At 47.2% G+C, this 144,179-nt stretch overlaps 1 protein-coding gene and 1 pseudogene across 2 annotated transcripts; one reads left to right on the forward strand and one right to left on the reverse strand.

Moving 5' to 3' along the window:
* Positions 1-2,302: 2,302 nt before the first annotated feature.
* itgb5 (integrin, beta 5) lies at positions 2,303-91,118 on the reverse strand. Of its 2 annotated transcripts, XM_078404189.1 has the most exons (15): positions 90,249-91,118; positions 88,937-89,022; positions 79,723-79,930; positions 78,425-78,674; positions 68,609-68,777; positions 67,869-68,030; positions 64,935-65,030; positions 64,750-64,839; positions 56,865-56,999; positions 49,744-50,173; positions 16,012-16,234; positions 12,919-13,019; positions 7,287-7,406; positions 5,090-5,256; positions 2,303-2,806 (listed from the first exon to the last, which is right to left on the reverse strand). In XM_078404189.1, exons 1-15 carry the CDS (start codon positions 90,337-90,339, stop codon positions 2,711-2,713), a joined length of 2,424 nt encoding a protein of 807 aa, XP_078260315.1. In that variant the 5' UTR covers positions 90,340-91,118; the 3' UTR covers positions 2,303-2,710. The 2 variants fall into 2 exon arrangements, with proteins under 2 accessions (XP_078260315.1, XP_078260317.1); XM_078404191.1 differs by lacking the exon at positions 88,937-89,022 and having other exon boundaries at positions 90,249-91,116.
* Positions 54,990-55,304, forward strand: LOC144596121 (large ribosomal subunit protein eL33 pseudogene; annotated as a pseudogene).
* Positions 91,119-144,179: the final 53,061 nt, after the last annotated feature.

The raw sequence follows: 144,179 nt of genomic DNA on the forward strand, positions 1-144,179 counted from the left end.
TAATCAGGAGGGGAGTCAGACTGGTCGGAGAATTAGGATGGGGAGGAGTGGAGAGAGAGAGGAAAAGCAAGGGTTACTTGAAGTTGGAGAAGTCTATATAGTCATACTGCTGGGGTGTAAGCTGCCCAAGCGAAATATGAGGTGCTGTTCCTCCAATTTGTGTTCGACCTCACTCTGACAATGGAGGACAGAAAGGTCAGTGTGGGATTGGGAATGAAAGTGTTTAGCAATCGGAGTATCATGTAGGTTTAAGCAGACTGGGCGGAGACTGGGCAGAAGTGTAGAGTCCCCAGCAGGTTGGTTTTGTTCCAGATTTCCAGCACCTGCAGTTTTTAGTTTTATGAAAAGAGAATTAATTAATGTTTTTGCTAATATTAATTTTCAAAATACCTGAAGCACATAGTTAATAATCAATTTCAATATTTTTATGTCCACCTGTTTCTCTCCTCCAGTCCATTGAATAACCAATGTCCCAAGGATGTCGGAAGGTTAGCATCATCATTAAAGACTGGAGTGACTAGGCTTGTATACACTGGAATTTAGAAGGATGAGAGGAGATCTTATCGAAACGTATAAGATTATTAAAGGGTTGGACACGTTAGAGGCAGGAAACATGTTCCCAATGTTGGGGGAGTCCAGAACAAGGGGCCACAGTTTAAGAATAAGGGGTAGGCCATTTAGAACGGAGATGAGGAAAAACTTTTTCAGTCAGAGTTGTGAATCTGTGGAATTCTCTGCCTCAGAAGGCAGTGGAGGCCAATTCTCTGAATGCATTCAAGAGAGAGCTAGATAGAGCTCTTAAGGATAGCGGAGTCAGGGGATATGGGGAGAAGGCAGGAACGGGGTACTGATTGAGAATGATCAGCCATGATCACATTGAATGGCGGTGCTGGCTCGAAGGGCCGAATGGCCTCCTCCTGCACCTATTGTCTATTGTCTATTATCTCTTTTTTGAATTAGCTTTTCAAGTCTTTGCAAGTACCTAAATACGTTAGAAAACACATCAGACGATGTGCCAGGCAGTATTCTCTTGAGATAAGGATCATGTAAAGACACCAACATTGTCCTCACTTGCCATTTTTATCTAAGTCTGGTCTTACAATTTTTAAATGTTATTATCCGTAAAAAATAAACCTGTTCGTTTTGTTGGCCAAACTTCCTCGCTACTTGTGGCAGACAAGCAAGGGTTATTCCAACCAACACATAGCATCGGGGTAGAAAAGGAACACTCCACAGTGAGAGACAACAGGTCAAGGTGACAAAAGACTTGAGCCAGCACTATTTTAGTTGCAATACTTGTGAAAGTGCAATTCTTGTGCTAAATTGGTCTTACAAATACAAAATGCTCTCTACCAATATTGTAACAATGATTCAGAAAGTCGAAGGCAGCTTGTGTTCTGACCATCGAACCTCATCCAGGACAACTAGCCATGTGCTGCAAAGCAACAAACGTGTTGGGAACACCCTCCCAGCCAAGGGAAAGACTGAGCACCCCCGGGGCACAGTGAGGACCTCTGGGTGTGAGAGGGTGGTCACATTGGCAGGTTGCCCCTCAAGGCGAGGGCAAGAAGTGATGGGCTCGAGGCACCCCCCTAGTTAGGAACCACGGCAATGTCCGTGGTCTGGTTTACCACCAGCTACAAGGCATTTAGTTCCTGAAAGCGGGAACATTTCCGTTTGAGGCTGGGCTGGGCTTGCGTGAGGAGCGCGTGTAGTCGGGCAAGGGGTGGAGCAAAACAGAAGCAAAACCGTATTGGGTTTGTTTTGCAGGCACCTTGTCCATCCAAATTTGGGACAAACCTAATTGCAAATAATGGAAATGTAGAGCCTTCCATGTTCATGTCTACAGGCATATTGCTTAGTTTCCAGCTTCTGATTCCTCTGGGGATCCTAACTTATAGTTTAGTTCAGAGACACAACATGGAAACAGACCCTGAGTCCATGCCGACCATCCATCACCAGCTGACACTAGGCCCATGCTATCCCACTTTCTCATCCACTCCCTACACACCAGGCATTCTACAGGGGGACAATTAAGACACGACTTTGGGATGTGGGAAGAAACCGGAGCACCCGGAGGAAACCCACGCGGTCACAGGGAGAACGTGCAAACTCCACACAGACAGCAGCCGAGGTCAGGACCCAACCCGGGTCTCTGGCGCTGCGAGGCAGCAACTCTAATCTGCCAATACTTAGACACATTTTCAATGCCTAAATGGCACAGGCAACTTTTTACTTCATTGTTAAAACTGATTACCGCGTGGGTTGCTAAAATGCCTTGATGTTCAATTCTGGGGCAATATGCCGGCATTAATTATTGTGCTTTAATATGCCAAAAATATTTATCATGGGATTAATGTTACCAACTACCTTAAAACATCCCATGATACACTCAACATTTATAAAGCCAGGCCGAAACGGGTATTTTCTTTAGTAAAAGTTTTGTCTCTTGGGAAAGGTTGCAGCATGAATCCCCAGCATGCACCAATCCCCATGGAGATGGTCTCTTCTCCAGGACCACTCGGCAAGAGCTCGAAATCGATGGCGCACGGTTATCTCCGGATCCAGGGCATGCCCCGGTTACCCACGTCTCGTTGCTGTGTAGGAAGCCATGGTCTGGCCTGGCTTCCAGGTGTTAGCCTGCCCGAGGAACAGGGGCACGTTCCAGTTGCCAGAGTCAGGTTGGAACTCAGGGCACGGACCGCGCCGTTCAGTCAATAATTCCGTTGTAGGCCTTGTTGTGCATCGTTGGGAGCAGTTCTACCGAGTGCACCGTGATGGCTGGCCTGTACAGAGGGTTGGTGGCCTGGAAGGGAAAGGGAAATGGCGGATCAAGCTGTCGTTCTTGCTGTAGTTCTTGCACCCAGCCCGCTGCATTGATAAATAACGCCAGACGCGCGTGCTGCCATTGCATCTGTGACCTGCAGCAGCAGCGCATCCAATTCTCACCGACCTTTCATTTTCTGAAACCGCCCCATCCCCGGGCACTTTCCCCTGCAACCGCACGAGATGCAACACCTGCCCCTTTACCTCCCCCCTCAACTCCATCCAAGGACCCAAACAGTCTTTCCAGGTGAGACAGAGGTTCACCTGCACCTCCTCCAACCTCATCTATTGTATCCGCTGCTATAGATGTCAACTTATTTACATCGGCGAAGCCAAACGCAGGCTTGGCGATCGTTTCGCTCAATACCTTCGCTCAGTCCGCCTTAACCAACCTGATCTCCCGGTGGCTGAGCACCTCAAGTCCCCCTCCCACTCCCAGTCTGACCTTTCTGTCATGGGCCTCCTCCAGTGCCATAGTGAGGCCCACCGGAAATTGGAGGAACAGCACCTCATATTTCGCTTGGGCAGCTTGCAGCCCAGCGGTATGAACGTCGACTTCTCCAACTTTAGATAGTTCCTCTGTCCCTCTCTTCCCCTCCCCCTTCCCAGATCTCCCTCTATCTTCCTGTCTCCACCTATATCCTTCCTTTGTCCCGCCCCCCTGACATCAGTCTGAAGAAGGGTCTCGACCCGAAACGTCGCCCATTCCTTCTCTCCTGAGATGCTGCCTGACCTGCTGAGTTACTCCAGCATTTTGTGAAATAAAAATGTCATTTTCTGGAGTTGTATTATCTTATAGAGGTGCACAACATCATGAGAGGCATTGGTCGGGTAGATGCACTGAGTAGGGGAATCGAGAACCAGAGAACATGTTGCGGCCTGCAACCACAACAACCTGACCGCGGGAGAGGACGGCAGGAGAAGGGAAAGACATTGTGGCCTTCCATCACAGTGAGGAGAGGACTGGAGGAGACTCACTGTGATGGATGTTTCTTTGATGGATGTTTCTTTTTTGTGTGTTTTTGGGGTTGGGTAATTTGAATGCCTATTTAATGCTTTTATTGTTGGACTGTGTTTTTGGGGGTTTTGGGGTTGTGTAATTTGAATGCCTATTTAATGCTTTTATTGTTGGGCTGTGTTTTGGGGGGTTTTGGGGTTGTGTAATTTGAATGCCTATTTAATGCTTTTATTGTTGGACTGTGTTTTGGGTTTTTTTTGGGGTTGTGTAATTTTAATGCTTATTTAATGCTTTTATTGTTGGACTGTGGGTGACTGAATTTCGTCCACTATTGGATGACAAATAAAGCTATCTTGAATCTTGAATCTTGAATCTTTAGTGGGAACCTGAGGGGTGGCTTCTTTACACAGAGGGTGGTGGGTGTGGGGAACAAGCTGGTACCTCTTGCCCATGCCAACCAACATGCCCCATCTACACTGGTCCCACTCACCCACATTTGGTCCCTTTAAAACTATCCTATCCACGTACCTGTCCAAATGTTTCTTAAAAGCTACGATAATGCCTCAACTACCTCCCCCAGCAGCTCTCTCCATACCCCCACCACCCTTTGCACCCCTCAGGTTCCAATTAAATCTTTCCCCCCCCTCACCTTAAACCTATACCTCTCATGATCTTTAGATTTAGATATACAGCGCGGAAACAGGCCCTTCGGCCCACCGAGTCCGCGCCGCCAAGCGATCCCCGCACACACACTAGGGACAATTTTTTTAAACATTTACCCAGTCAATTAACCTACATACCTGTACGTCTTTGGAGTGTGGGAGGAAACCGAAGATCTCGGAGAAAACCCACGCAGGTCACGGGGAGAACGTACAAACTCCGTACAGACGGCGCCCGTCGTCAGGATCGAACCTGAGTCTCCGGCGCTGCATTCACTGTAAGGCAGCAACTCTACCGCTGCGCCACCGTGCCCTTATACAACTCCATTAGATCACCTCATTATTCCTTGGAATTTATTCCTTGAAGTAAGTCCTAGCCTGCCGAGCCTCCCCCCATCGTTCAGGCACTTGAGTCCTGGCAACATCCTTGTAAATCTTCTCTGCTCCCTTTCCAGCTTTAAGACATCTTTCCCATAACAAGGTGGCCAACAGGGAACACAAGACTCCAAATGTGGCCTCACCAATGCCTTGCACAGCTGTGACATGACCTCCCGACCCTCTCTACTTAGTGCTTTGACCGACCGTTGGGTTATTTCTGTAGCGCCTACTCACGTGACAGAAGCGCGAGGGTGAACACAAGCCTTACCATCTCGTATCGTGCTCTGGACCGCTCGTTTTGAAACCGGGCAAACTCTTGCCTGTCATGAACGGTCACGATGAGTTTCCAAATGGCCAGCAGAGCAATGCCCACGGCCAGGATGCTGCCCACCACTGCCAGCAGGACTGTCATGGGGTCCGGCCCACTCGCACATTCTGCAAGGCAGGAGCAATCCGTCAATAAACAATAGATACAGCGTGGAAACAGGCCCTTTGGCCCACCGAGTCCGCGCCGCCCAGCGATCCCCGCACATTAACACTATCCTACACCCACTAGGGACAATTTTTACATTTACCCAGTCAATTAACCTACAAACCTGTACGTCTGGAGTGTGAGAGGGAAACCGAAGATCTCGAAGAAAACCCACGCATGTCACGGGGAGAACGTACAAACTCCGTACAGACGGCGCCCGTAGTCAGGATCGAACCTGAGTCTCCGGCGCTGCATTCGCTGTAAGGCAGCAACTCTACCGTGCCGCCGTAATGATGGAGAACGCAGTGAATTACCCTGACTGTGAGCCAAAAAGACCAGGCCGGATAGGATGGCCACAGAGACCTTGGTCGTGGATTCCACCCCAAGAATTTTAATCCTTCGGAAAACATACCTGACAAAATTTGAGTTGGTCAAAAGGAAGTTGTATTAATGTCAATGGGCATTTGTAGACCAGGGCTTCTGTAACAAGGGCCAGATGTGGACCAGGGAACGTGTAACCAGTTGTGGATCACGGTATCCGCTGGCAACGAGAGCAGGAAACACTTGCTGGAGATGGCAGAGCAATGAAAGAGATGGAGATTCCTAAATAAGCCGCAACCTTCCAGATAATGCTCAGGGAAGTGAGAAAGTACGTTGAAGGAGAGAGTGGGGAGAGACACAAAAAGCTGGAGTAACTCAGTTACTCAGAGTAACTCATTCTCACCTATGGAGAGAAGAAATAGGTGATGTTTCAGGTCGAGGCCCTCCTTCAGATTCTTCGCAACCCGAAACATCACCCATTCCTTCTCTCCAGAGACGCTGCCTGGCTCGCTGAGTTACTGTGGTATTTTGTGCCTATCTTCGGTTTAAGCAGTTCCTTGCTACAAGATGGAGAGATAGATTGGTCAGGAGATTGGGTTAGAAGATCCAAACATTCCGCCATTTTGACTGTCAGGCACAATACAACTACTGGCATGAGAGATGGTCAAATGGAGAACAAAGTCAGGTGCGTAACATACGTTAATGACAATACAGATGCTCCACGACTTGCGATGCTTCGACTTACGATATTTCCACTTCACGATGGTGCAAAAGCGATACACATTCAGTAGAAACCGTACTCCGAATTTTGAATGTTGATCTTTTCCCGGGCTTGCGATATGCAGTACGATACTCTCTCGTGATGCTGGGCAACGGCAGTGAGCCGCAGCTCCCAGTCAGCCACGCCATCACGAGTGGAAACATCTGCTACTCGACAGTGTACTTTGGCTTTGTGTTAGATGATTTTGCCCAACTGTAGGCGAATGTAAGTGTTCTGAGCACGTTTAAGTTAGGCTAGGCTATGATGTTTGGTAGGTTAGGTGTATAGGTGTATTAAATGCATTTTCCACTTTTGATATTTTCGATTTACAAAAATGTGTGTGTAGGATAGTGTTAGTGTGCGGGGATCGCTGGTTGGAGCAGACTCGGTAGGCTGAAGGGCCTGTTTCCACGATGTATCTCTAATCTAAACTAAACCTTGGCAGAAAACATACCTAAAATGGCCCGGGCGTAGCATCTTTAACACGAAATGCTGGAGTAACTCAGCAGGTCAGGCAGCATCTCGGGAGAGAAGGAATGGGTGACGTTTCGGGTCGAGACCCTTCTTCAGACTTTTGTGAATAAATACCTTCGATTTGTACCAGCATCTGCAGTTATCTTCTTATGCATCTTTAACATGTGCAGGGTCCTGAACATATACTTTCTATACTGGAAAAGTGAGTGAGAATCCGAGCTGAGCAGTGTAATGATGGAGAACGCAGTGCATTACCCCGACTGTGAGCCAGAAAGACCAGGCTGGATAGGATGGCCACAGAGACCTTGGTCGTGGATTCCACCCCAAGAATTATAATCCTTTGGAAAACATATCCGACAGAATTTGAGATGCACTATCGGAACATAACCCCATGGTAATTTGAGGAGCATCTGTATTAACGACAAAGGGACAACTTACCCGGCTCCTTCAGCGCAGTGAGGATAGATTTGCCGCTGACATGCTCGGAGTAGGTGAATCTCATGACACAGTCGTTCTCGGTCTTGTACAGGCACAGAACTGCGTCCTGGTCGGCGGTATCTGGGGGGGACAGGGGGAAGCGTTGGTCAGTGCCGTGGTAGGGAGGCCGTGTGGAGGCGGTGGTGGGTGATGAAGGTACTGCACAGTGCAGCCAGCTCCACCAACCCAATAACCTGGTCCCACTCCACGTCAGATCTCACCGGCACTCAGAACCACCGCCACAACCTCAAAGATCAAGACTCAAGATTCAATTTATTAGTCACATGTACCAATTAAGGTACAGTGAAATTTGAGTTACCACACAGCCATACTAAGTGAAAAGCACCAAGACACACAGCCACATAAAATAACATTCAACATAACCATCCACCACAGCGGATTCCGCGTTCCTCACTGTGATGGAAGGTAATGAAGTTGATCGTCTTCGTCTTTGTTCACCCACGGTCTGGGCCGACCGCGTTTGAACAAAGCTAAACAACCTATAGGCAGGACAAGGACAGTGAAATGGCCGCGGTCATGTTAGAGGGCAGTGAACCCTTGTTATAACGCACCCTGGTGGGGGGAGGGCGCAATGATGGCCATTTTTGCCGATTGTCCGCTATTACCGAGTAAAGGATTGTATAAGCAGTAGAGAAAAACAACTGCAGTTGTTGGTTAATACGCAAAAGGACACAGAGTGCTGGAGTAACTCAGCGGGTCAGGCAGCATCTCTGGAGAACATGGATAGGTGACGTTTCACAGAGTGCTGGAGTAACTCAGCGGGTCAGGCAGCATCTCTGGAGAACATGGATAGGTGACGTTGCGGGTCGGGACCCTTCCTCAGACTCTCGGTGTGGATCTGGGCCTGGAATCTAGGTGAGTTCATGGTGGCCAGGGGGAGAGGTGAGGATTTAAAAGTATCAGTTAATGTGGGGAGCTGAGATTCCCCCCCCCCCCCCCCCCCCCGATGCAGGAGCTTGATCGCCCCGATAAGGAGGTCCCGACCGCCGGCTATGGGAGCCAACGGAAGGCTCGAGGCCCCCGACCGCGGGAGAACAGAGAAGAGAAGAAGGTTGAACTTTTTTTCGCCTTTCATCACAGTGAGGAATGTGGAGGAGTCACTGTGGTGGATGTTCATGTTAAAATGCATCTTGTGTTCTGGTGCTTTTTATTGGTATGACTGTACGGCTAATGAAATTCCTCGTATGTTGCAAAGCATACTTGGCTAATAAAGTAGGAGTTTGAGTACGAGGGTGAGTGGATAAGTGCATGAGTGTATACGTGTACGAGTACGTGTACGTATACGTAAATTTGAGGAAGGATATTCTTGCTATTGAGGGCATGCAGCGTAGGTTTACTAGGTTAATTCCCGGAATGGCGGGACTGTCATATGTTGAAAGACTGGAGCGACTAGGCTTGTATACACTGGAATTTAGAAGGATGAGAGGGGATCTTATCGAAACGTATAAGATTATTAAGGGATTGGACACGTTAGAGGCAGGAAACATGTTCCCAATGTTGGGGGAGTCCAGAACAAGGGGCCACAGTTTAAGAATAAGGGGTAGGCCATTTAGAACTGAGATGAGGAAAAACTTTTTCAGTCAGAGAGTGGTGAATCTGTGGAAATCTCTGCCTCAGAAGGCAGTGGAGGCCAATTCTCTGAATGCATTCAAGAGAGAGCTAGATAGAGCTCTTCAGGATAGCGGAGTCAGGGGGTATGGGGAGAAGGCAGGAACGGGGTACTGATTGGGAATGATCAGCCATGATCACATTGAATGGTGGTGCTGGCTCGAAGGGCCGAATGGCCTCCTCATGCACCTATTGTCTACGTCTATGTGTAAGTTTATGTGTACGTCTATTTGTACGTGTACGAGTACGGTACTGGTACATGTATGAGTGTATGTGGATGAGTATTTCTATGGGTTTGTCGACGGGGATGGTTTCAGTTTGAGTTTGAGGATCAACAGTTTCAATGGCCGCAGCCCGCGGGCGGCTAGAGTACAGGTGAGGGTCGGTGGTGATGGCAGCGGCAGGCGTGGCCTGGGAATGGCCAGGGAGGCGGTGCAAGCCGGAGATGGCGTTGGCAGCCCTGCCTGGCGGTGAAGGTCGGTAAACGCTACAGGCTGCATGCGTTATACAGGTTATAAAAGATGTGGAGGCCGTCTATCTTTAAGGCGGAGATTGACGGATTCTTGATTAATACGGGTGTCAGGGCTTATGGGGAGAAGGCAGGAGAGTGGGGTTAGAAGGGAGAGATAGATCAGTCATGATTGAATGGCGGAGTGGACTCGATGGGCCGAATGGCCTAATTCTACTCCTATCACTTATGAACTCGAACAAGCTCTGCAATAACGAGGGTTTACTGTATTTAATAGATTGCGACCTTTTGTTCATTTTCTATCCACCGCAATGTCAGCTTCTTGCACAATGTTGGACTTTTGTCAAGTTTCATACTTTCTATGTGAATGTCTGTGACTTATTAGAATTTCCCAATCTACTTGAAATAGCAACGCGTGGTATGCGATCACAAAATCTACAGTCTTCGTCTGTGCCGTAAGCCAGGGGCATTTCCCAAATAACGCTGAATTTTAATCTTCAACCCAATCAACCCACCGTGGGGCGACACGGTGGCGCAGCGGTAGAGTTGCTGCTTTACAGCGCCAGAGACCCGGGTTCGATCCTGACTACGGGCGCTGTCTGCACGGAGATTGTACGTTCTCCCCGTGACCTGCGTGGGTTTTCTCCGAGATCTTCTGTTTCCTCCCACACTCCAACGACGTGCAGGTTTGTGGGTTAATTGGCTTGGTTATAAATGTCCCTGGTGTGTGTAGGGTTGTGTTAATGTGCGGGGGTCCCTGGTCGGTGCGGGCTCGGGGGGGAGGGGCCTGTTTCCGTGCTGTATCTCTGAACTAAACTAAAGAAAACCACAAATATATTACTGAGGAATACACATTCATGGTGACGTTTGCATTTGTAAATACAGAACGTGGAAATGACCAAGTATCATCAACTGAATTGCATCAGAGCACTTCCATTATTTATGTCTGTGTTTACAAGAGTATGCCCAGTACCACCATCATTGAATTGATCGACAGATCGACGGTGGCGTAGCGGTAAAATTGCTGCCTTACAGCGAATGCAGCGCCGGAGACCCGGGTTCGATCCCGACTACGGGTGCTGTCTGCACGGAGTTTGTACGTACAATGTAAAAATTGTCCCTAGTGGGTGTAGGATAGTGTTAATGTGCGGGGATCGCTGGTCGGCGCGGACCCGGCGGGCTGAAGGGCCTGTTTCCACGCTGTATCTCTAAACTAAACTCCAATCAAGCCACCTTTCCTTCCTCGAGCAGCACTGACATCTGATTTCCAGTCCAGGGTGTGATTTGGAAACAGGAACATGAACAGGAGGAGACCAGCGCACAGCTGAGAGCTGACATAATTATGAGATGCATAGATAGGGTATGTGTATAAAGTCCATGAGAGGAATAGATCAGGTAGATGCACAGAGTCTCTTGCCCAGAGCGGGTGAATCGAGGACCAGAAGACCTAGGTTAGACAATAGACAATAGACAATAGACAATAGGTGCAGGAGTAGGCCATTCAGCCCTTCGAGCCAGCACCGCCATTCAATGCGATCATGGCTGATCACTATCAATCAGTACCCCGTTCCTGCCTTCTCCCCATACCCCCTCACTCCGCTATCCTTAAGAGCTCTATCCAGCTCTCTCTTGAAAGAATCCAACGAACTGGCCTCCACTGCCTTCTGAGGCAGAGAATTCCACACCTTCACCACCCTCTGACTGAAAAAGTTCTTCCTCATCTCCGTTCTAAATGGCCTACCCCTTATTCTCAAACTGTGGCCCCTTGTTCTGGACTCCCCCAACATTGGGAACATGTTATCTGCCTCTAATGTGTCCAATCCCCTAATTATCTTATATGTTTCAATAAGATCCCCCCTCATCCTTCTAAATTCCAGTGTATACAAGCCCAATCGCTCCAGCCTTTCAACATACGACAGTCCCTCCATTCCGGGAATTAATCTAGTGAACCTACGCTGCACGCCCTCCATAGCAAGAATATCCTTCCTCAAATTTGGAGACCAAAACTGCACACAGTACTCCAGGTGCGGTCTCACCAGGGCCCGGTACAACTGTAGAAGGACCTCTTTGCTCCTATACTCAACTCCTCTTGTTACGAAGGCCAACATTCCATTGGCTTTCTTCACTGCCTGCTGAACCTGCATGCTTCCTTTCATTGACTGATGCACTAGGACACCCAGATCTCGTTGAACTCCCCCTCCTCCTAACTTGACACCATTCAGATAATAATCTGCCTTTCTATTCTTACTTCCAAAGTGAATAACCTCACACTTATCTACATTAAACTGCATCTGCCATGTATCCGCCCACTCACACAACCTGTCCAGGTCACCCTGCAGCCTTATTGCATCTTCCTCACAATTCACACTACCCCCCAACTTAGTATCATCTGCAAATTTGCTAATGGTACTTTTAATCCCTTCGTCTAAGTCAGGTTTAAGGTCAAAGGGGAAAAGATTTAATAGGAATCTGTGGGCAAACTTTTTCCACGCAAAGGGTGGTTGGTGAATGGAACGAGCTGCCAGAGGAGGTAGTTGTGGCTGGGACTATCCCAACGTTTAACAAACAGTTAGACATGTACATGGATAGGACAGGTTTGGAGGGATAGGGACCAAACGTAGGCAGGTGGGACTAGCTGGCCGGTGTGGGCAAGTAGGGCCTGTTTCCACACCGTATCGCTCTATAGGGTCAACAGTCAGAATCTTTTCCCCAGGGTGGGGAAATCTAATACTAGAGGGCATGGGTTTAAGGTGAGAGGGGCAGAGTATAACAGAGATGTACAGGATAACTTTTTTTTACCACAGAGGGCAGAGAGTGCCTGGGACGTGCTGCCAGGCGGTGACAGCAGCAGATACGATAGTGGCATTTAGGAGACTTTTGGATGGGCACATGGATTAGCAAAGGATGGGGGCATATGGATTATGTGAAGCCTGATAAGAGATAGTCTTGGCATCGTGGGCCGAAGGGCCTGTCTTTGTGCTGTACCGCTCTGGGATCTATACTTCTTTCCAATCATCCTGTCATGAAGGCTGCCCCAGCAGTTTCCCTTCTGCAGCTGCCCGCTGGTCTTTAGTGACTTGTACACAAACGCACCTCAGTCCCATTTCACACCAACACCACCCGATCGCTCATCACTTAACAAACAAACATTCCACTTCCCTGCTCAGTTCCACGTGAGCAACCGGGCGACACTCTATCTGCCTTGTTCTCACCCATGCCTTCAGCTTCTCCATATCTCCTGCCCACTACCTACACTCGCGTAACCCTTTCCCCCCCCTTAGTGCGGGTGTCAGAGGTTACGGGGAGAAGGCAGGAGAATGGGGTTAGGAGGGAGAGGTAGATCAGCCGTGATTGAATGGCGGAGTAGACTCGATGGGCCGAGTGGCCTAATTCTACTCCTAATCCTTGCGTAACGCGGAAGTATTCCTACAATCCCGACACTTGGCTACCATTATCTCCGGGTGAATGTTACGTTTAGAAACGGGGTTTACTCACTGAGGGCATCGACAGTCAGGATCTCGTCCTTGCAGAGTCTTTGGCAGGTCTGATTGTCCGCTAGTCTCCCCGACTTAAACAGCCGACACTCGATACACTCCCTGTAACAGAAGCAGCGACCCGGAATTACTCCGCATGCATTTCACAACAAATCTAATACATGAGGGCATGGCTTTAAGGTGAGAGGGGCTGAGTATAACGGAGATGTACAGTACTACAGAAGCCAGTGTGCCTGGAACGTGCTGCCCGAGGGTGGTGGAGGCAGATACCATTGTGGCATTTAAGAGACTTTTGGACAGGCAGTGTAAGAAAATAACTGCAGATACTGGTACAAATCGAAGGTATTTATTCACAAAATGCTGGAGTAACTCAGCAGGTCAGGCAGCATCTCAGGAGAGAAGGAATGGGTGACGTTTCGGGTCGAGACCCTTCTTCAGACAGGCACATGGATATGCAAGGAATGGAGGGATATGGATTATGTGCCGGCTGATAAGAGCATCCCATCTCAACATGAACAATGAATGCAAGAGCTATCTATCTTGTTAGCTTTAGGTTTATCACTGCCACGTGTACTGAGATACAGTGAAAAGCTTTGGTTTGTGTGTTATCCAAAGATCAGATATACTATTCAATGGTGGAGTAGACTTGATGGGCCGAATGGCCTAATTCTAATCCTATTCCTTATGTCCTTATGCCTAACGCTGAGGTATTCCTACAATCCCTACACTTGGGTACCATTATATCCAGGTGAAATTTACTTTTAGACACAGGGTTTACTCACTGAGGGCATCGCCTGTCCCCCTCCCATCAACTCCCCCTCCCATTCCCAGTCTGACCTTTCTGTCCTGGGCCTCCTCCATTGTCACAGTGAGGCCCAGCGCAAATTGGAGGAACAGCACCTCATATTTCGCTTGGCAGCTTACACCCCAGCGGTATGAACATTGACTTCTCTAACTTCAGACAGTTCCTCTGTCTCTCTCTTTTCCCTCCCCCTTCCCAGTTCTCCCACTAGTCTTCCTGTCTCCTACTACATCCTATCTTTGTCCCGCCCCCTCCCCTGACATCAGTCTGCAGAAGGGTCTCGACCCGAAACGTCACCCATTCCTTCTCTCCCGAGATGCTGTCTGACCCGCTGAGTTACTCCAGCATTCTGTGTCTACCTTACTATTCATCAATGCAACCGAGTCAAACTCGAGTATAACAGAGAGAGCAAAGGGGAAGATACAGAGTGCAGAATATAGTCTGAAGAAGGGTCTCTCCACAGATGCTGCCTGTCCCGCTGAGTTACTCCAGTCTTTATGTCTATCTGTAGAATATAGCTGCTGGATTTACAAATGGGAAAGAGATGTAGAAGCATGGTGCGACAGTATTGGCCGATAGATCTCTCAGACCAACATGCAGAGAGGTGCCACAGGAATCAAGGATTTGGGGAGAAAGCAGGAACGGGGTACTGATTCTGGATGATCGGCCATGATCACATTGAATGGTGGTGCTGGCTCGAAGGGCCGAATGGCTTACTCCTGCACCGAGTTTTTTTCTCTACTCCTCTTGTGATCCCCTGCCTCTGTCATTTGCTGCTGGGACTCTCATCTGTGTTACTCTCATTTCTAGACCATTACAATAGACAATAGACAATAGGTGCAGGAGGAGGCCATTCGGCCCTTCGAGCCAGCACCACCATTCAATGTGATCATGGCTGATCATTCTCAATCAGTACCCCGTTCCTGCCTTCTCCCCATACCCCCTGACTCCGCTATCCTTAAGAGCTCTATCTAGCTCTCTCTTGAATGCATTCAGAGAATTGGCCTCCGCTGCCTTCTGAGGCAGAGAATTCCACAGATTCACAACTTTCTGACTGAAAAAGTTTTTCCTCATCTCCGTTCTAAATGGCCTACCCCTTATTCTTAAACTGTGGCCCCTGGTTCTCCGGTGGACCTGACCATTCATACTCGCTCTGTTAACATGAAACCATATTTAGCTGCTGTGTAATAATGACAGTAAATGTACCCTTGTACACCAAAGTTGCTTGCAGGATTTTAGTTTAGTTTAGAGTTTAGTTTAGTTTAGAGATACAGCGTGGAAACAGGGCCTTTGACCCACCGAGTCCATTCTGACCAACAATCACCCATTCACACTAGTTCTAGGTTGTCCCACTTTCTCATCCACTCCCTACGCACTAGGTGCAATTTACAGAGGGACAATTAACCGACAAACCTGCACGTCTTTGGGAATGTGGGAGGAAGCCAGAGCACCCGGAGAAAACCCATGCAGTCACAGGGAGAACTTGCAAACTCCACACAGACTGCACCCGAGGTCAGGATCCAACCCGGGTCTCTGGCGTTGTAAGGCAGCAGCTCTGATCTGCCAACACTTAGACAAATTCCCCACGCATAAATGGTGCAGGCAACATTTTACATTATTGTTAAAAATGATTATTGTACAGTTTGCTAAAATGCATTGATGCCAACTCTTTTCAATTCTGGGGCAATATGCCGGCACTAATTATTGTGCTTTGTTATTCCAAAAATATTCATCATGGGATTAATGTTACCAACTATTTTAAAACATCCCATTATATACTCAACATTTATAAAGTCAGGTCAAAACATGTTTTTTTCTTTTGTAAAAGTTTTCTCTCTTGAAAAAGGTTGCATCCATCTCATACTCTAGGACCATAGTTGATGGCCTCAGCATAAAAGGATGGTGAAGAAGAGGAATTTCTTTAATCAGAGGGTGGTGAATCTGTGCAATTCATTGCCACAGAAGGCTGTGGAGGCCAAGTCAGTGGGTAATTTTAAGGCGGAGATTGAGAGGTTTTTGATTGGTACGGGTATCAAAGGTTATGGGGAGAAAGCAGGAGAAAGGGGTTGAGAGGGACAGAGAGATCAGCCATGATTGAATGGCGGAGTAGACTTGATGGGCCGAATAGCCTGATTCTGCTCCTGGAACATATGAACTTATAACCACGCACCAAACACAATGAAGTGGTCTCTCCTTTAGGGGCACTCGGCAGTAGCTGTAAATGGCTGTGCCATCTGTGCATGTGGAATGCCAAGTGGATGTGTTCTGTTGCGGATCTGTTACGGTGCCTACCTTTTAGTGCCACAGGCATCAGGGCAGGTGGGGCACTTCTCACAGGTATCTCCGAAAGCCCCAGGTTCGGTACAGGAACACCGGCCGCAGGCACAGTTGCCCCTTCCGCTGCAAATCTGCCCGTCGTCCGACAGGCAGGTGTCCAGCTCAGTCGAGCAGTTGCAGTTGTCTCCAACCCAGCCCGCGCGACACTTGCATTCACCGCAGTGGCATTCTCCGTGACCTGGGAACACAACAAGGAGCCTTGGTGAGAGACTCTCCAGGTAGTCAGTACCCCGTCTCCACCCAAAACGTCACCCATTCCTGATGCTGCCTGTCCCGCTGAGTTGCTCCAGCATTGTGTGTCTATCCCCATGTCACAAGAGGCATCTCTGGAGGGGAACGTGTGATAGAACTGGACACAGCCGCCCGCGGCAGCTGGAGCCATCCATGGGCAATGGGCGTGCAAACCTTAGAGAGGTTGGAACCTTGGAACTGAAGAAAGAAAAGATGACAACAATGATGAAAGATGAATTAAAGGGTTATACAGTGTGGAAACAGGCCCTTTGGTCCAACTCGCCCAGGCCAACCAACAAAGAGTAAGAAAGTGTGGAAACAGGCCCAACTTGCCCAGGCTGATCAACATGCCCCATCTACACTAGCCCCACCTGCCTGCATTTGGCCCATATCCCTCCAAACCTACCCAATCCATGTACCTGTCCAAAGATTTCTTAAATGATTTGATAGTACCTGCATCAAGTACCTCCTCCGGCAGCACATTCTACACACCAGCCACTCTTTGTGCAGAAAACGTTACTCCTCAGGTTCCCATTAAATCTTTCTACCCTCACGTTAAACCTATGTCCTCTGGTTCTCGATTCCCCTACTCTGGGCAAAAGCGTTTGTGTGTGTTTACCCGATCTACTGTTTACAGTGTATTATGGTTACATATTGTGTTGTGCTGCAGCAGGTCAGAATTTAATTGTTCCATCTCAATATCAATAGTCAATAGTCGTTTATTTGTCACATACACATAAATGTGTAGTAAAATGAAACATTACCCGCAGTTGAACAATAAGACCAATAAGAATAATCAATAAAAATGCAATAACACATACAATCACAACTAACACCAAACAAAAAGAAACATCCATCACAGTGAGTCTCCTCCAGTCCCTCCTCACTGTGATGGAAGGCCACAATGTCTTTTTCTCCTCCCTGCCGTCTTGTCCCGCGGTCAGGCTGTTGGAGTTGCCACGTCGGGGCGGTCGGGGCACCCGATATTGAAGCCGCCGCTGGACGGTGAAAAGTCCACGGCCTATTTCAGGCCGCGCCGGACGGTGAAAGGTCCGTGACGGGCCGACCCAAGCCCCGCGATTCGGGGCGAGCGAACACGCTGCCTCTGCCGCTGCCGGAGCTCCCGATGTCGGCCCCCATCCAGGGGCCTGCGGGCTTCCGACGTCCACGCGGCCCGCGCCGGAGCCTCCGGAGACGAGTCGCAGCCGCTCCCGCAGCATCCGCAGGCAGCCAGCACCGCAGGTGGTGAGTCCGGGCCGTGGGCTCTGCGAACCAGAGACCCAGGTGGTCCCAGGTGCATGGCCGATGGTGGTAGGCCGCAACGGGAACGGAGACACAACACAGAACAAAGGTCGCGTCTCCGTTCGGGAGAGAGAATGTTACAGTTACAGTTCCCGTTCCCCCCCCCTCCCCAAAACATAACATACAACACTACATCAAATTAAACAACAATTCAGACAAAAACAACAAAAAACACAAAAGACAGACGGACTGCAGGCACTTATGACTCTTGATGTATTCTCCTCGTGATTTTGTACACCTCCATAACAACACCCCTCATCCTCCCGTGCTGCAAGGATTAAAGCCCTAGCCTGCCCAACCTCCAGTCCCTCGAGTCCTGGAAACATCCTTCTCTGAACCTTTTCAAGCCTTTCCTATAACATGGTGACCAAAGCTGAACACAATACTCGAAATGTGGCCTCACCAACGTCTTATATAACTGGAACATGACCTCCCAACTTCTCGACTCAATACTCTGATGAAGGCCAATGTGCCAAAAGCCTTCTTGACCACCCTCTCCACCTGTGACACCAATTTCAAGGAAGTTTTTTTAATTAGACATCACGTGAGCCATTACTACTTATTGCTCACCCCCCCTCCCAATGCCCACCAGTTCTGTATTGTCACTAATCTCTTGAAAATCTCCTTGCTAAATATCTGAAAACACTGAGATAATTATCAACTGGCTCCTGGAATATGTTTGCTTGGAACATTTTCAGTTCGTCTATTAGTTCCATCTAATGTTTAGTTTAGAGATGCAGCGCGGAAACAGGCCCTTTCGGCCCACCGTGTCCGCGCCGACCAGCGATCCCCGCACATTAACACTATCCTGCACCCACTAGGGACAATTTTTACATTTACCAAGCCAATTAACCTACAAGCCTGCACGTCTCTGGAGTGTGGGAGGAAACCGAAGATCTCGGAAAAAACCCACGCAGGTCACGGGGAGAACGTACAAACTCCGCACAGACAGCACCCGCAGTCGGGATCGAACCCGGGTCTCCGGTGCTGCATTCGCTGTAAGGCAGCAACTCTACCGCTGCGCCACCGTGCCGCCTGTAAACCAAAATCTTCACAGTCACGGTTCTACCTGACACAACTGATTTTTTTTGCCAGCTCTTGTTCACATTTTCTCTCAAGAGTGTTCTGTGTTCTACTCAATCTTTATACTTCCTGACTGTGTAAGGAAGACGGAGGCACACATCTACTTGTTTTACCAAAACATGTGAAACATTTCTGTGGGAATAACTGATGTTCCAAGCAAACATATTCCAGGAGCCAGTTGATAATTATCTCAGTGTTTTCAGATATTTAGCTAGGAGGCTGCAACATGACTTAGATAGGTTAGGTGAGTGGGCAAATGCATGGCAGATGCAGTATAATGCGGATAAATGTGAGGTTATCCACTTTGGTGGCAAGAACAGGAAAGCAAACTATTACCTGAATGGTGGCCGATTAGGAGAAGCAACGAGACCTGGGTGTCGTGGTACACCAGTCATTGAAATTAGGCATGCAGGTGCAGCAGGCAGTGAAGAAAGCGAATGGTATGTTGGCATTCATAGCGAGGGGATTTGAGTATAGGAGCAGGGAGCAGGTTGTACAGGGCATTGGTGAGACCACACCTGGAGTATTGCGTACAGTTTTGGTCTCCTAATCTGAGGAAAGACATTCTTGCCATAGAGGGAGTACAGAGAAGGTTCACCAGATTGATCCCTAGGATGGCAGGACTTTCATATGAAGAAAGACTGGATAGACTCGGCTTGTACTCGCTGGAATTTAGAAGATTGAGGGGGGATCTGATAGAAACTTGCAAAATTCTTAAGGGGTTGGACAGGCTAGATGCAGGAAGATTGTTCCCGATGTTGGGGAAGTCCAGAACAAGGGGTCAGTTTAAGGATAAGGGGGAAGTCTTTTAGGACCGAGATGGGAAAGGTTTTTTTCACACAGAGAGTGGTGAATCTGTGGAATTCTCTGCCACAGAAGGTAGTTGAGGCCAGTTCATTGGCTATATTTAAGAGGGAGTTAGATGTGACCCTTGTGGCTAAAGGGATCAGGGGGTATGGAGAGAAGGCAGGTACAGGATACTGAGTTGGATGATCAGCCATGATCATATTGAATGACAGTGCAGGCTCGAAGGGCCGAATGGCCTACTCCTGCACCTATTTTCTATGTTTCTATGATTATGAGGCTTTTAGACAGGCACATGGATATGCGGGGATTGGAGGGATATGGATCGTGTGCAGAGGCAGAGGGTAAACATGGAGACGGCAATCACTGAAAATATGTATGTCCCGTGCTATGTTCAACCGCTGGACTAGAAGCAACCAAAAGAAATTGGCATGCAAATAAGTATTTATTTGTGTACTTGACTTCTTTAGGATGTTGTGTTAAAATGTTGGGAGTCTGATGTAGACTGTATTAACCACTGAATCACAACTCATCATTAATGAGCCCATGTGGAATAACATTGGCCTCAATCAGTAATGCGCTGTGAGAGGGATTTCGTACTCATGGCCAAGCCCTGCAGCAAAAGTGGGCGAGAAAACTACCTTCTATATAGATTCTCTCATTTCACAAGCACAAAATCATTCGATTTGGTGTGTGACTCGACTTATTGCCACTTTGTTTTGAATGTGATATTCCGCAGATGGATAATCAGTTCCATGAATGTTACACATCTGTTACTTATACAGTTCAGCCGTGACATCATGTAAAATTATTTCATCGGGTATAAATGCTTCGGAAAAAAACAAGGTTGTGAGTGTCGCTCTTTGAAAAATGCGTACAAAAAAATCTTTCTTGGTTACAGTCAATTTCCCCACATTTTTTGCAAATATTTATGGTCAGCAGTTCCAATTAACCACACTGCAAATAAATTATCGAGACAAAGTTAATTTACTTCTGCAGTATCTGTGCCAGTTATTCCCACAGAGGAAACAGAAATGTTTCAGATGTTTTGGTAAAACAAGTAGATGAGAGTCCCCAAACTCCCTGATCAGTCAAATACATTCGGGAAGTGTGAAGATTGAGTAGAACATTGTAGAACAGTGCAGTGTAGGAAAGAACTGCAGATGCTGGTTGTACTCTGAAGATAGACACAAAATGCTGGAGTAACGCTGGGCGACACGGTGGCGCAGCGGTAGAGTTGCTGCCTTACAGCGAATGCAGCGCCGGAGACTCAGGTTCAATCCTGACTACGGGCGCCGACTGTACGGAGTTTGTACGTTCTCCCCGTGACCTGCGTGGGTTTTCTCCGAGATCTTCGGTTTCCTCGCACACTCCAAAGACGTACAGGTATGTAGGTTAATTGACTGGGTAAATGTAAAAATTGTCCCTAGTGTGTGTAGGATAGTGTTAATGTGCGGGGATCGCTGGGCGGCGCGGACCCGGAGGGCCGAAGGGCCTGTTTCCGCGCTGTATCTCTAAATCTAAATCTAAATCTAAACTCAGCGGGACAGGCAGCATCCCCGGAGAAAAGGAAATGGGTGACGTTTCTGGTTGAGATCTTCAGCACAGGAACAAGCCCTTTGACCCGCAGTGTCGGGCCCAAGCACGACACCAAGTTAAACTAATCCCCAGTGCCTGCATGTGATCCATATCCCTCCATTCCCTGCATATGCGTGTGCCTGTCTAAACGCTTCATAAACATCAGTATCGTATCTGCCTCCACCACCACCCCCGGCAGTGCGTTCCAGGCACCCGCCATCTTGCACATCTCCCTTAAACGTTGCCCCTTTACATTTTGTCAATTCCATCCCCTCAGCTAAAAGCTATGCTGCCCGTCTTTGACTATTGTGACTGCTGTAATACTAGGTATGCCATGGATAGATGCATTTTGTCAGGATGCATCGCAGCTTGCTTTGGGAACAGCTCCATCGAGGACCGCAAGAAATTGCAGCAAATTGTGGACACAGCCCAGACCATCACGCAAACTAACCTCCCTTCCATTGACCCCATTTATACCTCACGCTGCCTCGGCAAGGCCAGCAGTATAATCAAGGACCAGCCTCACCCTGGCCACTCCCTCTTCTCCCCTCTCCCATCAGGCAAATGGTATAGAAGTGTGAAAACGCACAGCTCCAGATTCAGGGACAGTTTCTTCCCAGCTGTTATCAAGCAACTGAATCATCCTAGCACATCCAGAGAGCAGTGCTGAACTGCTATCTACCTCATTGGAGAACCTTGGACTATCCACTGCACTGTGGCACAGCGGTAGAGTTGCTGCCTTAAAGTGAATGCAGCGCCGGAGACTCAGGTTCGATCCTGACTACGGGCGCCGTCTGTATGGAGTTTGTACGTTCTCCCCGTGGTCTGCGTGGGTTTTCTCCGAGATCTTCGGTTTCCTCCCACACACCAAAGACGTACAGGTATGTAGGTGAATTGGCTGGGCAAATGTAAAAAAAATTGTCCTTGGTGTGTGTAGGATAGTGTTAGTGTGCGGGGATCGCTGGGCGGCGCGGACCCGGTGGGCCGAAGGGCCTGTTTCCGCGCTGTATCTCTAAATCTAAATCTATCCTTGATCGGACTTTGCTGGCTTTACCTTGCACTAAACGTTATTCTCTTATCAAGTATCTGTACACTGTGAATGGCTTGATTTAATTATGTATTGTCTTTCCGCTGACTGGTTAGCACGCAACTACAGTTTTTCAATGTACCTCGGTACACGTGACAATAAACCAAACTGAACATTGAATGCTGCCGTTCTCTGTATTTTGCACATTTATTGATGCTGGGAGCCCACAGCACTCCTCCTCCTCCTCCTCCTCCTCAGCTCCACATGACCCAGGGAGAATCGACAATTCTCACCTTTACTGGCCCCTTCCGTAATCTTTGCTCTCTTAATATATGCAGGCAAGATAGAAACATAGAAAATAGGTGCAGGAGTAGGCCATTCGGCCCTTCGAGCCTGTACGCACCGCCATTCAATATGATCATGGCTGATCATCCAACTCAGTATCCCGTACCTGCCTTCTCTCCATACCCCCACAAGGGGGTATGGAGAGCCACAAGGGCTTTAGCCACAAGGGCCACATCTAACTCCCTCTTAAATATAGCCAATGAACTGGCCACAACTACCTTCTGTGGCAGAGAATTCCACAGATTCACCACTCTCTGTGTAGAAAAAAAACTTTCTCATCTCGGTCCTAAAAGACTTCCCCCTTATCCTTAAACTGTGACCCCATGTTCTGGACTTCCCCAACATCGGGAACAATCTTCCCGCATCTAGCCTGTCCAACCCCTTAAGAAATTTTGTAAGTTTCTATCAGATCCCCCCTCAATCTTCTAAATTCCAGCGAGTACAAGCCGAGATCTCACCACTGGCTCTCCACCTCTCCCACCCTCCGGAATGTTCTACAGCTGCTGTGTCACGCAGGAGACTACACACAATCCCGGAGTCATGCCCGCAACTACAAGATTGCCTCCGTATCCCCCTCTGTATTCATTGCCCCAGTCGGCCTCTCATCCCTGCCAATATCATTGCACCAGGTACAGTCAAGTGCATGTGATAGGAGCAGAATGAACCCATTCGGCCCATCAAGTCTCCTCCGCCATTCAATCATGGCTGATCTATCTCTCCCGCTCAACCCCATTCTCCTGCCTTCTCCCCATAACCCCTGACACCCGCACTAATCAAGAATCTAGCTATTACCGCCTTAAACATATCCACTGACTTGGCCTCCACAGCCGTCTGTGCCAAAGAATTCCACAGATTCACTGCCCTCTGGCTAAAGAAATTCCTCCTCATTCCCTTTCTGAAGGTACGTCCTTTTATTCTGAGGCTGTGCCCTCTAGTCCTAGACTCTCCCACTGGTGGAAACATCCTCTCCACATCCACTCTACCCAGTCCTTTGCTCCTTGCTTGCATCGTGAGTTTACCCGAGGAGGGAGAGGAGCGGCTTCTCTCTCTGGCCTTGGAGCTCGTTGGGTGTTAAGGGCAGTATTTCCAGACTGTGGGCCAGTGACAATATCCAGATCTTGTGTGTGGACCAGCAAGTGCCTGCATTGTACGATGTTACTTCTGCTATCCTCCATGTTATTTGTGATTGTTGAGCCAGAGATAAGAGTCATAGAGCCATTCAGTGTGGAAAGAGGCCCTTCGGCCCAACTTGCCCACGCCGGGCAACATGTCCCATCTACACTAGTCCCACCTGCCTGCATTTGGCCCATATCCCTCAAAACCCATCCTATCCATGTACATGTCCAAACGTTTTTTTTAATGTCGACTTGGTCTTAAAAATCTGCTTCCAGTCATATTCTGTGTTCTAATGGGAGAGTCTAGGTCCAGAGGGCACAGTCTCAGAGGAGTAAATGACGCACCTTTAGAAATGGAGACGAGGAGGAATTTCTTTAGTCAGAGGGTGGTGAATCTGTTGGATTCATTGCCATAGAAGGCTGTGGAGGCCAAGTCATTGGGTATTTTTAGGGCGGAGATTGGCAGATACTTGATTGCTACGGGTGTCAAGGGTTATGGGGAGAAGGCAGGAGAATGGGTTTGAGTGGGAAAGATAGATCAGCCAAGATTGAATGGCGGAATAGACTCGATGGGCCGAATGGCCTAATTCTGCTCCTGTCACTTGCAAACTTGTGAGCCCCAGTCAACAAAACCAGAAGTGCAACTCTGCACGACATCACTTTCCAATAGCTTGCAGTTTTGGGAGTCTCGTGACCTTGAAATTGCACAAAAGGAAAGCGAGAGAAATGATACCTTCCCTTTTCCAGGATTGCAGCAATCGCTCGATTTTCAATGCTGTCTGAGCCGTTGAGTGACTCCAGCACTTTGTGTCTGATTATTTCCAATGTCTGCATTATAATAGTTCACCAGCCTGTACAGTCAACCTCACATGCCCTCATCTGGCATTGACATCAGCAAAAACTATGAGCAGGCGTTGAGGTCCCAGTTGCTGTGAATCCTGGGCGAGGTAGTGCAAAGGATGTTTGGCGTCCGATGGGACCTTGCTATGTTAAAATGCGTGGAATACTGCATGGAACAGCATCTTAAAATGCGTGCAACTCTGCCGTGATCACCCCAGTCTCCAGTGACGCAGGAGAACACAACCCTTCCAGTCCTCGCACAACTCTGAACACTAAACAGACTTGTTGACTCGGAATCAACAGAGAACAGTCCCATTTACCCAGCGCCATCACCACTCACCAAGCGAGATTTAAAAAAGGCACAACATGCAAAACAATCTCCCTGTTCCCATCTTGCAGACAATCTTCAGCATCTGCTGGAATGTGGGTCTCTAGCCACGGGCTAAGTCAGCCAACGAGACGTTGAAAAAATGCGAACATGTTTGCTTGTTCAGTTCTCTTCGTGACTCATCCAAGAACATGCAACTCTTCCAACATGTCCTGGACAACATTCACTGATGTGGGTTTCAACTCTCAGACAACATTCCTTGGGTGGACTGATGCGTGGGAACAATTGTTGGACAACACTCACGGAGTGGGCTGATGTGGACATCGATTGCTGGACGCCATCCCTTGGATGACTGGTCAGGGTATCAAGTCCCAGACAACAGTCACCGATGCATGGTGCCAATTCCTGGACAACATTCCCTGGGTGGCTGATCGGGTTAACATGGGCGGCATGTTGGCGCAACGGCAGAGTTGTTGCCCCACAGCGCCAGAGACCCGGGTTCGATCCTGACTACACGTGCTTGTCTGTACGAAACTTGTATATTCTCCCAGTAACTTGCGTGGGATTTCTCTGGGTGTTCCGGTTTCCTCCCACACTCCAAAGACATAGGTTAATTGGCTTGGTATAATTGTAAATTGTCACTAGTGTGTAGGATAACGCAAGTGTGCAGGGATCGCTGGTGGGCGTGGACTCGGTGGACCGAGGGGCCTGTTTCTGCGCTGTATCTCTAAACTAAACTTAAACCAGTCTGAAGAAGGGTCTTTTCTTCAGAGATGCTGCCTGTCCCGCTGAGTTACTCCAGCTTTTTGTCTATCTTCAGTTTAAACCAGCGTCTGCAGATCCTTCCCAAAATAAATTAAACGTTTAGATTTAGATTTTTAGGTTTAGAGATACAGCGCAGAAACAGGCCCATCAGCCCACCGGGTCCGCGCCGCCCAGCGATCCCCGCACACTAATACTATCCTACACCCACTAGGGACAATTTTTACATTTGCCCAGCCAATTAACCTACATATCTGTACGTCTTTGGAGTGTAGGAGGAACCCGAAGATCTGGGAGAAAACCCACGCAGGTCACGGGGAGAACGTACAAATTCCGTACAGACGGCGCCCGTAGTCAGGATCGAACCCGAGTCCCCAGCGCTGCATTCGCTGTAAGGCAGCAACTCTACCGCTGCGCCACCGTGCCACCATTCTTCCTCGAATGTAAAACCAGCCCTCTACCAACACTCTCCTCCGCCTAGCAGAGCTCTGGTCCTTACCCGTAACAACTTCTTCGACGACTCCTATGTCCTCCAAATCCAAGGCGTAGCCATGGGCACTTGCATGGGCCCCAGCAATGCCTGCCTCTTTGTAGGGTACATCGGCCAATCCCTGTTCCTGGTGTACATTGGCCCTATCCCCGAACTCTACCTCACCACGGGACTAAACTACACTAAGTCCTAGACAACACTCACTGGTATGGCCATCAAGTCATAGACATGAATTTGGTAATTCCACCATAAATATCGGGCCCTTCTTTAGTGTTTGACGGCATTCAGTTTCATTAAAGTATTCTTCAACGTGATCACGAGTCAGGGGATGGTCCTGACTCCAGAATAGTCTTTCCTTTGGTAAACTAAGTTATAATTCAGTTTATTATTGGCACGTGTTGCTTGCTATCTAGTCAGCGGAAAAACTATACATGATTGCAATCAAACTATCCACAGTGCACAGACTCAGGATAAAGGGAATAACATTTAATGCAAGGTAAAGTCTCGTGTAGTCTGATTGAAGATAGTCAGAGGGTCTCCAATGAGGTGGATGGGAGGTCAGCACCGTTCTCTAGTTGGTGATAGGACAGTTCAGTCGCCTGATAACGTCTGGGAAGAAACTATCCCTGAATCTGGAGGTGTGTGTTTTCACACGTTAAATACCAGTTGTCACATCTGAATGGGTAGCAAAGACAGAGTGAGGTATAAACAAAGCAGAGAGACAGAACAACACTTGAATAGTTACGTTGAATCTGTACCACTCCCAGAGTGTTGTGTTTGGCCTCTTACCATTGTACGACAATGGGTGAAAACTGCTGGAGAGCCATGAAGTGACTGCTGAAGCCTGCTTTTGTACAGAGCTTGGATTCCTGGAGAGCGGAGCAGGAGAATGGGATGGGGTAGATGCTGTATCTCGTGCGGCAAGGTGGGGAAGCGCCGTGAGATGGGGGGTGGTTGTTGGAGGTGGAGAGAAGATTTGGTGAAGGAGAGTTCAGGAGGGCATGGTCCATTGAGAATGCTAAAAGGGCAGTGGAGGAGATGAGGTTCCCGGTAGTGGGTCCGGTTTTGGGTTAGGGAGGATGTTCCATTCATCACAGGGCTGGTGGGATGAAAGTGGCATCAAGTGGAAGGCGATTCTTGTTCCAGGTCAGGAGCTCTTTTGCACCTTGTGAACTGCTTACACCACAGCCGCTGTTAGCCAATGGCGGAGGAAATGAAGGGTTTAGTTTAGATAAGTGTGAGGTTATCCACTTTGGTGGTAAGAATAGGAAGGCAGAGAATTATCTGAATGGTGTCAAGTTAGGAAAAGGGGACGTACAATGAGATCTGGGTGTCCTAATGCATCAGTCACTGAAAGGAAGCATGCAGGTACAGCAGGCAGTGAAGAAAGCCAATGGAATGTTGGCCTTCATAACAAGAGGAGTTGAGTATAGGAGCAAAGAGATCCTTCTGCAGTTGTACAGGGCCCTAGTGAGTCCGCACCTGGAGTACTGTGTGCAGTTTTGGTCTCCAAATTTGAGGAAGGATATTCTTGCTATTGAGGGCGTGCAGCATAGGTTTACTAGGTTAATTCCCGGAATGGCGGGACTGTCATATGTTGAAAGACTGGAGCGACTAGGCTTGTATACACTGGAATTTAGAAGGATGAGAGGAGATCTTATTGAAACGTATAAGATTATTAAGGGGTTGGACACGTTAGAAGCAGGAAACACGTTCCCAATGTTGGGAGAGTCCAGAACAAGGGGCCACAGTTTAAGAATAAGGGGTAGGCCATTTAGAACTGAGATGAGGAAAAACTTTTTCAGTCAGTGTTGTGAATCTGTGGAATTCTCTGTGCAGTTTTGGTCTCCAAATTTGAGGAAGGATATTCCTCAGAAGGCAGTGGAGGCCAATTCTCTGAATGTATTCAAGCTAGATAGAGCTCTTAAGGATAGCGGAGTCAGGGGGTATGGGGAGAAGGCAGGAATGGGGTACTGATTGAGAATGATCAGCCATGATCACAATGAATGGTGGTGCTGGCTCGAAGGGCCGAATGGCCTCCTCCTGCACCTATTGTCTATTGTTTCGTTTAGTTTAGACATACAGCGTGGAAACAGGCTCTTTGGCCCAGCAGGTCCGCGCCGACCAGCGATCCCCGCACACCCAACAGAGACATCCATCCATGTTCTCCATAGATGCTGCCTGACCTGCTGAGTTACTCCAGCACTTTGTATCTCTTTTTGCAAGCCAGCATCTGCAGTTCCGAGTGTCAACAATGCCACCTGGTACATACAGAGTGCGTAACACCATGATTCATACTGCTCTTGGAACAGTCAGGAAGTTTTACCCGGGCCCATAGTTTCAACCATTTGTTGTTGCAGCTGGTTTCAATTTGCCTTTTCAATAACATTATATAAAAGACCAGCCCCATTTTATCAGGCACCCGCCAACAACCAGCTGCACAATGAGGAAATCGTCAATGCTGCAGGTTCACAACACTTGCTGGTGCAGGAGGAACGGATACTTTTACTGAGGGGTTCCAACCTCATCAGCTGCTGATCTGGCACTCTGGTGTCAGGACAATAGCCTCCTCTTGAATGTCACAAAAACTAAGGAGCTGATTGTGGACTTTAGAAGGGCTCAACATCCGAGGAAGTACACGCCACTGGAGATAAATGTGGATAGGGTGAGCAGGTTTAAATACCTGGGAGTCCACATCAAAGAGGATCTGACATGGACAACACACATTGCCGCTCTGGTGAGTAAGGCAAGGCAGCGCCTTTACCACCTCAGACAGTTGAGGAAATTCAGAGTCTCTCTGAGGATCCTTCAGTGCTTCTACTCTGGGGCTGTAGAGAGCATCTTGTCCAGCAACATCACAGTCTGGTTTGGGAACAGCTCTGCCCAGGACAGGAAGGCTCTGCGGAGAGTAGTGCGTTCGGCTGGATGCACCATGGGAACTACACTCGCCCCCCTGCAGGACCTATACATCAGGAGGTGCAGATCCAGAGCCAGCAACATTATGGGGGACCCCTGCCACCCCAGCAACGGACTGTTCCAGCTGCTACGGTCAGGCAAATGCCTCCGCTGTCACGCTGTGAAAACAGAGAGGATGAGACGGAGTTACTTGGCACAGGCCATCAGGACTGTTAACTCTCATATCACCAGGGACTAATTTAACTTACTGTATTAATTTATTTTTTTGTGTTAAATTTTTTTTTCCCTATTAGTTGGTGCTGGCTCGAAGGGCCGAATGGCCTACTCCTGCACCTATTGTCTATTCTGTTTTGTAGTTTAGCACAATCCACAGGCGTTGCCACTTTCATTTCACTGCACATCTTGTATATGTATGTGACAAATAAACTTGACTTGACTTGACTCCTGGATCTCAACTCATCTGGTGAGTCACGAGAGTCAAGGGTGTTTTATTGTCGTGTGTCCCAGATAGAACAATGAAATTCTTGCTTGCAGAAGCACAACAGAATATGTAAACACAGTACACCATAAACAATATAATAAATGATAAAAAAAAGTTCAATGTGTGTCTATATGCACATACTCACAAATACACATATAATATATATATATATATATATATACACACACACACAAACAACCAGTAATAGTGCAATAATAATAATAGTCTATGTAGTTCAGAGCTTATTTGAGGTTTAGTTTAATTTAGAGATACAGTGCGGAAACAGGCCTTTTCGGCCCACCGGGTCCGCGCCGCCCAGCGATCCCCGCACATTAACACTATCCTATAGGAAGAACTGGGAAGGGGGAGGGGAAGAGAGGGACAGAGGAACTATCTAAAGTTGGAGAAGTCAATGTTCATACCGCATTGAACATTGACTTCTCCAACTTTAGATAGTTCCTCTGTCCCTCTCTTCCCCTCCCCCTTCCCATTTCTCCCTCTGTCTTCCTGTCTCCACCTATATCCTTCCTTTGTCCCGCCCCCCTGACACCAGTCTGAAGAAGGGTCTCGACCCGAAACGTCACCCATTCCTTCTCTCCTGAGATGCTGCCTGACCTGCTGAGTTACTCCAGCATTTTGTGAATAAACACCTTCGATTTGTACCAGCATCTGCAGTTATTTTCTTACACTATCCTATAGGATATACCCACTAGGGACTATTTTTTAACATTTATACCAAGTCAATTAACCTGCAAACCTGTACGTCTTTGGAGTGTGGGTGGAAACTGAAGATTTCGGAGAAAACGCACTCAGGTCACGGGGAGAACGTACAAATTCCGTACAGACGGCGCCGGTAGTCAGGATCGAACCTGAGTCTCCGGCGCTGCATTGGCTGTAAGGCAGCAACTCTACCGCTCCACACCCCGAGGTTGTAATGTTTAATAGCCAAATGGCTGTAGGGAAGAAGCTGTTTCTGAACCTGGACGATACTGTTTTCATCCAGTTGCATAGGTTTTGAGAACACGACCAGGTATGCTATCAGGTCCAGACGCTTTCTGAGGGTTCACCTCGCTGAAGGATGTCAGCCTGTGACAGTGACTGCAATACCATCAGAGCGTATGGGGGTTCGGGAAGGCACATCAGTGTTCTTCCTATCACTGAAACATTTTATGATAAAGACCCTGCACGCATAAAGCAATGTTGTGATCCGCTGCCGTATCTGATTCCTGGCATTCCCGGCCGCTCCATTGGGAAGGATCCTCACTGGAGACAGAGCCCAACTAGACTAGCATCTGCAGTTCCTTGGAATAGACACAACATGCTGGAGTAACTCAGCAGGTCAGGCAGCGTCTCTGGAGAGAAGCAATGGGTGACGTTTTGGGTCGAGACCCTTCTTCAGACTCGACCCGAAACGTCGCCCATTCCTTCTCTCCAGAGATGTTGCCTGAGTTACCTCAGCTTTTTGTGTCCATCTTCAGTTTAAACCAGCATCTGCAGTTCCTTCCTACACATTTCGTCCGCTCCACTGCAAAATCTCCTCAAGGTATGTCTACTTTGAAGAAGTTCTCCTCCTCTCTCTGACAAGACTGCACTCCAAAGACGTACAGGTATGTAGGCTAATTGACTGGGTAATATGTAAAAATTGTCCCTAGTGTGCGGGGATCGCTGGGCGGCGCGGACTCGGTGGGCCGAAGGGCCTGTTTCCACGCTGTATCTCTAAATCTAAAATCTAAATCTAAAAAGGTTTCCCTCTCCCCTGACCCTCAGTCTGAAGAAGGGTCTCGACCCAGAACGTCACCCATTCCTTCACTCCAGCACTTTGTGTCTATCTTATGTTTATGGTCTGCATGGGTTGATACTGTTCACAGTAACTATGTCTGAACCTTTAGTTTCTTCCATCTTTCTTTACTCCAGCTTTTTGTGTCTATCTTGCAGCAATGACCACATAGTGAATCAAACTCTGCCCAAGAGCAGCCCAGACACTGCTAATTACTGCCTTCATCGCAAGGAGGACAAATAAACACGCAGTTTAAAAATAGAACCGAGGGTCACAAAGGCAAGTGTGGAGTTGCGGTCAAGTAATTCTGGCAGCACTATTCATTAGTCCTGCCACTGCTGCAGCCATAAAAACACTTTCAGTGCAGCACAGCGAGTGAGAGCCGAGGAATGTGGGAGCATTCAGAGCCCGGGGCAAGTTATCCACACTGAATAAACTCATTGCTGATCTGATCTGGCCTGGCCTGGCCTGGCTTCCTGTCTGCTCCTCCTCACATCGGACGCTAACGACCAAACAACTCTCGACCCTGGCCTTGAATATGTTCAAAGATTCAGCCTCGGCAGCACTTTGGAGAAGAGGATCTTAAATATTCACGATTCCGAGTGGAATTTCCCCTAGTAACCCGATATAAATTGGCAATCCCTCATTCTGAAAATATGTTTATTCCAGATCCTCCCTCCAGGCAGAACATCTACTCAGTTGGTGCTCTGAGCTGCCAGATGAGGGGAGATTAGGTTAGGTCAGGTTTAGCTTAGTTTAGTTTAGTAACACAGCTTGGAAATAGTCCTTTGGCTCACCGAGTCCCCGCCGACCAATAATCGCCCGTTCACACTAATTCTATGCTTTAACCAGTTTCGCATCCACTCCCGAAACACTAGGGGCAATTTATATTGGGCGGTGGTGCAGCGGTATACTTGCTGCCTTACAGCGAATGCAACGCCGGAGACCTGGGTTCGATCCTGACTGTAGGTGCTATCTGTACGGAGTTTGTACGTTTTCAATTAGCCAACAAACCTGTATGCCTTTGGAGCGAGGGAGGAAACCGGAGTACCCAGAGAAAACCCACGCAGTCACAGAGAGAACGTGCAAACTCCACACACAGACAGCACCCGAGCTCAGGATGGAACCCGGGTCTCTGGCACTGTGAGGCAACAATAGTGCTGCTGGAGTAGTTGTGGCAAATACAACGACAGCATTAAAAAGACACTTAGACAGGCACATGGAGAGAAAGGGTTTAGAGGGATACGGGCCAAATGCGAGAAACTGAGACTGGCATACATGATGCTCATTGGTCGGTATCCATGATGAGCTGTGCCCAAGGACCCATCTCCGGGCTGTGTGACTCTGACTCTACAACACTCCAACTAAAAATTGTTGCTTTTTCTAGAAATTGCACATGCCTCCTCTTTAGACCCGAAATTAATTTCCTTTATAGGCCGCGTTTGGCCTGACGGGCCTGTTTCTGTGCAGTTTAATTTTATAAATCTATGAATTCCTTAAGACCCTTCTGATCTCACACACATCAGTAATTTAGTTTTGTTTAATGTCACGTGTACTGGGGTACATTGTAAAGCTTTTAGATGTGTGCTATCCAGTCTGTAGAAAGACTATACATGATTACAATCGAGCCGTCCACAGTGCACAGATACAGGATAAAGGGAATAACATTTAGTGCAAGATAAAGTCCAGTAAAGTCCCATTAAAGATAGTCCAAGAGTCACCAAAGAGATAGCTCAGGACCACTCTCTAGTTGGTGATGGGATGGTTCAGTTGCCTGATAACAGCTGGGAAGAAACTGTCACTGAATCTGGAGGTGTGCGTTTTCGCACTTCTGTACCTCTTGCCTGATGGGAGAGGGAAGAAGAGGGAGTGACCGGGGTGAGACTGGTCCTTGATAATGCTGCTGGCCTTGCCGAGGCAGCGTGAAGTGTAGACGGGGTAAGATAATTTCTCATTGTTTTAACCCCCATTAGTTGTCGGACCACGCTGCTCTGTTGCTTCATGAGACAGCCCACCTGTCCCTACCACACAAGGCTTTTTCCACATAACTTTCCCTTTCACCTATTCTTCCGACATTCCCATCAATTCCCCTCAGATTACACCAATACCTGCACACTTAGGCCCCACGTGCTGGTTTTGCAGAGGGTCCAGTGGATGTTTACGAAAATGATCCCAAGATTGGGTTAATGAATGATGAGGGTTTGACGGCACTGGGCCTGTACACGCTGGAGTTTAGAAGGGCGAGGGGGAGAACTCATTGAAACTTACCGAACAGTGAAAGGCCCGGATAGAGTGGATGTGGAGAGGATGTTTCCACTAGTGGGAGAGTCTAGGTCCAGACGACACAGCCTCAGAATAAAAGGACATAATATATTCCTTTATTCGTCCCACACCGGGGAAATTTACAATACTTTTTAGAAAGGGGATGAGGAGGTATTTCTTTAGTCAGAGGGTGGTGAAGGTGTGGAATTCTCTGCCTCAGAAGGCAGTGGAGGCCAGTTCGTTGGATGCTTTCAAGAGAGAGCTGGATAGAGCTCTTAAGGATAGCGGAGTTAGGGGGTATGGGGAGAAGGCAGGAACGGGGTACTGATTGAGAGTGATCAGCCATGATCGCATTGAATGGCGGTGCTGGCTCGAAGGGCTGAATGGCCTACTCCTGCACCTATTGTCTATTGTCTATTGTCTAAGGCAGGAGAATGGGGTTGAGAGGGAAAGATAGATCAGCCATGATTGAATGGTGGAGTAGACTTGATGGGCCGAATGGCCTAATTCTGTTATCACTTATGAACAGCAAATCTATCCACCAACTCGCACATCTTTGGGAGGGGGGAGGTGAGTCTGGAGGTCAGAGGGTGGACGAGCAAACTCCACAGACAGCTCTGGAGGATGGACTGGTCCGAGATCACTGAGGCGGTGAAACGGCCCCACTACTTCCTGATCCCCTATCCCAGCTGTCAGTTTAGTTTCGTTTAGAGATACAGCGCAGAAACAGGCCCTTCGGCCCACTGGGTCCATGCCGGCCAGTGATCACCACAGAGTAACACCATCCTACACACACTCGGGACAATTTACACTAATACCAAGCCCGTTAGCCTACAGACCCGCACGTCTTTGGAGTGTGGGAGGAAACTAGAGCACCTGGAGAAAACCCACGCAGTCATGGGGAGAAGGTACAATCTCTGTACAGACAGCCCCCCTAGTCAAGATCAAACCCGGGTCTCTGGCGCTGTGAGGCAGCAACTCTACCGCTGCACCACCGTGCCTCTCCACCCTCTGTTTGCGCACACTTCTCCCAATATCTCAGCAGCCGATGTCTTTGAAACGTCAAACACGCGATAATCCATTTTTAATTACAAGTGAAACGAAAGCTTCACAGCATGACAAGTTTATGCACAATCGATTAGTAGCGGCGTTAGATCCGGTCTGTGTACAACTGGCAATTGAGGCATAACTAATCAATGCAATCTGTAACAGCAGGGTACGTTCAGCTTGATATTAAATGCAGAGAATTTAAAAGTTCATTGTTTTTATCTGCCCCCGGCTGATTGATTCACTGATATCCAGAAATAGCTTGCTTCAACAGCTTGAAGGTCAGATGACTTTGCAGGTTGATTATTTTCTCCTTTAAAACCATCAGCTGACAAGCAATATCTCAGACCGGAAGACTGTCCTGTGACTGTGCTTCCTGCATTTATAAACTATCAAGATCGCCCTTGCACTATCCAGCCGCCAACGCACATCAAAAATAACATTGAACTGGAGACATAAGGAACTGCAGATGCAGGTTTACAAAACAAGATACAAAAGTGCTGGAGTAACTCAGCGGGTCAGGCAGCATCTCTGGAGAGCATGGATAGGTGACGTTTCACAGAGTGCTGGAGTAACTCAGCGGGTCAGGCAGCATCTCTGGAGAACATGGAGAGGTGACCTTTTGGGCCGGGACCCTGCTTCAGACTCAAGACGGAAGGGTGTCTGAAGAAGGGTCCTGACCTGAAACTTCATCCATCTATGTTCTCCCGAGATGCAGCCTGAGTTACTCCAGCACTTTGTGTCTTTTATTGTACTCTATGGTTGGCTTACTGACCATCAGACCGAGATATCCTCCGTGTGCAGCCCCATACGCAGCAAGGTGCGATGCACTGTGTATTGTGACACATTTCTCCTGTGACCACCATTAAATCTTTCCCCTCTCACCTTAAATCTATGTCGTCTGGCTCTTGATTCCCCTATCCTGGGTAAAAAAACAAGGAACACGTGGACCTCGGCTTCACAATCACCCCAAGGTATTCGAGAAGAATGGGGTCAGTCAACTTGTCAGAGCTTGAAATCGCTGATGACATCGTCCTGCTGTCAGATCACATCGGGGAGGCACAAGAGCTGCTCCGAGACGGAGTGCGAGAACGTGGGCCTCCACCTCGATGCCAAGAAGACGGAGTACATGGCGTTCAACGGTGGTGACCATGAGCCTCTTAAGACCAGTGGCGGTGCATCTCTCAAGGGCGGCACGGTGGAGCAGCGGTAGAGTTGCTGCCTGACTACGGGCGCCGTCTGTACGGAGTTTGTACGTTCTCCCCGTGACCTGCGTGGGTTTTCTCCGAGATCTTCGGTTTCCTCACATACTCCAAAGACGTGCAGGTTTGTAGGTTAATTGACTGGGTAAATGTAAAAATTGTCCCTAGTGTGTGTAGGATAGTGTTAGTGTGCAGGGCGGCACGGCCTCGGTGGGCCGAAGGGCCTGTTTCCGCGCTGTATCTCTAAATCTAAATCTAAAAGTGGAGGACTTCAAGTACCTGGGAGCGAGGATGCTGGGCTTGGAGAAGGACATCAAGGTCCGGAAAGTGCTCGCATGGAAAGCCCTCAATAACATGGGGGAAATCTGGACGTCTCGGATGTCTAAGGGTCTCAAACTGAGATTCTTCCATGCAACTGTAGCGACGATATTATCGTACGGGTGTGAGGCATGGACTCTCACTCGAGCACTGTCCAAGTCTCTCGATGGTGTCCACACCCAAATGCTCAGGAAAGTTCAAAATGTCAGTTGGAGGGACCACACCCAGCTCTACGGGGAGATTCCACCTCTGACCGAGAAGATCAGGTGGAGAAGGATGAGGCTGGCTGGTCACTGCCACCGCCATCCCGAAACACCAGCAAACAAGGTTGTGCTGTGGGAACCCTCCCATGGAAGACGGAACCCGGGACCACCAAACACGACCATGCTGAAGACATTGATGGAAGACGCATATGTAGAGACAAAAGAGGAGCTGGCCAGCTGTATGGAGGACAGAGATGTGTGGGGCGTCCATCACCGTGCCCATCGGAAACCAGCACCACTGCGTCGCTAATGCTCTCAACAATTTTAATTAATTAATTCATTGGACCGCCATTAAAATTTTCCGTGACTTGTGCCACAGTCGACCTCCTGTCGGTTCGGACCAGACGGGATAGCCTTCGTTGCTCTCGCGCATCGATGAGCCTTGGGCGCCCAACACCCTGTCTGTCGTCAGTTTGTGGTTTGTCCCTCCTCGGACCACTGTCGGTAGTTACTCACCACTGCTGACCGGGAGTACCCCACAAGCCTTGCCGTTTTAGAGATGCTCTGACCCAGTCATCTGGCCATAACAATTTGGCCCTTGTCAAAGTCGCTCAGGTCTTTACTCCTGCCCATTTCTCCTGCATCCCAACATATCAACTTCAAGAACTGACTGTTCACTTGCTGCCTAATATATCCCACCCCTTGACAGGTGCCATTGTAACAAGATAATCAATGTTATTCACTTCGCCTGTCAGTGGTCATAATGTTTTGGCTGATTGGTGTAAATATAAAGTGGAGCTCACCGAATTGTAATTTCAGTCGCACAAAGAAATACATACAAAAGTCAACTTCTGAACATATCTGAAAGCCAAATAGTGCATGCACCGAAGGGTTAAATTCTCCCTCTCTGTTCAAAGCATTAATTATCCTGTTATCAAAAGTCACTGTTCGAAAGAGAATGCGAGCTGAATGAACAATGCCGCTGGGTTTACCAGTAACTGACTTTTAATCGTTCAACTAAATTAGATTGCTGCTGGTGGCAATAAAGGAGAGAGAACAAGAGACACTTCTATCCTAAGGCTCCTTCAGTCAACTTCCTGCTAGGACCAGTTCAACCTAGAGGTTAACATGTAGATGCGAGGGCAGGCTTTGTACGACTTACAACATCAAACGTAAAATAAAGACCAGCGTAAAATAAAGATCATGTTGAGGAAAACTCTGAAGCAGTGTGGCGACATCTGTTTCATCGTTTACGCATCCAGCAACCAGTCGAGATTAGTTCAGGTCAAAGCAAACGTTATTAATATCAACCTCACTGACCTCTTTAATTAAAATACAGCATGCTTCCTCCCTTTATGCTTCTTCATGAGATAGAAGGTGACCATTCGGCCCTCCAAGTTCATGCCAGCATTCAGGCGGGCCCATCAATTGAACCCAAGATAGACACAAAAAGCTGGAGTAACTCAGCAGGACAGGCAGCATCTCTGGAGAGAAGGAATGGGTGACGTTTCGGGTCGAGACCTTCGGGTGTGAAGAAGGGTCTCGAGCTGAAAGGTCACCCATTCCTTCTCTCCAGAGATGCTGCCTGTCCCGCTGAGTTACTCCAGCCTTTTGTGTCTAGCTTCAATTAAAACAAGCATCTGCAGTTCCTTCCTACACATCAATGGAACCTCATGACACTTACCGAATAGTGAAAGGCCTGGATAGGGTGGGTGTGGAGAGGACGTTTCCACTAGTGGGAGAGTCTAGGACCAGAGGGCACAGCCTCAGAATAAAAGGACGTACCTTTAGAAAGGAAAGGCATTTCTTTAGCCAGATGGTGGTGAATCTGTGGAATTCATTGCCACAGACGTCGATGGAAGCCAAGTCATTGGCTGTTTTTCTGAAGGAGATTGACAGATTCTTGATGAGTACAGTGTCAGGCTTAATGGGGAGAAAGGAGGAGAATGGAGTTGAGAGGGAGAGATAGATCAGCCATGATCGAATGATGGAGTGGACTCGATGGGTCGAATGACCTAATTCCGCTCCAATGACTTATGAACTTATCAAGTCCACTTGCCCCCGTATTTTCCTGTAGCTGAAACCCTCTCACAAACCCTGAGGTACACCCACATTACGGGCAATTTACAATGTCAACAACTATCCACCAGCATGTCCCTGGTAGCCACACCTCGTGCCTGGGGTTACTCCTAGCAATGCAACATTCACCAAGTCTGAAGAAGGGTCTCAACCCATTCCTTCTCTCCAGAGATGTTGCCTGTCCCGCTGAGTTACTCCAGCATTTAGATTTAGAGATACAGCGCGGAAACAGGCCCTTCGGCCCACCGAGTCCGCGCCGCCCAGCAATCCCCGCACATTAACACTATCCTACACACACTAGGGACAAATTTTTATTTTATTTTTTACATTTACCCAGTCAATTAACCTACAAACCTGTACGTCTTTGGAGTGTGGGAGGATACCGAAGATCTCGGAGAAAACCCACGCAGGTCACGGGGAGAACGTACAAACTCCGTACAGACGGCGCCCGTAGTCAGGATCGAACGCTAATCTCCGGCGCTGCATTTGCTGTAAGGATGCAACTCTATCGCTGCGCCACCGTGCCGCCATTTGGGTCTATCTTCAATTTAAACCAGCATCTGCAGTTCCTTCATACACTCTCACCAAACAGCTGCCTTCTCATGAAAAGTGACACTGCCTTAAACTACAAAGCTGGTGCCACATGATGCTATAACTTGATCACAGACTGGGTCAGAGGTACCACAACCTTCTTGTTTCCACTCACATTGTAATGACTATCTAATTACAACGGGAAAGCAGAGGTTTAAGGTGAGGGGGGGGGGGGGGGGAAGGCTTAATAGGCACCTGCAGCACAACTTTAATCACACTGACGGTAGTGGGTGTATGGAATGAGCTGCCAGAGGAGGTCGTTGAGGAAGGTACCATAAACAAAATTTAAATTGCATTTGGACAGGTACATGGATGAGAAAGGTTTAGAGGGATAAGGGCCAAACACGGGCAGGTGGGGCATCTTGGTCAGCATCAGACCATAAGACATCGGAGCAGAGTTTGGCCAATTGAGTCTACTGCGCCATTCAGTCATGGCTGATCTATCTTCACTTCTCAACTCCATCCTCCTGCCTTCTCCCCATACATAACCTTTGACGCCCTTACTAATCAAGAATTTTCAATGAGAGCACAAATTTCCCAAGCGCTCAGTGGAGCAATAGAAGCATTAAAGTTAAAAGTTGTTGTCAGTGGTGCATCAGCAGGATGCAGTTGAACCTCGGAACAGAAACAGGAAGGTTGGACAAAATTCAACATTTCAGGTAGCTTCTTATGCGTATTCCCTTCATTGGAATGTAAGATAAAAGTCGAGAAAAGACCATCCAGCAGAAGGATGAGGGCAAATGCAGAGCGACCTATGGAGACCGGCAGCCTTTGGTAAATTTGACCAATATACTTTGACTTTATAGACACAAAATGCTGGAGTTACTCAGCAGGACAGGCAGCACCTCTGGAGAGAAGGAATGGGTGACGTTTCGGGTCACACATTACCCTTCCATATCTCTAGCCTCCCTCTCCCTCAGACTAAGAGTCAGGGGGGAGGGAGGCTCCCCCCTGTGATAATGTGTGAAAACGACAGATCAAAGCAGACGATGATCGAGGAAATGTAGAATGGTCCACTGTTGGCCGAGGGGAAGGTGACAACGAGGCACACAAATAGTAAAATTAACCAGGAGGACAGCGAAAGTAGTCGGAGAACTAGGGTGGGGGAACGGAGACAGAGGGAAAGCAAAGGTTACTTGAAGTTAGAGAAGTCAATATTCAGACCGCTGGGGTGTAAGCGGCCCAAGTGAAATATGAGGTGCTGTTCCTCCAATTTGCGTTGGGCCTCCCTCTGACAGTGGAGGAGGCCCAGGACAGAAAGGTCAGTGTGGGAAATGGGAGGGGGAGTTAAAGTGTTTGGCAACCGGGAGATAGCATAGGCCGAGGTGGACTGAGCGGAGGAATGCTTGCAGACTACAATCTAAAATCTAAAAATCTAAAATCTACAGCAGCCAGGAAGATTCCAATTTTACAGGGATTTATGGAAGCCTTCCATGGTTTCAAAGTGAATCTGATCAAAATGCCGAGCTGTGAGTGTGCTTTGTGTCTATGTGGGGTGATGGAGTGCTGCACTCTGCAGAGAATGTTGCATTATTTAGTTTAGTTTATGATTGTCACGTGCACCGAGATAGAGGGCTTGTGTTCTGCCCAGCTACAGCTTGTAACACCGTTTGTTACCTGTCTGAAGACCTGCTGCCACAAACTCAGGTGGTTTGTTGCCCTGATGCCCAGAGCCTTGGTAAGTAGATGAGCAACGCGATCATCAGCTTTAGAGACCAGCTAATAACGCACGCCCAGCAGAGATGGTGCAGGCTTTGAGCAAAGGGTGGACGAAAGTCTCACTCTGTCGGAACAGACTGGGCAAGTTTGCAAAGTGGTAAATAGAGGCATAGATTCATACTACATGGAAACAGGCCCTTTGGCCCAACGTCCATGCCAACCAACATGCCCCATCTACACTAGGCCTACCTGCCTGCGTTTGGCCCATATCCCTCTAAACCACGTACCTGTCCAAATGTCTCTTAAACGCCGTGATAAGGCCTACCTCAACTACCGATCGTGGAATAAAGTCCGAGCCTGCTCCCGATAGCACAGGCCCTCGAGTCCTGGCAACATCCTCGTAAACAGTCTCTGCACCCTTTCCAGCTTGACAACATGTTTCTTATAACATGATGACCAAAACTTAACACAATACTCGAAACTTGGCCTCACCAATGTCTTGTATTCACATCTGCAACATAACCTCCCAACTTCTATACTCAATACACTGAGATGGAAGCCACCCTAGAACATGGAACAGTAGAAGAGAAGTCCCTTCAGCCCACAATGTCAGTGCTGAACATGAGGTCAAGCCCAACTCATTTAGTTTAATTTATTATCACGCACACTGAGGTACAGTGAAAAGCTTTTTTATTGCGTGCTATTCAGTCAGTGGTAAGACTATACATGATTACAATCAAGCTGTCCACAATATACAGATACAGGATAAAGGGGGAAACGTTTAGGGCAAGATAAAGTCCAGTCAATAAACATCTGGAGAGAAGGAATGGGTGACGTTTCGGGTCGAGACCCTTCTTCAGACTATCACCAACTAGAGAGCGGTCCTGACTTCCCATCTACATCATTGGAGACTCTCGGACTTTCTTTAATCGGTCTTCACCTTGCATTAAACTTTATCCCCTTTATCCTGTATCTATACACTGTGGATGACTTGATTGTAATCATGTATTGTCTTTCCACTGACTGGATAGCACGCAACAAGAAGCATTTCACTGTACCTCAGTACACGTGACAAAAAAACTAAACTAAACTACCAAGCTGATGAGCCTACAGTTTAGGAAAAAAACTGCAGATGCTGGTTTAAATCGAAGGTAGACTCAAAATGCTTTATGTAGACACAAACGGATCAGTCTGAAGAAGGGTCTCGACCCGAAACGTCACCCATTCCTTCTCTCCAGAGATGTTGCCTGTCCCAATGAGTTAGTCCAGCATTTTGTGTCTAACATCTAATTTAGTTTAGTGAAGTTTAGTTTAGTGAAGTTTAATTTAGTGAAGTTTAGTTTAGTGAAGTTTAGTTTAGTGAAGTTTAGTTTAGTGAAGTTTAGTTTAGTGAAGTTTAGTTTAGTGAAGTTTAGTTTAGTGAAGTTTAGTTTAGTGATGTTTAGTTTAGTGAAGTTTAGTGAAGTTTAGTTTAGTGAAGTTTAATTTAGTGAAGTTTAATTTAGTGAAGTTTAGTTTAGTGAAGTTTAGTTTAGTGAAGTTTAGTGAAGTTTAGTTTAGTGAAGTTTAGTTTAGTGAAGTTTAGTTTAGTGAAGTTTAGTTTAGTGAAGTTTAGTTTAGTTAACAAACTGTAGACTAACAAACTCTGGGTTCAATTTGATGAAACACAGGCAGCAGTTAATCCAGTGAACCAGACATGGTTCAAATCCAACTACAACAGATGAAAAAAAAGAGTTCATGCAAATCTGATTTTCAGAAAGTGATTTCAGTAAATGCAGTGCGTGCTTGGGTTCTGGAATGCACCGTCTCCAAACTAATTAGAGAGGAGGAAGGTTCTCGTGACGGGGCAGTGAAATGCGGTCGAGGGAGACGGGAAGGGACGGAAAATGTAAACAAAATCAGAGAGCAGGAAGTGAATGTGGAGGAAGTGGAACTAGTGGCAGCTGAAGGGTCTTTATTTCCACACAGAGGGTGGTGGGTATATGGAACAATCTTATAGAGGTATACCAATAGATCGGGTAAATGCACAGAGCCTCTTGCCCAGAGCAAAGGAATCGAGATCCAGAGGACATAGGTTTAGGTGTAGGGGGAAGGATTTAATAGGAACCCGAGGGGCAACTTTTTTTTTTTACACACACAAAAGGTGCTCGGTGTATGGAACGAGCTGCAGGAGGAGGTAGTTGAGGCATCTCTGGAAGGTTTTCACAACGTGTAAAAAACCTTTGGACGGTTACATGGATAGAAAAGACTTGGAGGGATATGGGCCAAACGCGAGCATGTGGGACTGGTGTAGATGGGGGCATCTTGGTCAGCATGGGCAAGTTAGGCCGAAGGGCCTATTGATGTGCTGTACGACTCAGTGACCCTATTAGAATGCATATATTTGTAAGATGGATGAGACTGCGGCACAAATATTACCAACATTTGATCTAATGGTCGACACTGCAACACAAGATCAAAAGGGAGGCATGACAGCATCTCTGGAGAAACTCCTGAGGGAGGGTCTGAAGAAGGGTTCCGACCTGAAAGGTCACCTATTCCTCAATAGGAACTCCAGAGATGCTGCCTGACCTGCTGAGTTACTCCAGCACTCTGTGAAACGTCACCTATCCATGTTCTCCAGAGATGCTGCCTGACCCGCTGAGTTACGCCAGCACTCTGTGAAACGTCATCTATCCATGTTCTCCAGAGATGCTGCCTGACCTGCTGAGTTACTCCAGCACTCTGTGAAACGTCACCTATCCATGTTCTCCAGAGATGCTGCCTGACCCGCTGAGTTACTCCAGCATTCTGTATCTTCCTGGAATCAAAGAGTGATTCAAAGCGTGGAAACAGGCCCTTCAGACCAACTTGCCCACACCGACCAACATGTCCCAGCTACAATAGTCCCAACTGCTGTTTGGTCCATACCTTCAGTATGAACTAGCATCTGCAATTCCTACACATAAGGGCGGCGTGCTCGGGTAGATGCGGAGGTGCAGAGTTGTGAATAGGGACTTGATAGATGGATATGTACTGAGGAAGGCGGCAGCTTCTAAAACGGAAAGGTGTATGGATCCTTCCTGCCGTGTGGTGAATCTCTGCGGGACATGGAAGTCGGGTCATTGGAGGTATTTTAAGAGGAGTTCACGTTCATAAGCCGTGAGAGAACGAGGCCATTCAGCCCATCGAGTCTATTCCACCATTCAATCACGGCTGATCTGCCTTTCCCATTCTCCTGTCTTCTCTCCATAACCCTTGACACCCTTACTAATCAATCTTCGACTGTAAAAATACCCAATGACTTAGCTTCCACAGTCGTCTATAGGGTTCTCTCCGGGTGCTCCGGTTTCCTCCCACATCCCACAAATGTGAGGGTCTGTAGGTTAACTGGCCCTCTGTACATTACCCCTCGTGTGTAGGGAGTGGATGAGAGGGTGGGATTACATGGAAATAGTGTGAGTGGGTGATCGATGGTCGGCGTGGACTCAGTGGGCCTGTTTCCGTGCTGTATCTCTAAACTAAACAAGAAGCCGTACAGTTTTGGTCTCCTAATCTGAGGAAAGACATTCTTGCCATAGAGGGAGTACAGAGAAGGTTCACCAGATTGATTCCTGGGATGGCAGGACTTTCATATGAAGAAAGACTGGACAGACTCGGCTTGTACTCGCTGGAATTTAGAAGATTGAGGGGTGATCTTATAGAAACGTACAAAATTCTTAAGGGGTTGGACAGGCTAGATGCAGGAAGATTGTTCCCGATGTTGGGGACGTCCAGAACAAGGGGTCACAGTTTAAGGATAAGGGGGAAGTCTTTTAAGACCGAGATGAGAAAGGTTTTTTTCACACAGAGAGTGGTGAATCTGTGGAATTCTCTGCCATAGAAGGTAGTTGAGGCCGGTTCATTGGCTATATTTAAGAGGGAGTTAGATGTGGCCCTTGTGGCTAAAGGGATCAGGGGGTATGGAGAGAAGGCAGGTACAGGATACTGAGTTGGATGATCAGCCATGATCATATTGAATGGCGGTACAGGCTCGAAGGGCCGAATGGCCTACTCCTGCACCTACATTCTATGTTTCTATGTTTCTAAGCCCTGGTGCACCACAATCTCAGACACAGATTGCTTACGTTTGTTCTGCAATAGTACTTCTGAACTTTCAGAAAGTACTTCCAGCAGCCCGGACTTCCTGCCAATAGGACAAGCTGCTCCCATATATGGCTCGCTGGGTGGATTAACGTTCAACTTACCCAATGGGCAGTTTATCAGTGCAGAGTTCTCGGAGTTACTCCAGCACTTCGTGGAGTAGGACTGAGGGTCCCGACCCGAAACTTCACCTATCCACGTTCTCCAATGATGCTGCCTGACCTGCTGAGTTACTCCAGCACTTTGTGCCTTTAAAAAAAATCAGTACACTACCGATATTAGAATTTCAAATCAAGCAGCACCCTCTGTCTCAGTTTAGTTTATTTTAGCTTTAGTTTAGAAATACAGCGCGGAAACAAGCCCTTCGGCCCACCGGGTCCGCGCTGACCAGCGATCTCCGCACACTAACACTATCCTACACACACAAGGGACAATTTACAATTTTACCGAAGTAATTAACCTACAAACCTGCACGTGTTTGGAATGTGGGAGGAAACTGGAGCACCCGGAGAGAGCCCACGTGATCACGGGGAGAACACACAAACTCTGTACAGACAGCACCCGCAGTCAGGATGGAACCCGGATCTCTGACGCTGTGAGGCAACAACTCTACCGCTGCACCACCGTGCCACTCCTATCTGTGCTCTGTCTGCTCCCTGATTTATCCTGGCAAAGTGACAATAGCTTTGTGGTCTGGCTAATTCAGCCCAACACCCTCCTTCACCACCACCAGTCTGCACGTCTCATCCTCCCCCCATCGCCACCGAGCCCAGTGATGACCCAGCCCACCATCCCAGCCCAAGGAGCCTGCCGAGCCCCTGTTCCAATATCTAAAGGGGCTGCTCCTTGCCTTCTGGCTGCACTTCATACCCACCATCCTCATCTTTGGACACCCTATGGGTAGGGGAGAGGGCAGGGCCGAAGATGTCCTGGTTGGGTTGCTCCTGGGCCTGGCCAAGCTGGCCATCCGCGAGTCACGGCGCCAGGCGGAAGAGGGCTCTACCCGAGCCGGCTGCCTGCCCCTTTCCCGGGGTTACGTCCGTGCCCGGGTGGTGTTGGAGAGGGACTACGCGCTGTCCACGGGCACCCTGGGGGATTTCCGGGACCGCTGGGCACCGCAGGGGGTGGAATGCATCCTTGACAAGGAATGTAAGATAGTTGCGTAATAGTTTACTGCTTGTCTTGTGGTGGTGGGCTCTGTTTTGGTTTTATTGTATTGTATATATTATTTTAATATTTGAATAAATATTTTTGATATAAACAAAAAGGAGCCTGCCGATCGCTCACGTCTGTCTACAAAGACCAACACACCACCTCCAGTAAACAATGAAACAGAGAGGCTGCATTCACTGCAACACAGACCCAGTGCAGTGTTCAACGTTTCCGGGCCCCCATTCACCCATCTTTACCACGGATACCTCTACAGTCCCTCTACACCTCTATCCCCTACCAGGAGGGCCTTAAGGCCCTTCGCTTCCTCAACCAAACTCCCCAATCTCACCATGTGGCTGATGTTTCGGGTCGGGACCCTTTACCAGAACTGTGGAGGACCGCGGAACGAGTGGAGGCTCCCCGACCCAAAATGTCAGCCATCCTTTTCCTCCAGAGATGCTGCCTGACCCGCTGAGTTACTCCTGCACTCCTGTGTCTGGCTTTCACTTTTCTATTGGATCGCATGGGCAATCGTTCTGGACCATGGAAGAACAAGGAACTGCAGATGTTGGAATCTCGAGCAAGACACAAAGTGCCGGATGAACCCAGTGTCTGTGGAGGGAATTGACAGGCGAAGCATCAGACGAAGGGCCCCAACCTGAAACATTGCCTGTCCATTCCCTCCACAGATGCTGCCTGACCCGTTAAGTTTCTCCAGTATTTTGTGGTTTAATCTAGAACTGAAATTGGTCATGGCAGGCCATCAAAGTATTCTGCAATGATCACGCGCATGGACGGACTGTTATACCGTACCATGGTGCCATTAAAATGATTTTTTTCATATTATCACCTTTAAACTCAATCACCTAGAAAGTCATTCACTTCCTAACTAGAACCAAACCAGAAGCAGAGCAAAACATGGTAGCAATAAACAACGAGGTAGGTGCTGAACATCATGTTCACCATGGACATTGTGGGTCAAACAGGCTACACCCTGTCATTGCACCAGAACAGCTGGCAATGTGCCAGCAGCTGTAAACTGTACACCTAACATCACGTAAAACTGTCACTGGCTCGCATGGACTCTTTACCTATGGCCAAAAACCTTCTCCTGCAACCCCACCCCCAGACCTCCCAACCCGTCCCAATTTGGCGGAAACTTTCCGCTTTCTTATTTCATTTCCGCCATTCCGATTTCGCCTCACATTTTTGCGCAAAACACATGTTTCACCGCTGGCCCCGTCCCTCGCCGCTGGCCTCGCCACTGGCCCCGTCCCTCGCCGCTGGCCCCGTCCCTCGTCCCTCGCCTCGTCGCTCGTCCCACGCCGCTGGCCTCTTCGCTCGCCGCTCGCCCTGCCCCTCGCCGCTGGCCTCGCCCCTCGCTGCTGGCCTCATCGCTCGTCGCTTGCCGCTGGTGTCGTCGCTGGCCTCGCCCCTCGCTCCTGGTCTCGCCGCTCGCCCGGCCTCGCTTGCATAGCATGAGGCCCGTTGATGTTGAGAGGGGATGGGGTGGGTGAAAGGGGAGGGAGGAGAGTGTGGGTGGGGAGGGGAATGGGGATGGGGAGGAAGGGGGTGGGTGAAAGGGGAGCGGGGGAGGGGGGGAAGGGGGGAGTGGAGGTGGGGGGAGTAGGGTTAAGGAGAGGGGAGGGGTTGGGGGGGACATAGACCGTTGTGATTTGCTATTGAAGACCACTGGAGCAAGTATGTCTTCAATGAAAGTAGGTGTGTGCAGTTTTAAACTTAGTCATACATTTTAAGACCATTGTTCTTTTATTCAATACCTAGAGAATTGGGATGTGTAACAAGAAAGCAAAATAGAAAAAACAAAACAATTTTTTCTTTGTGTTGTAAAATCTATTTCTGTTCAGTAACCTTTCTATAAATAGCAGAATATACTCATGATAGGCCTGACATTGTACATGTAGTCCAAGTGGAAATAATAGTCGTTTTTCACACATGAATGTAGCATAGCGCGTATGTGCATTTGGCATGCATGCTTTTTTTGCTGCAAAAGTTGCATTACGTGCCATATTATGAATTTTGATGTAAAATTCTGAATTTTGGACATCAAAATTATGAATTTGTAAAATCAAATGTTGGGCGGTCTGCTCCCCCAACCACCAGTAACTTCTTGTGTAAGAAAATGTCTGCAGATGCTGGTACAAATCAAAGGTATTTATTCACAAAATGCTGGAGTAACTCAGCAGGTCAGGCAGCGTCTCGGGAGAGAAGGAATGGGTGACGTTTCGGGTCGAGACCCTTCTTCAGTCTCGACCCGAAAAGTCACCCATTCCTTCTCTCCCGAGACGCTGCCTGACCTGCTGAGTTACTCCAGCATTTCGTAAATAAATACCAGTAACTTCTTACTAGATTAATCCTGCTGATTTGCAACAAAGATTCTGATGGAAAGTGTAATGTCCAAAATCCAGACACATGCTGTGTTTTCTTGCCGACCTTCCCTCATGGCAACGCACATTTTTCCTATAAATGTTCTCAATTGAGTTGAGATTCTTATAAAATGGTTTCACATTAATCCTTCGTATCTGCCACTCCAAAATCCCCCAACAGCTATTGACAGGTTTCCATCCCAAAATCAAGACTTTGTTCAGAAGTTGATGTCATAGGAGCAGAAGTAGGCCACTCGGCCCATCAAGTCTCAGCACCATTCAATCCTGGCTGGTCTATCTCTCCCTCCTAACCCCATTCTCCTGCCTTCTCCCCATAACCCCTGAAACCCGTACTAATCAAGAATCTGTCAATCTCAGCCTTAAAAATATCCACCGACTTAGCCTCCACAACCGTCTGTGGCAATGAATTCCACAGATTCACCACCCTCTGAGGCCCCATAGCAGAAGCGTCCACGTAGCGGGGCTGGGAACTGGAAGTGTCCTGAAATAATTCTGCTACCACCATCATCTATCGTACAAGCGAGGCTCACAATGATTGTCGCCGTAAGCTTGCGCCCTTTTCAGGACGGGCAATAGACAATAGACAATAGGTGCAGGAGTAGGCCATTCAGCCCTTCGAGCCAGCACCGCCATTCAATGCGATCATGGCTGATCACTCTCAATCAGTACCCCGTTCCTGCCTTCTCCCCATACCCCCTCACTCCGCTATCCTTAAGAGCTCTATCCAGCTCTCTCTTGAAAGCATCCAACGAACTGGCCTCCACTGCCCTCTGAGGCAGAGAATTCCACACCTTCACCACCCTCTGACTGAAAAAGTTCTTCCTCATCTCCGTTCTAAATGGCCTACCCCTTATTCTTAAACTGTGGCCCCTTGTTCTGGACTCCCCCAACATTGGGAACATGTTATCTGCCTCTAATGTGTCCAATCCCCTAATTATCTTATATGTTTCAATAAGATCCCCCCTCATCCTTCTAAATTCCAGTGTATACAAGCCCAATCGCTCCAGCCTTTCAACATACGACAGTCCCGCCATTCTGGGAATTAACCTAGTGAACCTACGCTGCACGCCCTCCATAGCAAGAATATCCTTCCTCAAATTTGGAGACCAAAACTGCACACAGTACTCCAGGTGCGGTCTCACCAGGGCCCGGTACAACTGTAGAAGGACCTCTTTGCTCCTATATTCAACTCCTCTTGTTACGAAGGCCAACATTCCATTGGCTTTCTTCACTGCCTGCTGTACCTGCATGCTTCCTTTCATTGACTGATGCACTAGGACACCCAGATCTCGTTGAACTCCCCCTCCTCCTAACTTGACACCATTCAGATAATAATCTGCCTTTCTATTCTTACTTCCAAAGATGACAGTGATGTAACATTTGAAACATGGATGATGGACACAAAAGAAGAAGACCACCCTCTGACTAGAGAAATTCTTCCTCATCTCCTTTCTATAAGGTACGTCCTTATATTCCTTCGGGACTAGTTTCTTTGGGGGACAAAGGATTAGAGCAAAGTCGGCAGCGAGCCATGCTGGAGTTAGACAGGTAGACAGCGAGCTCACCTGAACAGAGAATGCCCTTGTGCCGCGCACAGGAGAAGTCATCACATTCACAGAAGGTCCCGTAGATCCGCCCAAACTCGCTCTCTTGGCACACACACTGGCTGCAGCTGCATTCCCCTCTGCTGCTGCAGATTGGCTTCTCCTTCGCCTCACGGCACGACATCTGGAACACTTCGCTGGCCTCCCCGTCTTGGCACTCGCACCTGGCACCCAGGTAGCCCGGGTCGCACTGGCACACCCCACACTCATGGGTTCCGTTCCCGCTGCAGCTGGAGCTGTTGGCTTGCTTGGCGCCGGCACATTCGCAGTCACAGATGTAGCCCACGGTCACACGCAACAAATCCTTGAAACCAACCGGCTTAATCGTAAAGCTGTCCCTCGGCCTGCCGTCCGGGCAACTCTTGGCCTCCACACCGACGTCAAAGGACACCTGAGTAGAGATAGTACACAGTGTGAATGCCAGGAGCTCAGCACGGTGAGGTAAAACGAACATTCAATGGCATGGGTCGTCTCTGCCTTCATCCAACCTCCTGATCCAGCCCCTCTTCCCCCAGTCCATCCAATCTAGTTTCATTTGGTTTGTTAGTTTTAAGCTTTGGTTGTAAGCTTTGGTTGTAAGCTTTGGTTGTACGCTTTGGTTTTACGCTTTGGTTTTACGCTTTGGTTTTACGCTTTGGTTTTACGCTTTGGTTTTACGCTTTGCTTTTACGCTTTGGTTTTACGCTTTGGTTTTACGCTTTGGTTTTAAGCTTTGGTTTTAAGCTTTGGTTTTAAGCTTTGGTTTTAAGCTTTGGTTTTAAGCTTTAGTTTTTAGCTTTAAGCTTTAAGTTTTAAGCATTAAGTTTTAAGCTTTAAGCTTTAAGTTTTAAGTTTTAAGTTTTAAGCCTTAGTTTTAAGTTTTAAGCTTTAGTTTTAAGTTTTAAGCTTTAGTTTTAAGCTTTAAGTTTTAGTTTAGTTTAGAGATACTACATGGAAACAGGCCCTTCAGCCCAACGGGTTCATGCTGACCATCGATCACCCGTTCACACTAGTTCTACGTAATCCCACTTTCTTATCCACTCCCTACACACGAGGGGCAATTCACAGAGGGCCAATTAACCTACAAACCTGCACATCTTTGGGATGTGGGAGGAAACCAGATCACCCAGAGGAAACCCACGCGGTCACTATGAGAGCGTGCAAACTCCACACACTGATAGCACCCGAGGTCAGGCCTCCTGCGGCAAGAATTCCACAGATTCACCACCCTCGGACCAAAGAAATTCCTCCTCCTTTCCATTATTCCTATTATTCTGAGGCTATGGCCTCTCCCACCAGTGGAATCATCCTCTCCACATCCACTCTATTTAGGCCTTTCACTATTCGGTACGTTTCAATGAGGTCCCCCCCCCATCCTTCTAAACTCCAGCGAGTACAGGCCCAGAGCCTTCAAACACTTATCATAGGTTAACCCAATCATTCCTGGGATCATTCTCGTGAACCTCCTCTGGGCCCTCTCCAACATCCTTCCTCAGACACGCAGCCCAAAACTGCTCACACTACTCCAAGTGCGGTCTGACCAGCGCCTTATAAAGTATCGCCATCAGTTTTCCAAGGACAGCCTGCAGCTCTGAGTTTTCTCCTCCACATTTCCCCACCCTGTGTCTTGCAGCAGAACCACCCTCCCTCAACAGCTTGTTAGCCATGAAGGATTTCAGTTTGTTTTAATAAAAAAAGTATCACCCATCATTTGTCTAGAATTAAAAGCCACACTAAAAAAAAAATGGAGGGTTTCAAATTTGATTGTCTATGTTTATTGTGGGGGAAAAAAATTTAACAGGCAGTTGTAAGATAATGATGGGGCCTCGTCCCTCATCGCTGGCCTCGTCACAGCTGTGAAGAGGAGCGGGGAGAACAAAGAGGACCCAGCTCAGGGGAACTGCTATGGGGGAGAGGGGAGAGCAAAGGTGGAGCCGGATGCTTTGTAACTTTGCCCAGTGTCGTAGATATTTGTATACCTTTTTTTATTTATTAATCAAAAATGTTTATTCAAATATTAAAATAATATATACAATACCATAAAACCAAACCAGAACCCACCACCACAATACAAGACAAGCAATAAACTATTATACAACTATCTTACGCTACTTGTCAAGGATGCATTCCACCCCCCACGGTGCCCAGCGGTCCCGGAAACCCCCCGGAAAGCCCGTAGACAGTCTCTCTCCAACACCACCCGGGCACGGACGTAACCCCGGAAAAGGGGCAGGCAGCCGGCTCGGGCAGAGCCCTCTTCCGCCTGGCGCCGTGACTCGCGGATGGCCAGCTTGGCCAGGCCCAGGAGCAACCCAACTAGGACATCCTCAGCCCTGCCCTCTCCCCTACGCACAGGGTGTCCACAGATGAGGACGGTGGGTGTGAAGTGCAGCCAGAAGGCAAGGGGCAGCCCCTTTAGATAACGGAACAGGGGCTGCAAGGCACTGAGTATTGGCTGGGTCTCTCTCTGAATATGCTGGTCAGGAAGCACTGACATCACAGGGCTCGACCACAAACCTCAATCCCAGCAGAGAAATCTCCACCAAAGAATGCAACAAAGAAAGAATGAAGAAACTAAAGCTTCAGGAATAGTTACTGTTAACAGGATCAACACAAGTAGACATACAATAGACACACAAAGCTGGAGTAACTCAGCAGGTCAGGTAGCATCTCTGGGGGAAGGCGATAGGTGACATTTTGGGTCCAGACCCTTCTTCAGAGTGAGAGTCAGGAGAATGGGAAACTAGATGGTGATATAGAGAGATATAGAACAAACTAGACCAGTGGACCCATAGGGTGCAAACCTCTCCTGTATTGGTGCAGCACCCTCTCCTCCTGCACTACCCCCCCCCCCCACCTCCTCCCCCCCACTCCATACCCCTCAACCCCCCTTATCCTCCCTCTCCCCCCTCCTCCCCCCTCCCTCCCTAGGAGATAGATTTAAACTTTAAAATGTGAATAACTTAAAAAATATAACACCGATTTGAATGAAACTTCTTCCATTAGCACCAACGGGACGACGGTGAGTAAGGTGGGCCTAAAATTGTCGCGCTATTGGGCACCATTTTGGTTGTGGTTCAGGAACAAACAAACAAACAAACGAGAGTTTTAGTATATAGATGAATGGATGAATGAAAGAATGAAAAAAGTAACGATGATAAAGGAGACAGGCCATTGTTCGCTGTGGTCTAGGTGAAAACACATTCCTTTAGGTGACATTTCAGCACTGAATAAGTTAGCACTCATCTTAATCTTTTATTTATGGGGAAAAAACCATGTTCTTTCAGAAATAAATGCTGTTTAGTTTGGTTCGGTTTGGTTTAGAGATACAGCATGTAAACAGGTCCCTAGGCCCAACGAGTCTCCACCGTCCAGCAATCATCTCATATCCTGCACACTAGGGACAATTTACAATTTTACTGAAGCCAATTAACCTGCATGTCTTTGGAAAGTGGGAGGAAGCCGGAGCACCCGGAGGAAATCCATTAGTTTTGCTAAATGTAAAGGCTTGGGATTTTCAGACATTTCTCCTGAATATATTTTAGCAAGCCCTCTCCTGTCCTCAATCTATAATACTGATCTATATTCTCTTCACTTGGATAGAAACAGATCAACTTACAATGCTGCCACACAGCCTGAAGCACCATTGCACTAAATCCGTCCTGACATTAATGTAGAATTTGGCGTGAACCAACAAAGAGCTTTGATACGCAGCGAATCTCAAGGCCCAGAATGCTCCAGTTACTGAGTGCCTTTGTTAGCTTATTAACTAGCTGGAGGGGGGGTTAACAAAGGTCAGGAATTCTTTTGCTCAGCACCCAACATTAAAGGCTTTGGAGATAGACAGGCACCATCTCTGGAGAGAAGAAGTGAAGTGAAGACCCTTCAGACTGTGGAAGGGCCTCGACCCGAAACGTCATCCATTCCTTCTCTTCAGGGATGCTGCCTGTCCCGCTGAGTTACTCCAGCATTTGGTGTCGATCTTCAGTTTAAACCAGCATGTGCAGTTCCTTCCTACACATCAAAACATTGCAGCTCAGTCTGCCTCCTCCCTCTGCCCATGTAAAGCCCCACTCCACTTCTCTCCAAAGTCCTCTGTCTCTCACTGACCCTGTCTCTCGTTGACCCTCCCTGACTGCCAGCGCCAGTCATTGATAAATGACTGTAACAGGGAGCTGCCTGCTTAAAGCCACATCTCAACCTCTCTGCCTTTAATCACATTAAAATAGTGCTTTCAACAGTGCTTTATTTGTCCCAGTGCACAGTGAAATTTTATTTTGCATATATTACACATGAAGGCTCCCATATTTTTTGACACCATCATTCAAAGTCCAAAGTCTGGTCTAATGTCCAAAGCCAGACATTCTCCTCGACCCAGTCCCTTCCCCTTGCACCCACCACTTCTACAACTCTCATCTGTCTCCTCCTCCTTCAGCAGTCCTCTGGGGCTGAACAGGACGTTCTTCCACTCTGGTTTTGTGGGTAGAGGTGGTCGTCTTCAAACTGCAGACTCTTCCCCAGAGATTTGGAGTAGTGTGAGCAGTTTTGGGCCCCATATCTGAGGAAGGATGTGCTGGCTTTGGGGAGGGTCCAGAGGAGGTTCACGAGAATGATCCCAGGAATGATTGGGTTAACATAAGATGAGCGTTTGATGACACCGGGCCTGTACTCGCTGGAGTTTAGAAGGATTAGGGGCGACCTCATTGAAACTTACCGAATAGTGAAAGGCTTGGATAGAGTGGATGTGGAGAGGGTGATTCCACTAGTGGGAGAGTCTAGGACTGGAGGTCACAGCCTCAGAATTAAAGGATGAGCCTTTAGAAAGGAGATGAGGAGGAATTTCTTTAGTCAGAATCTGTGGAATTCATTGCCACAGAAATGCTATGGAGAGCGTCGATGGATATTTTTAAGGTGGAGATTGATAGATTCTTGATTACTACGGGTGTCAGGGGTTATGGGGAGAAGGCAGGGGAATGAGGTTGAGAGGAAAAGATAGATCAGTCAATATTGAATGGTGGAGTAGACTTGATGGGCCAAATGGCGTAAATCTAGCTCCTACAACTTATGAGAGAGTTGGGGTGTAGGCCAAGTGTGAGATGGTCCATTGCTTCCACCTCTCACGGGTGGCTCAGCCTTCTCTGACGCAAGAGTGCCAAGGTTCCCATCTTGATTCAGAGGGCGGACTGGTCTGGCTGCCTGGCACACTCGCAAGGCCTGAATGATTGGGGTGCAAAGCTGTTTTTACAGCCTATAAACGTGGCCTTCAAAACCAAAGAGAGCGCACAGCTCTCCAGAAGATTGAGGGTGTTTAGTGCCGTGATGATACCGACTCTTACCCGGGCAAGAGATGTGCCTAAGTCTGCAGGGCAAAGAACAACACTGTCACCCCTGGTGGTAAACCAAATAAAACTAGCGTCATTTGGGGTAAAGTGGCTCGTTCTCATGGTAACAGTGGCATGGTGCGTGCCACGTTCAGACGTAGCCTGCCTGCGAGGGCAATTGGGCATAGGATTCGAGTGACGCTGTACCCATCCAGAGTTTAAAGTAGAGGTGTACATAAATTGAAAATAAATAGTAAACTGGTCCAAAAACCAAAAGGTTGCCACTTCAGCCCAAGTGTTGACCAAGGTGACGCTGACCAGGACCAGTGACCACCTGGCGCCTGCACACAGCTGCCTTGTTGCCATCTCCATTTCTGTCTCCATGTGCCGTTCCCACACGAACGCTACAAGGCCCGGTGACAGGGTGGCACAGTGGCGCAGCGGTAGACTTGCTGCCGAACAGCATCAGAGAGCCGGGTTCCACCCCCACCACTGGAGTTTGTACGCTCTCCCTGCGACCGCTCTGGATTTCTCCCACCTTCCAAAGACGTGCGGGTTGGCAGGTTAATTGTTCCTGGTGTGCAGGATGGTGCTGGTGTACGGGGTGAGCGCTGGTCGGCGCGGACGCGGTGGTCCGAAGAAGGGGGTGTTTCCACACTGTAACTCTAAAGCCTAAAGGGGAAAAAAAACTGTGCCCCAACAACACGTGCTTGGACGGAGCCAGCAGCATGTGTAATACATTCAAAACAAAACCAGCTCAATTTCACCCACAGTCTTCCCACTTGCAGATGTTACAGACAGGGAGGGAGTGTGTAAGCCACCCGCTCTCAGGGGACAATCTCCTCATTGATATATTTAATGCCGCCACATACCTCACTGTTCCAGAATCAATGGGGGTGGCCAGCACCCCATGGCCTCAGCAAGATCAGCAACTGGAATGGAGACAAGGACCGCCACGTACTGGAGGTGGGCTGGCAGGACCAGGACTGCTTCCCCACGCTCCATTCGCTCATGTCACGAGAGCAGAGGTGGGCCATTCGGCCCATTCAACCATGGCTGATCTATCCTTCCCTCTCAACCCCATTCGCCTGCCTACTCCCCGTAACCCTTGACACACGCTTACTAATCAAGAATCTATCAATCTCTGCTTAAAAATACCCACTGACTTGGCCTCCACTGCCGTCTGTGGCAATGAATCCCACAGATTCACCACCCTCTGACTAAAGAAATTCCTCCTCATCTCTTTTCGAAAGGTACGTCCTTTTATTCTGAGGCTGTGCCCTCTGGTCCTAGACTCTCCCACTAGTGGAAACATCCTCTCCACATCCACTCTATCCAGGCCTTTCCCTATTCAGTACGTTTGAATGAGGTCCCCCCTCATCCTTCTAAACTCCAGTGAGTATAGGCCCAGTGCCGTCAAACACTCATCAAACGTTAACCCAATCATTCCTGGGATCATTCTCGTAAACCTCACCTGGACCCTCTCCAGGGCCAGCATTTGAGCGTTTGACATCACTGGGCCTGTACTTTCCTTTTCCCCCGACTCCCAGTCTGAAGAAGGGTCTCGACCCGAAATGGCACCTATTTCTTTTTCTAAAGAAATGCCGCCTGACCCGCTGGGTTTTGTGTCTATCTTTGGTTTAAACCAGCATCTGCAGCTCCTTCCGACACACGCTATTGTGGAACAGAAAGAGGCACAGCAGCACGCTTCAAAATACAATTTAATGGACAAAGCAGTGTCGAGCGTCACTGATCCAAATGTGAAACAACTCGGCCACTTACCGTGTCGCCAATCTTGAGGCCCCCACACTTTCTGACTCCGGGACGTGGAACTCCATCTTGGCATATGGCGGTCAGGGAGAGGGCAAGGCCATCGGGCTTCTCCCTAACGGTCAACTCCACCTTGGACCGGATGCGCTGCATCAAGAGAACACACACTCTTCAATAGGGTCGAGCCCCAGACGTTTACAAGACATTTTGACAGGTACACGGATAGGAAGCTTGGTTTTAGCATTAGCCTGGAACGTGGCAACTTCAACAGCCTGACCGCGGGAGAAGACGGCAGGGGAAGAGAAAAGACATTCTGGCCTTCCATCACAGTGAGGAGGGACTGGAGGAGACTCACTGTGATGGATGTTTCTTTTTTTTGTTTTGTGTTGGTTTGTGATTGTGTGTGTAATTAATTGCTTATTTTTATTGCTCTTATTGTTGGACTGTGGGTGACGAAATCTCGTCCAAAAGACTTGGGGTTTTTTTTGGATGGCAATAAAGGTTATTCTGATTCTTCTGATTCTGAACTCGAGATATAGTGTGGAAACAGGCACTTCGACAAAAGACACTTGGACAGGTACATGGACAGGATAGGTTCAGAGGAATATGGGCCAAACGCTGGCAGGTGGGGCTGGTGTAGATGGGAGCATGTTGATCAGCATTGACAAGATGGGCCAAAGGGCCTGTTTCCATGCTGTTTGACACCGTGACCCTATGAGGTACCTGGATAGGGATGGTTTAGAGGGGTATGGGCCAAATGCGGGCAGGTGGGACTGGTGCAGATGGGGTAGCTAAGTCAACATGGACGAGATGGGCCGAAGGGTCTGTGTCCATGCTGCACGACTATGACAAAATGCATGACCATGAGGGAATGAAGTAGAAACACAACGAACAAGCAATTGGCAAATGGAGATACTCCGTTAACCTCAGGCATCCAGTCACTCTGGCTGTTGGTTCAATGCAAAACGGTATTCATTGGTAGCTCGAGGTCAGGTTTAAAATCACTAGATGCAAACACATTAAAGTCCAGTTCACACGAGGAAGGATGTAAAAGGGTCCTCAAGAAATATTTAATTTTACACAGGTCCCAAATGAACGCTAATATATCCTCCACAGTTAATCTCAGCATTGTAGCAAATCTACACATCACATTAGCACAAAACGCAGTTTCAAAACGTAAACTCCACGTGGCCACTCTTAAACAAAGTCATTGTGTACATTCTCATCTTCACAAGGTCGTCAGTTGTAGGAGCCGAATTAGGCCATTCGGCCCATCAAATCTACTGCGGCTATCAAACTGCACACCTCCTTGCCCTTCTGTGTTGGGGTAGACTGAGGCCGTCTCCCTTCTTCCCCACCCCCCTCTCCTCCCCAATCTTTGCACATCCCCCAAGCCTTTCCATTCGTCACTTTAATATTTCGTGTTTCATGTATTTGCCATTTTTAGGACTGTTGTTATATCAATTTCCCTCCTGGGGTAAATAAAGTTCCATCGTATTATATCATATACCCTGCTCCTGAGGTAAACACCTTCCACAGCTCCCCTGTAGATATGCCAGGGGCTCAGGTCAGAGGCACATCACATCTGGAACACTCATGGACGTAGCCTGGAAATCCAGCCAGGCTCATAGCTGGAGCAGCCACGCTTGCAAGTTCCCTCTCGGCAAACAGCCTGCCTCATCGCCACTCCCTCAAGGCGGAGTTTAGTTTGGAGATAAGCATGGAGACTGGCCCTTTGGCCCACCAAACCCACGCTGACTAACCATCTAGTTCTATCCCGCACACTAGCAATTACAGAAATAAGCCAGTTAACCTACACACCCGCACGTCTTTGGAGTGTGGGAGGAAACCGGAGCACCCGGAGAAAACCCACGCAGTCACGGGGAGGACGTACAAACTGCACCCGCAGTCAGGATCGACCCAGGGTCACTCACGCGGTGAGGCGGCAACTCTACCGCTGCGCCACCACGACGCCCCCAAAATATTGTGGAAGCTCCTCACCACAAAACCTACGGGAGTGCCATCCGAAAAAGAACGGCATCCGCTCACACTCTCGCACGCACAGCCCCTCACACACTGCCTTCACCATCCGTAACCCAGGTAATATTCTGGCGAAGCTCTTCTGCAACCGCTCCAAAGCCTCCATGTCCTTCTGCTATCAAGTCTACCCTCAACCTCCACCATCTCTTCCATCAGAGGGTGGTGAATCTGTGGAATTCTTGGCCACAGAAGGCTGTGGAGGCCAAGTCAGTGTGAGATGGATAGATTCTTGATTAGTGCGGGTGTCAAAGGTTATGGGGAGAAGGTAGGAGAATGGGGTTAGGAGGGAGAGATAGACCAGCCATGATTGAACGGTGGAGTAGACTTGATGGGACGAATGGCCTAATTCTACTCCTATCGCTTATGACATAATATGCAGGGAATAGAGGGATATGGATCATGTGCAGGCAGAGGATATTGACTTGGCATCATGTTCAGCACGGACAGTACGGGCCGAATAGCCTGTCCCTGATCTGTACTGAAGATAGACACGAAAAGCTGGAGTAACTCAGCGGGTCAGGCAGCATCTCTGGAGAAAAAGAATAGGTGGTGTTTCGGGTCGGAACCCTTCTTCAGACTGTGGATCCAGATCTGTACTGTTGTGTTATTCACAAAATGCTGGAGTAACTCAGCAGGTCAGGCAGCATCTCGGGAGAGAAGGAATGGGTGACGTTTCGGGTCGAGACCCTTCTGTACTGTTGTGTGCTGTGCAAGGCCTTCATTATTCCCAGGAGAACCATGCCTTATTTGTGATATTTGCTCTGCTACATTGTCTCGGTATTCTGCTGCTGGGCATTCAGATGTGACTTGGATGATCCTGTTCCTGCACCACATCACGGCCACAGACAGACTTGCTTTGCTCAAGTCTGTTTCCAGCCCATGTTGGTGTGAAGTCCTGGAGGAACTCAGTGGGTCAGGCAGCATCTGTGGAGGGAATGAACAGACAACGTTTTGGGTCAGCACCCTTTTTCCAGATGCGACCTGAAATGTCGTCTGCCCTTTCTCCCCACAAATAAATCATAGAAGCAGAAGTAGGCCATTCGGCCCATTAAGTCTACTCTGCCGTTCAATCGTGGCTGATCTATCTTTCCCCCTCAACCCCATTCTCCAGCCTTCTCCCACAACCCCTGACACCCTTACCAATCAAGGATCTATCAATCTCCGCCTTAAAAGTAACCCAAGACTTGGCCTCCACAGCCGTCTGTGGCAATGAATTCCACAGATTCACCACCCTCTGAAGAGGATGCTGCCTGACCTGCTGAATTCCTCTAGCACCTTGTGCTTTGTTCGAGGAGAGATGTGGGAGGAAACCGGAGTACCTGGAGAAAACCCACTCGGTAACAGGGAGAACATGCAAACACTGTACAGACAGCATCCGTAGTCAGGATCAAACCTGGGTCTCTGGCATTGTCAGGCAGCAACTCTACCGCTTCACCACTGTGCTGCCCTGTGTGGAGATTGTACGTTCTCCCCGTGGATTTTGCCCGGGTGCTCCGGTTTCCTCCCACATTCCAAAAACATACAGAATTATAAGTTAATTGGCTTCTATAAATTGTAAATTGTCTCTAGTGTGCAGGATAGTGCTAGTGTACGGGGTGATCGCCGGTTGGCACGGACTCGGTGGGCCGAAGGGCCTGTTTCCACACTGTATCTCTAAAATCCATACTCGAGGTCATTCATGGGTTCCGCCACGCCACAATAACCTCGTCTCGTGCATCTGTAATAGTGGTACAGTTAACAAATAAGTATGCATGCTCTGCCATCTGCACTCTGTTAGTGCTGTGGTGATAAAACTAAACGTTTTTATCACCACAGCCTGTGGGAGAGGCGTGCGTGAAATCTCTGGTGCAGCCGAGAGCTGATCGATGTGGCGTACGTCCAAGGGGAAGCTAAAGACACCGTGACTTCCCTCAGGAAGCCACTAATCTCCACGCCCGCTGCTTATTTTAGCCTGAGTTTACTCTTAAGAGAGGTGAATGTGTTTGAATACAGAAGGACTCGGGGCATAAACTCTAAGTCCTCCTCCTTAATCGCAACGGCGACCCTGGCACACTAGAGAGCGGTCCTACCATCGACCTCATTGGAGACCTTCGAACTTTAATCGGACTTTGCTGGACTTTATCTTGCACTACACGTTATTCCCTTTATCCTGTATCTGTGGATGGCTTGATTGCAATCGTGCATAGATTTTTCGCTGACAGGATCGAATGCAACAAAAAGCTTTTCACTGTACAGCGACAATAATAAACTAGACTGGACTAAACAAACTAGACTGGACTAAACAAACAAACAGCACGGTGGCGCAGCGGTAGAGTTGCTGCCTTACAGCGAATGCAGCGCCGGAGACCCAGGTTCGATCCCGACTACGGGTGCTGTCTGTTCGGAGTTTGTACGTTCTCCCCGTGACCTGCGTGGGTTTTCTCCGAGATCTTCGGTTTCCTCCCACACTCCAAAGACGTGCAGGTTTGTAGGTTAATTGGCTTGGTAAATGTAAAAATTGTCCCTAGTGGGTGTAGGATAGTGTTAGTGTGCGGGGATCGCTGGTCGGCGCGGACCCGGTGGGCCGAAAGGGCCTGTTTCCACGCTGTATCTCTAAACTAAACTAAACTAACAGGCTTCACAAATGCAGGGAGAGTGTGACTCTTCATCCTCCGCTGTGGAGGATCCTTCACAAGGTGCTCGCCCTCACACACCTCGTGCTTCGGTGTAATTTGCCGGCTGCTAACAACAAAGCGGACCCTCGGGCAGTTTAAATGAACGGGAATACCTGAAGCAGGTGTGGTCTGGCACCGACCGCAGCAGTCTCAGCTGGTGCAGGTGAGGGGCGATGGAAGGCAGGCCGTGGAAGATCCATCCGAGAGCCTCACTGAGAGCTCTGCGCATCATGCAACGTGCCTCTGACGTCAGCCCCTGGCATGTCTACAGGGGAGCTGTGGAAAAGTGTTTACCTCGAGAGCAGGATACACGACACCATAGAACTTTGTACATTTCTGTGAGAGGCAGAGATGGGGTAGACGGTCAGAACCTTCAACCCAGGTTGGAAATGTCAGAGGACACGGCTTTAAGATGAGAGGAAGAAAGCAGAAAAGGAGATGAGCAGGGCAAGCTTTTTTTGCACAGAGGGTGGGAGCCTGGCACGTCTTGCCAGGGGTGGTGGTGGAGGCAGATATAATGGTGTCGTTGAAGAGGTTTCTGGAAAGGCACATGGAAGTGCAAGGAATGGAGGGATATGGATCATGTACAGGCAGGGAGATTAGTTTAATTTAGTATCATGCTCAATATGGAGGTTATGGGCCGAAGGGCCTGTTCCTGTGCTGTACTGTTCCATGTTCTATCTTGTGCTGTATCAGCACTGTAGTTTGGACACAGCAGTAGAGGAGAATCCCACTGCATAACATGAAATGTCTATTGTGTATCAAGGAACTGCAGACAGACACAAAAAGCTGGAGTAACTCAGCGGGACAGGCAGCATCCCTGGAGAGAAGGAATGGGTGACGTTTCAGGTCGAGACCCTTCTTCAGACTGGTTTGGGATAAGGGAAACGACGTCAGTCAATAGTCTATCTCCTGTGATGGAGACGGTGAGATCAAGAAAGGGGTGGGAGGTGTCGGAGATGGTCCAAGGAACACTGCAGATGCTGGCTCATACCAAAGACCGACACAAAGTGCTGGAGTAACTCAGCAGGTTGGGCAGCACCCAAAGGAATAGGATGTTTCGGGTCAGAACCCTTCCTCAGACTGAAAGTAGAGGGTCGGTCACTTGCATTTGCAGGACTGCTATAAAAAGTTGATTGGTTTTTGCTGGTTCGACCATCTTTCACAAACCGCAAGCACAGTCTCGGCAGACAGAAAGGTACATGTCACTCTGGGACGCAGTAGCTCCTGGACCTGTTTATAGAAGTGAGCAGCTCGACAAGATGGATTTCCATTTATTTATATCCTTCTCGATGCCATTTTCAGTACGTGCCACAGCACCAGACAACAAACCACCTCTGACTGCAGTCACAGGTGCAGTTTATGAGGTGCAGCAATCAATTTTCAAAGTCAGGTCAGGGGTGTCACGGTGGCGCAGCGGTAGAGTTGCTGCCTCACAGCGGCAGAGACCCCGGTTCGATCCTGACCACGGGTGCTGGCTGTGCAAAGTTTGTACGTTCTCCCCATGACCACGTGGTCTTTCACCGACCGGGTGCTCCGGTTTCGTCCCACATCCCAAAGACGTGCAGGTTTGTACGTAAATTGGCTTCTGCAAATTATCCCTCGTGTGTAGGATAGAACTAGCGTGAACGGGTGATCATTGATGGGTCGAAGGGCCTGCTTCCACGCTGTATCTCTAAACTAAACTAAAAATAGCGGAGAGATGCTTTGTAAATAATGTTGGAGAGATGGTGTCCGAAACTTTCCACAGCCTGAAGGTACTTGTAATTATGAGAACAGTCACAAATGTCTCACACTGTCACTGAGAGCCGTGTTTGTTTTGTCAGGACAGTGTTAGAATGTTGTTGCAAAGCCATGAATCGCTGGTCACTTGATAAAAAGGCACAGCAAATGGAGATTCTGATCAAGCAGCAGCTCCTGCCCACAGCCGAGTCCTCTCACTTACTACAGAGGCAGAGATAGAAACAGAGAAACACGCAAAATAGGTGCTGGAGTAGGTCATTTGGCCTTCGAGCCAGCACCGCCATTCAATATGATCTTGGCTGATCATCCAAAATCAGTACCCCGTTCCTGCTTTTTCCCCATATCATAGAAACGTAGAAAATAGGTGCAGGAGGAGGCCATTTGGCCCTTCGAGCCAGCACCGCCTTTCATTGTGATCATGGCTGATCATCCACAATCAGTAACCCGTGCCTGCCTTCTCCCCATATCCCTAGATTTCGCTAGCCCCTAGAGCTCTATCTAACTTTTACATTCATCCAGTGAAATGGCCTCCACTGCCGCCTGTGGCAGAGAATTACACAAATTCACAACTCTCTCCCTTGATTCCCTTAGCCCTAACAGCTGTTTCTAACTCTCTCTTGAAAACATCCAGTGAATTGGCTTCCACTGCCTTCTGTGGCAGAGAATTCCACAGTTCCCAACTCTGGGTGAAAAAGTTTTTCTTCACCTCAGTCCTAAATGGTCTACCCCTTATTCTTAAACTGTAACCCCTGGTTCTGGACTCCCCCGACATGGGGAGTTTTTTTCCCCTGCAGAGTCTCATTCACAGATCACAGAGCCTTGTTCAAAACTGGAAGGTCACTTTAAACTCAGTTCCAATAAACTGGATTAGTGGCACCAATCCGACTTTTATCATCTGGTGACAAGTCAGTCCAGCATCTTTAGGTTAGGAAAATAACATTACATTTATTATTTTAAAATGACATTAAAATAATAACAACTTTCATACAGTCTTTAAGCGGGCGAGGAGATTGTGTTGACGATAAAGAATAAATCATTCAAATTTTAACTCAAGAACAGCCAAAGGAAAAGCAACCCTGTTTAAAGTGTAGGAAGGAACTGCAGATGCTGGTTTACACCAAAGGTAGACACAAAATGCTGGAGTAACTCAGCGGGACATGCAGCATCTCTGGAGAGAAGGAACGGGTGACGTTTCGGGTCGAGACAGCTCAGTCTGAAGAAGGGTCTCGACCCGAAACGTCACCCATTCCTTCTATGTAGAGATGCTGCCTGTCCCGCTGAGTTACTCCAGCATTTTGTGTCTATTAACTCTGTTTAAAGATCCACAGAAGTTCACTTGAGAAATGGCAAATCATTGCCTTTACAAAATTCCAGCATTTATTCCGCAGTTCTCAAGTAATGTATTACCCTGGCATGCCACCCAACTGTTAAATATTAACGTCAAACGAAAGTCAACTCACGCTGTATGCATTGACAATCAGCTGGATGATATTCTTCGAATCCTTGTCAAGAATTTCCACAGTTGCTCCAGGAATCAGGTTGGTCAAATTCTTCAGAAATAGAAAGGCATTTAAAGATATTGCAACAATGGTTTGTGAGAACGTCTTGGGATAGTGAAGCAAAAAAGAGTAAAAGCAACCATTACCTTGTAGAGTATGTAGTGGGACTGAGTCACAGCAAATATCAAATTAATATTGTTCTCGGTCAGCTTCTCTCCCAGAAGTGCCAGTGACGGATAATCCTAGAGCAAATAAGAGAGTGGTGAGCAATTGTGGGCCCCATATCAAGTCAAGTCAAGTCAAGTGTATTTGTCACATACACATACACGATGTGCAGTGAAATGAAAGTGGCAATGCCTGCGGATTGTGCACAAAAAAGAATATCTGAGGAAGGATGTGCTGGCACTGGAGAGGGTCCAGAGGAGGTTTTCAAGAATGATTGGGTTAATATATGACGAGCCGATGATGGCATTGGATCTTTATTCACTGGAGTTTAGAACAACGAGGGAGCTCCTCATTGAAATTCACCGAATGGTGAAAGGCCTAGATAGAGTGGATGTGGAGAGGATGATTCCGCTATTGGGAGAGTGGACGACCAGCGGCCACAGCCTCGGAATAAAAGGACGTTCCTTTCGAAAAGAGACGAGGAGGAATTTATTTCGTCAGAGGGTGGTGAATTTGTGGAATTTATTTCCACTGAAGGCTGTGGAGGCCAAGTCAATGGATACTTTTAAGGCGGAGATGGATAGATTCTTGATTAGTACGCATGTCAGGGTAGTATGGAACGCATTAACAGGGGAGGTGGAGGAGGCAGACATGATAGTGGCATTTAAGAGGTGTTTAGATAGGCATCGATTTATTCACAAAATGCTGGAGTAACTCAGCAGGTCGGGCAGCATCTCGGGAGAGAAGGAATGGGTGACGCTTCGGGTCGAGACCCCTCTTCAGACTGGCACATGGATGTCAGGGAATAGAGGGATATGGATCATGTACAGGCAGATGAAATCAATCGAACTTGGCATCATGTTCGGCACAGACATTGTGGGCCCGTTCCTGTGCTGTACTGTTCTATGCTCTACGAGATGTCAAAGGATTGGTGACTGCCTGGTTCAAGAAAGGGTGGAAGAACATGCCAAATAACCTAAGGTATTTATTCACAAAATGCTGGAGTAACTCAGCAGGTCAGGCAGCATCTCAGGAGAGAAGGAATGGGCAACGTTTCGGGTCGAGACCCTTCTTCAGACTGATGTCAGGGGGGCGGGACAAAGGAAGGATATAGGTGGAGACAGGAAGATAGAGGGAGATCTGGGAAGGGGGAGGGGAAGAGAGGGACAGAGGAACTATCTAAAGTTGGAGAAGTCAATGTTCATAAGTTCTCCTCCTCTCTTCGCCGAGAGTTTAGCAACATGCTCTCTCACTGCTCCCCCTCTGTGTTGCTCCAATGCCAAATAACCTATATCCTTTCTTTGTCCCGGCCCCCTGACATCAGTCTGAAGAAGGGTCTCGACCCAAAACGTCACCCATTCCTTCTCTCCTGAGGTGCTGCCTGACCTGCTGAGTTACTCCAGCATTTTGTGAATAAATACCTTCGGGCTATATCCATGACCATTCAAATATTTTTCAATGATTTGAGGAGACCAAATTTTAAAATGGCACAATGCCCAAACAAACCCACACACCTGGTGGTAAGGCATTGATGCATCTTAGCAATGGAACAATATTCTATAAAGATGATAGAACTCAGTTGGAAGAGAGACATAAAATGCCGGAGTAACTCGGCAGGACAGGCAGCATCTCTGGACAGAAGGAATGGGTGACTTTTCGGGTCGAGATCCTTCTTCAGACAGGATAAGTAGGAGGAGGTATCTGAGAGTTGAAACGTCACCCATTCCTTCTCTCCCGAGATGCTGCCTGTCCCGCTGGGTTACTCCAGCATTGTTTGTCTATCTTCGGTGCAAGCCAGCATCTGCAGTTCCTTCCTGCACCTTTAGCTTGGGGCCTTTCATGCCATTTGATCATTTACCCTTCAAAAGGCTGAACCTTTCTTGATGTATCACTCTGTACAAATTATATACACATTAAACTATCATTTATCTGGTATTTATATATCTGGTATACCTATGCAACTGGCAAATGTTTATATCATTAGCCCCCGCCCCCCATCCTCCAAAGAAAATGGACAAGTTTTAATGAACATCAAAGCAAAACACCCTCAGTTGCAAGTGGCAGAATGTTAATTCATTATCTTACATGTAACTTTATAGATTTAACTGGACGATGCCTTTGTTGTGCTGGACAGGAAACACCGCAGGAAATTTAAAGGACCCGTTCCATGCCATTTAAACATCAGGGCTACAGGTTTACACACTCAACAGCCGTTAAAGTTTAAGGGGAAGTACTTCATTTTGACAGAGAAAATAAGTCAAATTAAAAATGGTCTGAATTTATTAATATTCCTACAGAACCTTAGTATCATTCAAATAAAAAGCCACCGTGAACGTTTAATGCCACATTGACATGTCAACAAACTCACTTGATGCACCTCTTGTGCCCTGATGCACCTCTTGCGGTCCTGACTCCCATCTACTTCATTGGTGACCCCCGGACTATCTTTACTAGATCTTTACTAGATTTTATCTTGCACTGAATGTTATTCCCTTTACCCTGTATCTGTGCACTGTGGACGGCTTGACTGTAATCATGTAAAGTCTTTCCGCTGCTCCTGAAACTGTCCCTGAATCTGGAGGTGTGCGTTTTCACACTTCTGTACCTCTTGCCTGATGAGAGAGGCGAGAAGAGGGAGTGACCGGGGTGAGACTAGTCATTGATAATGCTGCTGGCCTTGCCGAGGCAGCATGAAGTGTAGATGGAGTCAATGGAGGGGAGGTTAGTTAGCGTGATGGACCGGGGCGAGACTGGTCCTTGATAATGCTGCTGGCCTTGCCGAGGCAGCGTGAAGTGTAGCGGGAGTTGAGGGAAGTTGTGTAGCAGGCGCAGCAGACGGAATGGAAGCTCCGTGATGCTGATGGATCTGACGATGCCTGGCTTGTGTTGGGGAGGGGTGAGTGGGGCGGACTCACCATCTGTGTAGAATAGCTGTACTCGTTGCGTTCATCCAGGTGACACTGCCCGTCATTGGGCTGTACGAGACCGCCGAGCTTGCCGTCCAGTGCAATGTGTGGCACATCGTCCGTGGTGAACACCAGCAGGTGGGAAGCCTCCTTCCGCCAGCCGATCTTCTCCTTTGGAAAAAACGTAAAGGTCACACGTGTACGAATTATTTTTAAATCATGCCTTCCTGTAAATACAAGACATTCACGATCACTGTGGCAAACTGATATGGTGTTTGGCTGAAGGATGATCTTAGAGAGATGTTCTCATAGTTTTATATTAGTCGAGATAATTTTATAGTTGGCGGCACGGTGGAGCAGCGGTAGAGTTGCTGCATCACGGCGCCGGAGACCCGGGTTTGGTCCAGACCACAGGTGGTGTCTGTACGGAGTTTGTACGTTCTCCCCGTGACCTGGGTGTGGGTTTTCTCCTGGAGCTCCCATTTCCTCCCACACTCCAAAGACGTACAGGTTTGTAGGTTAATTGGCTTGGTATAATTGTAAATTGTCCCTGGTGTGGGTAGGATAGTGTTAATGTGCGGGGATCGCTGGTCGGCGCGGACTCTGTGGGTCAAAGGGCCTGTTTCCGCGCTGCATCTCTAAACTGAACTAAAGGTATAAAACCGTGAATGTACGGAGGAGTCTTTTACCAGGGTAAGGGAAATTGAGAAGCAGACGGAGGTCAGAGGGGAAAGAGCACAGTATCTCACCTTACAAACGGCCGCCTGCAGTATCGCATCAAAGCCACCCTCTGGGGCATCCCGGTTACGCGACACCATTTGCTTCTGAACCTCGGCGTTGAACTTGTCGGACTTTTCCGTCAACGAGAGCAGGTGCCTGAAGCCGAAGGACGGCACACATTGTGGAAACAGCTTGTATCTGCAGTGGGGAAGTCAGGGCATCAGCAAAGGACACACACTCCATTCACCATCACAACATTGCTTGACCCCACACAGAATGGGCGTTTATATTACAACTGTTTCAATGGACGTCAGATGGTTCTGCAGTTCTTCCACAGTCAGTCTGAAAGCAGGCTTATCATATTGAAAAGGTACATTCATATTCCCAATAAGCCACCAGCATCCACAAAGACTCTTCACATCCCTGCAACTGTCTGTTCGAACTTCTACCATCGGGCAGACGATACAAGGCCTTCTACGCCCGCACCTCCAGACTCAGGAACAGCTTCATCCCCAGGGCCATAGCTGCTATGAACCGGTCCTGCTGAGCCGGATGGTCACATCGCACAGTGATCCGGCACAGATCTACTTGCACTTTATTCTGTTTTAAAACTGTTACAATTTGTTTCATTGGGTTGTTTAAATTAATACTGACTAGCTAATTAATTTATTGCATCGTATGGGAGGCGCATTCCCAATCTCGTTGTACCCCTGTACAATGACAATAAAGATATATTGTATTGTATTGTATTGTAAATATGACTGTAGAGTAATGATGGTCTATCTTCGGAATAAAGATAATCGTTGGATTGGTATTTTCCCCATTAACTATTTAAGTTCTGGTCGACCCAATTTAGGTTGACCAGAACTTAAATAGTTAATGGGGAAAATACCAATCCAACTATTATCTCTATTCCAAAGATAGACCATCATTACTCCAGCATTTTGTGTCTATCTTCGGTGAAAACCAGCATCTGCAGTTCCTTCCTACACATTTCCTTTCTTCTTCTATTTAACTTTGGTCTTCACTGAAACAAAGTCCACTTGAAATGGATGCCTTTAAAACACAAAGAGAAAATGCTGGAGATAGTTTGTTTCTCTCTTCAGCGGTCCTGTGGCGTTCCGAGTTAACGCATCAGAAAACTCAGAGACAGAGTGGCACGATGGCGCAGCGGGCGACCAGCTGCCTCACAGCACCAGGGACCCGGGTTTGATCTTGACTATGGGTGCTGCCTGTGTGGAGTTTGTACGTTCTCCCCGTGACCTGCGTGGGTTTCCGGTTTCCTCCCACATTCCAATGTCGTGCAGGTGTACAGTTTAATTGGCTTCCATAAATTGTCCCGGGTGTGTGGGATAGTGTTAGTGCACGGGGTGGTCGCTGGTTGGCGTGGACTTGGTGGGCCGAAGGGCCTGTTTCCGCGCTGTATCTCTAGAGTGTGAAGGAAGGTTGGAAGCGGTGGAGAAAGGGACTGCTCTGTGCCACACTGCCCGGCCCACACTGTGACGCTGAGGTTATCCGTGACCTCCATTCCCCCAGCCGCTCCCACTCACATGGATTCTGGATCCAACCTCACACGGCCCGGAAACTTCAACTATTTCATATAAATGGCATTCTTGGCATTCCTTCCAGTGTTACTTCAGCTTTCCAGCATCACAGCACATTCCATCTGGTTCATTGCCATTGTGTTCCACTCTGCATAGCATCTATTTTTAAGCATATGATCTTTCCTTTGTCTCCCTCTTGGACTACTTTCCCCGGGGCGCGAGCCTTGCGTCCATCCCAACACCGCCCCTCGCCCTTGTCCACTGTGAAGGCCACTGTGTCCTGGGCAACGCGGGGTCAAGGTGGTTCAGCTCGAGAAGCCCGAGGTCACCCTCCTACCCCCGGCAACAACCAGGCCAGTGGCTGCCGACCCACTGACCGGGCCCGGCCATCCTTACCATAGAGACACACAGCATGGAAACAAGCCCTTCGACTCAACTCCTCCATGCCGACCACGATGTCTCATCTACACGAGTCCCACCTGCCCATGTTTGGCCCCTAACCTGCTCCACCTTCCCTCTCCACGTACCTACCCAAGTGTCTTTTAAATGCTGTCATAGTACCTGCCTCAACTACCTCCTCTGGCTGCATTCCAGAAACACATCACCCTCTCTGTGAAAAAGCTGCCCCTCAGGTTCCTACTACATCTTTTCCCTCTCACCTTAAACCGACATCCTCTGGTTCCTGATTTCCCTATTCTGCGTAAAAGACTGTGCATTCACCCAGTCAATTCCAAATTCACCTTATCTATTCAAAGAAGCACAAAGAACTAAGGATGCCGGTTAATACACCAGAGGACACAAAGAGCTGGAGTAACTCAACAGGTTAGCAGCATCTCTGGAGATCATGGATAGGTGACATCTTCATAAATTCATAATTAATAGGATCAGATTTAGACTATTCGGCCCATCAAATCCTCTCTGCCATTCAATCGTGGCTGATCAATATTTCCCTCAACCCCATTCTCCTGCTTTTTCCCCCCAACACCTGACACCCCCACTAATCAATAATCTGTTAATCTCCGCTTTAAAAATGTCCTTTGATGTGGCCTCCACAGCCGACTGTGGCAATGAATTCCACAGATTCACGCTTTGGGTCAAGAAAACATCTTATCAATCATAAGTTAAGTTTTCAGCAGAGAACTAATAACCAAAGATAGACACAAAAAGCTGGAGTAACTCATCTCTGAGTAACAGAGTCCTGAGACAGGCAGCATCTCTGGAGAGAATGCGGCACGGTAGCGCAGCGGTAGAGTTGCTGCTTTACAGCGAATGCAGCGCCGGAGACTCAGGTTCGATCCTGACTACGGGTGCTGCACTGTAAGGAGTTTGTACGTTCTCCCCGTGACCTGCGTGGGTTTTCTCCGAGATCTTCGGTTTCCTCCCACACTCCAAAGACGTACAGGTATGTAGGTTAATTGGCTGGGTAAATGTAAAAATTGTCCCTAGTGGGTGTAGGATAGTGTTAATGTACGGGGATCGCTGGGCGGCACGGACTTGGTGGGCCGAAAAGGCCTGTTTCCGGCTGTATATATATGATATGATATGATATGATATGATAGAAGGAATAGGTAACGTTTCGGGTCGAGACCCTTCTTCAGACCAAATAACTAATAACCAAACATTGTGTGCCCATTTAATGCAGACTTAAGGTACAATGGAACTTCCATGCAATAGAATTTTAATGGTTAAAAGTTGTAGGAACAAGAATATATTTTAAAATGCGAATTGCCACAGTAAAGGTATTGATGTGTATTGAACAGAGCATCTCTAAAAGATGTGCTTTCAATTACTGGGTTCGATGACAAGTAATGCAAGAATTCTGGCTAAGCCACACATCTCGCATTCAATAAATACTTCAGTTATTTGATTTTAAAATTAAACAGACCATTGCAGAATACAGAGAAACAATAAGCAAGGAGAAACCACATGTGAATCCGAAACTAAATGACTCGAAGGAAATATTTTCAATTCAAATAAATGTCTTCTTATTAAAACCATGTTGTTCAAAAATCTAGCTCTCTTAACAATTTTCTTATGTAAAACAACTCTGATTATTAGTGACTATTCAAATGCCTTCACCACATGTCTATATTTAGTGGTGTTATTAATGAATCATGTTCATTAGTTCTAGGAGCAGAATTAGGTCATTCGGCCCATCAAGTCTACTCCGCCATTCAACCATAGCTGATCTAACTCTCCCCCTCAACCCCATTCAGTCTGAAGAAGGGTCTCGACCCGAAACATCACCCATCCTTCTCTCTTGAGATGCTGCCTGACCTGCTGAGTTATTCCAGCATTTTGTGAAATAAATACCTTCGATTTGTACCAGCAGCTGCAGTTATTTTCTTACACTAACTCTCCCCCTCAACCCCATTCTCCTCATCTCCTACGACTTGCACCTCCTCCAATCTCATCTACTGTATCTGCTGTTCCAGGTGTGGACTCCTATATATCGTCGAGACCAAGCGCAGACTAGGTAATCGTTTCGCTGAATACCTTCACTCAGTCTGCCTGGGCCTACACGATCTCCCGGTTGCTAAACACTCTAACTCTCTCTTCCATTCCCACACTGACCTGGGCCTCCCCCACTGTCAGAGTGAGGCCAAACGCAAATTGGACGAACAGCAGCTCATTTTTCGTTTGGGTCGCTTACACCCCAGCGGTATGAATATTGATTTCTTCAAGTAACCCTTGCTTTCCCTCTCTCTCTCTCCGTCCCTACCCTACCCTAGTTCTCCGACTAGTTTCACGGTCGTCCCCTTCAGGCAACAATGAACCATTCTACATTTCCTTGATCATCGTCTGCTTTGATCTGCCAATTTAGAAAACATTGCTCTCCTCTCTTCAAAATGTAACCAACAAGGAATAAGAGATGGAAGCAAAAACGATTATGGATTTGGAGCAACTTAATACTACAGTGCGGACAGCAAAAGAAAATTGGGAAAAGAAGGAAAAACAAAGAAGACAAAGTGATAATAGAGAGAAAACTACTATCCAATATGACCCTGTTTATCAAATTAAGCTCTATCACAGAACGTAGAAAAGCAAATCTCAGGAACAAAGCACTGTATACTTTTTGATTGTAAGGCACAAGATTCAAACAGCCCCTTTGGCCCACCGAGTCCGTGCCAACCATCAAACGCCCATTCACACTGATTCTATATTTTCACTTTCATATCCTCTCTCTACACACCAGTGGCAAGTTACAGAGGGCCAATTAACTTACAAACCCGCACGACTTTGGGATGTGGGAGGAAACCAGAGCACCTGGGGGAAACCCACGAGGTCACCGGGAGAACGTGCAAACTCCGCACAGACAGCACCCTAGGTCAGGATCGAACCGGGTCTCTGGCGCTGTGAGCCACTTAATGGCCGTCCTCACTGGCCAGCAATTCTGGCAATCACGGTGCCATCTGCAAACTTACCAACTAACCATCTACATTTGTGTCCAAGTCATTTATATATATCACAAAACTAAAGACACGCTTAATTATCTATCCCAGGTGAAATGGAAATAAAGATATATGACAGAACAAGTCCTTATTAATCATTTACCTCCGCATGAAGGTGTTCATGATTAGTACGGGTGTCAGGGGTTATGGGGAGAAGGCAGGAGAATGGGGTTAGGAGGGAGAGATAGATCAGCCATGATTGAATGGCGGAATAGACTTGATGGGCTGAATGGCCTATTTCTGCTCCAAGAACTTATGAACCAGGATTTCAAATAAAACCGCACTGCCAGCTAATTGGAACCGAGGGGAAGGAACAGTTACTGAAAGAAAATGCCAAAGTCTGCTTCACTGACCAGAGAACATTTTGAAAAGAGCTTATTGTTTGTGGAGTTTCTGTTTCCACTGCCTCCGAGTAAATGCTAGCTGTTGGATTTGTGGATAACCAAGCTGGCTACCCAACGGATTTATCTGGTAAACCACAAGATACTAAAAAAGGAAATATATAGGAAACCCAACCACAAAGCAGTCTATGAAAGTATTTCATTGGGTTTACACATGTTGATTCTAAAAATATGTTACCTCTGAAGCTTTGTGTTTTAGAACTAAAACAAGAATAAATAGATAAAGAATAATGGATACTCAGACTCTGCAGATTTATGGCTAAAATAGAGAATTTAATGAACAATCAATTCTCACACTAGTTTAGAAGCTTAAATTAATTTTAGTTTAGAAATAACTCCAAGCCGAAAGGGCCTGTTTCCGCGCTGTATCTCTAAAACTAAACAGCATGGAAACAGGCCCATCGGCCCAAGCCGACCATCGATCTGTTCACACTAATTCTATGTTATCCCACTTTCTCATCCACTCCCTACACACCAGAGGCAATTTACAGAGGGCCAATTAACCTGCAAACCCGCACGTCTTTGGGATGTGGGAGAAAACCAGAGCACCCAGAGGAAACCCACACGGTCCCAGGGAGAGCGTACAAACTTCACGCAGTCAGCGCCCGAGGTCAGGATCGAACCCGGGTCTCTGGTGCTGAGAGGCAGCAGCTCTACCCGCTGCGCAAATGTACCGCCCCTATCATATTTCCACACGATCAGTGCTGCTTCTGCCAATGAACACACACGCATCATGTGAGACTTTCCCAAGTGATCGGTTTCTGAATGGCACAAAACCTCCACAAAACTGAAGGTCATTCCCCTTGTAAATTTAAAATTATGAATGTTCCCATCTATAGTTACACGTGATACATCTGCTGGAATCTGGAGCATCAACTTCAGCAATGAAGAGTGGATGAAAAGTTCCGTTGCATTACTCGGGTTTCTTGATGGGACATCCTCCAAACTGTTCTTCCATCGAGTCATACAGTCATAAAGTGATACAGTGTGAAAACAGGCCCTTCGGCCCAACTCGCCCACACCGGCCAACAATGTCCCAGCTACCCTAGTCCCACTTGCCTGCATTTGGTCCATAACCCTCCAAACCTGTCCTATCCATGTACCTGTCCAAATGTTTCTTAAACGATGATGGGATAGTCCTAGCCTCAACTACCTCCTCTGGCAGCTTGTTCCATACACCACCCACCACCCTCTATGTGAAAAAGTTAACCCTCGGATTCCTATTAAATCTTTTCCCTTTACCTTGAACCTATGTCCTCTGGTCCTCGATTCCACTATTCTGAGCAAGAGACTCTGTGCATCTACCAGATCTATTCCTCTCATGATTATGTATACCTCTACAAGATCTCCCCTCGTCCTCCTGCGCTCCATGGAATAGAGACCCAGCCTACTCAACCTCTCCCTGTAGCTCACACCCTCTCGCCCTGGCAACATCCTTGGAAATCTTTTCTGAACCATTGCAAGCTTGACAATATCTTTCCTACAGCATGGTGCCCAGAACTGAACACAATATTCTAAATGCGTTCTCACCAACGTCTTTCTAGTGGAACATTCAACACTTCACAGCTGCATTGCATTTTCTTTGTTCCCAATAATGTTTCAATGAAGTAAATCTGATGCTTCTGCAACAGTATTTCCTTGAAATTATCCCTGCTATAATTATACTATGTGTCCTTCCTACAAATCATTCACAATGTTGAAGGGCACCTCGATTAAACTTGAAGCCAGAGGCGAGGTCGCGGCAGACTGGAGAGGAGCCAATGTTGGTCCTATGTTTAAGAAGGGAGGTAGAGAGAATCCAGGGAATTACAGGCCGGTGAATCTCATGTCAATGGTGGGGAAGCTATTGGAGAGGATTCTTAGGGATAGGATTTACATTTAGATTTTTTTTTAGATTTTAGAGATACAGCGCAGAAACAGGCCCTTCGGCCCATCGAGTCCGTGCCGCCCAACGATCCCCGCACATTAACACTATCCTACACCCGCGAGGGACAATTTTTACATTTACCCAGTCAATTAACCTACTAGTGGAAGAAGTTCCCCGCCATCTACCTTATCTATGCCCCTCATGATCTTGTACACCTCGATCATGTCCCATCTCAGCCTTCTCTGCTCCAGGGAAAACAACCCCAGTCTGCTCAGTCTCTCCTCATAGCCGAGGCCCTTCATCCCTGGCAGCATCCTGGTGAATCTCCTCTGCACCCTCTCCAAAGCTATCACATCCTATCTATAATGTGGTGACCAGAACTGTACACAATACTCCAGCTGTGGCCTCACCAGTGTTCTGTACAATTCCATCATTACCCCCCTACTTTTATATTCGATGCCCCGGCTAATGAAGGCCAGCAACCCATATGCCTTTTTGACCACCCTGTCCACCTGTCCTGGTGCCTTCAAGGACTTGTGTACCTGTACTCCAAGGTCCCTCTGTACCCCTGTCTTCCCTAGGGTCGTTCCATTCATGGTGTACTCCCTCTCCAAGTTATTTCTGCCAAAGTGCATCACCTCGCACTTTTCAGGATTAAATTCCATCTGCCACTGCTCCGCCCATCTGACCATCTCATCTATATCTTCCTGCAGCTTGCAGATCCCTTCCTCGCTATTCACCACCCCCCCTCCCTTCTTCAGACTGATTAGATACAGTCAGCATGGCTCTGTCTGTATACAGGTTGTGTCTTATTAACAATCAAGCGTTTTGAGGAGGTGACAAAGGTAATTGATGAGGGTAGGAAGGTGGATGTTGTCTACGTTGATTTTAGAAAGGCATTTGATAAAATCCCCCATGGTAGGCTGATCAAGAAGATTAAGATGCATGGGTTGCATGAAGATTGGTCTTATGGATTCAGACTCGGCTTGCTAATGGAACGCATGGTTGTGGAGGCTTGTTGCAGGTCTGAGACTGGTGGGGTTCTGCAGGGATCCGTGCTGGGACCCCTCCCGTTGGTGAGATAGATAAGCGGGTGTCAGGGGTTGTGAGAAGAAGGCAAGAGAATGGGGTTTGCAGGGAGATAGACCAGCCACGATTGAAAGGGGGAGTAGACTAGATGGGCCGAACGGCCTGGTTCTGCTCCTATCACTTTTGACCTTACGATAAATGACGGATGTAAATGTAGATGGGAAGATGGGTGATAGTGGTGTTTAAGAGGCTTTTGGATAAGCACATGGATATGTAGGGAATGGAGGGATATGGATCACATGCAGGCAGAGGAGACCAGTTTAGCATGGACATTATAGGCTGAAGGGTCTGTTCCTGTGCTGCACTGTTCTATGTTCTAAGGCATCATAAAGGGAGAAAATGCTGCAATTTTACAACAGGATAATAAATCATTGGTGATCATGGTGATAAATTCACCTTGCATCATTCCGCAACAACTTGCTAAATCCTAAAACCATATCAAGTCAGGACATGATTTCTGAAAGAGAAACTGTTTCTTAATTCCTGAGTGCTATAATTAAATGAATGGAGTTACGAACAAGCTAAATTGATTCAAAATGCTTCAATATTGCCATACACACAACCCATGTGTGGAAATCTTATTGACGTTGGCGAGACCACATTTAGAATACTGTGTTCAGTTCTGGGGCATCGTGTTATATGACAATATTGTCAAGGGTTCAGAAAAGATTTACGAGGATGCTGCCAGGAGGGTGTGCTCTATAATGAGAGGTTGAGCAGGTTGGGACTCTATTCCTTGGAGTGCAGGAGGATGAGGAGTGATCTTATAGAGGTGTATAAAATCATGATAGGAATAGATCGGGTGGATGCACAGTCTTTTGCCCAGAGTAGGGGAATCGAGGACCGGAGGACACAGCTTCAAGGTGAACGGGAAAATATTTAATAAGAATCTGAGGGATAACCTTTTCACAAAGGGTGGTGGGTGTATGGAACAAGCTGTATGGAACAAGGGTATATGGAGGTAGTTGAGGCTGGGACTATCCCAACGTTTAAGAAACAGTTAGACAGGTACATGGATAGGACAGGTTTGGAGGGATATGGACCAAGCGCAGGCAGGTGGGACTAGTGTAGCTGGGACATGTTGGCCGGTGTGGGCAAGTTGGGCCGAAGGGCCTGTTTCCGCACTGTATCACTCTATGAATCTGTGACTCAAATTCCTTGCTTTATGTTCTTTACTAAACTTTAATTTGTTTTCTCCACATTTTGCATCCTCATCCTTAATTTACAGGATTGAGGATTTCATTCAAAGTTGACATCTTAATGTGAACCACGAGAAACAAGTTGGACAATTAATTCGATAAATATCAGTCACAAAATCGCTTTTGAAAGGAATTGAGCTTGTAATATCTCATTTCAGAAAAACTCATTGAACAAAGTGCTCTGGACAAGAACGCCGTGCTGAGAGTTGCAACCTTGTACGTGTTTGGAGTTCTGCCACTTTCTCTATAATGTGAAAGGTGCACGTCACCAGCAGAAACAAAGTCGCACTCACCCGATGCAAGGGTTTTCCTGATACTTGGGGCCCGTGTATGAAAATGGCGACGTTGGCTTGTCCACAAACGTCCCAAAGCCCAAGCGGAAGTTGCTGGTGAGCTTGGCCATCTCCCGTGACAACGTCGTTCCCAGCACTCGGATGTTGTCCAAGTCGTCTTTCATGGAGAGCGAGAGGTCCATCAGATAATACAGATCCACAGGGTAGTCATCCACCTGCTGAACCTGGATGCGGAACGTGGCTTGGTGGTCTACAAACCAGACAAACACACATTGATTATATTATTGTCACTTGCATAGTGAAAAACGTTTTGTTGTGCGTGCTATCCAGTCAGCAGAAAGACTACACATGCTTACACTCAAGCCATCCTGTGTACAAATGCAGGATAAAGTGAATAATGTTTACTGCAAGTTAAAGACTGATTAAAGATAATCTGAGTGCCTGTACTAATATACCCGTATCATTTATACCTGTACTAAACCTGTAGCATTTATACCTGTACTAATATACCTGTATCATTTATACCTGTACTAATAAACCTGTATCATTTATACCTGTACTAATAAACCTGTAGCATTTATACCTGTACTAAACCAGTGGCATTTATGCCTGTACTAATATACCCGTAGCATTTATACCTGTACTAAACCTGTAGCATTTATACCTGTACTAATATACCTGTATCATTTATACCTGTACTAATAAACCTGTATCATTTATACCTGTACTAATAAACCTGTAGCATAACTGCTGACACCCGTACTATTGAACAACAAATGACTGAAAACCTAACCTAGATGAAAAACAAAATGCGCGGCCTCCAAATCCACGTGTTAGAAACATAGAAAATAGGTGCAGGAGGAGGCCATTTGGCCCTTCGAGCCAGCACCGCCATTCATTGAGATCATGGCTGATCATCCACAAACAGTAACCTGTGCCTGCCTTCTCCCCATATCCCTTGATTCCACTAGCCCCGAGAGCTCTATCTAACTTTCTTTTAAATTCATCCAGTGAATTGGCCTCCACTGCCTTCTGTGGCAGAGAATTCCACAAATTCACAACTCTCTGGGTGAAAAAGTTTCTTCTCACCTCTGTTTCAAATGGCCTCCCCTTTATTCTTAGACTGTGTCCCCTGGTTCTAGACTCAGCCAACATTAGGAAACATTTTTCCTGCATCTAGTTTGTCCAGTCCTTTTATAATTCTCCATAAGATCCCCCCTCATCCTTCTATACTCCAGTGAATACAAGCCCAGTCTTTCCAGTCTTGCTTTCAACACTGAGCAGAATGAAATCCTTACCAGGCCTGAGATTGAGAGCAATCTTCTGAGGCGTGAGTTGAATGACATCAGCTTGCGATGAGCCTGATCCCTTGCTGCTCAACGAGAGGTTGCTCTGTATTTGGATCATGCTTTGAGGACTCTCTATAAATTGGTCATCGCATCCTCTTTGAACCAAGCTTTCCCTAAAGTCACATCTTGACGAGATGCTTCCTGTGCGTCCAAATTCCTTAAAGGTTAAAGACAAAATGATAAAACATTAATCAACGCCATCATTCATAAACTGTGGCAAATGTAAATGTCTCAGTCAAGAATGTATGATCTGTAGCAAATAAAATATAAACACTACTCTGGTTTAATCATCTGAGATCTATTGTGACTTTCCTAATATTGGATTTCCTTTTTGAGTAAAGGATTTCCTTTACAACTTTTGAAAGACACGGACAGATTTTATGGATAGGAAGGGTGGAGAGGGCTCTGGGCCAAATGTAGGCAAATGGGACTTGCCCAGTCTGCCAACTTGGTCGGCATGGACAGAAGGGCCTGGACCCGTGGGCTAAACTCTATGACCTTTGTGAGTGTCATTCCTCTCACATACGTTCTACAAAATGCTTTTAACTCTTTAAAGAACACTTTAAAGAACAGCAGATGTAGCATTTCAGTAACACAAAGAAAATTTGAACAGATGACTTTATCAAACATCAAGTGCACTTTGGGGTAGGACTCACTTTGATGCTGCTCTAATTCATAGCAGGACAAAATATAATAAAGCATCCTACTTCCAGTTCCATAACTACAGCTCCTCCGGCATCTGGTGATCTGGCATCTCCTTTAATTTGGACAAAATTACGAGAGTGGGCTTGATATTCCCGCCAGCACCAGACTACTTCCCTGGGCGACATTGGAACGTGTCCCTCGTTTAACTTGAGCTATCGCTTCCAAACAAGGTCTAAGTGACAGTCGTGGTGTCAAGCGTAAACACATGTACGCATCGATACAAGGCAAGATAGAGCTGTTGAGATCAGTTGTACTAATAAACCTGTATTATTTATACCTGTACTACTAAACCTTTATCATTTATATGTATACTAATAAACCTGTAGCATTTAAACGTGTACTAATAAACCTGCAGCATTTATACCTGTACTAATAAACCTGTATCATTTATATGTATACTAATAAACCCATAGCATTTGTACCTGTACTAATAAACCTGCAGCATTTATACCTGTACTAATAAACCCATAGCATTTATACCTGTACTAATAAACCTGCAGCATTTATACCTGTACTAATAAACCCATAGCATTTGTACCTGTACTAATAAACCTGCAGCATTTATACCTGTACTAATAAACCTGTAGCATTTGTGCCTGTACTAATAAACCTGTATCATTTATACCTGTACTAATATACCTGTATCATTTATACCTGTACTAATAAACCTGTAGTATTTGTGTCTGTACTAATAAACCTGTATCATTTATACCTGTATTAAACCTGTAGTATTTATACCTGTACTACTGTATTTCACCAATCATTTAATTGGTGGAAATCAGTGGTGGACCTGCACTTAAAAGTATCACTAGAATTAAGATGACAACCACTATTAATTTGTGACCCTCCCAACCTTTGTCCCACACCAGACACAGTCATGTAAAGCTCTCACCCCTCATGTTGTCATGCTCCATTGTTTTACTAACAATAAAACATAGAACCAATTAACGACTGAATTCTGAAAAAGGTCCCAAACGTCACCTATCCACGTGTATGAAGGTACTGCACATGCAGGTTTAAACCCAAAGATAGACGCAAAATGCTGGAGTAACCCAGCGAGACAGGCAGCATCTCCGGATAGAAGCAATGGGTGACGTTTCGGGTCGAGACCACTTCTTCAGACACCTATCCATGTCCTCCGGAGAAGCTGCCTGACCCGCTCAGTTATTCCAGCACTTTGTGTCCTTTTTTTGGAAGCCAGCATCTGCAGTTTCTTGCATTTCCATAGAACATACGGCACAAGAACAGGTCCTTCAGCGTACAATACCAACAAGCAAAAACATCATCAGCGATGAATATGAATCCTTACTCAAAATAGAATTGGAAACAAGTAACTGCAAACTGTTGGAACAGCACCTCATATTCCACTCGGGTAGTTTACAACCCAACGGGTATGAACATTAAATTCTCCAATTTTAAGTAAGCCCTCACAACCCCACTCCCTCTCTGCCTCACCCCATTTCTTCCCCCTCCCCTGAGCTCCACCAAGATACATACTCATTCCTTTGACTCAACAATTCTTCAATTCTTTTGTCGCACACTTTTTTTCCATCTCTGGCCTTTGCCCGACCACCTGCCTATCAACCCACCCCCCCCCCCCCCCGCTGATCAATCCTCCCCCCCATCACCTGTGTTCACCTATTACCTGCCACGCTTTGTCCTGCCCCTCCTCTCTTCTATCTTTCTTCTCTGCACCCTCCCCCACAATCAGACTGAAGAAGGGTCCGAACCCAAAACATCATCTCCCCGTGATCTCCAGAGATGCTGCCCGACCCGCTGAATTACTCCAGCCAGTTGTGTCTATCTTCAGTGTAAACCAGCATCTGCAAGTTCCGTCCTGCACGTGTTCCATCATCTACCCATGTTCTCCAGAGATGCGGCTGAGTTTCGTCAGCGCTTTGTGTCTTTAAATCTTGACATAGATGGATTTGAAGGTCTCTGTTCTAAATCCAATGAATGATGCAACGCTCTCTCAAGAAAAAGCAACATTTCCCTCTTACATCAAACTGTAATACTCTTATTTACACAGTCACCAACCCACAAATCGTCAGATTAATTGTCCTTCATGTGCTATGATCGTCTTGGATCAGCAAAAATAAAACCATAACCAGTAATTTGGGCATATATAAATGAATGTGCAGGCAAAAGAGTAAAAAGCTGGTGGAGAATTTTGGCTGGGTTTCAAGTTTTAAGCTCTCTTTCAAGTCTCAAATCTAAAAGAAGTGCTTCTGTAACCTGCACAATACACAAATCTATTTTGATTGAATTACGGCTTTTAGACTGACTACAAGCTATCAATAATCCTAGATCTGCCTCGAAAGCTTTAAATACCAGTCTGCTCCTTGGTTGCAGTACTGACTGGTGCTTCAAGTTTGTCTTCTGCCAAACATTCATAGGTCAGACCTATTGGGCAAACTGGAAAAATTATTTCTTTGCGTTTCATTTATTTCGGGAAGAACAAAACCACACAGACAAATATTTTAAATCTCAGAAACTGATGATTCAGACTGGTTTTCAATTCAATGCAGCTTTGTAAGAGTCTCACCCAGAAAAAAGATGACAGGGTGACGCAGCGGTAGAGTTACTGCCTCACAGCACCAGGGAGCCAGGTTGGTCCAGACTACAGGTGCTGTCCGTACAGAGTCTGTATGCTCTCCCTGTGACCAGGTGGGCTTTCCCCTGGTGCTCCGGTTTCCTCCCACATTCCCAAAGACGTACAGGTTTGTAAGCTAACTGGCTTAATAAAATTGTAAATTTTCCCCTAGTGTGTGCAGGATAACGTTAGTGTACGTTAGGGCCGGCATGAACTTGGTGGGCCGAAAGGCCTGTTTCCGCATTGTATCTCCAAACTAAATTAAAGAAGATTGGAACAAAGACGGTTGAGGATGTGATCATGAGAGGAATAGATAGAGTGAATGCACAGAGTCTTTTTGCCCAGAGTAGGGGAATCAAGAACCAGAGGACATAGGTTTAAGGTGATGGGGGAAAAGATTTAATAGGAAACTGAGGAGTACCTTTTTTTTTTTACACAAAGGGTGTTGGGTGTATGGAACGAGCTGCCAGAGGAGGTAGTTGAGGCAGGGAGTATGACAGTGTTTAAAAAAGACTCTCAGCTTTTAATGACGCATATTTAAAATACATTTGGATAGCTGCATGGATTGGATAGGTTCAGAGGGACGTGCTCTAAATGCAGGCAGGTGGGACTAGTGTAGATGGGGCATATTGGTCAGCATGGGCAAGTTGGGCCGGCTGGCTATTTCTATGCTATACGACTCTATGAATGCTGCGGAATACTAAAAATATCTAAATCATTAATTGATGTAGAGACAAGGATCTGCAGATGCTGGTTTTCAAAAAAAAGACACAAAGTGCTGGGATAACTCAACGGGTCAGGAAGCATCATAGAGTCCACAGTAAAATCTGGAGTTGAAGACTACTGTTCATATGTTAATAAGAACCCTCCCAAAATAGATCAGACTGAATTCAACTGTGACAAAAACTATACTTTCTTCAACACAATTGTTGAATAAAGGAAAAACATCCAAATAATCCTCATGATGTGACTGTATTTGATGTTAAACTTCAGGAACAGAATCCAGGAAAAGAATCTCAAGATTTTTTTTCCATATTTCAGATACTGCGCGGAAACAGGCCTTTTCGGCCCACCAAGTCCGCGCCGCCCAGCGATCCCCGCACATTAACACTATCCTATACCCACACTAGGGACAATTTTTACATTTACCAAGCCAATTAACCTACATACCTGCACATCTTTGGAATGTGGGAGGAAGATACACACAATCTCCCAAATGTTCTAGGGGCCGGAGAACCTAGGGTGATGGAGGAACTGAAGGAAATCCACATTAGGCAGGAAATGGTTTTGGGTAGACTGATGGGACTGAAGGCTGGTAAATCCCCAGGGCCTGATGGTCTGCATCCCAGGGTACTTAAAGAGGTGGCTCTAGAAATAGTGGAAGCATTGGAGATCATTTTTCAATGTTCTATAGATTCAGGATCAGTTCCTGTGGATTGGAGGATAGCAAATGTTATCCCACTTTTTAAGAAAGGAGGGAGAGAGAAAACGGGTAATTATAGACCAGTTAGTCTGACATCAGTGGTGGGGAAGATGCTGGAGTCAATTATAAAAGACGAAATTGCTGAGCATTTGGATAGCAGTAACAGGATTGTTCCGAGTCAGCATGGATTTACGAAGGGGAAATCATGCTTGACAAATCTACTGGAATTTTTTGAGGATGTAACTAGGAAAATTGACAGGGGAGAGTCAGTGGATGTGGTGTACCTCGACTTTCAGAAAGCCTTCGACAAGGTCCCACATAGGAGATTAGTGGGCAAAATTAGGGCACATGGTATTGGGGGTAGGGTACTGACATGGATAGAAAATTGGTTGACAGACAGAAAGCAAAGAGTGGGGATGAATGGGTCCCTTTAGGAATGGCAGGCAGTGACCAGTGGGGTACCGCAAGGTTCGGTGCTGGGACCCCAGCTATTTAAGATATACATTAATGACTTAGACGAAGGGATTAAAAGTACCATTAGCAAATTTGCAGATGATATTAAGCTGGGGGGTAGTGTGAATTGTGAGGAAGATGCAATAAGGCTGCAGGGTGACTTGGACAGGTTGTGTGAGTGGGCGGATACATGGCAGATGCAGTTTAATGTAGATAAGTGTGAGGTTATTCACTTTGGAAGTAAGAATAGAAAGGCAGATTATTATCTGAATGGTGTCAAGTTAGGAGGAGGGGGAGTTCAACGAGATAAGGGTGTCCTAGTGCATCAGTCAATTAAAGGAAGCATGCAGGTACAGCAGGCAGTGAAGAAAGCCAATGGAATGTTGGCCTTCGTAACAAGAGGAGTTGAGTATAGGAGCAAAGAGGTCCTTCTACAGTTGTACCGGGCCCTGGTGAGACCGCACCTGGAGTACTGTGTGCAGTTTTGGTCTCCAAATTTGAGGAAGGATATTCTTGCTATTGAGGGCGTGCAGCGTAGGTTCACTAGGTTAATTCCCGGAATGGCGGGACTGTCGTATGTTGAAAGGCTGGAGCAATTAGGCTTGTATACACTGGAATTTAGAAGGATGAGGGGGGATCTTATTGAAACATATAAGATAATTAGGGGATTGGACACATTAGAGGCAGGAAACATGTTCCCAATGTTGGGGGAGTCCAGAACAAGGGGCCAGTTTAAGAATAAGGGGTAGGCCATTTAAAACGGAGATTAGAAAGAACTTTTTCAGTCAGAGAGTGGTGAAGGTGTGGAATTCTCTGCCTCAGAAGGCAGTGGAGGCCAGTTCGTTGGATGCTTTCAAGAGAGAGCTGGATAGAGCTCTTAAGGATAGCGGAGTGAGGGGGTATGGGGAGAAGGCAGGAACGGGGTACTGATTGAGAGTGATCAGCCATGATCGCATTGAATGGCGGTGCTGGCTCGAAGGGCTGAATGGCCTACTCCTGCACCTATTGTCTATTGTCTATAAACCGAAGATCTCGGAGAAAACCCACGCAGGTCACGGGGAGAACGTACAAACTCCTTACAGACAGCACCCGTAGTCAGGATGGAACCCGAGTCTCCGGCGCTGCATTCGCTGTAAGGCAGTAACTCTACCGCTGCGCCACCGTGCAAACAGATAGACAAACATTCAAGAGCAAACTCTGAACGGAATGCAATTACTTTCCATTAAATGTTGTACCCTTTATCCATGCACTGTGGACGGCTTGATTGTAATGTGTAGGGAAGAACTGCAGATGCTGGTTTAAATCAAAGATCGACACAAAATGCTGGCGTGACTCAGCGGGACAGGCAGCATCTCTGGAGAGAAGGAATGGGTGACGTTTCGGGTCGAGGCCCTTCTTCAGACTGATTGTAATCATGTATCGTCTTTTCTTTGACTAGATAGCACTCGAACAAATGCTTTTCACAGTACCTCGGTACATGTGGCAATTATAAACTAAACTAGCAGCTCGAAGCTGCACACCTCAAACAGGCCTGAGCTGTAAATGGACAAAATCTATGCATAAATTTAGGCAACTATTTAAAGAAGTAAAAGATTTATAAAAAGTCTAATTTACATAGTTACAGAGTAGTCACAATAAGAAATAACATAATGCATTTAAGGAAAGGAAAAGGCATAGAAATGTTCAAACACAGCGAGTCAGAGAGCTAAATAAAACACAGAGCGCTGGAGTAACTCAGCGTGTCAGACAGCTTCTCTGGAAAGCATGGATAGGTGACGTTTCACAGGGTGCTGGAGTAACTCAGCGGGTCAGGCAGCATCTCTGGAGAACATGGATAGGTGACGTTTCACAGAGTGCTGGAGTAACTCAGCGGGTCAGGCAGCATCTCTGGAGAACATGGATAGCTGACGTTTCACAGAGTGCTGGAGTAACTCAGCGGGTCAGGCAGCATCTCTGGAGAACATGGATAGGTGACGTTTCACAGAGTGCTGGAGTAACTCAGCGGGTCAGGCAGCATCTCTGGAGAACGCGGATAGGTGACGTTTCACAGAAATTTGAAACAAACGCACCAGAGTTATTGAAGTTGATCGTAATGAAATGTCCTAACTGTATTCAGTGGAAGTAAATCTTAAGCAGAACATGGATAATTAAGGTTGGAGTCAACCACCACAGATAACAGATAAGTAGGAGACTTGCTAAATGAATTCTTCAGCATGTTTCACAGCAGAGAAGGAGGAAAAAAATATCAGTTACAGACCAGAATGAAAGAATATGGCAAAGTTAGGACATTAGTTGATTTAAAACATGAATACACACAAGGTCTTGATGCAAAACACGATTAGAAAAACTCTCGATGTTGTGAGGCGGTGCCAGGCCGTGACAAATCAGCACTAGCAGACCCCTTGGGTATGGGGCAACAAGTTGCCATGAAGCATGGTGGATGCATTCTTGTTTTATGTTACAGATAGAACTTCCCTGTTCAGACTGCATGTGATAACACTGCTGCGCTGGTCAAGAAGGCACAGCAACGACTGTTCTACCTAAGAACACTCAAAAGGTCTGGTCTACCCCAACAGCTGCTGACGACCTTCTACCGCTGCACCATAGAGAGCATCCAACACATGGTATCCCTGTGTGGTATCTCAGCTGCACGGAGGCAGAGAGGAAAGCTCTTCAGCGGGTAGTCCATAGAGCTCAGAGGACCATCGGAACACAGCTACCAGTCTTGGAGGGCATCTACAACACACGATGCCTCAGAAAAGCCACCAGCATCCACAAAGACTCTTCACACCCCTGCAACAGTTTGTTCGAACTTCTACCATCGGGCAGACGATACAAGGCCTTCTACGCCCGCACCTGCAGACTCAGGAACAGCTTCATCCCCAGGGCCATAGCTGCTATGAACCGGTCCTGCTGAGCCGGATGGTCACATCACACAGTGATCCGGCACAGATCTACTTGCACTTTATTTTGTTTTAAAGCTGTTCCAATTTGTTTCATTGGGTTGTTTAAATTAATACTGACTAGCTAATTAATTTATTGCATCGTATGGGAGGCGCATTCCCAAACTCGTTGTACCCCTGTACAATGACAATAAAGATATATTGTATTGTATTGTAGTGTATATACCGATAATCTTTATTTATTATCCTGACTACTGACCCCTACTTGATCTCAGAGCCGAGGTTGTGGTTGAGTTTCCTTTTTTTAACCCCCTTAGACTCGAGAGATGGAGCATGGAAACAGGCCCTTCGGCCATCCGAATCCGTGCCGACCAGCGGTACACTAGCGCAATCCCACACACTAGGGACAATTTACAATTTTCACCAAAGCCATTTAGCCTACGAACCTGTACGTCTTTGGAGTGTGGGAGGAAACCGGAACACCCAGAAAAACCCCACCGCCATTCCGTGCAGCTCCATTTGAAAAAGTACACCTCCAGATTCAGGGACAGTTTCTTCCAGCTGTTATCAGGCAACTGAACCACCCTCTCACCAACTAGAGAGCGGTCCTGACCTCCGATCCACCTCACTGGAGACTCTTGGACTATAGTCAGATTTTAATGGACTTTATTTTGAACTAAACATCATTCCCTTTATCCTGTATCTGTACACTGTGGACAGCTTGATTGCAATCACGTATACTCGTACTGTTGACTGGATAGCACGCATCAAAAAAGCTTTTCACTGTCCCTTGGTACACGTGACAATAATAAAGGGAACTATTGTCTGCAGAAGGGTCTTGACCCGAAATGCCACCAGAGATGTTGCCTGACCCGCAGAGTTACTCCAGCTTTTTGTGTCTGTCTTCTGATGGAACATCGCTCCATTCTCTGCACATCCATGAGCCCGTCCAACAGTCCCTCAAAGACTGCGGAAGGAATCCTGATGATCTTGAGCCAAGGTGACCACTCCCAGAGCAGCTGAAGTGAAGGATAAACAGACTGAACGTGTAGGAAGGAACTGCAGATGGCCACTGGGAGCCCCTACCTCTTGAGCACACCAGCCGCAGGCAGGGTGGATGAGCAGGCATTCCCTGCACGAGGCAGCCCGTCCACGGCTGCACATGTTCAGACCTTGGGTTGAAATGGAGAGAGCTGTCACCGTCTCTGAAGGCACCCGTGCCCAGCCCTAGCACCACACATAGACCGGCCGGCCGGTCCGCTCAACATCTCCGCTCAACATCTCCGCTCAGTCAGCCTAGAACCACTGCATCTCCTGCATGCCAAACACTTCAACTCCCCCTCCCATTCCCACACTGGCCTTTCTGGCCTGGGCCTCCTCCATTGTCAGAGTGAGGCCCAGCGCAAATTGGAGGAGCAGCACCTCATATTTCGCTTGGGCAGCTTACACCCCAGCGGTATGAACATTGACTTCTCTAACTTCAAGTAACCCTTGCACCCCCCCCCCTCCCCCTCCCCCACACTAGCCATGGAACCTTCACTGTTGTCCTGGGAGAGTTTCATTGTCTGTATAACCCGTTATCACTGAGCCCACAGCCGGCCAACAATGGACCATTGTGGGCTCCACCTTGCCTCGATCTTCGTTACTTTTTGCACATCTTTCATTCATTTGTTCTATTTCTCTCCACATCACCGTCCATATCTCTCGTTTCCCTCTCCCCTGACTCTCAGTCTGAAGAAGGGTCTCGACCCGAAACGTCGCCCATTCCTTCTCTCCAGAGATGCTGCCTGTCCCACTGAGTTACTCCAGCATTTTGCGTTTATCTCCTGCTCCTTCCTACACATGGTGTGACTGCCGGTCCCACCGCCGACCAGCCGCCCCTCCACCATCCGCCAACCACCGCCATGTCCATCCACGACAAGGTCGACACAAAAAGCTGGAGTAACTCAGCGAGAGAAGGAATGGGTGACGTTTCGGGTCGGGACCCTTCTTCAGACACTTCAATCACAATCATACTTCATTAGCCAAGTCTGTTTTGCAACATACGAGGAATGTCATTTGCCGTACAGTCATGACAATAAAAAGCAACAGGGCACACAAGATACATTTTAACACAAACCCACAACACCACCCACCCACTCACTCACTCACCTACCCACTCACTCACCTACCCACCCACTCACCCACCCACTCACCCACCCACTCACTCACCCACCTACCCACTCACCCACCCACTACACCACCCACCCACTACACACTCACCCACCCACTACACCACCCACCCACCCACTCACCACTCACCTACCCACTCACTCACAACACCACCCACCCACTCACCACTCACCTACCCACTACATTCACCCACAACACCACCCACTACATTCACTCACTCACTCACCGGCAGCGCTGGGCTGCAGCAGCAGGGAGATCACCGGCAGCAGCAGCAGCAGCAGCAGCAACAAGTGTTGGCGGCCGCTCGTCCTGGACATGGCTGGCGGCGCCCCCGGGGCTGGGACTGGGACCGTGTGGGCAGCTCACCCTCACCCTCACCCTCACCCCTCACCGCCGCCGGGGCTGGGACCGGACCGGGGGGATTGCCGGGGCGATGAGCGGTCGGCAGGGCTGGGACCAGTGGGGAGTCAGCGAGCGGGGCGGAGACCGGTCACCCGGACTGTGGCCGGGCTGGGACCCGGGGAGCGGAGCGGAGGGGCTGGGACCCGGAGAGGGGGGGGGGGGGGGGGGTCACAGGGGATCCCCGGCGCTGCCCGCACTCCCGGAGCCCGTCCGCCCCATGTTGGCCCCGGGCCGGGGGCAGGAGAGGGCAGGGGAGGGGAGGAGGGGACCCTCGCTCGCCCCGGTGCAGTGCGGTCCCTGCAGCCGGCGCTGGCACCTCGCACCGGGCTGCGCTGCTCCGGGCTGCACCCTCCTCCACTAAACCCCGTTGCACACTTTCCCCCAGTTGCGCCGCTGGCCCGGGGTTCACTCCGCTGGCCCGGGGTTGCACCGCTGGCCCGGGGTTTACTGCACTGGACTCCGCTCGAGTTGCGCCACTGGCCCGGGGTTGCGCCGCTGGCCCGGGGTTGCACCGCTGGCCCGGGGTTGCACCGCTGGCCCGGGGTTGCACCGCTGGCCCGGGGTTGCACCGCTGGCCCGGGGTTGCACCGCTGGCCCGGGGTTGCACCGCTGGCCCGGGGTTTACTGCACTGGACTCCGCTCGAGTTGCGCCACTGGCCCGGGGTTGCACCGCTGGACTACGCTCGGGTAGCCCCGCCCCGTCCAGTCCCCACCAATGACTGCGCCGCAGCTCCAGCTCCGTCAGGCGGCTCAGCCAATCCTCAGCACAGGGGGAGTGGATACAGTCAACACAACACATTGGACACAAACACACAGTGCTAGAGACCCACACTGGATACATCACAACACAGTGCTAGAGACCCACACTGGACGACACAGTGCCAGAGATCCACACTGGATAACACAGTGCTGGAGACCCACACTGGACATCACAGTGCCAGAGACCCACACTGGATAACACAGTGTTGGAGACCCACACTGGACAACACAGTGCCAGAGACCTACACTGGACAACACTGTGTTGGAGACCCACACTGAACAACACAGTGCCAGAGACCCACACTGGATAACAGCACCAGAGACCCACACTGGACATCACTGTGCCAGAGACCCTCACTGGACAACACAGTGCCAGAGACCCACACTGGACAACACAGTGCCAGAGACCCTCACTGGACAACACAGTGCCAGAGACCCTCACTGGACAACACAGTGCCAGAGACCCTCACTGGACAACACAGTGCCAGAGACCCTCACTGGACAACACAGTGCCAGAGACCCACACTGGACAACACCGTGCCAGAGACCCACACTGGACAACACAGCACCAGGGCACTCGCATGGGACCCAGCTATGCCTGCCTCTTTGTAGGGTACATTGAACAATCCCTATTCCAGGTGTACATTGGCCCTATCCCCGAACTCTATCTCCGCTACATTGACGACTGCATTGGAGCGACCTCCTACACCCATGCAGAACTCATTAACTTCATTAACTTCACTACTAATTTCCATCCTGCACTCAAATTTCTTGGACCATCTCCGACCATTTTTTGATCTCACCATCTCCACCACAAGAGATAGACTATCGACTAACGTCCATCATAAATCTACTGACTCCCATTCCAAGCTGATATAAATTAATCCAGAGAATTCAATGTATGAATTTAATCTAGTCTTACACAAACTCTGGAGTTGTTGAGCAAGCACCAGAAGAAACGTATGTATCTTTGCACAGCTAGAGCACCGTTACATGCCCGGTCAAAAAATAACAATCAGGACTTCTCCATGGCCAGACTGAAGGGCATAAATTGGCACCGTGGCCATTTCCACCCACGCCAGCTGGTTTGTTCTGAGTCAGCTGGATATCGCAGTACTGTTGGAAGACCCACTAATACTTCAATATCCTGGGAATAAGTTGAAGAGACAAAACAATCCAAGGCTTATCACTTGTACATCTATTTGTATGACTTGTGCATGTATAAGGCTTATGGCTTATACATATGTGAATTGCAAAACAATCCAAGGCTTCCTACTTTTCGTTTAGTTTAGCAATACGGCACGGAAACAGGCCCTAAGACCCACTGAGTCGACACCAACCAGTGATCCCCGCACACTAACACTATTCTGCACACTTTACATTTATACCAAGCCAATTAACCTACAAAACCTGTATGTCTTTGGAGTGTGGGAGGAAACCGGAGAAAACCCACGCAGGTCATGGGGAGAAGGTACAAACTCTGTACAGATAAGCACCCATAGTCGGGATTGAACCCGGGTCCCTGGTCTTGTAAGGCATTAGCTCTACTGCTGCACCACTGTGCCACTCGTGTCTAATGACCATTCTATAACTACTTGTCTCATGACCATTTCTGGTCTATGGATACAGACATACATTTAAGGAAGAACAATATTGGTCAACTCTACAAAGTTAAATAGTCTGAGGAAGGGTCTCGACCCTTCGTCTGTCCATTCCCCCCATAGACGCTGCCTAACCTGCTGAGTTGCTGTGTTTTAGTGTGGTGTTAAGAGTTCCCCGTGATGTTAATCAAAGCTTGTCGATGGTGAACATTTCAGTTTACACACAAGGCAGAGATAATGTGGCTGCTTTGCCAGCTCTCCTCTCGAGGCGAAGGTACAAACACAAAATGATCTGGAGCTGGAAGTCTGGAATAAAGGCAGGAAACGCTGGAAATACTGAGCAATGCAGCAGGTAACCTGAAACATTACATCCGTCTCTCTCTCTCTCCATGGATGCTGCTCGACCTGCTGAGTATTTCCAGCACTTTCTACTTGTATTTCACTCAGCAGGGGAGAAGCAATGGAATGTGACAAGGAGAAGGAAACTGAAGAATAATAAAGTTTGCGTTGTTCTGGGCAGTCTAAATATTGTGTTAACATTCTCTCCTTTTATACACTGGCACTTTCCTTTCCGCCTAAAATATGTTTTATTGAAACTGAGAAACTGCTACGTAGCTTTTCTACTTTAGTTTTGTTTAGTTTATTGTCACGTGCACCGAGGTACAGTGAGAAGCTTTTTGTTGCGTGCTATCCAGTCAGTGGAAAGACTATACATGCTTACATTTGAGCCGTCCACAGTGTAAAAGATGGGACCAAAAATTAGAGGGTTTCAGCGACAGGGAATCGTTGGATGGACTTGGACGGTTTTCTCTGGAACGTCGGAGGTTGAGGGGAAATTTGATAGAAGTATGTAAAATTATGAGTGGCATAGATCGGATAGACAGTCAGAATCTTTTTCCCAGGTTGGACAAGTCCAACACTTTAAGGTGAGTGGAGGAATGTTTAAAGGAGATGAGTGGGCCAGGTTTTTAAACAGAGGGTGGAGGTGCCTGGAACGTGCTGTCAGAGGTGATGGTGGAGGCAGATGCGAGGGGGGCATTTAAAAAGCTTTTAGGTAGGTTCCCGGGCAGTGTAGGGTATGGAGGGATATGGATTATGTACAGACAGAGGAGATCAGTTCAGCTAGGCATCATTTTCGGCACAAACATTGTCAGTCGAAGGGTCTGTTCCTGAGTTTTACTGTTCTATGTAACTGGTCTTGATTAGAAGCACTGCTTTTTTTTGTAGACAAAAATATGCTGTTGTGCTTAAAGACCAAACTACATTTATCAACTGTTTTTCCATCAATATACCACCCCTCTTCTCTTTTGATCTTGTGACCAATCGACTTCTAATTTAACAACAATGCCCACAGTTAATGTATTAACTATAATCAGATGATACATAGCAAGTTACCTGAAGTTTGACGAACCTGAAGTGCTAGAGGTTATGGGGAGAAGGCAGGAGAATGGTGTTAGGAGGGAGAGATAGATCAGCCATGATTGAATGGCAGAGTAGACCTGATGGGCCGAATGGCTTAATTCTGCTCCTATCCCTTATAACCTTCTGACCCCAGAGTGCTGCAAGGTGTCCAGACAGAAAATTAGGAATCATTCAGCTGATTTGTAACGTTCTACCTCTCGGTTAATGCAGCCTGACTACTGGGCAAATCTTTCAATCCCCCCAATGGACAGGACTTCACACTTCTACCTGCGACGGTATCACAAAATGGTGGAGTAACTCAGCGGGTCAGGCAGCATCTCTGTGACGTTTCGGGTCGAGACCCTTCTTCAGACCGAGTCTTGTGTGATACCTTCAATTTGTACCAGCACCTGCAGTTATTTTCCTGCACACTTCTTTCTAGCTGCGGTCACCATTTAACGGTCCCCCCTGACCCATTTGGCCAGGCTGCCCGTGCACCAGTCCTGGGCTCGCCTTGTCACTGTGATGCCCTTCACGTTATCCATCCCTCTCAACACCGTCTCTGAGACTGACACGGGGTCTTTGATCGGGATCAGAACTCTGCGTCTCTGTGCAATGAGGTGTGAGTAGATTCACTGAAACCTGACATGGGCATTTTGGACAGACGCAAAAAGCTGGAGTAACTCAGCGGGTCAGGCGGCGTCTATGGACAAAAGGAATCGGTGACCTTTTGGCTGAGTAATGACATTTTGGAACAGGTTTCATGTATCAACTGGACTAATTATGAAGAGAAGGTATGACAAGGACAGAATCCCCCTCGTTCTCACCTTCCACCCCACCAGCCAGCGGATCCAACATATCATCCGCCAACATTTCCGTCACCTACAACGGGACCCCACCACTGGCCATATCTTCCCATCCCCTCCCCTCTCTGCGTTCCGCAGAGACCATTCCCTCCGTAACTCCCTGGTCCACTCATCCCTTCCTACCCAAACCACCCCAACCCCGGGCACTTTCCCCTGCAACCGCAGGAGATGCAATGCCTGTCCCTTTACCTCCCCCCTCAACTCCATCCAAGGACCCAAACAGTCTTTCCAGGTGAGACAAAGGTTCACCTGCACCTCCTCCAACCTCATCTATTGCATCCGCTGCTCCAGATGTCAACTTATTTACATCGGCGAAACCAAGCGCAGGCTCGGCGATCGCTTTGCTGCGCTCGGTCCGCATTAATCAAACTGATCTCCTGGTGGCCGAGCACTTCAACTCCCCCTCCCATTCCCAGTCTGACCTTTCTGTCATGGGCCTCCTCCAGTGCCATAGTGAGGCCCACCGGAAATTGGAGGAACAGCACCTCATATTTCGCCTGGGCAGTTTGCAGCCCAGTGGTATGAACATCGACTTCTCCAACTTTAGATAGTTCCTCTGTCCCTCCCTTCCCCTCCTCCTTCCCAGATCTCCCTCTATCTTCCTGTCTCCACCTATATCCTTCCTTTGTCCCGCCCCCCTGACATCAGTCTGAAGAAGGGTCTCGACCCGAAACGTCACCCATTCCTTCTCTCCCGAGATGCTGCCTGACCTGCTGAGTTACTCCAGCATTTTGTGAATAAATCGATATGAAGACAAGGTTCTCTTTGAGGAAGGCCAATACCAAACCAATTGAGCATCTAATTACAATGTAATTGCTTTAGTTTAAGTTTAGTTTAGTTTAGTGCAGCCTAGTTTAGTTTAGATACGCCATGGAAACAGGCCCTGCGGCCCATTGAGTCCACGCCGACCGTCGATGACCTGTTCACACTGGTTCTACGTTATACCACTTTCTCATCCACTCCCTACAAAGCAGGGGCAATTTTCAGAGGGCCAATTAACCTACAAATCAGCATATCTTTGGACTGTGGAAAGAAACAGAGTACCTGGAGGAAACCCACGCAGTCACAGGGGAGGACATGCAAACTCCATACAGACAGCACCCGAGGTCAGGATCGAACCCGGGTCTCTGGCACTGTGAGGCAGCGGCTCTACCAGCTGCCCCACTGTGCTGCCCTTTGTTCATCAATTCTCTAGGACCAGCACATAAAGCCAGCCATTTTTTAAACTTCAGTTCACAACATCCCTCTGTATGGTTTGAACTCCTGGCCTTTGATCTGCCCGTGAGGTATCACACCAAAACACATCCAGTCAAAGCTTTCCAAAGTCAGAAGAAGGGTCCCAAACCAAAACAACCCCTGTCCTTTCCCTCCACAGATGCTGCCTGACCCGCTGAGTTCCTCCAGCACTTTGCGCTTTGCTCAAGGTTCCGGCATCTGCAGTTTGTGGGGTCTACCAGGGGGAATGTGTTTGGATTATCAAGCACGACAAACCTACTTTGGTTGTCTCTCCAGGTTCCAGTTCCAAACTGGGTCCAGTAAACACCAGGTCCCGCTGGTTTATTATCGAATTATTTCACAATATTTCTAAGCTCCCGAGAATTTTTGGCAGACAGAAATTAATCCTCTATTTAAATGACTGCCTTGCAGCTGCTTTAGAAACTGCACAGATCAGCGGAAATGAACAGACTTCAAGAAAAAGTTAGTGCTCGTTCTGAATATTAAAACATTGCCGTGTAATGAGGACCAGCAGATGCACATGGCTTCAGCAAATGTGGAATCAAATAGTAATTTCCTATCTTCCTGGGTTATTAGGAGTGCCCAAAAATGGTGCAACACCTCCACCTGGTGAGCACAAGTGGCCTAGAAGTCCTTTAGAGTGTCGCAACATGATTGCAGTCAAGGAATGAGTCGGACAGAAACATAGATGCTGGTTTACACCGAAAATAGACACAAAATGCTGGAGTGATTCAGTGGGTCAGGCGGCACCTCTGGATCGACGGTATGGGTGACGTTTCGGATCGAGACTCTTCGTCAGACTGAGAGTCAGGGGAGAGGAAGACAATAGACAATAGACAATAGGTGCAGGAGGAGGCCATTCGGCCCTTCGAGCCAGCACCGCCATTCAATGTGATATGGAAGAGTAAGGAGTGAAAACGAGACATCAAAGGGGACGCAGTGAAAGAAAATGGAGAATAGATCACCGTTTGGCAGGGGAGGGTGACAACAAGGCATACAGAGATAAAGACTTTTATTTAATCCGGACAGTCAGACTGGTCGGAGAACTAGGATGGGGGAGGGATGGAGAGAGAGGAAGGCAAGGAATGTGCACAATTCCAATCACAAACTAATACAAATAAAGAGTTAACACCAACAGTCAGCTTTCCTCAGGAGTGATGCTGTTTAGTCAAAGTGATTTGGCAACTACTCCTTGTGTATCATTCCCAATAATATTTATGCAGGCACTTATATTATATTTATTATGGCACTTAATATTTATGAATGCACTTATATTATGACAATTATAATAATATTATCATAAATAGGTATGAGTCATAAACAGAGACAGATCTCCTTTATATAAGCTCATTTCTGGCCAGTAGTTACTGTCTAGTTTAGTTTAGTTTAGTTTAGAGATACAGCATGGAACTGAGCCCTCTGACCCACCGAGTCCGCACCGACCAGCGATCCCCGCACATTAGTTCTATACTACATTCTAGGGACGATTTTTACTGAAGCCAATTAACCTACAAAATCTGTATGTCTTTGGAACGTAGGAGGAAACAGGAGAAATCGGAGTAAACCCACGCGGTCACAGGGAGAACGTTCAGGCAGCACCCCGTAGTCAGGATCGAACCCGGGTCTCCGGCGCTGCAAGGCAGCAAGTCTACCACTTTAACTAAAGAGGCACGGTGGCGCAGCGGTAGAGTTGCTGCCTTACAGCGAATGCAGCGCCGGAGACTCAGGTTCAATCCTGACTACGGGCGCCATCTGTACGGAGTTTGTACATTCTCCCCGTGACCTGCATGGGTTTTCTCCGAGATCTTCGGTTTCCTCCCACACTCCAAAGACGTACAGGTATGTAGGTTAATTGACTGGGTAAATGTAAAAATTGTCCCTAGTGTGTGTAGGATAGTGTTAATGTGCGGGGATCGCTGGGCGGCGCAGACTCGGTGGGCCGAAGGTCCTGTTTCCGGGCTGTATCTCTAAATCTAAATCTAAACTGACTTGTTTATAACGGATTGTGTTTGTAGTGGACGGTCCTACCGATGACTGCCCGCTCCACCCACTGTCTCACGGCCTCCCCGGCTGCCCACAGCACCGGCTGACCACGCCACCCCCTCCCACACCGCTTCCTGGCCAGACCTTCCACCGTCACCGCCAACCCTCACCTGCACTCCAGCCACCCCTGGGCTGCGACCATTGTCTCTACCGATCCTCACCTCTCCCCCGGCCTCCAGCAGGACAGGGCCGTCAACTCACCTGCATTCCAGACTCGGTTCCAGACTGGGAAATGGTCTCAACCTAAAACATCACCTACTGTATCCATGTTAGAGTCATAGATTGATACAGTGTGGAAACAGGCCCCTCGGCCCAACTCGCCCACACCGGCCAACAATGTCCCAGCTACCCTAGTCCCACTTGCCTGCGCTTGGTCCATAACCCTCCAAACCTGTCCTATCCATGTGCCTGTCTAACTGTTTCTTAAATGATGGGATAGTCCCAACCTCAACTACCTATTCTGGCAGTTTGTTCCGTACACCCACCACCCTCTGTGTGAAAAAGTTACCCCTCGGATTCCTATTAAATCTTTTCCCCTTCACCTTGAACATATGTCCTCTGGTCCTCGATTCCCCTACTCTGGGTAAACGACTCTGTGCATCGACCCGATCTATTCTTGTCATGATTTTGTATATGTTCTAGAGATGCTGCCTGACTTGCTGACTTACTCCAGCACTCTGTGTTCTTTTGCGTATTTACCAACGTCTGCAGTTGTGTTTCTGGCACTTACACACTTACACAATGATAATCCCGTGCTCGGTTATCGTGGTCAATCGGCAATAATGGAGCCGTGGCCCCTGCTTGGCTGAACTCAAGACCTGGTCGTCCGTCGCGTGTAAGGAGAGCCCGCCGTGCCGGCCCCTGCATGTCCCCCGAAGACCTGAGACCGGGAGGATGGAGCCAGCCATGAGCACAGATGCGACGGGCAAGGAGAGAGGCCAGCAAGAGCGGAGAGTGAACCGGCGTCTAGCCTAAAGTGTCCTTGAAGTCGGCTATCGGAGGCACCCCCAGGGTACAAAGGTGGACGGGTAAAGAGAGGGATGGGTGAGGAGAGGAAAGAAGGAGATGGCTGGAGGCCCAGAGCAGCCTGGGGCTCGCTTGGAACAGGCACCGTTCATAAGAACTGGAGCGCGGACTGGACTTTGAAAATGTGGCCTCTTGCAAGTGGGCCCAGCTGACTATTTCTGTACACTTGCGAATCGAGGATCGGTTGTGTGGCAATTCTCCACTGGACTGTTTGCAAGAGGAAGAATTCCACTGTGTCCATTGTCTTTTGCATCATTGTCCATCACACTTTTGCACGTGTGATATTAAAAGCACCATCGACCATTAAATGTGGAAACATCTTTAGACACTGCAGCAGATCTGCTCCTAAGAAGTGACCGAGGAATAGTTACACACACCCCAATTAGTCACAAAAGCTGGAGTAACTCAACGGGCCAGGTAGCATCTCTGGAGAAAAGGAATGGGTGACGTTTCGGGTCGAGACCCTTCTTCAGACTGAGAGTTAGGGGAAAGGGAAATGAGAGATAATAGACTGTGATACAGAGAGATATAGAACAAATGAATGAAAGATATGCAAAATGTAACGATGATCAAGGAAAGGTGGAGCCCACAATGGTCCATTGTTGGCTGTGGTCCAGGTGATAACGAGTGATAATATTTGTTCTATATCTCTCTATATCACCGTTTACATCTTTTGTTTCCCTTTCCCCTGACTCTCAGTCTGAAGAAAGCATCACCTATACCTTCTCTCCAGAGATACTGCCTGACCCACTGAGTTACTCCAGTAGTTTTGTGTCTATATTTGGTTTAAACCAGCATCTGCAGTTCCTTCTTTTATCAGGCATGTGAGTAAGGTAAAATAAAGAGGAAAAGAGCCAACGTTTGCGCGAGGTGTACAACGGGGGTCAAAACATTGGAACATGTTTGAAAATTTACACACAATATTACCAGTTCCAAGCCTCTTTTAGTGTATTTCAAAGTAAAAACAGACATTGCAAAATAATGTGAATATGTCACTGTACACTAATAACATTTTGAAGTAAATTTGCACATTAATTGATAATCAGCCCAAAAAGATGGTAATTGGCTTTTCTGCTGTGTTTTATATTTTAACCCCGTCTTAATAAAATTAGTTATATAATCTTGCACTTAAATTTAATATTTACTCATTACAGTTCCACCACTGATTTTCTGGCACTCTTGGTTCCAGAGCTTTGCTGGTTTATCCAGCAGGCCAAGGAAGTCTTTTTATTATTTTTTTAATATCAAAAAATACTTTATTCAAGTAATAAATATCATTTACAAAACATCTTTTTTAACAAGCCCATCCGACATTTCCGGAGGTTACATTCGATACAGGCATTCACTTAGACATTTACTTACATTTACAGACATTTACCCAGTATCCCTTATTTGGAGGGGCGTCTCTCTCCACCACACCCTGCCCCCCCCCCCCATGTCCAGCAGCGGAAGGACCCTAGACTGTGGTCCTCCCCCACAGGGCCTTAGCATTGGCTGCACCAAGCTTCAGTGCGTCCCTCAGCACGTACTCCTGCAGTCTGCAGCGGGCCAGTCGGCAACATTCCTTGACGGACAGCTCGCTCCGCTGGGAGGTCAACAAGGATCGGGCAGACCAAAGAGCGTCTTTCACCGAGTTGATGACCTTCCAGCAGCACATGATGTCAGTCTCGGAATGCGTCCCTGGGAACAGTCCGTAGATCACAGAGTCCTCTGTGACGGAGCTGCTCGGAATGAATCGTGACAGGGACCCCTGCAGACCTCTCCAGACTCTCTTGACAAATCCACACTCTGTGAAGAGGTGGTCCACCGTCTCCTCTCCGTAGCAGCCGTCCCGGAGGCAGCGTGCGCTGGTAGTGAGGTTCCGGCGGTGCAGGAAGGATCTGACTGAGAGGGCTCCCCTCACCGCCAGCCAAGCCAGGTCTTGGTGCTTGTTGGTGAGTACTGGCGATGAGGCATTTTGCCAGACAAGCTGGGCTGTCCGTTCTGGGAACCACGCCACAGGATCCATGGAGTCATTCCCCTGCAGTGCCTGCAGGACGTTCCGTGCTGACCACTGCCCGATGGACTTGTGGTCAAAGGTGTTGGTCCGGAAGAACCTTTCCACAAACGACAGATGGTTCGGCAATGTCCAGCTGACTGGCACATTGCGTGGCATCTGCGCCAGGCCCATCCTTCGCAACACCGGGGACAGGTAGAACCTCAGCAGGTAGTGGCATTTGGTGCCCACGTGCCTTGGCTCTATGCTCCGCCTGATGCAGCCACACACGAAAGTGGCCATCAGAATGAGGGCGACGTTGGGCACGTCTTTACCCCCGTTGTCTGCCGACTTGTGCATTGTGGCTCGTCGCACCCGGTCCATTGCCGACCCCCAGATGAAGCGGAAGACGACCCGGGTGATCCCCGTGGCGTAGGAGGGAGGGACGGGCCACACTTGCGCCAAGTACAGCAGCCCCGAGAGCACCTCACACCTGATGACCAGGTTTTTCCCCGTGATGGAGAGGGAGCGCTGCTTCCACAGCTCCAGCTTCTTCCCCACCTTGGCTATCCGCTCCAGCCAATTTTTGTTACATGCCTCAGCCTTCCCGAACCAGATCCCCAGCACCTTCAGGAAGTCAGGCTTGATGGTGAAGGGGATGGAAGATCGGTCAGGCCAGTTGCCAATGAGCATGGCCTCGCTCTTCCTGCGGTTTACCCTGGCCCCCGTGGCCAACTCAAACTGGTCGCAGACGCTGATCAGTCTGCGGACCGACCCTGGATCCGAGCAGAAGACGGCGACATCGTCCATGTACAGGGAGGCCTTGACCTGAGTGCCCCCACTGCCTGGCAATGTCACTCCTCTTATGCTCGCATCCTTCCTGATGGATTCGGCAAAGGGTTCAATGCAACAGACGAACAAGACAGGGGAGAGAGGGCAACCCTGCCTGACTCCAGACCTGACGGGGAAGCTGTCTGATTCCCACCCATTAATTTGGACTGCACTACAGATATCGGTGTAGAGCAGTTGTATCCACTTCCTGATTCCCTCCCCAAAGCCCATTTTGGAGAGCACGTCCCTCATGTACGTGTGCGATATCCTGTCGAAGGCCTTCTCCTGGTCCAAGCTGACCAGGCAGGCATCCACCCGTCTGTCCTGCAGGTAGGCAATGGTATCTCTCAGCAGCACCAGGCTGTCTGAGATTTTCCTGCCAGGTACAGCACAGGTTTGGTCCGGGTGGATCACCTGTCCCAGAGCAGACTTGACCCGGTTGGCGATGGCCTTAGACAGGATCTTGTAATCTACATTTAACAATGTGATGGGTCTCCAATTCCTTATGTCATTCATCTCCCCCTTCTGCTTGTAGATCAGGGTGATGCTGCCCTTCCTCATAGAGTCTGACATGCTGCCGGCTAGAAGTATGTCGTTGTACACTTCCAGCAGGTCCGGGCCCACCCAGTCCCACAGAGCCGAGTACAACTCTGCCGGTAAGCCATCGCCTCCGGGAGTTTTACTCGAGTCAAAGGAACGGATGGAGCCAGTCAGCTCCTCCAGGGTCAGTGGTTGGTCCAGACTCTCCCGCTTGCTGTCGTCCAAGACTTCCGTGATGGAGGACAGGAAGTTCTGGGAGGAGGTGCTGTCTGTGGTCTTTACATCGTACAGATCCTTATAAAAGGATCTGCAGATCTTGAGCATGTCTGTCTGCGAGGATGTTACCGAGCCGTCCTCCTCCCTAAGGCTTTTGATCACAGAGCTCCCCCTGTGAACCTTATGGAAGAAGAAACGTGAGCACGTCTCATCCTGCTCAACATGGCGGACCCTGGACCGGAAGATGATCTTGGAGGATTCAGAGGTAAAGAGCCGAGTTTGCCGGCCCTTCAACTCTCTCAGTTCCTCCCTCACATCCACCCCTCTCCTCTGCAGAAGGAGCAGTTGCTGCAAATCTGTCTGGAGTTGACACAATTCCCTCTTACCCTGTCTTGCTCTCTGAACACCTTTGGAGACGAAGAACTTCTTGATGTTCTCCTTTGTTGCCACCAGAGTGTCGGGGAATCAAAGAGGGGCCTCACAGTTCTCCAACATGCGTAGTCCCTCTTTAGCTCCTCAACGTTCTCTGGGGTCAACAGCTCCACGTTTAACTTCCACGTCCCTCTGCCCGCCTTCCGGTCCTCCTGTAGGTGACAGGTGGCCTGAAGGAGGCAGTGGTCAGAGAAGAACACCGGCGCGAGGTCGTTGTGTCTGACCGTAACGGCCCTCGATGTGAAGAGGAAGTCTATCCGGGACTGGGCTGAACCGTTCGGTCCTGACCAGGTGAACCGCGGCTGGGCTCCGCCTGCAGGGTCACTGAAGGCGTCGCGCAGCTTTGCATCTTTGACCGTCTCCACCAGGAGTTTGGAGGTGCCGTCCAGTCTGTGGTTGGCACTGCCGGATCGTCCAGCCGCATCGATGATGCAGTTGAAGTCACCGGCCAGAACGAGCAGTCTAGACGTGGCCAGCAGCGGTGGGAGCTGCTGGAGGACGGCCAACCGCTCGCTCCGCCTGGGTGAGGCATACACATTAATCAGCCGGAGCGGAGAACCACGGTACATTACATCCACCACCAGGAGCCAAGGAAGTCGGCTATGGGGATAGATGTGCTGGTTCCAGCTGGGCTGGAGTTCCAGAGCCTCGGCCACACGTTACAAATTCAACCCACCGATCGGCCGTGGAAGTCCCGATGAGGTCGGGATTGGCTGCCTTGCCCAGCCTAGGTGCCATATTTTCGGGGAGATTTCCTGGGCATGCGGGGGGGATTTCTCACGGAACCCCTAGCGACCTCTAGTGGAACCCTAGTGTTCATTACAAGTCTATACATCGTTTCTTTTCTTTTTTTTCTTTCTCTTTTTCGATCCGATTTCTCCGTTTATTTGGCAGTGAAAAACACGTAAATCATGCAAAAAGCACGGATAATGGATTTTAAAAACGCGGAAATCCGCAGAAACGCGGAAAATTCACATGCCTGTTATACATTGACAGTGCTGAAGTAGATAATAGATAATAGATAATAGACAATAGGTGCAGGAGGAGGCCATTTGGCCCTTCAAGCCATTCAATGTGATCATGGCTGATCATTCTCAATCAGTACCCCGTTCCTGCCTTCTCCCCATACCCCCTGACTCCGTTATCCTTAAGAGCTCTATCTAGCTCTCTCTTGAATGTATTCAGAGAATTGGCCTCCACTGCCTTCTGAGGCAGAGAATTCCACAAATTCACAACTCTCTGACTGAAAAAGTTTTTCCTCATCTCAGTTCTAAATGGCCTACCGCTTATTCTTAAACTGTGGCCCCTGGTTCTGGACTCCCCCAACATTGGGGACATGTTTCCTGCCTCTAACGTGTCCAACCCCTTAATAATCTTATACGTTTCGATAAGATGGTTGAAAGCTTCAAGTTCCTAGGAGTAAATACCACCAGCAACCTGTCCAGGACCAGCCATATTGAAGCAATGGACAAGAAAATACACCAACGGTTCCACTTCCTTTGAAGGCTTAGGAAGTTTGGCATTTCCCCACAACAACCCTCACCAACTTCTACTGATGTGCGCTAGAAAGCATTTCATCGGAATGCATCATAACATGGTTTGGGAACAGCTCCATCCAAGACCGCAAGAAATTGCAGAGAGTTGTGGACGCCGCCCACACCATCGCACAAATCAACCTCCCTTCCGTTAATTCCCTCTACACTTCACGCTGCCTCAGCAAGGCCAGCAGCATAATCAATGACCAGTCACTCCCTCTTCTTCCCTCTCCCATTAGGCAAAAGGTATAGAAGTATGAAAACGCACACCTCCAGATTCAGGGGCAGTTTCTTCCCAGCTGGAGACCCTTGGACTATCTTTAATCGGACTATCTTGCACTAAACGTTATCCCCTTTGTCCTGTTCCCGAACACTGGATGGCTTGATTGTAATCATGTATAATCTTTCCACTGACTGGATAGCAGGCAACAAAAAGCTTTTCACTTGTACCTCGGTCGGTACATGTGACAATAAAATAAACTAAAGTGGTGAATCTGTGGAATTCTCTGCCACAGAAGGTAGTTGAGGCCAGTTCATTGGCTATATTTAAGAGGGAGTTAGATGTGGCCCTTGTGGCTAAAGGGATCAGGGGGTATGGAGAGAAGGCAGGTACAGGTTACTGAGTTGGATGATCAGCCATGATCACATTGAATGGCGGTGCAGGCTCGAAGGGCCGAATGGCCTACTCCTGCACCTATTTTCTATGTTTCTATGTTTCTATGTCTAAACAGTTAGGAATCTAAAGCTCAGGCAGTGGAGGAAAGGCGAAGGCAGCAGTTCCCTGAAGGGTCTCGACCCGAAACATCACCCATTCCCTCTCTCCAGGGTTGCTGCCTGTCCCGCTGAGTTACTCCGGCATTTTGTGTCTATGTTCGGTGTAAACTAGCATCTGCAGTTCCTTCCTGTACAGTTCCCAGATCACGGTGGCACCGTGTATTCTGCTGCCTCTCGGTGTTTATGTGGAGGGACCTACCTCCTGGGCCACTTGGTCCAGCGGCCACAGGTTCAGGCGGGCCGAGGCAGCTGCAGCTGACCGGCTTGACGCATTGTCTCAGGGTGGTCTGTCTGTTCCAGACCTCCATCGGCGAGATGTTTCACAGGGAAATCCTTTCATAGTCATCTCTGGGAACAACGAGTTTGGGCGGAAGCCTTGAAGTCAAGTCAAAGTCTGTCTGTTCATGCTACACCATTCCCCGCAGACTTTAAAGAGCTTTACACACTTACAATGCTTACAAAGTCATAGAAATAACTGCAGCAATTAACTTGCAACTAATCATTGGTGTCTAATACCCTTTACTACAGAGGTGGAGCTGCATTCCATGTTTTTGTGTAAGAGAGAGAACGTTAATTGGTGAACGGAGATCTCATTTCACAGCGCTGGTGTTAGATCAGGATTTCATTCTGATCTCTCTGTGTACATGGTAACCTAATCACAGATTTTTGATCTTTGCAGCAGCAATTGCAACAACATCAAATTCTGCCCATGTGCTCTTTTATCAAATGTTAATTACATGGAATATATTTTGACTCATATCAAATTCATTACGTTGACACAATACAAACAATCGTCAAAAATTGCAATTAAATATTTTTATTCGCATTTATCATTCACATCATTCTTAAGAGCAAACCTTCTGAAAAATATTAATCAGTGTAGCAATCTCCCATGGCCTATTTAAGATCATAAACGGATCATTCGTAAAGACATTTGGCTTTTTTGAACAATGTTATTGCCATTACATTGAAAGGCATGCTCGCCCAGGAATCTTTACACAAAATTACTCTTCTTCTAACGGCTCTGGTAACATTGACAAGAGGGGGAATGGAACATAGAACATAGAACTCTTCAACCCAGGACAGGCCCTTCGGCCCACAATGTCCATACTGAACGTGAAGCCGTTAAACTCATCTCTTCTGCCCTGTACATGATCTATGACCCTCCATTCCCTGCATATCCATGTACCTATTTAAAAGCCTCCTAAATATCACAATCGTATCTGCCTCCACCACCAACCACAGCAGTGTGTTCCAGGCACCCACCACCCTCTGTGTAAAAAAACCTGCCCTGCACATCTCTAAACTTAGCCCTTCTCATCTTAACGCGATGCCCTCTAGTATTTGATATTTTCATCTTGGGAAAGAGGTTCTGACAGTCTAAGCTATCTATGCCTCTCGTAATTTTATATACTTCTATATCGGGTCTCTTCCCTCAGCCTCCAATGCTCCAGAGAAAACAATCCAAGTCTGTCCAACCTTATAGCTAATATTTTCTAATCCAGGCAGCATTCTGGAAAATCTCTTCTGCACCCTCTCCAAAGCCTCCACATCCTTCCAAATGCAGCCTCACCAAAGTCCTATGAAGCTACAACATAATTTCCTGCCTCTTATATTCAATGGCCCAACCTATGAAGTCAAGTGTACCATACACCTTCTTTACCGCTCGAACTGCCCGTGTTGCCACTTTCAGGGAGTTATGGACTTGGACCCCAAGTTCCCTCTGTACATCAAAGTTTTGGAAAACTTAAATATTTATATTCACTAAGAATTTCATTGACTTCTATCTTCCAGAAATGATCGGTTCAGTCCGATAAGGTGGGACTGGTTTATGTTTCATGTAATCAGAAATATTAATTCACAGAAAAATAACTTTCCCCGCTGTGGGGTGTGTGGTTCTATAAACCCACATTCAGATCTAAGTATTAAGACAAATTTTCACAAAACAAATCACATGAATATGCTGAAAATAATCTAAATTAAAATTAAATGAAAAACGTGTTATGAAAATGGTTAATGATAATTTGATAATGGTTTAAAATGACAAAAATAAAAATCTCCTTAGTCCATTGGACAATCATTTTTAAAAGGACACAAAGTAATGGAATAACTGGATCAGGCAGCATCTCTGGATAAATGACCTTTCAAGGTCAGGAAACCGAGAAGGACCTGACCTGAAACACCAGTGATCCATGTTCTCCAATGATGCTGCCTGACCCCCTGACTTACTCCAGCACTTTGCGTCTGTTTTTGTAAACCAGCATGTGCAGTTCCTTGCTTCTAAATTAAATCATGAAAATCAAAATTTACCTTTTTGAAAATATGGCAGCTGTGGAAAATTGCAAATGTTTGCCGAGATTTCGAAGAGAATTATGTAAGTTAACATGATGATAAAATATTTTACAAACATTGGCATAAAAGAACATTAAGCACAAGCACCATTTTTACTTGCACATGCTCGCTGACCAGTTACAATCTCCAGTGTAGGAAGGACATGCAGATGCTGGTTTAAACCAAAGATAGACATAAAATGCTGGAGTAACTCAGCTGGACAGGCAGCATCTCTGGAGTTTTGGGTCGAGGCCCTTCTTCAGACTCCCATACTTGCCCAGATAGATAAGCTCATTACATTTGATTGGACCCGCTGTAATTCCGGTCCTGGTTTTGGAATCGATTGCTGACATCCTTCAGCTCATTCCATGACTTCTGGGCAAAGTCAACCTACGGGAAGTGATGAACGAGAGTGAAAAGAGAGGATGAACACTAAAGCAGAGTATTTTTACCATTATCAATTGTGTAGGATGGCCTTAACACCCACCAAGCTTTTCTGAAGTGCTAATTTGCCTACTTTTACTTTATGTAAGTTATAAAAGAGTATTGCGAAAGTTGCTTATATTTGTCTCAAACATGGTATGACATCAATTATGCATTGAACTCCCCGAGTTGACCTGTACTAAGAGCCCAGAAAGATTGTAACTCGACCAGGACACCAAGAAAATAATTCTTCCATGTTTCAAGTTTTGAAGAATACTTATATTGTGTTTATTAAATTGGGAGAATATTCTTAAGTATCACAACTTCTCATTTGGCTCTCATTTTGCCTAAATCCAGGGGAGTCCAGAACCAGGGGACACGGTCTAAGAATAAAGGAGAGGCCATTTAAAACTGAGGTGCGAAAAAAAACTTTTTCACCCAGAGAATTGTGAATTTGTGGAATTCTCTGCCACAGAAGGCAGTGGAGGCCAATTCACTGGATGAATTTAAAAGAGAGTTAGATAGAGCTCTAGGGGCCAGTGGAATCAAGGGATATGGGGAGAAGGCAGGCACGGGTTACTGATTGTGGATGATCAGCCATGATCACAATGAATGGCGGTGCTGGCTCGAAGGGCCAAATGGCCTCCTCCTGCACCTATTTTCTATGTTTCTATGTCGATGTTTTTAAATCAATACATGCAACAGCAGTACTTAAGTTTCACAAAACACAAAGTGCTGGAGTTACTCAACGGTTCAGGCAGTGTTTGGAGAGGGAGAGGATAGACGACGTTCCTGAATAAATCTGACGAAGGGTCTCGACTCGAAACATTGTCTGTCTATTCCCTTCACAGACGCTGCCTGACCCACTGAGTTCCTCCAGCACTCTGTGTTCTGCTCAAGATTCCAGCATCTGCAGTTTCCGGTCAGCAGTCAAGTTTGTTGAGTTAAATGTACGTATTACAAATACTTATTTAAAGATAGGAAGGTCATTTTTCGTATTAAATTTCCAACAGTGACAGAAAATGAAATATGTGTAGTTTCGTTTCAGATTTACCCAATGTGTTGAATTCTTCAACAAGTAGATGAGACCTGGCCTGGATATTAATGAGCGTGGACGAGGAAACATAACATTATATCGCATGATGCCCATTTATGCTTTGTGCGTTTACAAGAGAAATTATCTCTAGGTTTTGGTTATCTTTTGGTTTATTTCGTAAAATGTGAACATTTACCTCATCGGGTTGTTTTTGTGACCAAGCTGCTGATCGGCCATTGGTGTATTGTGGATTGTGATCTGCAGACAGGTTGACTCTCGGAATCCTGTGTGGCCGTCCAGAGTCGCCAGGAAGCACATGGACTTTCTCCGAGTCTAACAGGCTTTGTTCTTGCTCATCAGATTCACCCCTTTTCATTCTGCAACAGAGACAGCTGGTTAGCCATTGAACATTGTTGCTTTAAAAATTACTGCCCAGTTAGTCGATCATTTAGTGCCTGCTTTTATGCACAAATCACACTTATTTTCTCCTTTTTCCTTATGACAATGATGGAGTGATAGTGATAGATGGATAGAGGGATGTAGAGTGATGTGGAGGGATGTGGAGTGATGTGGAGGGATGTGGAGTGATGTGGAGGGATGTGGAGTGATGTGGTGATGGAGAGTGATGGAGAGTGATGTAGAGTGATGGAGAGTGATGGAGAGTGATGGAGAGTGATGGAGTGATGGGGAGTGATGGGGAATGATGGGGAGTGATGGAGAGTGATGGAGAGTGATGGAGAGTGATGGGGAGTGATGGAGAGTGATAGAGAGTGATGGAGAGTGATGGAGAGTGATGGGGAGTGATGGAGAGTGATGTAGAGTGATGGAGAGTGATGTAGAGTGATGGAGAGTGATGGAGAGTGATGGAGAGTGATGGAGAGTGATGGAGAGTGATGAGAGTGATGGGGAGTGATGGGGAGTGATGGAGAGTGATGGAGAGTGATGGGGAGTGATGGGGAGTGATGGGGAGTGATGGGGAGTGATGGGAAGTGATGGAGAGTGATGGGGAGTGATGGGGAATGATGGGGAGTGATGGGGAGTGATGGAAAGTGACGGAGAGTGATGGAGATTGATGGAGAGTGATGGAGAGCGATGGGGAGTGATAGGGAGTGATGGAGAGTGATGGAGAGTGATGGAGAATGATGGAGAGTGATGGAGATTGATGGAGAGTGATGGAGAGTGATGGGGAGTGATGGGGAGTGATGTGAAGGGATGGGGAGTGATGGGGAGTGATGGGGAGTGATGGGGAGTGATGGGAAGTGATGGAGAGTGATGGGGAGTGATGGGGAGTGATGGGGAGTGATGGAGAGTGATGGAGAGTGATGGAGATTGATGGAGTGTAGAGTGATGGAGAGTGATGGGGAGTGATGGAGAGTGATGGGGAGTGATGGGGAGTGATGGAGAGTGATTGAGAGTGATTGAGAGTGATGGAGAGTGATGGAGAGTGATGGGGAGTGATGGAGAGTGATGGAGAGTGATGGGGAGTGATGTGGAGTGATGTAGAATGGTGGAGAGTGACAGAGTGCCAGAGTGACAGATTGACAGTGATAGAGTGACAGTGACAGTGGCCTGTACTCGCTGGAGTTTGGAAGGATGAGGGGGGATCTCATTGAAACCTCTTGAATAGTGAAAGGTCTGGATAGAGTGGATGTGGAGAGGATGCTTCCACTAGTGGGAGAGTCTAGGACCAGAGGGCACAGCCTCAGAATAAAAGCATGTACCTTCAAAAAGGAGATGAGGAGGAATTTCTTTAGTCTGGGGGTGGTGAATCTGTACAATTCATCACTACATGTAGAGACCAAGTCATTGGGTATTTTTAAAGCAGAGTTTGACAAGTTCGTGATTAGTACGGGTGTCAGGGGTCATAGGGAAAAACCAGGAGAATGGGGTTGAGAGGGAAAGATAGATCAGCCATGATTGAATGGCGGAGTAGACTTGATGGGCCAAATGGCCAAATTCTGCTCCTCTGACTTTATGAACTTCACATTCACCCCCATTTTTCTGTTCCTTCAACTGAAACAACTTGAAAAGAAATAAACTACATTGGCAATGATTTAAAACTACTGATTAAAGTTCTAAACTTCCTGCTCTTTTATCTGTTCTTAATTTGAGTTGCTAGTTTTCAGAGACTTCTCGTGTGCATTTACGACGTTTATTCAGGGCACACAAACATTATCACATCATGAACCAGTCCAGTAAAGCCAGCTCACCCTGTACCGAAGATAGAAACAAATAGCTGCAGTGACTCAGCGGGTCTGACGGCTTCTCTGGACAAAAGGGATAGGTGACGTTTCGGGTTTGAGACCCTTCTTCAGACTGAGAGTCAGCGGAAAGCGTTAAATGAAATTACCTGACATATGTATACACAAATGCAATCCCGAGAGCCAGAATCACAAGTCCGGCCAGAATTCCAGTCACCACAATAGCAAGTTGGTATCCTGTAAAGAGACGGATATTCCAAAATTAACATCAAGTGAGTCGCAGGACTGAAGATGTTTCATCCGTTTGAACCCCAATACCATTGATTAAAATTGTTTTACAGAGCAGAATTATACAATGCAAAAAGAGGAACTTTGCAGTATTAGAGTTATGCAGGTTCCCCCTCCAATTACTACATCCTTACAAGGCTTGATGCTCCATAACATGCAGTTAAAGTTTCCCTTTGGAAGCACCCCCCCTCCTCATTCTGAAGGTAGACACAAAATGTTGGAGTAACTCAGCGGGACAGGCAGCATCTCTGGAGATTAGGAATGGGTGACGTTTCGGGTCGAGGCCCTTCTTCAGATTGTTCTCGACCCGAAACGTCACCCATCCCTTCTCTCCAGGGATGCTGCCGGTCCCGCTGAGTTGCTCCAGCATTTTGTGTCTATCTTTGGTGTAATCCAGCATCTGCAGTTCCTTCCTATACAGTTCGTCCCTCCCCATTCTCCTCCGCATCCTCTCAGTATAAATATATATTCACTTTAGATAGACACAACATGCAGGAGTAACTCAGCGGGACAGGCAGCATCTCTGGAGATATACTCACTGTAATTTGGTGACCAGTATTGCACACAATACTCGAGGTCTGATTTGGCTAGATTTGAATCCAATTCCAGCACAACATCCATGCTTTTATACTAATTTTACTTTACTTTGCTTGAAAAAGTAAAGCACTTTTTATGTGTGGGAAGGAAATGCAGCTGCTGGTTTTTGCAGAAGATCGACACCAACTGCTGGAGTAACCCAGTGGGTCAGGCAGCATCCCCGGAGAAAAGGAATAGGTGACCTTTCCGGTCTGAACCCTTCTTCAGACTGGATCCAGCAGGAGAAGGGTTCCGACCCGAAACGTCACGTATTCCTTTTTTTTCGGAGACGTTGCCTGCCCTGCTGAGTTACTCCATCAATTTGTGTCCCTTTTTTCATAAACCAGCATCTGTGGTTTCTTGTGTCTGCACCCCTGCAAACGCATTGTTCAAATGAATATTCCTTGACATTCCTTGACCCAACAGAGAAATCACTGTAGTATAAGAAAGTAACTGCAGATGCTGGTACAAATCGATTTATTCACAAAATGCTGGAGTAACTCAGCAGGTCAGGCAGCATCTCGGGAGAGAAGGAATGGATGACTTTTCGAGTCGAGACCCTTCTTCAGACTGAAGAAGGGTCTCGACCCGAAACGTCACCCATTCCTTCTCTCCCGAGATGCTGCCTGACCTGCTGAGTTACTCCAGCATTTTGTGAGAGAAATCACTGTTCCCTTTTGTTAACGAGGGAGTATAATTCTCTTTGATCCACAGTGAATACTTGAAACTGTTGACTTAAATTCTTACCATCCTCACAGTTTGTTCCAGCATAGCCAAACGGGCAACTAAATGTAAGATAAAAAATGTATCAGTTATCATTGTAATTAAAAATATTGATTCAGTAGATGAATATTGCAACAAGTTACATTTCCCCTTATGAAAACAATGAGTTACGTTGAAAAGAGATAGGACAAATTCCCATGTGGACGTTTCTCAGAACCTCAAGTTGACAGTGTTGTTCTGCGGTCTATTCGATAATGTGAACATTATTACTATTGTCAAAGATAAATTGCAAAGCTTCAAGTGGACAGCAGGGAATAGGGGCAGGTCGAGCGCCTAAAAAGAAGCTCAAAGTCCTCTACATGTGTCATAATAATTCTATGCTTCAAAGAAGGTTGAAACTGGACATGTGTACCTGGCATTTACAGCAGTCTGCTTAGAAATTGTCAGGCAATAGACAATAGACAATAGACAATAGGTGCAGGAGGAGGCCATTCGGCCCTTCGAGCCAGCACCGCCATTCAATGTGATCATGGCTGATCATTCTCAATCAGTACCCCATTCCTGCCTTCTCCCCATACCCCCTGACTCCGCTATCCTTAAGAGCTCTATCTAGCTCTCTCTTGAATGCATTCAGAGTACTGGCCTCCACTGCCTTCTGAGGCAGAGAATTCCACAGATTCACAACTCTCTGACTGAAAAGGTTTTTCCTCATCTCAGTTCTAAATGGCCTACCCCTTATTCTTAAACTGTGGCCTCTTGTTCTGGACTCCCCCAACATTGGGAACATGTTTCCTGCCTCTAACGTGTCCAACCCCTTAATAATCTTATACGTTTCGATAAGATCAGCTTCTGTTCTCTGTTGTCAAAGGGCAAAATGGCAATCGTAAAGCAATAAAAAGAGGTCAAAAGGGTGGCATGACATTTGCTTAGCTGCAATGATGAGGAATTGGGCAGTGTTTACTGATCTGTATTTTTCGGAGGTGTATGATTTATGATTGCTATAAAATCATTCGGAACAAGGAAAAATACTTAAATGCCTGCCACAGTAAACAACACATCGAAGAAAAAAATGGTACCTAAGGAGTAGTTTGTTTGTTGAGCAATCTCCTAGATTTCCCCCAGTGATCACTGTATTTGACGCTCTTAATAATGTCCTGATTGCCTTACCTGATCTTTGTGGTGTGTTTTTAAGTTTTTTCTTTAACACCACCCTATCCTAGACATGTCAGTTCTCCCTCATAACCAAATCCTGCATTCTGGAAATCCCCACCTAACATGGACACAACATTCAAAGGAAGTCCGCAATTTGATAAATTCCACCATCGACTTTTCAGAGCAAGTGGAGTGGGCAATAATAGTCAGTGTGTGTGTGTGTGTGTGTGTGTGTGTGTGTATATATATATATATATATAATATTGGTGTAAAGTCAAAAACAATGGCCCCAAGTCTATGTAGTTCGGAGCTTAATTGGAGGTTGTAGTATTCAATAGCCGGATGGCTGTAGGGATAGAAGCTGCTCCTGAACCTGGACGTTACAGTTTCTCACCCCCGGGAACAAGACAAGAGAATGACTTAAGTGAAGGAATCCATGTGCAGAAGCAGTAGAACATATGATAATATGAACATATGATAAGAACATATGATAATGGCAGCAAATTAACCAGAGAAGATTGGCGACTTGCTCAATGCCCCACAGCAACGTTAAATGTGAGAATGCTTCCGAAGAGTGTTATAAACCTCAAGGACAAATGGGGTTCAAGTAGTCTCTGGATTCTGGGGTGTACTGAATGCTTGTGAATGGGCAGTAATGGATTGGCCAAGAGATGCCAAATGCCACTTAACAAACCATGGAGAGGATAGGATTGAAGGACAATGTCCTTTCAATTTAAGTGTGCCTTGCAAAACTAAACTTGTGACACCCGTGTGCGGTAAAGCAATGGTGGTCAAACAACTCGAGGGAACTTTGCTGTGGGATACCTCCAATGCCTGAACAATTCACAGCAGCTTTGTGGCACATCTCTGGGCTACATGTTGAGATCCATGTCTGTCACATATTGCATGGGCATGTTTAGTTTAGTTTAGTTTAGTTTAGAGATACAATGCGAAAACAGGCCCTTCGGCCCACCAAGTCCACGCCGACCAGCGATCCCCACACACTAACACTACCCTACACACACGAGGGACAATTTACACTTACACCAAGCTAATTAAACTGCAAACCTGTACGTCTTTGGAGTGTGGGACAAAAGCGAAGATCTCGGAGAAAACCCAGGCGGTCACGGGGAGAACGTACAAACTCCGTGCAGACAAGCACCCATAGTCGGGATCGAACCCGGATCTCTGGCGCTGCAAGTGCTGTACGGGACCAACTCTACCGCTGTGCCACCGTGCTGCCCTCATTGCAAATGACCCAACACGTGGAGGAATGTGGGTGGTAGCAACCAACGAACCCTCGGTCCACATCAGCTCTTGGTGATCTTTCCTATGTTCACTCCTCCATCCATCCCATCACCAGCCGCCAACACTGGTTTCCTACAAGTTTAAGGTTATTGCCATATTGGGAAACTGGGTATAAAATACAAATATTTAAAATACTTCACCTCTCGCATTTGCCAGTGTTCATTTTATACCCGGACTGGCATTCACAAACAAAGTCATTACTCTTCAGTCGAGGCACACACAGTTGATTTTCCCCTTTACATTTCGAATGACACGTTTCTGGGGATAGATTTAAGAAAATTGCTGTCATTAGTTTGCAGGGACTTTCACAATGTTAAAGTAACAATTAGACAGGTGTATGGATAGGACAGGTTTAGAGGGATATGGGCGAAACACAGGCAGGTAGGACTAGTGCAGATGGGACATGTTGGTCGGTGTGGGCAATTTAGGCTGAAGGGTCTGTTTCCACACTGACTCCATTACCTCATGACTCCAGTTAATAAATTCCTGTGACTTGATAACATTGAAATGCTTTCTTCCTTTATGTCTTTATAATTTACCGTTTAGCTTATAAATATACAACTGCTGCATGAATTAAACACAGACCATTGTCCAGAAGAATGAATGAGGAGAGAACTTGGATATCTGAAATTTCTGCAATGTCCAGTCCACTAAACTCTCTATCTTTCAGCCTAAACCTATACCGTCTTAGACAGCTGAGACAGGAACATTCCACCCTATCGATCCCCCTCAAATGTTGTGTATCTCTACCGTTGGCTTTTGGCACCCTCCAGTCCAGGGGAAACAAACCCAACCTGTCCAATCTCTACTTATAACTGAAGTAGTCCAGTCCAGTCCAGTCCAGTCAGCATCCTGGTGTATCTCTGCACTCGCTCCAGCGCTGTCCCATCCTTCCTGAAGTTTCGTTTAGTTTAGTTTAGCACGGAAACGGGCCCTTCGGCCCACCGAGTCCGTGCCAACCAGCGATCCCCGAACATTAACATTATCCTACACAATTTACACTCAAACCAAGCCAATTTACCTGCAAACCTGTACGTCTTTGGAGGGTGGGAGGAAATCAAAGATCTCGGAGAAAACCCACGCAGATCACAGGGAGGACGTACAAATTCCATACAAACACCCGTAGTCAGAATCAAACCTGGGTCTCTTTTTCTCCAGAGATGCTGTCTGACCCACTGAGTTACTCCACCATTTTGTGTCTATTTCCTTTCTATGACCCATGCTGCTTCTTTGAATAAAGGAGCAAAGGCATTGCACAATAATCTCTTTATTGCACATCTTGCCACCTTGGATAGAGTATAGGTATTGTTACAAATGAGATCAACATCGTCCCAAATTAAACACTAACATCTCAAATTTAAGTTAAGAGTTCCATGGGCCTTTTAGTAGATTTCTCTTTGTACTTTTTGTAAATTTATCATCTACTGTACACAGAGGCAATAGAAAACCAAATTTTCATAAACACATTATTTTGAAAACTGAAACTACGCACTTCTGGTCTTATCCAACAAACAACACGCTGCTAGAAAACTTTAATGCTGATGTTGTTAAGCTGGAAAGGGTGCTGAGAAGATTTACGAGGATGTTGCTAGGACTCGAGTGCCTGGTCTATGGGGAGATGTTGAGCAGGCTGGGACTCTATTGCTTGGAGCGCAGGAGAATGAGGGGTAATCTTACAGAGGGGTATAAGATCGTGAGGGGAATCGGCAGGGTAAATGCACTGTCTTTCCCCAGAGTGGAGGAATCAAGAAACAGAGGACGTAGGTTTAAGTTGAGAGGGGAAAGATTTAATGGGAACCAGAGGGGCAACTTTTTTTACACAAACGGTGGTAGGTACATGGAACAAATTGCTGGAGGAGGTAGTTGAGGCAGGGACTACAACAAAACATTTGGACAGGTATATGGAGAGGATAGGTTTAGAGGGATATGTGCCAAAAGCAGGCAGATGAAATTAGTGTAGATGAGGGATGTTGGTGGATATGGGCAAGTTGGGCCGAAGGACTTGTTTCCACGCTATATGACTCTATGTATAAAATCAAATGTAAAACTTAAATACCTATGCATTTTGGTTCGTATTGAGAGTTCTTGTAGAATCCTGGTAGGCAGGAACACTCAGCCAGACCGAAGTTCGGTTGGACACAGAAGGATGAACTTTGGTCGCACTTAAGACATCCAGGCACAGCTACAGACGAGAAGAACAACCCAGGAAATTAACTTGCAAAGTACATAATGCACATGCTCTATGCGATCTCATATCAGGCTTAATTTCACATTATTCCCAATGTTATCTCAGCCCCAATGAACCTTAAGTAACTACAATTAATAATATTTTAAACTTGCATCTCACTATTTTAGTCTGCATTCATTGCTGGATATCTGTGGTGGGGGATGAAACACTGCAATAATTCTGACAGGAGGGTGTGGACAAGAGTGTAACAGTGGAAGTAACAACTTGAAATGGTTTCGGCCAGCCCTTAAGGGTTACAGTCAGAGGCTAGTGGCAGACCCTGGATATCAGAGGCTTAAAGTCATGGGTTGACCACACTTGCTATTGTGTGCAGTTGTGGATTCCTTATCTAAGGAAAGGTTTACCCAGGGGTGCAGTGCTCACCGGAGCCGGGGAGTTTTAACCAGCGGGGAATTTAACAGCGACCGCACCAGCACCTAAACAATTAGCACTGCAACACTGGATATACCCGCCCCAGTGGGATTAGTGGGGAGAAAGTCACACAGCACTGAACCATGCCCTTTGGCCCAAAGTCCATGCCAATCAAGGCGCCCAATCTACACTAGTCCCATTTCCCTGCGTTTGGCCCATATTCCTCTAAACCATCTATATCCATGTACCTGTCCAAGTGTCTTTTAAATGTTACGATAGTACGTGCCCCAACTGCCTCTTCTGGCAGCTCATTCCGTATGCCCAACAACCTTTGTGTGGAAAGGTTGCCCCTCAGGTTCCTATTAAATCTTTCCCCTCTCACCTTAACCTTATGTCTGTTTCTTGATTCCCCTGCTCTGGGTGGAAGACTCTGTACATCCACTCTACCGATTGACCTGTTCAGCTGCAGACAGGAAGGCCCTGCAGCGTGTTGTGAAGACAGCCCAGCACATCGCTGGGACCAGATTCCCTGCCATCAGTGACATTTACAGAGGGAGGTGCAAAAGTAGAGCCCGCATCATCACGAGGGACTCCTCTCACCCCTTGCAAGGTCTATTTGACCCGCTGCCCTCCGGAAGAAGGCTGAGGAGCATTAGCTGCAGAACCACCAGGTTCAGGAACAGCTTTTCCCCTCAGGCTGTTCGTCTACTGAACTGTCCCACCTGACTGGGGGTGTGGGGGGGGGGGGGGGGGAGGGGGGGGAAGGGTAGCACCTCACCTAGCACTCTGCATTTTACAATCTCATTTAATGTGCAATCAATAGTTTACCTGCTCTCATTGATGTTTTTAAATTCACCGTTAACATGCTTTAAACTCTAGGTTAAATGCTTTACCTTTTACTGTTTACATGCTTTAATCCCCTGTCTATATGTATTGTATTGTATTGCACTGTCTAATTGTATTGTACTGTATAGTATTGTACTGCACTGTCATCCCCTGTCTATATGTATTGTATTGCACTGTCTAATTGTATTGTACTGTATGGTATTGTACTGCACTGTCATCCCCTGTCTATATGTATTGTATTGCACTGTCTAATTGTATTGTACTGTATGGTATTGTACTGCACTGTCATCCCCTGTCTATATGTATTGTATTGCACTGTCTAATTGTATTGTACTGTATCGTATTGTACTGCACTGTCCTCCCCTGTCTATATGTATTGCATTTGTATTGCACTATGGCCCCCGAAACTCTGTTTCGTCCCATTCGTTGCATGATCTGTAAGGAGTGGAGTGACAAATAAACTAAATAAACAAATAAATGTGATACACCTGGATAAGATCATCCCTGAGCCACCTGGTGGTGCAGCGGTTAGTGCTGCTGCCTGAACAGCAGTGACGTGGGGTGGGTCATGACGTTGGGTGCTGTCTATGCAGAGAGGTTGTTCCCTCTATGACCCAGGTGCTGCCATTCCGTCCACATGCCAAAGGCGTGCTGGTTGGAAGGCTAATTGCATAACTGTCCGTTGGGCCAGTTATTGGAATAGATGGTGACAGGTGGGTCGGCACAGTGGTCCAGCGGTAGAGTTGCTGCTTCACAGCACCGGAGACCCGGGCTCAATCCTGACTAGGGGTTGTCGCGGAGGTCGGTGCGGAGTTTGCACGTTCTCCTTGTGACCACGTGGGTTTTCTCCGGGTGCTCCGGTTTCCTCCTGTTAGCTCCTGTGCGTGCGCGCCAGCATCTTACGCACACGCGTGCCAGCATCTTACGCACACGCGTGCTGGCCTGTTACGCACACGCGTGCTGGCATCTAATGCACACGTGTGTCGGCATGTTATGCACATGGGTGCCGGCATGTTGCGCACATGCGTGTCAGCATCTTACGCACCCGTGTGTTGGCATCTAACACACACACATGCGTGCTGGCATGTTACGCACACTCATGCTGGCATGTTACGCACACTCGTGCCGGCATCTTATGCACATGCCTGCCGGCATCTTACACGGGTGAGTGCCAGCATCTTTGCTGGCCAGGAACATCACGGGGGAACGCGTGCACGGTAGATTGGAAACACTGTCTGATCAGAGGACGGGCACCCGGGACTCACGCAGGACAGGCTGAAAGGCTGCAGCCATTTGCTGTAAGTTAAGGTGATGCACCAAGTTTAAAGTTAATTAGTCAATTACTGTTTAATTACTTACTCCATTATGGTTATTGTTCCGGGCAATAAATAACAGGAAGAGGTGCAGAAGAGTTCATAGGTTCATAAGTGAAAGAAGCAGAATGAGGCCATTCGGCCCATCAAGTCTACTCCGCCTTTCAATCATGGCTGACCTATCTCTCCCTCCCAACCCCGTTCTCCTGCATTCTCCCCATAACCTCACCTTAAAAATACCCAATGACTTGGCCTCCGCAGCCTCCTGTGGCAATGACGAGGGAAGCAGTTGCTTCATTGGACGGCGTCTGCAATGTGATTTTAGTACAGAATGATAAAAGCGGTATCACTTACATTGGTATTGGAAAGTCCTGGATAGAGCTTCCACAATGTCAGACTCGGTCACGTTGCTATCACTGCGGAACGTGTTGATGACATCTGTGATTACACTCCCCTTCCTGCAATTGTAAAGTTCTAAAACTCAAGTTTCAGGCACAAACGGAGCAAATATTACTGAGAGAACGTGACAATGCTTGCTGGGAATTAGGAAGAGGCCTGGAACTGGCATTTATTTCGAGAGAGCTTGTGTACAAAAACAGGGATATAATGCCGAGGCTGTATAAGGCACTGATCAGGCCGCATTTGGAATATTGCGAGCAGTTTTGGGCCCCATATCTGAGGAAGGATGTGCTGGCCCTGGAGAGGGTTCAGAGGAGGTTTACAAGGATGAGTGGGCTAACATATGATGAGCGTTTGTCAGCACTGGGCCTGTATTCACTGGAGTTTCGAAGAATGAGGGGGGACCTCATTGAAACATACAAATCTGTGAAAGACTTGGATAGAGTGGATGTGGAGAGGATGATTCCACTAGTGGGAGAGTCTAGGACTAGAGGTCATAGCCTCAGAATTAAAGAACGTTCTTTTAGGAAGGAGATGACGAGGAATTTATTTAGTCAGAGGGTGGTGAATCTGTGGAATTCTTTGCCACAGAAGGCTGTGGAAGCAAAGTCAATGGATATATTTAAGGCAGAGATAGATAAATTCTTGATTAGTATTGGACAGAGATTATGGGGAGAAGGCAGGAGAATGGGGTTAGAAGGGAGAGATTGAATGGCGGAGTAGATTTGGTGGGCTGAATGGCCTAATTCTGCTCCTATCACTCATGAACATATGAACTGATAAATGAAAGCCAGGACTATCTTTGCAAGAGACATTTTGTGGCGATGTGTGAAATAACTAACAGCCTCAAAACCAGATTACATTTCTCTCCCAGTTTCTATTGACATAAGAGTCAGCAGGATGAAACCAATCGTTTTATATCACCAGGCAAGGTAAGAGTCTACTCCACCATATCTCATAAAGCTGTTTCCGAGCACTTTGCCAGGACTTGAGGGCCTGAGCTATAGGAAGTGGTTGGGCAGGCTGGGACTTTATTCCTTGGAGCGCAGGAGGCTGAGGGGTGATATTAAGGAGGTGTTTAAGATTTGACGGGAATAGATAAGCTGAATGCACAGTCTTTTACCCCAGAGTAGGGGAATTGAGAACCAGAGGACATGCGTTTTAGGTGAGGGGGGGGGGAAAGATTTAATAGGAATCTGAAGAGCAACTTTTTCAATCAGAGGTGGTGGGTGTATGGAACGAGCTGCCAGAGGAGGTAGTTGAGGCAGGTACGATAACAGCATTTTATAAGACTCTTGGACAGATATATGAACAGCAAAGCTTGAGAGGGATGTGGGCCAAACACAGGCAAATGGGACTCACTTAGATGGGACAACTTGGTAGGCATGGGCAAGTTGGACCAAAGGGTCTGTTTCTATGCTGAATAGACAATAGACAATAGACAATAGGTGCAAGAGGAGGCCATTCGGCCCTTCGAGCCAGCACCGCCATTCAATGTGATCATGGCTGATCATTCTCAATCAGTACCCCGTTCCTGCCTTCTCCCCATACCCCCTGACTCCACTATCCTTAAGAGCTCTATCCAGCTCTCTCTTGAATGCATTCAGAGAATTGGCCTCCACTGCCTTCTGAGGCAGAGAATTCCACAGATTCACAACTCTCTGACTGAAAAAGTTTTTCCTCATCTCAGTTCTAAGAAAAAGTTTTTCCTCATCTCAGTTCTAAATGACTCTATGACTCTAAATGTACAATTTCTTTATGTAAAAATGACACAGTCAAATGAGTGATCGGAAAGCCCACTGAAGAATGACCTGCGTCACCACTTTGAGGAAACTTAAAGTCCTAGCTCTGTCCCTTCTGCAGGGCTCCCCAAGGACCTGTCATCAACTGTGCAAGTCCTGCCATTGTTCAACTTCCCAAAATGCATGACTTCACTCTTGCCTTTGCTACCCCACGTCCTGACACCCGTACTAATCAAGAATCTGTCAATCTCCGCCTTAAAAATACCCACTGACTTGGTCTCCACAGCCGTCTGTGGCAATGAATTCCACAGATTCACCACCCTCTGGCAAAATAAATTCCTTCTCCTTTCTGATTCTGAGGCTGATTCTTTCATTCTGAGGCTATGACCTCTGGTCCTAGACTCTCCCACTAGTGGAAACATCCACTCTATCCAGGCCTTTCGCTATTCGGTAAGTTTCAATGAGGTTCCCCCTCATACTTCTAAACAACGAGTAAAGGTCCAGTGCCTTCAAATGCTCATCATATGTTAACCCAATCATTCCTGGGATCATTCTCTTAAACCTCTGGACCCTCGCCAACACCAGCACATCCTTCCTCAGATATGGGGCCCAAACCTGCTCACGTCCAGGACTCTCATGTCCCCCCTACAATATTTTAGGTTGAGTTAATACCCGCTTTGTTTAACCAACCTGATATCGCTCAACACCTTCGCTCAGTCTGCCTTAACCAAACTGATCTTCCGGTGGCTGAGCACTTCACCTCCCCCTCCCACTCCCACTCCCAGGCTGACCTTTCTGTCATGGGCCTCCTTCAGTGTCATAGTGAGGCCCACCGCAAACTGGAGGAACAGCACCTCATATTTCGCTTGGGCAGCTTACAGCCCAGCGGTATGAACATTGACTTCTCCAACTTCAGATAGTTCCTCTGTCCCTCTCTTCCCCTCACCCTTCCCAGTTCTCCCACTGTCTTCCTGCCTCCACCTATATCCTTCTTTTGTCCCGCCCCCCCTGACATCAGTCTGAAGAAGGGTCTCGACCCGAAACGTCACCCATTCCTTCTCTCCAGAGATGATGCCGACCTGCTGAGTTACTCCAGCATTTTGTGTTACCTGCTCTATTTCGATCCATCAGTCATTGAATGTTTAACATTGTTTCTCTTGTTTTCTTGATTTGTCTGCAATACTTGATTAGTGCGGCTGTCAGGGGTTATGGGGAGAAGGCAGGAGAATGGGGTTAGGGGGGAGAGATAGATCAGCCACGATTGAATGGCGGAGTAGACTTGATGGGCCAAATGGCCTAATTCTGCTCCTAGAACTTATGAACTGAGCTGGTGATTGGGAGCATTCATTATTCGGGCTTCAGAGATTACATGTAAACGTTGAATTTAGTTTCTACTTACTTTACATTAACGATGAAAGTTGACATGTAACCAATGTTTTCAAACGTTTCATTAAACTGAAAAAAATTCAGAACAGTTTCAAAGCATTGTTTATAAATCTCCGGGTCTGTGTTTAATTCAAAGACAAACACTGTCTGTACTAATTAAAAGAATCGGTTTACTGGACGTTATCCTCTTCTGCTTTCTACAGTGACTTGGCAATATTTACATTTGACAAAGTATTGCTTAGGAATTGAATTCCCCCCCCCCCCACATATTTTATGCAGCGAAACAGCTTGTGTTTTATGCATAGATAGGTTAGACAGTCAGAACCTTTTTCCCCAGGGTGGAAATGTCCACCGCCAGAGGGCACAGCTATAAGGTGAGAGGGGAAAGTTTAAAGGAGATGAGCGGGGCAAGTGTTTTTACACAGAGGATGGTGGGGACCTGGAACATGCTGCCAGGGCTGGTGGTGGAGGCAGGTACGAAAGCTGTGTTAAAGAGGCTTTTCGATAGGCAGGTGCAAGTGAAAGTGCAGGGAACAGAGGGATTATGGATTATGTACAGGCGGGTGAGATCAGTTTAAGTTGGCATCATGTTCGACACAATCTTTGTGGGCCGATGGGGCTGTACTGTTCTATCTTCTATGTTCCAATGCCAAATTGGAAATCAGGGAGAAAAAAAAATCGAAAATTGACCAAAGAACAACGCGAAACAGCTTTAGCTGTGGTTTATCCCAGGAAGGAAAGGAATGACGGAATGGCTCAGCCTGGTGGGGTCCTCCTGGGGCGAGAATCTGCCAGAAGAAGATTCATGGCCTGCCGAGGTACAGCGTGTGCCGGGCACTCCACCACAACTCCTCCATCACCACCACGACAACAGTAGCACAGTGGTAGAGTTGCTGGCTTACAGCGCTTACAGTGCTGGAGACCCGGGTTCGATCCCAGCTACGGGTGCTGTCTGTATGGAGTTTGTACGTTCTCCCCGTGACTTTTCTCCGAGGTCTTCGTTTTCCTCCCACATTCCAAAGACGCACAGGTATGTATGTTAATTGGATTGGTGTATGTGTAAATTGTCCCGAGTGTGTGTAGGATAGTGTTAGTGTGCGGGGATCGCTGGTCGGCGCGGACTTGGCGTGCCGAAGGGCCTGTTTCCACACTGTATCTCTAAACTCAGCTAAACTAAACTGCTGGGATCCTCACAGGGAAATGACAATCAATGTAATCTGGTGCTGATAGCGTTTTATATTTTTTGTGCAACCAAACACCAAAAAAACGGAGGTGCTTCAACAGGGACACGGTAGCCCAATCTGTTAAGAGCCAAGAGTGTTTTATTGTCAGATGGCCCAGATAGAACAATGAAATTCTTCCTTGCAGTTTCAACGTTTCATGATGTGGTTTGGTAAATGGCCTTGACAAGGTGCAACGTAGAGTGAATGTCACTTTGATAGTCTCTATTTCTGTTGTTTGTGTTCAATGCTTCATTTCAACAGCTCAATTGGATTGGGGAACTTCAAGCAAGTGAGAACTGGACGATTGAATCTACGCCCTGCAAGTCTTGATGATGTGCAGTGAAGTTCCAGGATTTCCCTTATTTAACTTTGCTTTTTATTGCCCTGACATTAGAAATTGTGCTGGGTAGCTACAGATACCACAGAAGGCTGTGGAGGCCAAGTCAATGGATATTTTTAAGGCATAGATAGATTATTGATTCGTTCGGGTGTCGGGGGTGATGGGGAGAAGGCAGGAGAATGGGGTTAGGAGGGAGAGATAGATCAGCCATGACGGAATGGCCAAGTGGACCTGATGGGCAGCATGGCCTGATTCTGCTCCTATCCCTTATGACGCAATGACCATATACGTACTACTTTAGTTATGTTGTCAAGAAGTTGCTTATGTTCCTTTGATGCTTTGTCCTTCATCTCCTCACTAAATGGTTTGTTAAGAGTGAGTATTCCACCGAAGGACCTGCCTAGATATGGGACAAAAGGAATCAAATGTTTACATTTTGTTTCAGAAGATTCTGTAAACTGAATTATTATTGAGATTAACTTCCTCCCCATTTTTCATCCTTTGTGTTTTCCTAATTTAATTAGTTTTCAAATAGTTGGAACGTTTCTGAAACCTAGCCACCACATGTAAACAGCAGCAGCAAGTGATTGTCCTTGCATTGAGAAAGGTCCTCAGGACTGGGTTGCAAGGGGGGGGGGGGGGGTAGTTGAGGCAGGCACTAACCACATTTTGAAAACATTTGGATAGGTACACGGATAGGAAACGTTTAGAGGGATATTAGCAGATCTTTCCCCTTTCACCTTAACCCAATGTCCTCTGGTGCTTGATTCCCCTACTCTGGGTAAAGACTCTATGCATTCACCCTCATGATCGTATTCATCTCATCACCCCTCATCCTCCAGCGCTCCATGGAATAAAGTCCTAGCCTGCTAAACCTCGCCCAATATCTTCAGGTCCCTCGAGTCCTGGCAACATCCTCGTAAATCTTCTCTGCACCCTTTCCAGCTTAACAACATCAGCATTAAAGTTTTCTGACTACTTGTTGTTTGTTGGATAATAGTTGGCGTGTGAAACATAGAAACATCGAAAATAGGTGCAGGAGTAGGCCATTCGGCCCTTCGAGCCTGCACCGCCATTCAATATGATCATGGCTGATCATCCAACTCAGTATCCTGTACCTGCCTTCTCTCCATACCCCCTGATCCCTTTAGCCACAAGGGCCACATCTAACTCCCTCTTAAATATAGCCAACGAACTGGCCTCAACTACCTTCTGCGGCAGAGAATTCCACAGATTCACCACTCTCTGTGTGAAAAAAAACGTTCTCATCTCGGTCCTAAAAGACTTCCCCCTTATCCTTAAACTGTGATCCCTTGTTCTGGACTTCCCCAACATTGGGAACAATATTCCTGCATCTAGCCTGTCCAACCCCTTAAGAATTTTGTAAGTTTCTATAAGATCCCCCCTTGTCCAGTGACAGTTTTCAAAATAATGTGCATATTAAAATTTGGTTTTCTGTTGCCTCTGTCTACCACAGATGATAATTTTACAAAAGGTACATGGACCTCTTAACTTAAATTTAGAGATGTTATTGATGATAAAATGTGCAACAATATCTATACTATATCCATATGAACACATGTGTATACAGTGGTAGACTTGATTGTAATCATGTATAACTTTTCCGTTGACTGGATAGCCACAACAAGAAAGCCTTTCACTGTACTTTGGTACATGTGACAATAATAAGTTCATAAGCTCCTAAGTTCTCGGAGTAGAATTAGGCCATTTGGCCCATCAAGTCTACTCCGCCATCCATTCATGGCTGATCTATCTTTCCTCTCAAGCTCATTCTCCTGCCTTCGCCCCATAACCCCTGACACCTTCACATAATAATAAAACTAAGCTAAACTAAACTAAAGCTTCCGTGATGATGGATATCTCAGGACGGGTTGGAAGCTCCATTTGGGTTGCCATGCCGCCACCTTCTCCATGGCACTCAGGTGCTGGTCCAGGCCACTGTTCAGTCCGTGCTGGCGTGACCCTCAGTTTCCTTCTGCCCAACACCAATCCCCATCCCCTCCCCATTGCTCTGTGGCCTCCTGCTCTGTTATCCTGAGGCCCAATGCAAGGAAGGGCATCTCATCCACCACCTGGGCAGGTTGGAGCTTCCAGACACAGTGTGTCAGGGGTTACGGGGAGAAGGCAGGAGAATGGGGTTAGGAGGGAGAGATAGATCGGCCGTGATTGAATGGTGCAGGAGACTTGATGGGCCGAATGGCCTAATTCCACTCCTATTTCTTATGATCTTATGGCACAATATCAACCTCTGAAACCAAATTTGCATCTTCGGCATGGATCACAATGGGCCAGGCCATGATATGGCTTCTCCCCCCTCCATTGCCTATTGATCAACATCGGATGCATTCCCCACCAAAGGCACACCTGGCTTCAGATCAATGGACACTCCACTCCGGCACACACCCTGATGCCCGCAGGTCGCCAAGCTTCCAGCCAAGGCTGCCACTGGAGCCTCCTGCCCTAGTGCTGGAAACTGTGCCTGTTTCACTCAGATAGACTCTTCATACAGGCTAACCAGGCATTGTAACGATAAAACACACAGCGTTCTGGAGCAACTCAGTGGTCATGCAGCATTTCTGTAGGACATGGTGGGCACAGTGGTGCAGCATTGGAGTTACTGCCCCACAGTGCCAGAGACCCGGGTTCGAGCCTGACAACGGCAGCTGTCAGCATGGAGTTTGCACGTTCTCCCTGCGATCGTGTGGGTTTCCTGCCGGCGCGCCGGTTTCCTCCTGCTTCTCGAAGACGTGGATTGTCAGTGAACTGGCTTCTGTAAATTGTTCTTAGTGTGTCGGATAGAACGTGTGTACGGATGACCATTGGTCGGCGTGGGCTTTATGGGCCAGTGGGCATGTTTCCACACTGTATCTCCAAACTAACATGAATAGGTGACCTGAAACGTCATCTGTCCAGTCCCTCCAGAGATGGTGCCTGATCCACTGAGTTACTCCAGCACTTTTGTGTCAATTTTGTAAACCAACATCTGCAGTTGCTTGTTTGGCCGTTATAATGAATGCTGTCTGGCCCATTGAATATGAGCCGTTGTTGTTCAGGTCTCTGCATCTGACTCTGTTTCTTTTTGATAATGCATTTGGAACATTTTACTACACAGTAGATCAATTTCTCTTGTCTGTAAAAAATATCTGTTACATAAATTAGGGTATAAATTACATTTCCCCAGTTAACACGTGAAAGATTAAGCAACCAAGTTTAATTCCCACAACATCTTCACAAACTGCTTACAGAGAAGAGTGGCAATTCTACAGCTGAGGTGCCGGGATCAATATTTATGTCAAAATGAGTGCAAAGACTTTTGTATTTTTGGGGATTATTACAGTACATCCGTCCATTGTTTCTGAGCATTCAGTGTATAAAATCATCAGAGGAATAGATCGGGTAGATGCACAGAGTCTCTTGCCCAGAGTACGTGAATCGAGGGCCAGAGGACATAGGTTTATGGTGAAGGGGAAAAGATTTAATAGGGATCCGAGGGGTAAACTTTTTCACATAAAGGGTGGTGGGTGCATGGAACAAGCTGCCAGAGGAGGTTGTTGAGGCTGGGACTATCCCAATGTTTAAGAAACAAACAGGTACATGGATAGGACAGGATTGAGGGATCTGGGCCAAACACAGGAAGGCGAGACTAGTGTAGCTGGGACATGATGGCCAGTGTGGGCAAGATGGACTGAATGGCCTGTTTCCACACTGTATCACTCTATGACATTCATCTTGTTGATTCATGTTTCTGTTTCATGATTCATGTGATTCATGTTAGTCAGAGAGTTGTAAATCTGTGGAATTCTCTGCCTCAGAGGGCAGTGGAGGCCAATTCTCTGAATACATTCAAGAGGGAGCTAGATAGAGCTCTTAAGGATAGCGGAGTCAGGGGGTATGGGGAGAAGGCAGGGACGGGGTACTGATTGAGAGTGATCAGCCATGATCACATTGAATGGCGGTGCTGGCTCGAAGGGCCAAATGGCCTCCTCCTGCACCTATTGTCTATTGTCTATTGTCCATTCATGTTTCTGTTTCATGATTCATGATTCATGTTTCTGCATTACATTATTTTAAATTATCCTTCTCCATCTAGACCCTGTATCATTTACTTCTCAAATACTTTGATGAAAGGACCGTTAAGACATAATCCACACCTCCCAGCCTATTTCACACTCTCCGACAGAACCCTGTACCTCATTGTAGGAGCATTTACATAGCTATCACGTTTATGTTTGTAAGTTCTATTTGACTATTTTGAATTAAAATTGGGAATTCTAAATACGGTTTTACTTTGAAAACATTTGTGCAATATCCCCAGGCAATGCCAGCACTCCTGCAATACTTTATGCAGTTTAATGTAGATAAGTGTGAGGTTATTCACTTTGGAAGTAAGAATAGAAAGGCAGATTATTATCTGAATGGTGTCAAGTTAGGAGGAGGGGGAGTTCAACGAGATCTGGGTGTCCTAGTGCATCAGTCAAGGAAAGGAAGCATGCAGGTACAGCAGGCAGTGAAGAAAGCCAATGGAATGTTGGCCTTCATAACAAGAGGAGTTGAGTATAGGAGCAAAGAGGTCCTTCTACAGTTGTACCGGGCCCTGGTGAGACCGCACCTGGAGTACTGTGTGCAGTTTTGGTCTCCAAATTTGAGGAAGGATATTCTTGCAATGGAGGGCGTGCAGCGTAGGTTCACTGGGTTAATTCCCGGAATGGCGGGACTGTCGTATGTTGAAAGGCTGGAGCGATTGGGCTTGTATACACTGGAATTTAGAAGGATGAGGGGGGATCTTATTGAAACATATAAGATAATTAGGGGATTGGACACGTTAGAGGCAGGAAACATGTTCCCAATGTTGGGGGAGTCCAGAACAAGGGGCCACAGTTTAAGAATAAGGGGTAGGCCATTTAGAACGGAGATCAGGAAGAACTTTTTCAGTCAGAGAGTGGTGAAGGTGTGGAATTCTCTGCCTCAGAAGGCAGTGGAGGCCAGTTCGTTGGATGCTTTCAAGAGAGAGCTGGATAGAGCTCTTAAGGATAGCGGAGTGAGGGGGTATGGGGAGAAGGCAGGAACGGGGTACTGATTAAGAGTGATCAGCCATGATCGCATTGAATGGCGGTGCTGGCTCGAAGGGCCAAATGGCCTCCTCCTGCACCTATTGTCTATTGTCTATTGTCTATTTCCTATTGTCTATTGTCTATTGTCTATTGTCACTCACCCTTGACACAGGAATGGTTGTCATAGTAGAAGTCAAAAGCACAGTTGCAGATGTGCCCATCGAATGTGACCGCACATTGGCCATTCTGCCCACAGTCGATTAATGCACAGTTTGCACCTGGTATGGAGGGAGAAATACAGATTACATACAGCCTCAATGATCATCACATTTCACCTTTCATAAACCTAACGCCAGAATCCTGACACAGGTCCAAATAGCAGGTATAAATATGTAGGAAAGAACTGCAGATGCTGGTTTAGATCAAAGGTAGACACAAAAAGCTGGAGTAACTCAGCGGGTCAGGCAGCATCTCTGGAGGGAAGGAATGGGTGACGTTTCGGGTTGAGAGCCAATGGTCTCGACTCGAAACATCACCCATCTCTGGAGAGAAGGAATGGGTGACGTTTCGGGTGACGTCTCGACCCGAAACGTCACCCATTCCTTCTCTCCAGGGATGCTGCCTGAACCGCTTGAGTTACTCCAGCTTTTTGTGTCTACCAGCAGGTATAAATACCCATACATGGCATGATGCAGGGCCGTGATATCAAATGTCAACCATCCCACCTCCCTCCACAGATGCTGCCTGACCCACTGGAGCTCCTCCAGCGGTTTTGCTCACGATTCCAGCATCGGCAGTTTGTCGGGTCGACATTTCAGACCCTGACAGTGCCAGAGTTTCAAACTCAACGCTCCTGATCCCACGTTTGTTCTGTATTGCTACGTCTCCAAGTTCTGTCAAGAGTGTTTTATTGTCATATGTCCCGAAACAGAACAATTAAATCCGTACATACAGCAGCACATGTTAATATAGTACTCTGTTAGCACCTTCATTAACAACAAAAAACGTTCAGTACATACAAACAATAATAGTTCTGAACCATCCACCAGCAGGAACAATTATCCTTCTACATTGACACTATTTTAAATATCTCCACAAATTTCCTCTTAATCTCCCCTTTCAGGAACAGCTTCTCAGTTTTTTTCAGTTAACTCACTTGACAAATCTCTCTACATTCTTTCTAGGGCCTTTCCTCCCTCCCAAAATTCTTCCAACAATGTCAATAGGCAATAGACAATAGGTGCAGGAGTAGGCCCATTTGGCCCTTCACTGCCATTCAATGTGATCATGGCTGATCAATCTCAATCAGTACCCCGTTCCTGCTCTCTCATGCCCTTCCCAACAGCATGTAAAGCTTGGCGTTTTCGGCCCCATATCTGAGGAAGGATGTGTTGGCGTTGGAGAGCCATGATTCCAGGAATGAGTGGGTTAACATCCGATGAGCGTTTGACGGCACTGCGCCTGTACTCGCTGGAGTTCAGAAGGATGAGGGGGACCTCATTGAAAGTTACCGAATAGTGAAAGGCCTGGATAGATCTGGAGAAGAACAGAGGGACCACTGCTGTGTCATATGGTGTGTGGAATAGAGAACGTCCTGGGCCTCTGTTATACTCGACTTCCCAAAAAGGGAACATTTCTAAGATAGACAAAGAATACTGATGTAACTCAACGGGAAAGACAGCATCACCGGAGAAAAGGAATGCGTGAAATTTCGGGTTGAGATGCTTCTTTAGACTGATCCAGAACGTCACCCATTCCTTCTCTCCAGAGATGCTCTGTTCCGCTGAGTTACTCCAGCATTTTGTGTCTATCTTCAGTGTAAACCTTCCTACCCAAAGCAATATTCCGCTTCCCTTGTAAAGGTGTGAACTCAAACGTGACTGCAGACCTTGTTAATGTGTGAGGACTGAGTATCACTGACAAAGCGCAGTAATTCTTTCCCCAAGAAGACAAAGTCGTCAAATAAATTCCTTCTGTTCTCAGTGGCACACTCAGAATGGGGAGGGTCAGGACTTACCTGTTGTTGGTGGTTGGGTCGGAGCTGTGAAGAGAGAAGGTTTTAGTTTAGTTTAGAGATACTACATGGAGACAGGTCCTTCGGCCCACCGAGTCCACACCGACCAGAAACCACCCCATTCCCTAGCACTATCCTGCACACGAGGGACAATTTACAAATTTTACCAAAGCCAATTAAACTGCAAACCTGCATGTCTTTGGAGTGTGGGTGGAAACCAGAGCACCCGGGAAAAACTCACGCGGTCATGGGGAGAATGTACAAACTCCTTACAGACAGCACCTGTAGTTAGGATCGAACCAGGGTCTCTAGCGCTGTAAGGCAGCAACTCTACCACTGCACCACCGTGTGTTATAAAAGTTATAAAACAATGTGGGACTATCAAATGCCCAATTCCACACAATGAGGTGAATATACCACATGGAACATGACTGACAAAGTTGATCACTTGTTCTCTGAAGACACCTCAGCAAGTAATAAATCCCTTTCTATTCCCACAGCCCATCCTGTAATACAGGGAATTCCAAGGAGAAAATACCATGATACTCCAGGACTTTGTGTCTATATTCATGTAAACCAGCAACTCCAGTTCCTTCCTGCACAAAGGAATATTCTTGACCCTTGAAAAGATGTGAATTCAACGTGACTGCAGACCTTGTTAATGTGTGAGAAGTGAGAACAGCAATAATTCTTTCCCCACCAAGACAAAGTCGTCAAATAAATTCCTTCTGTTCTCAGTGACACATTCAGAATGGGGAGGGTCAGGACTTACCTGGTGTTGGTGTTTGGGTCGGAGCTGTGAAGGGAGAAGGTTTTAGTTTAGTTTAGAGATACAGCAAGGGAACAGATCCTTCGGCCCACCGAGTCCACACCGACCAGAAACCACCCCATTCCCTAGCACTATCCTACACACTAGGGACAATTTACAAATTTTACCAAAGCCAACTAACCTACAAACCTGCACATCTTTGGATTGTGGGTGGAAACCAGAGCACCCTGGAAAAACACACGCGGTCATGGGGAAAATGTACAAACTCCTTACAGACAGCACCTGTAGTCAGCATCGAACCAGGGTCTCTGGCGCTGTAAGGCAGCAACTCTACCGCTGCACCACCGTGTGTTATGAAAGTTTTCAAACTTAATGTGGAAGTATCAAATGCCCAATTCCACACAATGAGGTGAATACACCACATGGAATATAACTGACAAAGTTGACCACTTGTTCTCTGAAGACACCTCAGCAAGTAATAAATCCCTTTCTATTCCCACAGCCCATCTTGTAAGAGAGGGAATTCCAAGGAGAAAATACCATGAAACACCAAATGGAAGCAACTTAATTTCTCACGATCAATGGTTGTTTTGATGCTTCATGCAACATTCAGAATGAAAACATGTTGCACCTACCTGTTGTGTTTCCTGTGGTATTGTCTGTAAAAGAGAGTGTTGTACAAGTTAGTTGTAGCTCTCCAATACCAAGCCTTATCTAAACACTGTGAGTGTCCATGAGAATGGACCACATGTATTGTACGACACACCATTAACCCCACCTGCCTCTGCAACCAACACATCATCTAGTTTTAGATTAGTTTATTATTGTCACGTGTACCGAGATACAGTGAATAGCTTTTATTTGCTTCCTATCTAGTTAAAAAAGACCACGCATGAATATAATCGAGTCGTCCACAGAGGGAACAGAGGGACCACTGCTGTGTCACATGGTGTGTGGAATAGACAACGTCCTGGGTCTCTGTTATACTTGACTTCCCAACCGAGGGATATTTCTAAGATAGACACAAAAAGTTGGAGTAACTCAACGGGACAGGCAACATCTCCAGAGAGAAAGGATGGGTGACGTTTCGGGTCGAGACCCTTCCTTAGACTGACCCAAAACGTCACCCATTCCTCCTCTCCAAAGATGCTCTCTGTCCTGCTGAGTTACTCCGGCACTTTGTGTCTATCTTCATGTAAACCAGCAACTCCAGTTCCTTCCTGCACAAAGGAATATTCCTCGTCCCATGTAAAGATGTGAATTCAACGTGACTGCAGACCTTGTTAATGTGTGAGAACTGAGTATTACTGACAAAGCACAGTAAGTTAGGAACAGGGGACGTACAACGAGATCTGGGTGTCCTAGTGCATCAGTCACTGAAAGGAAGCATGCAGGTACAGCAGGCAGTGAAGAAAGCCAATGGAATGTTGGCCTTCATAACAAGAGGAGTTGAGTATAGGAGTAAAGAGGTCCTTCTGCAGTTGTACAGGGCCCTGGTGAGACCGCACCTGGAGTACTGTGTGCAGTTTTGGTCTCCAAATTTGAGGAAGGATATTCTTGCAATTGAGGGCGTGCAGCGTAGGTTTACTAGGTTAATTCCCGGAATTGCGGGACTATCATATGTTGAAAGACTGGGGAGACTATGCTTGTATACACTGGAATTTAGAAGGATGAGAGGAGATCTTATCGAAACGTATAAGATTATTAAGGGGTTGGACACGTTAGAGGGAGGAAACATGTTCCCAATGTTGGGGGAGTCCAGAACAAGTGGCCACAGTTTAAGAATAAGTGGTAGGCCATTTAGAACTGAGATGAGGAAAAACTTTTTCAGTCAGAGAGTTGTGAATCTGTGGAATTCTCTGCCTCAGAAGGCAGTGGACGCCAATTCTCTGAATGCATCCAAGAGAGAGCTAGATAGAGCTCTTAAGGATAGCGGAGTCAGGGGGTTTGGGGAGAAGGCAGGAACGGGGTACAGATTGAGAATGATCAGCCATGATCACATTGAATGGCGGTGCAGGCTCGAAGGGCCGAATGGCCTCCTCCTGCACCTATTGTCTATTGTCTATTGTCTAATGACATTTCTTCACACAGAGAGTGGTGAGACTGTGGAATTCTCTGCCACAGAAGGTAGTTGAGGCCAGTTCATTGGCTATATTTAAGAGGGAGTTAGATGTGGCCCTTGTGGCTAAAGGGATCAGGGGGTATGGAGAGAAGGCAGGTACAGGTTACTGAACTGGATGATCAGCCATGATGATGTTGAGTGGAGGTGCAGGCTCGAAGGGCCGAATGGCCTACTCCAGCACCTATTTTCTATGTTTCTATGTTTCTAATTCTTTCCCCAAGAAGACAAAGTCGTCAAATAAATTCCTTCAGTTCTCAGTGGCACACTCAGAATGGGGAGGGTCAGGACTTACCTGTTGTTGGTGGGTGGGTTGGAGCTGTGAAGAGAGAAGGTTTTAGTTTAGTTTAGAGATACAGCACGGAAGCAGGTCCTTCGGCCCACCGAGTCCACACCGACCAGAAACCACCCCATTCCCTAGCACTATCCTACACACTAGGGACAATTTAGAAAATTTACCAAAGCCAATTAACCTACAAACCTGCATGTCTTTGGAGTGTGGGTGGAAACCAGAGCACCCGGGGAAAACTCACACGGTCATGGGGAGAATGTACAAACTCCTTACAGACAGCACCTGTAGACAGGATCGAACCAGGGTCTCTGGCGCTGTAAGGCAGTAACGCTACCACTGCACCACCGGGTGTTATAAAAGTTTTCAAACATAATGTGGGACTATCAAATGCCCAATTCCACACAATGAGGTGAATACACCACATGGAACATGACTGACAAAGTTGACCACTTGTTCTCTGAAGACACCTCAGCAAGTAATAAATCCCTTTCTATTCCCACAGCCTGTCTTGTAATAGAGGGCATTCCAGGGAGAAAATACCATGAAACACCAAATGGAAGCAACTATTTCTCACGATCAATGGTTATTTTGATGCATCATGCAACATTCAAAATGAAAACATGTTGCACCTACCTGTTGTGTTTCCTGTGGTATTGTCTGTAAAAGAGAGTGTTGTACATGTTAGTTGTAGCTCTCCAATACCAAACCTTATCTAAACACTGTGAGTGTCCATGAGAATGGACCACATGTATTGTACGACACACCATTAACCTCACCTGCCTCTGCAACCAACACATCATCTAGTTTCAGATTAGTTTATTATTGTCACGTGTACCGAGATACAGTGAAAAGATTTTGTATGCTTCCTATCTAGTTAAAAAATAGACCACACATGAATACAATCGAGTCGTCCACAGAGGGAACAGAGGGACCACTGCTGTGTCACATGATGTATGGAATAGACAACGTCCTGGGCCTCTGTTATACTTGACATCCCAACAGAGGAATGTTTCTAAGATAGACACAAAATGTTGGAGTAACTCAATGGGACAGGCAGCATCTCCGGAGAGAAAGAATGGGTGACGTTTCGGGTCGAGACTCTTCCTTAGACTGACCCAAAACGTCACCCATTCCTCCTCTCGAGAGATGCTCTCTGTCCCGCTGAGTTACTCCGGCACTTTGTGTCTATATTCATGTAAACCAGCAACTCCAGTTCCTTCCTGCACAAAGGAATATTCCTCATCCCTTGTAAAGATGTGAATTCAACGTGATTGCAGATCTTGTTAATGTGTGAGAACTGAGTATTACTGACAAAGAGCAGTAATTCTTTCCCCAAGAAGACAAAGTCGTCAAATAAATTCCTTCAGTTCTCAGTGGCACACCCAGAATGGGGAGGGTCAGGACTTACCTGGTGTTGGTGGGTGGGTTGGAGCTGTGAAGAGAGAAGGTTTTAGTTTAGTTTAGAGATACAGCACGGAAGCAGGTCCTTCGGCCCACCGAGTCCACACCGACCAATAACTATTATTGCACAATTTCACACAATGAGGTGAATACATCACATCCCAGTTGTGAAATACTTTAACCCCTCCTCCCATTCCCACACTGACATTTCTATCCTGGGCCTCCTCCACAGTCAGAGTGAGGCCCAGCGCAAATTGGAGGAACAGCACCTCATGTTTCGCTTGGGCAGCTTACAACCCAACGGTATGAGCATTGACTTCTCTGACTTTAAGTAACTGTTGCTTTCCCTCTCTCTCCATCCCTCCCCTTCCCTGTTCTCTGAACAGTCTTACTGTCTCTGACTACATTTTACCTCTGTTTTATATGTTGTTACCTTCTCCCAGTTAACATGTTCTATTCTATATTTTCCTTGATCTCCATTCCCTTTGTCCTGTTTTCATACCTTACATTTCCATATCTATGTATCTCCCTCTCCTCTGACATCAGTCAGTCCCACTGAGTTACTCCAGCAATTTGTATCTATCTTCGGTTTAAACTAGCATCTGCAGTTCCTTCCTACACAGAAGTCCTTGGTCTTGGGACTGGTAAAGGGAAGACCACTCCTCACACATGTGAAGGTGAAAGCAAAGTTTTAACTCAGCTCAATGGCTATTTTGGTGCATCATGCAACAATCAGACTACAAATTTATGCTCCTACCTGCTGTGCCTCGGATACTGTGTGTTGTGCCTGGGGGACGGTGTGTTGTGCCTGGGGGACTGTGTGTTGTGCCTCGGATACTGAGTGTAGTGCCTGGGGGACTGTGTGTTGTGCCTGGGGGACTGTGTGTTGTGCCTGGGGGACTGTGTGTTGTGCCTGGGGGACTGTGTGTTGTGCCTGGGGGACTGTGTGTTGTGCCTGGGGTCCTGTGTGTTGTGCCTGGGGGACTGTGTGTTGTGCCTGGGGGACTGTGTGTTGTGCCTGGGGGACTGTTTGATGTGCCTGTGGGACTGTGTGTTGTGCCTGGGGTATTGTTTGTAAAAGAGATTGTTGTACAAGTTAGATGAAGCTCTCCAATAGTGAGCATTATCTAAACACTCCAGGTGCCTCCAGTAATGGACCAAAAGAGTTCACTGCCGTGGGCCTTGGTGTGTGGAAGAGAGAATATTCTGAGCCATCCTGGTACAACATTTAGTGCAAAATATAACATACTCGATTTCCCAACAAATGAATATTAAAGGAATATTCCTCATCCCTTATGAAGATGTGAATTCAAACGTGACTGCAGACCTTGTTAATGTGTGAGGACTGAGTATCACTGACAAAGCGCAGCAATTCTTTCCCCAAGAAGATAAAGTCGTGAAATAAATTCCTTCTGTTCTCAGTGGCACACTCAGAATGGGGAGGGTCAGGACTTACCTGGTATTGGTGGTTTGGGCGGAGCTGTGAAGAGAGAAGGTTTTAGTTTAGTTTAGAGATACTACACGGAGACAGGTCCTTCGGCCCACCGAGTCCACACCGACCAATAACCACCCCCCATATACTAGCACTATCCTACACACGAGGGACAATTTACAAATTGTACCAAAGCCAATTAACCTACAAACCTGCACGTCTTTGGAGGGTGGGTGGAAATCAGAGCACCCAGGAAAAACCCATGTCATCATGGAGAGAATGTACAAACTCCTTTAGGACAGCACCTGTAGTCAGGATCAAACCAGGGTCTCTGGCGCTGTAAGGCAGCAACTTTACCGCTGCACCACCGTGTGTTATAAAAGTTATAAAATGTAATGTGGAATACACCTCATAGGACACGACTGACAAAGTTGACCACTTGTTCTCTGAAGACACCTCAGCAAGTAGTAAATCCCTTTCCATTCCCACAGCCTGTCTTCTAACAGTGGGAATTCCAACCAGAGTCTCTGGCGCTGTAAGGCAACAACTCTACCGCTGCACCCAGGAGCGGTTGGAGGCGGTTGGAGCAGCGTCCGGGCGGTAGGTTTAAAAACCCAGCGCGGGGCTTTGTTCACCCAGAGGCCCAGGAGCTGTTGGAGGCGGTTGGAGGCGGTTGGAGCGTTGGTGTAAAAACGTTCCCACACACTTTAAAAGAAGTGGTCTGGAGGAAGCCGCTGATTGGTGGAAGCGGACTAGAGGAAGCAGCTGATTGGGGTAACCCCGGGGTTGTATTTATGCTTTTTGTTCGTACTTTTAGTTAAGGGTTCAGTGAGTTAAGGGTTCAGTGAGTTAAGGGTTCAGTGAGTTAAGGGTTCAGTGAGTTAAGGGTTCAGTGAGTTAAGGGTTCAGTGAGTTAAGGGTTCCGTGAGTTAAGGGTTCAGTGAGTTAAGGGTTCAGTGAGTTAAGGGTTCAGTGAGTTAAGGGTTCAGTGAGTTCAGGGTTCAGTGAGTTAAGGGTTCAGTGAGTTAAGGGTTCAGTGCTTTTTAGTAAAGGTACAGTTTAAAGGATTAAGAGGGATTTGATTTAATTTGGGGGTAAAACATGTCAGGTGAGATCGGCCCCGTGGAATGCTCATCCTGCAACATGTGGGAGATCAGGGATATTGTCGGTGTCCCTGATGACTACATGTGCAGGAAGTGTGTCCAGCTGCAGCTCCTGGCAAACCGCATTGAACGGTTGGAGCTGCGGTTGGACTCATTCTGGAGCATCCACAATGCTGAGAAGGTCGTGAATAGCGAGTTGGCCACACCACAGGTAAAAGATAAGCGGACAGAAAGGAAACAGGTGGCCACTAGCCAGCGTAGCAGTAGGCAGGTAGTGCAGGAGTCCCCTGCGGTCATCTCCCTCCTAAACAGATATGCCATTTTGGATACTGTTGGGGGAGATGGCTCATCAGGGGAAGGCAGCAGCAGCCAAGTTCATGGCACCGTGGGTGGCTCTGCGGCAAAAGAGGGGAGGAAAAAGAGTGGAAGGGCTATAGTGATAGGGGATTCAATTGTAAGGGGAATAGATAGGCGTTTCTGCGGCCGCAAACGAGACTCCAGGATGGTATGTTGCCTCCCTGGTGCAAGGGTCAGGGATATCTCTGAGCAGCTGCAGGACATTCTGAAGGGGGAGGGTGAGCAGCCAGTTGTCGTGGTGCACATTTAGGTAAAAAACGATTTAGGTAAAAAACGGGATGAGGTCCTACAAGGTGAATTTAGAGAGCTAGGAGATAAACTAAAAAGTAGGACCTCAAAGGTAATAATCTCTGGATTACTACCAGGGCCACGTGCTAGTCAGAGTAGGAATAGGAGGATATTTCAGATGAATACGTGGCTTGAAAAATGGTGCAAGGGGGAGGGATTCAATTTTTTAGGACATTGGAACCAGTTCTGGGAGAGGTGGGACCAGTACAAACAGGACGGTCTGCACCTGAGCTGGAATGGAACCAATGTCCTAGGGGGAGTGTTTGCTAGTGCTGTCGGGGAGGATTTAAACTAATGTGGCAGGGGGATGGGAGCAGGAGCAGAGAGACAGAGGGGTGTAAAATGAGGGTAGAAGCAACAGGTAGCAAGGTGAAAAGTAAAAGTGGCAGGCAGACAAATCCAGGGCAAAAATCAAAAAGGGCCACTTTTCAACATAATTGTATAAGGGGTAAGAGAGTTGTAAAAACAAGCCTGAAGGCTTTGTGTCTCAATGCAAGGAGTATACGTAATAAGGTAGATGAATTAAATGTGGAGATAGTTATTAATGATTATGATATAATTGGGATTACGGAGACATGGCTCCAGGGTGACCAAGGCTGGGAGCTCAACATCCAGGGATATTCTATATTCAGGCGGGATAGACAGAAAGGAAAAGGAGGTGGGGTAGCGTTACTGGTTAGAGAGGAGATTAAAGCAGTGGAAAGGAAGGACATTAGCTTGGAGGAAGTGGAATCGATATGGGTAGAGCTACGAAACACTAAGGGGCAGAAAACGCTAGTGAGAGTTGTGTACAGGCCACCTAACAGCAGTAGTGAGGTTGGGGATGGCATCAAGCAGGAAATTAGAAATGCGTGCACTAAAGGTGCAGCAGTTATAATGGGTGACTTCAATCTACATATAGATTGGGTGGCAGGGGTGCTGAGGAAGAGGATTTCTTGGAATGTTTGAGAGATGGTTTTCTAAACCAACATGTCGAGGAACCAACAAGAGAACAGGCCATTCTAGACTGGGTATTGAGTAATGAGGAAGGGTTAGTTAGCAGTCTTGTTGTGCGTGGCCCCTTGGGCAAGAGTGATCATAATATGGTAGAGTTCTTCATTAGGATGGAGAGTGACAAAGTCAATACAGAAACAAATGTTCTGAACTTAAAGAAAGGTAACTTTGAGGGTATGAGGCGTGAATTGTCCAAGATAGACTGGCGATTGATGCTGAAAGGGTTGACGGTGGACATGCAATGGAAGGCGTTTAAAGGTCGCATGGATGAACTACAACAAGTGTTCATCCCAGTTTGGCAAAAGAACAAACCAGGAAAGGTAGTGCATCCGTGGCTAACAAGGGAAATCAAGGATAGTATTAAAACAAAAGATGAAGCATACAGATTAGCCAGAAAAAGCAGCCTACCAGAGGACTGGGAGAAATTCAGAGTCCAGCAGAGGAGGACAAAGGGCTTAATTAGGAAAGGGAAAATAGATTATGAGGGAAAACTGGCAAGGAACATAAAGACTGACTGCAAAAGCTTTTATAGATATGTCAAGAGAAAAAGATTAGTTAAGACAAATGTAGGTCCCTTGCAGTCGGAAACAGGTGAATTGATCATAGGGAACAAGGAGATGGCAGACCAATTGAACAAATACTTTGGTTCTGTCTTCACTAAGGAAGACATAAACCGTCTGCCGGAAATAGCGGGGGACCGGGGGTCTAATGAGATGGAGGAACTGAGGGAAATCCAGGTTAGTCGGGAAGTGGTGTTAGGTAAATTAAATGGATTAAAGGCAGATAAATCCCCAGGGCCAGATAGGCTGCATCCCAGAGTGCTTAAGGAAGTAGCCTCAGAAATAGTGGATGCATTAGTGATAATTTTTCAAAACTCTTTAGATTCTGGAGTAGTTCCTGAGGACTGGAGGGTAGCTAATGTAACCCCACTTTTAAAAAAGGGAGGGAGAGAGAAAACGGGGAATTATAGACCAGTTAGCCTAACATCGGTAGTGGGGAAAATGCTAGAGTCAGTTATTAAAGATGTGATAGCATCACATTTGGAAAGTGGTGAAATCATCGGACAAAGTCAGCATGGATTTACCAAAGGCAAATCATGTCTGACGAATCTTATAGAATTTTTCGAGGATGTAACTAGTAGAGTGGATAAGGGAGAACCAGTCGATGTGTTATATCTGGACTTTCAGAAGGCCTTCGACAAGGTCCCACATAGGAGATTGGTGTACAAACTTAAAGCACACGGTATTGAGGGTTCAGTGTTGAGGTGGATAGAAAATTGGTTGGCGGACAGGAAGCAAAGAGTAGGAATAAACGGGTCCTTTTCGGAATGGCAGGCAGTGACTAGTGGGGTACCGCAAGGCTCAGTGCTGGGACCCCAGTTATTTACAGTGTATATTAATGATTTGGACGAGGGAATTGAATGCAACATCTCTAAGTTTGCGGATGACACGAAGCTGGGTGGCAGTGTTAGCTGCGAGGAGGATGCTAGGAGGCTGCCGAGTGACTTGGATAGATTAGGCGAGTGGGCAAATGCATGGCAGATGCAATATAATGTGGATAAATGTGAGGTTATCCACTTTGGCGGCAAGAACAGGAAAGCAGAGTATTACCTGAATGGTGAACGATTGGGAGAAGGGGAGATGCAACGTGACCTGGGTGTCATGGTGCACCAGTCATTGAAAGCAAGCATGCAGGTGCAGCAGGCAGTGAAGAAAGCGAATGGTATGTTGGCATTCATAGCAAGAGGATTTGAGTTTAGGAGCAGGGAGGTTCTGCTGCAGTTGTACAGGGCCTTGGTGAGACCGCACCTGGAGTATTGTGTGCAGTTTTGGTCTCCTAACCTGAGGAAAGACGTTCTTGCCTTAGAGGGAGTACAGAGAAGGTTCACCAGATTGATCCCTGGGATGGCGGGACTTTCATATGAGGAAAGACTGGATAGACTGGGCTTGTACTCGCTGGAATTTAGAAGACTGAGGGGGGATCTAATAGAAACATATAAAATTCTTAAGGGGTTGGAGAGGCCAGATGCGGGAAGATTGTTCCCGATGTTGGGGGAGTCCAGAACCAGGGGTCACAGCTTAAGGATAAGGGGGAAGTCTTTTAGGACCGAGATGAGAAAACATTTCTTCACACAGAGAGTGGTGAGTCTGTGGAATTCTCTGCCACAGAAGGTAGTTGAGGCCAGTTCATTGGCTATATTTAAGAGGGAGTTAGATGTGGCCCTTTTTGTTAAAGAGATCAGGTGGTATGGAGAGAAGGCAGGTACAGGCTACTGAGCTGGATGATCAGCCATGATCATATTGAATGGCGATGCAAGCTCGAAGGGCCGAATGGCCTACTCCTGCACCTATTTTCTATGTTTCTATGTTTCTATGCACCACCGTGCGTTATAAAAGTTATAAAATGTAATGTGGAACGATCAAATGCACAATTCCACACAATGAGGTGAATACACCTCATAGGACATGACTGACAAAGTTGACCACTTGTTCTCTGAAGACACCTCAGCAAGTAGTAAATCCCTTTCCATTCCCACAGCCTGTCTTCTAACAGTGGGAATTCCAAGGAGAAAATATTTTGAAACGCATAGTGGATTTGACTTATTTTCCAATGGTCAATGGTTATTTTGGCGAAATAATAAATTCTTCCCTATTTTTGAACATGGCTGTTTTCATGCGTGACGTGCATGCACAGTACCTGAACACTGACATTGGTCTCAGAGTAATCATATTTGGTCTGGAATAATCCAGATTATTTAACATCGTGACATGTGAAATAGAGGCGGGAATTCCAA

The sequence above is a fragment of the Rhinoraja longicauda genome, chromosome 8 (genome assembly GCF_053455715.1).
Source record: "Rhinoraja longicauda isolate Sanriku21f chromosome 8, sRhiLon1.1, whole genome shotgun sequence".
In the NCBI taxonomy this organism is placed as follows: Eukaryota; Metazoa; Chordata; class Chondrichthyes; order Rajiformes; family Arhynchobatidae; genus Rhinoraja; species Rhinoraja longicauda.

What these genes read in the sequence shown, in the direction of transcription:
- itgb5 (XM_078404189.1), bottom strand. Translation starts at nt 90,339, where the DNA reads ATGTCCAGGACGAGCGGCCGCCAACACTTGTTGCTGCTGCTGCTGCTG. An exon ending in CAGGAAAACCCTTGCATCGG is followed by an intron (nt 68,778 to 78,424) that starts GTGAGTGCGACT and finishes TCCCCACTGCAG; the next exon opens with ATACAAGCTGTTTCCACAAT. An exon ending in GATGCCTGTGGCACTAAAAG is followed by an intron (nt 13,020 to 16,011) that starts GTAGGCACCGTA and finishes CTTCTGTTACAG; the next exon opens with GGAGTGTATCGAGTGTCGGC.